Below are 141,235 nucleotides of genomic sequence, written 5' to 3' on the forward strand. Positions count from 1 at the left end.
CTAAAAGTTAAGGACTTTTATTACCATTATTGTACCTAAAAATGAATAAATCCTAAATATAATAAAATATAGTTGGTGCTCAATTTTCCTGAATTTTCTGATAAACTAAAAAGAAAAGTTTTAGTGTCAGGGTTATGCTGGCCTCCTAAAAGGAGTTAGGAAGTGTTTCCTCCTCCCCTGTTTTCTAAAAGTATTTGTGTAAGATTGGCAGTGTTATTCAGTATTTGATAGAACTCATCAGTGAAATAATCTGGACCTGGAGTTTTCTTTATGGGGAAGTTTATTGTTTTGTTTTTTTCTGAAGTGAGAAGCGGGGAGGCAGAGAGACAGACTCCTGCATGCGCCTGACCAGGATCCACCTGGCATGCCCACCAGGGGCAATGCTTTGCCCATCTGGAGCGTTGCTTTGTTGGGGGGCGGGGAGCCATTCTAGAGCCTGAGGCAGAGACCATGGAGCCCTCCTCAGTGCCCGGGGCCAACTTTGCTCCAATGGAGCCTTGGTTGTGGGAGGAAAAGAGAGATAGAGAGAGAAGAGAGGGGGAAGGGTGGAGAAGCAGATGGGAGCTTCTCCTGTGTACCCTGGCTGGGAATCAAACCCGGGACTTCCACAGGCTGGACCAACGCTCTACCACTGAGCCAACTGGCCAGGGCTATGGGGAGGTTTTTATAGCAAATTCAATTTCTCTGATTCATAGAGGGCTATTCAGACTTTTAGTTTCATTTTGAATTAGTTTTGATAAGTAGTGTTTCTCAAAGAATTTGTCTATTTCATCTAAATTATTGCATTTATTAGCATAAAGTTGTTCATAACACTCCCTTGCTATTCTTTTAAAAACTCGACTCATTGTAAAACAGAGCAGCAATGCCTGACCAGGTGGTGGCACAGTGGATAGAGTGTTGGACTGGGATGCCGAGGACCCAGGTTCAAGACCCCAAGGTTGCCAGCTTGAGAGTGGGCTCATCTGGTTTGAGCAAAGCTCACCATCTTGAACCCAAGGTCGCTGGCTCAAGCAAGGGGTTACTCAGTCTGATGAAGGCCTGCGGTCAAGGCACATATGAGAAAGCAATCAATGAACAACTAAGGTGTCGCAATGCATAACGAAGAACTAATGATTGATGCTTCTCAGCTCTCCGTTCCTGTCTGTCTGTTCCTGTCTATCCCTCTCTTTGACTCTCTGTCTCTGTAAAAAAAAAAAGCAAAACAAACAAAAGAAAACCAGAGCAGCAATGTAGAAAACAATTGTAATACTTAATAATGACTTGAAGACAAACCCTTCTGTTACCACAGCCATGTCAACTAGAACCCACGCAGAAGTCCTGTCCCTGGCCCCACAGCAAGTATAATCCCTTTCCTTTGCCATCAGTACCTATTTCCTGACTACACTATTCACTTCTTGACCTGCTCTGTTTCTGACCTGGGCCAGTTCACCCCTCCTTAGGCAACCTGGTGGTCCCCTGCTCCCAGGAAGTCACCAAATTGATGTTGAACTTAGGGCGGACACCCAATCGGCATAGTGCACTACAGCCCAGAACTCCTGGGCTCAAGTGATCCTCCCGCCTCAGCCTCCCAAGTATCTGGGACTACAGGTGCGTGTCACCACACGGGGCAGTATTCACTTCTTTACATCCTCTCCACCAAGTCAGAAGTGAAGGGGCAGTCAGACAGACTCCCGCATGCACCGGAATCCACCCAGTATGTCCACTAGGGGGTGATGCTCTTACCATCTAGGGTGTTGCTCCATTGCAATGGAGCCATTCTAGCACCTGAGGCGGAGGCCATGGAGCCATCCTCAGCTCCCAGGCCAATTTTGCTCCAATGGAGCCTTGGCTGTGGGAGGGGAAGAGAGAGATAGAGAGAGGAAGGAGAGGGGCAGGGGTGGAGAAGCAGATGGGCACTTCTCCTGTGTGCCCATTGAGATTCGAATCTGGGACTGCCACACACTGGGCCGATGCTCTACCACTGAGCCAACCGGCCAAGGCCTTTTTATTAGTTTTATATCCAAATATATATTCATAGGTACTAACTTAGTCTAGTAATCTCTTATTTTATAAAGTTTCCCTCTTCATCCCTTTCCTTTTTTTTAAAAAAAGGAGAGTAATCCTTTTTAAAAATGTTTATTGTATTGCCTGACCTATGGTGGCACAGTGGTTAAAGCATCAACCAGGAATGCTGAGGTTGCCAGTTCAAAACCCCCTGCTTGCCTGGTCAGGGCACGTATGGGAGTTGATGCTTCCTGCTCCTCCCCTCTTCTCTCTCTCTCTATCTCACTCTCTCTCCCACTCTGCCTTCTCTAAAAATAATGAAAAAAATTTTAAATGTTTATTGTATTGATTTTAGAGAGAGAAAGAGGAAGGGAGAGAGGGAGAGACAGGAACATCTGTATGCCCTGACCAGGGGTTGAACCAGCAACCTCTGTGCTTCGAGACAATGCTCTAATCAACTGAGCTATCGGGACAGGACCCCTTTATCCCTTTCTTAATTCCTGTGTGTGTGTGTGTGTGTGTGTGTGTGTGTGTGTGTGTGTGTGTCACAGAGACACAGAGAGAGGGACAGAGAGAGGGAAAGGTAGGGACAGACAGACAGGAAGGGAGAGAGATGAGAAGCATCAATTCTTTGTTGCTGCACATTAGTTGTTCATTGATTGCTTTCTCATATGTGCCTTGACTGGGGGCTACAGCGCAGCAAGTGACCCCTTGCTCAATCCAGCGACCTTGGGCCTCAAGGCAGCCACCTTTGGCCTCAAGCCAGTTACCATGGGGTCTTGTCTATGATCCTACACTCAAGCCGGCGACCCTGTGCTTAAGCTGGTGAGCCTGCACTCAAGCTGGTGAACTCAGGGTTTCGAACCTGGCTGTATCCCAGGCTGACACTCTATTCACTGAGCCACCTCCTGGTCAGGATAAAGAGATACTTCATATCTGCTATTTGGTTTTTGAATGTACGGTTCACATAGGAAACGCAGAATAAATGTTTGATTCTTTTTTCCACCAGTTTTCAAGGTAATGAATTGGATTCCTATCATCCACAAAAGGTGACTATTTTAAAAATGTCATTATATTGCCTGACCAGGTGGTAGTGGAGTGGATAGAACATCGACCTGGGACTCTGAAGACCTAGGTTTGAAACCCCAAGGTCGCTGGCTTGCAAGTGGGCTCACCAGCTTGAGTGCAGGGTTGCCAGTTTGAGTGTGGGATCATAGACATGACCCCATGATCACTGGCTTAAAGCCCAAGGTTGCTGTCTTGAGCCCAGGGTCGCTAGCTTGAGCAAGGGGTCACTGGCTCAGCTGGAGACCCCCTTGCCCCCGGTGAAGGCACTTATGAGAAAGCAATCAGTGAACAACTAAGGTATTACAACCATGAGTTGATGCTTCTCATCTCTCTCCTTTCCTGTCTGTCTATCCCTGTCTATCTCTCTCTCTTGCTTAAAAAAATATCATTACATCATTATGGACTATGAAATTATATATATTTGATGGGCTTTAATTAATTGGATTCTATTCATTATTAAAGTGCCATGTGCCCTAACTTTAGCCTGTGGAGTCTCATCAAGGCTCCTGAGTGTTTTTGATATAACTCTAGTAATTTTCAATGCTATTTGGTAGGACAATTTTCCTGGGTCGTCTAATGTATTCCTTGTCCCAAGCTGAAATCAGACATTCTCCAAGAAGCCTTGGGTTTTTTAAGTGAGAAATTCTATTTCAAGACTGCAACTAGGCCTTATCAGTGGACAGAGCTAGGAGATATATATACAGTATATGTAAAATGTGTATATATTGTACATATATACACATATACATACATATGATAAAATACCTAATGAGTACATTTTGATAGTTTCTTCTTCTATTTTTTTTTTATTAAGTGAGAGGCAGGGAGGCAGACAGACAAACTTCCAAATGCGCCCTGACCAGGATCCACCTGACAAGCCCCCTATGGGGTGATGCTCTGCCCATCTTGGGCCACTGCTCCATTGCTTGGGCAACCGAGTTATTTTAGCTTTGTTGCTTGGGCAACTGAGTTATTTTAGCTCCTGAGGTGAGGCCACAGAGCCATCCTCAGTGCCCAGGGTCAACCGAGCCACTGTGGGAGGGGAAAAGAGAAATAGAGAGAGAGAAAGGAGAAGGGGAGGGGTGGAGAAGCAGACGATCACTTCTCCTGCATGCCCTGACCAGGAATTGAAGCTGGAACATACACATGCCAGGCCAATGTTCTACTGTTGAGCCAACTGGCTAGGGCAGCATTTTTTAGCTATAAAGTATTTTTTTTTGTATTTTTCTGAAGTTGGAAACAGGGAGGCAGTCAGACAGACTCCCACATGCGCCCGACCGGGATCCACCAGGCATGCCCACCAGGGGGCGATGCTCTGCCCATCTGGGGCGTCGCTCTGTTGCAACCAGAGCCATCCTAGCGCCTGAAGCAGAGGCCATGGAGCCATCCTCAGTGCCTGGGCCAACTTTGCTCCAGTGGAGCCTTGGCTGCAGGAGGGGAAGGGAGAGACAGAGTGGAAGGAGAGGGGGAGGGGTGGAGAAGCAGATGGGCGCTTCTCCTGTGTGCCCTGGCCGGGAATTGAACCCGGGACTCCTGCACGCCAGGCTGATGCTCTACCACTGAGCCGACCAGCCAGGGCCTAGCTATAAAGTATTTTTATAAAATTTTATTTATTGCTTTTACAGAGGGGGTGTAGCTAAAAAAGTATCAAGTCATAGGTGCTTCACTTTAGTTGTTCATTGATGCTTGTCATATGTGCCTTGACTGGTCAAGCCCAGGGTTTTGAACCTGTGACCTCAGCACTCCAGGTCAACGCTCCATCCACTATGCCACCACAGGCCAGGTGTTATTAAGTATTTTTAAATTAAGGTATGAAGAGGATATACAGATATCAAATAACTCCACACAAAGATATAACAATGTCAATGTTAGCAATTAGGGAAATGCAAATTAAGATCACAATGATTTTCACTTCACACCTATCAGAATAGCTAAAGTAAAAAATAGTGAGTAGGTAGGGTGGGCAAAATGGGTAAAGGGTGTAAAAAATACAAACTTCTAGGTTTAAAAGAATTAAGTTATGGGGAAGTAAGGTACAGCATGGTGACTATAATTAATATTTTATTGCATATTTGAGAGTTGCTAACAGTAAATTTTAAACATTCACATCACATGAAAAAGAGTTTTTTGTGACTATGTATGTTGAGAGATGTTAACTGACTTGCCATGGTGATCTTTCCAAAATGTATACAAATATAGAATCATTATGTTGTATACCTAAAACTATATATATCAATTATACATCAATTTAACAAAATAGTCCTGGCTGGATAGCTCAGTTGGTTAGAGCATCCCAATGTGCCAAGGTTGCAGGTTCAATCCTTGGTCAGGGCACATACAAGAATCAACCAATGAATGCATAAATAAGTGGGACAACAAATTGATGTTTCTTTCTCTCTCTCTCTCTCTCAAAATATAAATCAGTAAAATATTAAATTAAAAAATAGTGACAACACCAAATTTGTGAAGATGCACAAAAACTGGATCACTCACACATTTTTGGTGGGAAAATAAAATGAGGCACTCTGTAAAACAATTTGTCAGTTGTTTTTTTAATGAAACAGCCAACTACTCTACAACCTAGCAATTGGATTCCTGAGCATTTATCCCAGAGAATGAAGACATGCTCACCCAAATATCTGTACACTCTATACTTTAAGTAGTTCATAATAGCAAACTCTGTAAACAACCCAGATGTCCTTCAATAGAGGGAATAAAGTGAAGTACAGCGATACCATAGAATATTACTCAGCAATAAAAAGAAAAGAAACATATTGAGCCTGACCAGGTGGTGGTGCAGTGGATAGGTTGTCGAACTGGGATGCAGAAGACCCAGGTTCAAAACCCTGGGGTCATCGGCTAGAGCACTGGCTCATCCAGCTTGAGCACAGGGTCGCCAGCTTGAGCACGGGGTCGCCGGCTTGAGCGGGGTGGCTGGCTTGAGCATGGGATTATAGACATGACCCTATGGTTGCTGACTTGAGTCCAAAGGTGGCTGGCTTGAAGCCCAAGGTTGCTGCTTGAGCAAGGGGTCACTCGCTCTGCTGTAGCCCCCCGGTCAAGGTAATATGAGAAAGCAATTAATGAACAACTAAAGTGCTGCAATAAAGAACTAATGCTTCTCATCTCTCTCCCTTCCTGTCTGTCTGTCCCTCTCTATGTCTCTGTCAAAAAAAAAAAAGAAAAAGAAAAAAAAAAAGAAAAAAAAAGAAAAAAAGAAACATATACATACAACAATCTAGATGAATCTCTGGACAATTATGCTGAGTTGAAAAAAGCCACTTTTAAAGTTACATACTATATGATTACATGTGTATGACAATTTTGAAATGACAAAACTAAAAATAGAGAACAGACTGGTTACAGGGATTACAGAAGGGGTAGAAGTGGGAGACAAGTGGGTGTTGCTGTAAAAGGACATGACAGAGCCTCACGTGGTGATGAAAATGTTCTGTATCTTGACTGCATTACTGTCAGTATCCTGGTGTGATGTTGTGTTATAGCTTTTTTTTTAGATTTTATTTATTAATTTTAGAGAGAGGAGACAGAAAGGAGGAGCAGGAAACATCAACTCCCATATGTGCCTTGACTAGACAAGCCCAGGGTTTTGAACCAGTGAACTCAGTGTTCCAAAGCAATGCTTTACCCACTGCGCCACCACAGGTCAGACTGTTGTGCTATAGTTTTGCAAGGTGTTACCATTAGAGGCAATCAGGTAAAGGGTACATTGGGACCTATTTGTATTACTTCTTACAACTGCCAATGAATCTGCAATTATCTCAAGATAAAATTTTTTTAAATCAGTAATTAAAAACTTATTTGTCATTCACCTTCCAAATACTTCAGAGGCAGATTTACCATAAAGCTAATGGTAAGCTTCAGGGCCCTGGGGATTTGCAATCAGTGTCCTGTTTGGGGAGAAGCCAGAATGGGAGGCATTTCCTTTTTTTTTTTTTAAGACTTTATTTATTCATTTTAGAGAGAAGAGAGAGAGAGAAGGGTGGAGGAGCTGGAAGCACCAACTCCTATATATGCCTTGACCAGGCAAGCTAAGGGTTTTATTTTTTTAAATTATTTTATTTATTTATTTAAGAGAAGAGAGACAGAGAGAGAGAGAGAGAGAGAGAGAGAGAGAGATGGGGGGAGGAGTAGGAAGCATCAACTCCCATATGTGCCTTGACAGGCAAGCCCAGGGTTTTGAACCAGCGACCTCGGCATTCCAGGTCTACACTTTATCCACTGCCCCACCACAAGTCAGACGAAGAATTTCTGATAAGTTACCTAAAGGGGATTTGGAAGAAAGGGATCTAAATATCCAAGATTCCATACTGGGTGTTTTCCTCCACTCATTTTAAGTATTATATATGTGTACCTAATTTTAGAGAGTCTCAACAACTATTTGCAAAAACTTCAAGTCCCATAAAACTTCATTCTTCTTCTCACCATATAAATATAGCATGGTGGCTAAGAACAATGACTGGAGTAAAATTGCCTACATTCAAATCCTGCTAGTCTCTCTAGGTATGTGACATTGGACAAGCTACTAGCCTCTCTGAGTCTGTTTCTTCACCTATAAAATGGGGACAATAATAAAACTCCTTATAGTTGTGAGCATTAAGTGAATGTCTAAGAAGCTTGTAAGTGCCTGGTAGTATTATGTTATGCCTTATTATTTCCCATTGATTTGAAAGAGAGAAGCATCAACTTGTTCCACTTAATTGTGGACTCATGAGTCGCTTCTCGTCTGTGTCCCGACTGAGGATGGAAAGCGCAACCTCTGCACACCAGAAGATGGTCTACCCACTTAGCCCCCTTATTGTTATTCTTGAGCATCTAATTATTACTTAATTCTCAGGATAAATATGTGGGAAGGTACTTAATATAATGCATATTTTAGATAAGAAACTGAAGGTTTTAGAGATTGAATCATTAAATCACCAAAAACTTAAAAACCCGGTTTTGCCTAGCAAAGGAACGCATCTTCCTCCAAGATACCCCAGACCAAAAAGTCTTCTGGGGGCTCTCACTGTCGGAGCTGATCGATTGACATTCCCCACTCTTGGGGAGGCGAGGTCTGACTCCAATCCCGAACCTCCGATCCAGACCTGGCTCAGAGGAGAAGCAGACCTGTGCTGCCTTTTATAATCCTCAGCCTTATGCAGCTCGGTGGCAATTCCTTCGCGGTCCAGCGTGTTGCAAACCGCCACTTGAGTTAGTGGCGGGCCAGCTCAATCGCCTATGACAAAACCGCCGGGGTACCAGAGCAGGAGATCTGACCGCAGACTCAAAAGATTCTGCCGGCACTGCTCGCCCCGCCCACCTCGTTCAACGGCTCCTTCTGCTGTTGGCCCGGCTCTTCCATCTAAGTTCCACCCCCCGGCAGACCCGCTCCGCCTCTAAGCTTCGGAGCACAGAGCACCTCGGAGCCCGCATCACGAGGCCCGCCCCTTCCTTGGGTCGCGAGCGCCGAACGCATCGAACGTAGCCAATGGGTGGTGCGGCGGCAGCACCGCGGGATGTTCGATTGACCCGGCCTGGCGGGACCGGAGAGCTTCGGTGGCTGTTAACGCGCGCTTTGGGGAGACGGAGCTTATGCTGGAGCGGTGGGACTGAACTAATCTCTGCCGTTTTTTCCAGCCCCGCCTGGGGTTCTTCTCCCAAGCCCGGACCTTTTACTTGTCCTGTCTGAATCCCTGCTCTACTTTCCTCAGCCCGGGCTTCGTATCTGCTCTCCAGACTTGGGGAACCCCCTTCTCAAGGCTCGGGCGCATCGCCCTCCCCAGGCCTCTGATTTTCACCCCAGCCTCTCCTGGCCTACGATTACCCTCCTCCCCACCCCAAGCCCCCGCAACTATCCGCTTCCTCCAAGCCCACCTGAGACCATTATACCGACTCCACTCTGCCCAACCTGGCACTCCACCCATCGTCCCCCCCGCCCCCCATCCAAGATCTCTACTCATCTCTGCTTGGGAACTTCCTCTGGCATGCTCTCCGGTCTCGGCTAACTGGCTAGTCTCACATTTTGGCTCAAACCCCAGCCACTGGCTGGATTCCCTCCGTCCACGCTCCCTCTTTAATTAGTCATGCTCTCGTTAATATAGCAGCCCGTTCTTTACCAGTTCTGCATTTTCAGCTGCTGGGTGCCTTTTTCTTTTGGCTGATGGGTACTTGATATTTTATGGTCCTGGGTCTAGGATGGTAAGTGTGGCCTAGGGTAGTCTGTACCTGGGTTTGGTGGGCTCAGGCTGCAGGATTCCTGCGGGTGCTCAGATTTTATTCTCTTTCAGAGGAGGAGTTTAGCTCCTAGCCAGCTGGCCAAGAGAAAACCGGAAAGCAGACCCTCTAATGATGAAGACTGGCAGCCTGAAACAGAGGTGAGTACTCAGCCCTCAAGGAGATAGGAAAGGTGGGGATGCAGGAGTGTTTCGGCAGAAAGGAATCCTGGACTTTGTTTCTGTGGTTACAGGGAATGAACCGGTCACCTCCAGAAACCTCTTTAAATGAGTGCTAACTATGTGTCAGGCATTGAACAAAATAAATAAAATATTTGTCCTGAAGATACTCACTAGAAACTAGTACAGACTCATTTTTTTTTTTTTTTCTGGTAGGAAGGAGTATTCCAAAGCAAAAGAGCACATTGGATTGGGCTCTTGGGCTGCCTTGAAAAAGAAAGGGCTCCCCAATAGCACTCTGCTCTTTTCTTTTTGCCTTCTGACCCAGTGTCACAGAGTAGTACAATGTAGTGGGCCTACTTTAGGGTCCTGAGCTCACTTGGGCCCAGATCAGAGGGGTGGTGCCCCTCCAGTCTCTCCTAATACCCAAGGACCCTATCCTCTGCTTCTTCCTTCAGGACTTTCTGGAGCTGAGTGTAGGCAGGATCTGTGTATACCAAAATCAATAGGATAGTGCATTTACTTCAGAGACAGCAGTTCAAGAAGGAATGGCTTGACCGCTGGAACTTTGGCAGAAGAGATTAAAGAAGGTCTAGAAGGCAATTTTGGGTTGGGGTAGTGAGTAAAAGCATGTAGAGAGAGGTAAGGGGCCTGGTGCTTCTATTTCAGGTGTGCCTTAGAGCAGGAGTCCCCAAACTATGGTCCGCAGGCCACATGCAGCCCCCTGAGGCCATTTATCTGACCCTCGCCGCACTTCCGAAAGGGGTGCCTCTTTCATTGGTGGTCAGTGAGAGTAGCATAGTTCCCATTGAAATACTGGTCAGTTTGTTGATTTAAATTTACTTGTTCTTTATTTTAAATATGGTATTTGTTCACGTTTTTTTACTTTAAAATAAGATGTATGCAGTGTGCATAGGGATTTGTTCATAGTTTTTTTTATAGTCCAGCCCTCCAACAGTCTGAGGGACAGTGAACTGGCCCCCTGTGTAAAAAGTTTGGGGACCCCTGCCTTATAGGATCATTGAAGCTTCAGATACCTTGGCAAGCTGGTACAAGTGGGTTCTTGCTTGATAGTTCAGGGGGGCTTGCTCTGTAGTTGTACATGGGGCTCCTTGACCTGTGAGGGAGGCTCGTTGGCTGCGCTTTGCCACTTAGTGGGTCTCAGACTTAAACTTGGGTAGCACTTATTGCAGCTGGGTCATAAATGTTGCTGTCTGCTGCTGGTAGTTCCTGAAAATGTTTTTGGTGCTGGGGTCCTTGCTGCCATGGTGTGAGCTGACTGAAGAGTGGCCTCAGTGGCCTGGGAGTTGGGGGAAGCTGTACTCTTGTCCCTCTTTTGGGAAACTCAGGGAGGGAAGCAAACAATTGCTCAGTTGTTCCTTGGGGCTTTGGAATGAAGGTTTGGGGCAGCATGACTCTATGCTATTTATGGACTTGCCCTTCACAGGCCCACTTCATTCACCTTCTAGTGCCTTACCTCAGATTAGGTAAGTTCTTTAAACTCATTAAGCTCTAATTTCACCTGTTAAATAAGGATATTAAACACTTAACATGGGATCATTGTGAAAATGATACATGGTAATATGGGTGAAAAGTTTTTATACACAGTGCCTGGTACTTAATAAGAGTTTTAAATGTTAGTTGCCATGTGGTCTTCTAGCTTGACCATTCCCATTACTCTCTCCTAGACACCCAAGAAACGGAAATCTGGCAGGGGGACCCAGAGCCAGGAGTGTTTCCTGTCTCCTTTTCGGAAAGCTTTGACCCAACTAACAAATCTACCACCCTGTCTGGACGGTAGTCAACATGTAAGTCAGAACTGCAACCTGCCAATGTATGTGCATGTCCTGTTGTTTTGCCTAGGGAGGCTCTCACCCCTGAAGACTCTACAGAGTAGCCTGACCAGGCGGTGGCGCAATGGATAGAGTGTCGGATTGGGATGCGGAAGACCCAAGTTTGAGACCCCGAGGTCGCAGGCTCATTTGGTTTGAGCAAGGCTCACCAGCTTGGACCCAAGGTCGTTAGGGGTTGCTCAGTCTGCTGAAGGCCCGCGGTCAAGGCACATATGAGAAATCAATCAATGAACAACTAAGGTGTCGCAACAAAAAACTGATTGATGCTTCTCATCTTTCTCCCTTCCCGTCTGTCTCTGTAAAAAGAAAATAATAATAAAAATAAATAAATTCAAGACTCTACAGAGTAGCCAGCAGACAGACTTTGGTGGGAACTTTGGGCTTGCTCACAGTGAGACAGGAATATCGAGCTGCTCCTGTGTGTGCCCTGAACCATGAATTGAACCGGCAACCTTTCCGGAACGATGTTCCAACCAACCGAGCTGTCTGGCCAAGGCTTAATTTTTATTGATTTTTAGAGAAACAGGAGAGGAGAGAGAGAAGAGGGGAAGGAAAATCTTCATTTGTTGTTCCACTCAGTTGTGCATTCTTTGATTGCTTCTGTGTGTGCCCTGACCAGGGATCAAACCTGCAACCTTGTCGTTTTGGGACTACTTTCTCAACCGACTGAGCTAACTGATCGGGTCTTGGAGACCCCTTCTTTTTTAAGTACCTGGGCACTAGATTTCAGGTGGCTCAGATTCCTGAGGACATAAAGGTATAGGAGAGGGAAGGCCATGGTAGGGGTGTTGAAACCAAGATACAGAGTCTCTGACTCTGCATATGGCTTTAAGAAGAAGTACCAGAGTCGCCCTGGCCTGGTGGGTTAGTTGGTTAGAGTATTGTCCAGATATGTCAGGGTTGTGGGTTTGATCTAAGGTCAGGCATATGCCAAAGTCAACCAATGGCTGCATAAATTAGTGGAATAGTGAGTAGATCGTTCCCCCTTTTCTCCTCTTTTCCTCTCCTCCTCTCTCCCTTCCTCCCTTCCTCTCTCTTTAAAATCAATTTTTAAAAAAAGTACTAGAGTCCTACAGTTTTCACATGTTTCTCCATCACCACGTAGCAGGTTCTGTGCATTATCTCCTGTAACTCATTTTTTTAAGATGAAGCTAAGTAAGTCTTGGAGGGGTTAACTTGTCCAAAGCTACAGAGTGGTCAGATCTGCCTAGCTTCATCCAAAGCCTTTTCCACCAAGCTTTTGTTCCTTTCTTTTCTTATTTCTTGAAATTTTTATTTATTGATTTTAGAGAAAAGGGAAACATCAATTTGTTTTTCCACTTTTTTATGCATTCGTTGGTTGATTCTTATATGTGCCCTGACCAGTCCATCAAGCTTTCTGAAGGATTGTGATATCCAGCTGTTGGAATTTAAATGACAAAGTGATAAAGGTATCTTTTGTTATTTATAGCAACCACACCTGAGCTTATGTGAATGCAATGACTTTAAAGCACCTAACCTTGAAGCTCCTTGCCTGAGGGACCTCGCAGTGAATGGCCAGTGTTTAATCAATCATGCCTATGTAGTGAAACCTCTATAAAAACCCAAAAGGGTGGGGGGTTTGGAGAGCTTCCAGATCGCAGAGCTTCTGGGTTGGTGGACAGGACCTCATCCATGTTCCGGAAAGTGGCACACCCCAAACCCCATAGGCACAGAACCTCCTGTGCTCGGGACCCTCCCAGACCTCAATGTATTTTTTAATCTGGCTGTTCATTCATATCCTTTAATATCCTTTGAGATAAATTGGTAATCTAGTAAGTAAACATTTTCTGAGTTCTGTGAGTCACCCTAACAAATTAATCGAATCCAGGAAGGGGGTTATGGGAACTGCCGATGTACAGCCTGTCAGAGAGAACCATAGTATTTGAGATTGCCATCTGAATTAGTGGGAGGGAGACAGTTTTGTGAAGCCTCAATCTGTAGGCTCTGCTACTTTCTCCATGTAGATAAGGTCAGAATTGAGTTACATTGTAGGACACCCAGGTGGTGCCAAGGAATTGCTTGATGTCCCCGGCCAGGTGGCACAGTTGGTTAGAGCATTGTTCAAATATGCCAGGGTTGCGGGTTCGATCCCGTCAGGACACATACAAGAATCAACTGGGGGCCTGATTGGTTGTGGCGCAGTGGATAGAACATTGACCTGAAACACTGAGGTCCTAGGTTCAAATCCCCAAGGTCATTGGCTTGAGAGCTGGTTCATTTGGCTTGAGCTCAGGCTCACCAGCTTGATTGTAGGGTCCCTGGCTTGAGCATGGGATCAATATGATCCCATGGTTGAGCAAGGGGTCACTGGATGGGCTGGAACCCACTCCCCTCATCAAGGCACATATGAGAAGCAATCAGTGAACAACAGAAGTGCCACAACCATGAGTTGATGCATCTCATTTTTCTCCCGTTCTCTCTCTCTCTCTCTCTCTCTCTCTCTTTCTCTCTCCTTTCTTCCCCCTTGCTCCCTCTGTCTAAAATCAATAAATAAAATTAAAGCGAAAAAAAAGTTCTTGATATGTGGAAAACTCACCCATGTCAGAAGTGAAGTAGTGTAGTATTCAGAATGGAGGATACATACAGGAGTGTTTTTTCTTTATAGGGAGGTTTTTTTTTTTTTTATTTAGTTTTTATTTTTTATTATTTTTATTTTTATTATTTTTTTTTTTTGTATTTTTCTGAAGCTGGAAACGGGGAGGCAGTCAGACAGACTCCCACATGTGCCCGACTGGGATCCACCTGGCACGCCCACCAGGGGGCGATGCTCTGCCCATCCAGGGCTTCACTTTGTTGCAACCAGAGCCATTCTAGCGCCTGGGGCAGAGGCCATGGAGCCATCCCCATCGCCTGGGCCATCTTTGCTCCAATGGAACCTTGGCTGCGGTAGGGGAAGATAGAGACAGAGAGGAAGGAGATGGGGAGGGGTGGAGAAGCAGATGGGCGCTTCTCCTGTGTGCCCTGGCCGGGAATCAAACCCGGGACTTCCGCACGCTAGGCCGACGCTCTACCACTGAGCCAACCGACCAGGGCCTGTTTTGTTTTGTTTTTAAAGGAACACAGAGAGATAGGGACAGACAGACAGGAACGGAGAGATGAGAAGCATCAATCATTAGTTTTTCGTTGCGCGTTGCAACACCTTAGTTGTTCATTGATTGCTTTCTCATATGTGCCCTGACGGGGGGAGGGGGGCTACAGTAGACCGAGTAACCCCTTGCTCGAGCCAGTGACCTTGGGTCTAAGCTGGTGAGCCTTGCTCAAACCAGATGAGCCCGCGCTCAAGCTGGCGACCTCGGGGTCTCAAATCTGGGTCCTCTGCATCACAGTCCGACACTCTATCCACTGCGCTACCGCCTGGTCAGGCTACAGGGAGGTTTTGAAGGAAAAATGGGAATCTGTTAATGAGCATATGTAATGGAGGTTATTTGTGCACTCAGCAAACATTTAGAAACATTTTTACAAAATACTTGATAAATACAAAAGAAAACATCTAACATGTAGCATATAAAACACAAACACCTGTGAACTCACCATCTAGGACTAGAACATCATCAAAGTTTCCCATTGTCAGAGGTAACCACTATCTTTAATTTTGATCATCTCTTTTTGTGATAGTTTTACCATATGTATATAATTTACTAAGTTTAATTGTTACTGAGCTCTAAAAAAGTGATATGTATGTTACCAGACTGCAGAGGTCGTTTGCCTTCCTGCATGGGAGCTCAATAAGACACAAATAGGAACTTGCAGCAAAGAAAATAAGGGTTTATTTTATTAGTTCAGGAAGTGGCCCACACCTGGAGTCACAGATGAGCTAATGCTCAAAGACCTGGTTCTCTGATGCCTTCCATAGGTTGGGTAGTATAGGGGAAAAATCATTAATCATGGTGACTAGGGGAGTTAGGGTCATGGTCTCCACTGATTGGTCATTGCTAAGGTAGGAGTAGTTGATCAGTGCCTCTGGTCTTAATGTCAGCCATGGCATCTATTTGTTTGGTTTCCCTGCTTTTTGGGACCTGAAGCTGAAACACAGAGGCCTAGATATTATCTCTAGTTTGACCAAAACTCTTGTCTCAGTGGTCAACAGACTGGAGGCTTTGTTCCAAGATTATTATTATTTTGTGTGTGTGTGTGTGTGTGAGAGAGAGAGAGAGACAGAGAGAGAGGGACAGATGGGGACAGACAGGAAGGGAGAGAGATGAGAAGCATCAATTCTTTGTTTCAGCACCTTAGTTGTTCATTGATTGCTTTCTCATATGTGCCTTGATGGGGGGCAGGGGGCTACAGCAGACAGTGACCCCTTGCTCAAGCTAGCGATCTTGGGCTAAGCTGGTGAGCCTTTCTCAAACCAGATGAGCCTGCGTTCAATCCAGAGGCTTCAGGGTTTCAAACCTGGGTCCTCCGCGTCCCAATCTGATGCTCTATCCACTGTACCACCACCTGGTCAAGCTCCTAAGATTATTTGATGCTGATCAGAACCTCATTGTCCTGAGGATTAATGATTAAGGGAGTGGACATACAAGGGATAATGAGACAGGGTGCTGGATGAGCCGGTTTAACCTTTTGAGTAGTACAAACGTTCATGTACGTCCTCGTGCCTCCTGACCATCCAGGGTACGATTGTAACAAAATTTGTATTTTAAAAATGTGTAAGGCAACATTAAAAAAAGGCAAATGTATGTTCTTCTTGTTTCCATAAATTGGTTATCAAACAAACATGATTTTTAGTTAATAAAACTGGAACTGGAACTAATTTCATTTATTGGAAGAATAAAAACTCCTGGGGGTTAGTAAGCATGAAAAAAAAACTACCCAATGGGTTAAATCAGAAGGAAAAACAGGAGAAAAGGTTATATTAAAGAAATGAAGTTTCTACGCAGTTACATGTAGTCCTCTGGGACTTTTCATTCAGGATTCATTCAAGTTGTTCTATGTAACTATATGGCATAAGTGCAGGTGTGCTGGGAGTTTGAAATGGGCCTAACAGTTTGGAGGTTGGTGAAGACCTAAATCTGAGGGACGTATGACTAGGTTCTGTCCTGAAGGGTATGAGAAGTCAGCCAGGTGAAGAGAGTGGTAAATGGTCTAGATGAGGGAACAGCCTGTGTGAAAGCTGTGGAGGAAGGGGCGTATCAGAGAGAAAATTTTCCTCTAGCCTAGGTTTTTCTGGCTGGACTAATAAACAAATTGTCATGAGAGAGATTAGCAGGAGAAAAATTAATGCCTACTGTAAAGTCAGTAGCCATGGCCACCATCACAGCTGCCTGGCCCATGCAGGTTCACATTAGATTCAGGCAGACGGTAATGAAACAATGGAGCCAAAAACTGGTGGGCCATCAGCTTTAATCCTAGCTTGCACCCGGCGGACAAGCAATACACACAGTGGGAAGACACTTCCCTTTACATTCAGGGCTCCCAAAGCCACTGACTTATCTGAGTTTCCTAGAATCAAAAGTTTTTACCTCACCAGCCTTATTCACCTCTGTTTCCCATCTCCTTCTCTGCACAAACTGCACAAACTGGCTTCTCCTTCAGCACTCCGCCATCTTGGTTGCCTCTCCTGGCCTCCTCCACTGGCCTTTCTCTGCTCTCCTCTCTAATGCTAATCTCAGGAGCCAAGAGAGCAAGCTCCTGGTCTGCCTCATTTTATTTATTTATTTTTTTTTGAAGCTGGAAACAGGGAGAGACAGTCAGACAGACTCCCGCATGCGCCCGACCGGGATCCACCCGGCACGCCCACCAGGGGCGATGCTCTGCCCACCAGGGGGCGATGCTCTGCCCATCCTGGGCGTCGCCATGTTGCGACCAGAGCCACTCTAGCGCCTGAGGCAGAGGCCACAGAGCCATGCCCAGCGCCCGGGCCATCTTTGCTCCAATGGAGCCTTGGCTGCGGGAGGGGAAGAGAGAGACAGAGAGGAAAGCGCGGCGGAGGGGTGGAGAAGCAAATGGGTGCTTCTCCTGTGTGCCCTGGCCGGGAATCGAACCCGGGTCCTCCGCACGCTAGGCCGACGCTCTACCGCTGAGCCAACCGGCCAGGGCCGGTCTGCCTCATTTTATAGTGTAGAAATCAAAACCTTTAATTCAGTATACAAATAGGGAAGTCTCGAATACAAAGTCACTTACCTATGGCATGATGGGATTCCTTATGAGAGCGCTCCACCCCTACATCATGTAACAGTCAAGGATGTGGGCAAAAGCTTAGTTTTAAAACTAAGCCTTAGGCTATAATAACTTTGCCAGCTTACAGCCTGTCTCCCACACACAATGCAAACTATAAGCGAGCAAACATCTATATCATATTTACAAATTTACTTGACCAACACTTATTAACAAGTAATAGGCCCTGGCTGGGTAGCTTAGTTGGTTAGAGCATTGTCCTGATTCACCAAGGTTGCTGGTTTGGTCTCTGGTCAGGGCACATACAGGAATCAACCAATGAATGAATAAATATGTAAGTGGAACAATAAGACGATGTTTCTTTCTCTCTCCCTTTTCTCTCTCAAATCAACAAATAAGAATTTTTAAAAATAATGTGTAATAATATGTATACCTCCTGTATACATGGGAGAGACTCAGGAACACTGAGTAATTCATCAAAATGGCAGAAGCTGTCACCTTAAATACCACCTTCAGCTAAAGACAAGAAATGTTGGGGTGGGGCTAGTTAAGGGAGGTGACCAGGAAAAGCACAGTAAACATGTATGCAGATTTGCCTGACCGGGCGGTGGCACAGTAGATAGAGCGTCGGACTGGGATGTGAAAGACCCAGGTTCGAGACCCCAAGGTTGCCAGCTTGAGCCCAAGGTCGCTGGCTTGAGCAAGGGGTTACTCAGTCTGCTGAAGGCCCGCGGTTAAGGCACATATGAGAAAGCAATCAATGAACAATTAAGGTGTTGCAACACGCAACGAAAAACTAATGATTGATGCTTCTCATCTCTCTGTTTCCTGTCTGTCTGTCCCTGTCTATCCCTCTCTCTGACTCTGTCTCTGTAAAAAGAAAACACACAAAAAAAAACGTGTACGCAGATTTAAATCCAAATCTTTTCCATTCATAGTGGAGGCAGGCCTAGTTCAGTGAAGGAGACACTCTTAAAAAATAGAGATTTTCCTTACAAATGTAAATGTCCTTTTACAAAGGGTAACTTCTACTAAGTTTTTGGAGCTTCTCTCAAGTCTGCAGTTTGTTAAAAATAACCAGTGTAGCCTGACCAGGCAGTGGTGCAGTAGATAGAGCATTGACCTGGGGCTCTGTGGACCCAGGTTCAAAACCCCAAGGTGGTCTGCTTGAGCGAGGGCTCACCAGCTTGAGCATGGGATCATAGACATAACCCCGTGGTTGTTGACTTAAGCAAGGGGTCACTGGCTCACTAGGAGCCCCCAGTCAAGACATGTATGAGAAAGCAATCAATGAACAATTAAAAGTGTGGCAACTATGAGTTGATACTTCTCATTTCTCTCTTCCTGTCTGTCCCTGCCTGTCCCTCTCTTGCTCTTTCACTAAAAAGATAAATAACCAGCGTAAAATAATATCCTAAAAGGCGCATTTTGGGGTGGCAAAAACTGTTTTCCTTTAGGCCCCAAAGGCAGAAGTGTCTCAGACTCACAAAAGTCATAGTGCAGCCCTGGAGATGAGGAAAGCCTTTGACCAGGGGTCCCCAGACTATGGCCCCCGCCGCACTTCCGGAAGGGGCACCTCTTTCATTGGTGGTTAGTGAGAGGAGCATAGTTCCCATTGAAATACTGGTCAGTTTGTTGATTTAAATTTACTTGTTTTTTTTTTGTTTGTTTGTTTTTAATTCATTTTAGAGAGGAGAGAGAGAGAGAGGAGAGAGAGACAGAGAGAGAGAAGGGGGGGGAGGAGCTGGAAGCATCAACTCCCATATGTGCCTTGACCAGGCAAGCCCAGGGTTTCGAACCGGCGACCTCAGCATTTCTAGGTCGACGCTTTATTCACTGCACCACCACAGGTCAGGCCTAAATTTACTTGTTCTTTATTTTAAATATTGTATTTGTCCCTGTTTTATTTTTTTTACTTTAAAATAAGATATGTGCAGTATACATAGGGATTTGTTCATAGTTATTTTTTAATAGTCCGGCCCTCCAATGGTCTGAGGGACAGTGAACTGGCCTGTGTAAAAAATTTGGGGACCCCTGCCTTAGACACTGGTAGGACGTGTAGGTTTGGAGGTGATTGCAAATGTGGGTGTGAAGCCCAAGGAGGGAGATACTGACTGGAAATAGACTTGGGGTCATTAGCATATCGATGATATTTAATACTTTCAAAGTGTATTGGAATGTCCGGGTGAGTGTGCAGTCAGAAGATCCTAGGGCTGAGCCCTGAGGAACACTTAACTTTTAAAGGAGTTAGGCAGAGAGGAAAAAGCAAGCCTGCTAGGGGACTGAGCACAGGCCCCAGAGAGGGGGAATGCTGGGAGAGTGGTATCATGGAAGTCAAAGGCGAAGAGTATTGAGGATTGGCCAGCTCTGTCTAGTAAGATGAGGATAGTAACATAATCGTTAGAATTAGGGTCATAAAGCCTGGTGATCTTGGCCAGAGTCATTTCAGAGAATGGAAGATAAGGAAGGGGAGGTAGATGACTCTTTCAAGAAGTTCTAAGAGGAGGTGATAAGAGATGAAAGAATTTTTGTTTTATAAGAGAGGAGAGAGTTAAGCATTTTTTAAATGCTAGTGAGAAGGAGCTAGCTAGTAGAGAGGGAGAGGTTGAGATAAAGGAAAGATTAGGCAAAACCGGTAAGAGTGAATATTTTTGGAAGAGGAAAACTTTGACCTTAGTGGGGAAGAGGGTGTTTCCCCTCTTCTAGCAAGAGGAAAGGATGATATGAATTTTCAGTAACTAAATGAACAAAGTGAGAGCATGCTCTCTCCCCTGACTCTGCTGGAGTCTAGTGAGTATTACCAGACCAGATTACTAAAGGCTGTTCATTGCAAATCTTGCAGGCTGTGTCCTCAGATGTTTTTGGCCAGGCATCCTCACACTCTCCTGTGCTAGTTGCACAAATCTGCAGTTCTTCTCGCAGAATCTGTGACTTCTGGGTCTTATTGATAGTCTTGCTTTTAAAAATTGGAGGTACATTCTTGGCTATTCAGAGCCTCAAATCTAGTCTCCTGTATCAATAATCTTGAAAATAATATTTCAGTTTTAGAATTGAAGGCAGAATCTATATACCAAATTAGAAAGAAAATTCGAGTTTATCTTCTTCCTTTTACTCTTCTTTGACTTGACAGGTAGTTTTTTTTTATTTTGAGAATGTGTTTATTAAAACTGGGGACAGTGAAATAGGGGTTTAGGATGGAAGAAGCACCAGGAGAAAGCTGGGGTGGGGGGAGTCGGCTTTAGCTCACTGAGAAGTAAGTCAGTGTCAGAAGTGAGCCAAGGTGGAGTTGCTGTTGGCTCACTGAAAAGTGGGAGAAAAGGGGGCCTTTGAGACAGATTCAGGGGTCAGCCTGTGATGAGGTGCCACTGTCCATTGCTCCCTGGTTGCAAGTCTTAAGGGAACCCTTAGAATTTAGGAGATGCACACCAGAGGGGGGAGGGGAGAAAGGTGTGGGCGCATTCCTTGAGGGAGAGATTTTTGTTAGCATCTTCTATATATTAATTTTTCATTATCATTGCTATTTATAATTACAATAATCATGGTAATTAAAAATGGTCGATAAAAGATTCTATTCAGTTTCAAAGAAATATGCAAATAAAGAATTTAGCCCTTTCTATAACCTTTCCCTAGTCGTGTTATTTAGTATGATAATAAAGTTCAGGTCTCCCACATTTCTGTCTTTCAATACTAGATTGCTCAGTATATTCATTACATTTCTCCTATTAAAAGTACATTGAGTTTGTAGAAATTATAATGATATTTATAGAAATAGTTCAGAATAAAAATATAAAAATATCAGGGCAAGACTGGCTGGCTTTTTTTCCTATTAAACTACCTTTTTGCTAGAAGGGAGTCTTTTTTGTTACTTCTTTTTCCACTAATGTACTGCATTTTCATTAAAATTACCTTAGGGGTTTCTGCTCTTGTTTTCTCATTGCTTTCTTGGGTTCCAACTCTGTTTTGTTGAGGTTCACAGGCCCTTTTAATTCCCCAGAGGGCTCAGGGAAAAGTGACAACTACTCAGCCTAAATTTGCTTGTCTGTAGACTGGGGATGCCAGTAATACATAGACCTCCTAGAGCTGTTAGTGAGGATTAAATCATAACATGAATACAAGGGGCTTAGCACTGTATCTGGCATACATTGTTAGTCGTTATTGTTGTCATCTTTTGCTATTGTTGTTGATATTATTACTGTTACTCCTGCTACCACTACTCTTTGAAGGGCTGTTCTCAGGGAGGCTGCTGTGGAAATTAAATGCAGTAGGCAGAATTGATTTGACAAACAAAGAAATGTGAAGTATGCTTGGGAAGATGTAGCCCTATAGGACAGTGCTTCACTCCAATGATGGATTTGAACCTTGTGGTTGCCTGAGGCTAGTCATTGGCCAGTGGCCTTCTGCTGTTGTGGTTATTTGTAGAACCGTATGTAAAGCCTCAAAGATGAGAGCTTTTGTGCTTCCCAGCATGCTGCTGGGCCTCCGCCGTTGCTAAGCAGCCTTGTATGCCTGGCCTTGGGATGCTGGGCCCGTGTCAGAGGAAGATGGTGGTCACTGGGCCTCAAGTAACCATGGAGAAAGAGCTTTGGAGCACCATTTCTTTTCAGTGCGTACAAAAAAGAAGTAATTAACACCAACAATGGCTGTAAGTCCATACAGAAGAGACTTGGGAACAATTGGAAGATTCAGAGCTTAAAAGAGGAAATCATGTCTGAGAAGTTAATTGAGGTGAAACTGTGGATTACAGCTGGGCCAAGGGAAAAATTTACTGCTGCTGAGTTTGAGGTCCTGAAGTGGAGATATCCCTGTGGTGCTAGGAGAGGGTGGGGAGTCCAGATTTGACACCAATATAAACTTAATCCGAGAAGAATATGGAATCATGGTTAATAATGATGCTGTGGTTAGAAATGTTTATTATAAGTATTTTTATTCTAAAGAAGCTCTAGTTTCCAATGGAGTCTTTTTTTTTTTTTTTTTTTACAGAGACAGAGAGTCAGAGAGAGGGATAGACAGGGACAGACAGACAAGAATAGAGAGAGATGAGAAGCATCAATCATTAGTTTTTCGTTGCGACACCTTAGTTGTTCATTGATTGCTTTCTAATATGTGCCTTGACCGTGGGCCTTCAGCAGACCAAGTAACCCCTTGCTCGAACCAGCGACCTTGGGTCCAAGCTAGTGAGCTTTTGCTCAAACCAGATGAGCCCGTGCTCAAGCTGGCGACCTCGGGGTCTCGAACCTGGGTCTTCTGCATCCCAGTCTGATGCTCTATTTACTGCGCCACCGCCTGGTCAGGCTCCAATGGAGTCTTGAATAGGGAAATGAGCCAAGTTGCAGGGAAGGCTGTGCCAGGACTCATTGAGGAGGAGAGTAGTGGAAAAAACACCCAGGCTCTCATCTTTGTGTGCCCTTTCGGTGTCACAGTCAGTGTCATGAAACCAGCAGTGGCTGTTCTGTCCACAGACTCAGTTTCCTGCTTAACAGACCCATTCTGGCTGCCTGTCACTCTTAATAATCAATGTGGGAAGCTAGCAGTGCTTTACTCATGTTACATGTTTAGTGACCAATATTTGGATAAAGAAGAAAACAGCAAAATCGTGGATGTTGTTTTCCAGTTGACGCTGAGGACGCAGAGATTTCTGACTGTGTGATGCTACCCGACACAGTCACCCTGTGAGAACGGCACTGAGTGTGTCTCTAGGAGGGTGATAAGAACACATGGGGCCTGACCAGGCGGTGGCACGGTGGATAAAGCGTTGGACTGGGATGCCGAGGACCCAGGTTCGAGACCCCAAGGTTGCCAATTTGAGCGCGGGCTCATCTGGCTTGAGCAAAATAAAAAATGCTCACCAACTTAAACCCAAGGTCACTGGCTCCAGCAAGGGGTTACTCGGTCTGCTGAAGGCCGATGGTCAAGACACATATGAGAAAGCAATCAATGAACAACTAAGGTGTTGCAACGAAAAACTAATGATTGATGCTTCTCATCTCTCTTCGTTCCTGTCTGTCTGTCCCTGCCTATCCCTCTCTCTGACTCTCTCTCTCTCTGTCCCTGTAAAGGAAAAAAAAAAAAAAGAACACATGGGACTTTACCACTCTCTTTGACCTGTTTACCAGCTGGATATCAGCTCCCGCGCCAAGGTCATCAAAGCTTATGAACAGCTAAACATGAAGCATGAACCTCTCCAGCTTATCCAGTCTCACAGTTTGAGATGCTGCTGCCAGCCCTTCAGCCGGCTGTTTTCCCTCCCAGTTTCAGAGAATTGCGACCTGCTCCTCTGGAGCTGTTTTGACCTGGATGAAACGTTCTCCTCTAAGAAGGCACAACTTGCTCAGATTACCAATAAGAGTACTAAAGCAGACCTGGAATTCTAAGTCAGGAAGTGTGGTGACATTCTTAGAGTAATTAATAAATTACCAAAGGATCAGCAAGATGCTAAACATATCCTTGAGCACATCTTCTTCCAGGTGGTGGAGTTCAAGAAATTGGACCAGGAACATGGCATTGATACAAGTGAAACCATTCCAGGACAGTGTCTGAGGACCGGGCCTCCTGATTTATAAATTGTTTTTCAGTTGTTCCTCAACTCCTTTATCAAAATTGTCTATTTTTTTTTCCTATCAGCTGTGGAAGGTTTGTGTATTTCAGTAATGCTCAGATAGGTATAACATTTCTAACTTAGATCCTCATGTAAGAATTGTTTCATTTAGTTAATTAAAAGTATCTGAAAAAAAAATTATCTGTACCTTTATAATTAAAAGATGAGAGCTATTGTACAAACCTAATATGGAGCACATCTTTCTATGTTTTAGATGCATCTGAATGAGATGTAATCACAATATGATGCTCTTACTGTATTACAATGCTTAAATAAGAATTTTAGGCTGCATTTGAGAAATACTATCCCATAACATTTCCTGAATCCCTGTTTCTTCTCTTTTTAGGAAGCATTTATTCGAAGCATTTTGTCAAAGCCTTTCAAAATCCCCATTCCAAATTATCAAGGTAAAAATGAAGACTTTTCTCTTTGTGACTCAATCATGTGTAAATGTGCCTGAGTAGATTAAAACCTCAGCTTTTGTAGCCTGACCTGTGGTGGCACAGTGGAATGCTGAAATGCTGAAGTCACTGGTTTGAAACCTTGGGCTTGGCCGGTCGGTCAAGGCACATATGGGAGTTGATGCTTCCTGCTCCTCCCAACTTAAAAACAAAAAAACCCGCCTGACCAGGCGGTGGCACAGTGGATAGAGCGTTGAACTGGGATACAGAGGACCCAGATTCGAGACCCAGAGGTCACCAGCTTAAACCCAAGGTCTCTGGTTCCAGCCAGGGGTTACTCGGTCTGCTGAAGGCCCTCGGTCAAGGCACATATGAGAAAGCAATCAATGAACAACTAAGGTGTTGCAACATGCAATGAAAAACTAATGATTGGCCCTGGCCGGTTGGCTCAGTGGTAGAGCATCAGCCTGGCGTGCGGAAGTCCCGGGTTCGATTCCCGGCCAGGGCACACAGGAGAAGCGCCCATCTGCTTCTCCACCCCTCCCCTTCTCCTTTCTCTCTGCTTCTCTCTTCCCCTCCCACAGCCGAGGCTCCATTGGAGCAAAAAATGGCTAGGGCGCTGGGGATAGCTCCTTGGCCTCTGCCCCAGGCGCTAGAGTGGCTCTAGTCACGACAGAGTGACGCCCGGATGGGCAGAGCATCGCCCCCTGGTGGGCATGCCAGGTGGATCCCGGTCGGGCGCATGCTGGAGTCTGTCTGACTGCCTCCCCCGTTTCCAGCTTCAGAAAAATACAAAAAAGAAAAAAGAAAAACTAATGATTGATGCTTCTCATCTCTCTCCGTTCCTGTCTGTCCCTGTTTATCCCTCTCTCTGACTCTCTCTCTGTGTCTCTGTAAAAACAAACAAACAAATAAAACCCTCCTTTTTTTTGGCATGTTTTGTACATGCAAGCTGACCTTGGAATTGAAGATGCCAGTCCAGTGGTGACTGTGTATGTATTCCCTGAGGCCTGCATGAAAGCTGCGTTTGATAGCGTCAGCAAGTGCTGCCAAGAGTTGACTATCCCTTATCCTCTTGGTGGGGATGTGCCAGTGCTCGGGAAGCTCCTAGTGGACCAGGGGTCACTGATGGGCCCAGGTTTCATTGAGTCCAAGGGAGTTCAGTTGCATCTCCTTTATGAGGTTGACTCTGTTGGAGGCCTTGTTTCTACGAAGTTTTCCCCTGTTCTATAGAGTGTAGCATTGTGCAAAACTAGGGCTGGGAGAGGGAAGGCCACTCTCATGAATTCTAAGTCTTAAAAGGTCCTTTAGGGTTTTAAACCTTTCCAGGATTGACTGGAGTTGAGATGAACAAGACCCAGACCGTCAGAAGTTTGTAGATGAATGGGGATGTAAAATAGTAGAAACTTTGATCTGAGGCAAACTGAAATACTGGTCAGGCAGGGGTGCCCAAATTGGGTTCGGAGAGATTCTGGGAGAGAGAGGGTCATATGGAAGCTTAGGAAAGGTTATGTGAAAGATAGACATTTTTGAGTTGAGCCTGCTGGAACTCCTCAATATAGAGGCTTAGGTAACAAACTCTTGGTTTCTAGGTCCTCTGGGCTCTCGGGCATTGGGCCTCAAAAGGGCGGGGGTCCGTCGGGCCCTCCATGACCCCCTGGAAGAAGGTGCCTTGGTTCTGTATGAGCCTCCCCCACTGAGTGCCCATGACCAACTGAAGCTTGACAAGTATGTGCATTGGTATTTCTTGAGCAATTCTGGTCCTCCGTAAGTGTGCATGCATACCTGGGAGGATGAAGGGCATTTTGGTGTGATTTATCCTTGGGACTGGCATATGTTTTCAGAGTGCTGTTCTGACTGCTGCAGTATCCAGAGATGGATAGGTGGGGAAGGGGAGTGCCTGGGGAAGAGCATGTGGACATGTCCAGTTGGTTGGGGTTCCTTATCCCTTCCTGCCAACCTCACTCAGGATTAGGAAGGGAACCCATCCCCCTCTCCTAAATTTCCCTGGGGCAGGAATTTACTATGGTTTAATTACTAGGCCATGAAAGTCCTTTCTTAGGCAGCTGCCTCTGTGGCTTCTTGATCAGGACACAACTTCTATGAGGGCATGCCCTTGCCTATGTCTGAGCTCTATGTTTTCTTTGCTGTATTTTCTCAGGGAAAAACTCCCTGTCCATGTGGTTGTTGATCCTGTTCTCAGTAAGGTCTTGCGGCCTCATCAGAGAGAGGTAAGTAGTGGTAGGAGGTGGGGGGTAAGGTATGGACTAGGGTCTGAGCTCGGGAGGCTGCCACCCGGGGTAGCAGTGGTGTGGATGCCCAAGTGGGCTGAGTGCTGTTCTTCCCTAGGGAGTGAAGTTCCTGTGGGAGTGTGTCACCAGTCGGCGGATCCCAGGCAGCCACGGCTGCATCATGGCTGATGAGATGGGCCTGGGCAAGACGCTGCAGTGTATCACGTTGATGTGGACACTTTTGCGCCAGAGTCCAGAGTGCAAGCCAGAAATTGACAAGGCAGTGGTGGTGTCACCTTCCAGCCTAGTGAAGAACTGGTACAATGAAGTTGGGAAGTGGCTTGGAGGGAGGATTCAACCTCTGGCCATTGACGGAGGCTCTAAGGATGAGATAGATCACAAGCTCGGTATGGAGCCTTAACAAAGATGACTGCACTCTTCACAACCTCCTTTCTTCTGTGTATGCTCACTGATGGTTGGGGTTGTGGGCAGTGGCAGGTGGCATAGAAGAGAATTCCCATGGAAAATAATTGAAATAGTTATTTCCAGGCTAAATTGAAGAACTGTCAAAATAGATTTCTTTAAGATATTCTCAGATTTGTTCCCTTGACACCGTTTCTGTTGTAGAAGTGTTCATGAACCAGCGTGGAGCCAGAGTGCCTACTCCCATCCTCATCATTTCCTATGAGACATTCCGCCTTCATGTTGGAGTCCTCCAGAAAGGGAGTGTTGGACTGGTCATATGTGACGAGGTATGTGGCTCTTAGCAGTCTGTGTGGTAGGAGAAAGTCTGTCAGTCTCACTGAGAACTGCTATCCAAGGGCTGTGTCATTCACTGGGGAAGGATGTGAGAGGAGAGTCAATGATATCAATTGCTAAAAGAGGAAGTAACCAGTGTTTGAAACTCCAGGAGGGTGAGGTGCTGTGGGCTGATGCCTAGAGGTTGGATCCTCTAGATGAGACATTGCTACCTTTGGGGATGCCATATTATGCCCAGTCCTAAATGAGAATTAATTTCCTTTCAGGGACACAGGCTCAAAAACTCTGAGAATCAGACTTACCAGGCCTTGGACAGCCTGAACACCAGCCGGCGGGTGCTCATCTCCGGGACTCCCATCCAGAATGATCTCCTTGAATATTTCAGCTTGGTACATTTCGTTAATTCCGGCATTCTGGGTAAGAATCCAGCCTTGCCTCTAACTCTAGCTGAGGGTACAAAGGAGAGAATGCTAGTTCTACTTGTAGGAAGACTTCTCTTGTCAGAGAGAGCCATTGGGAGCCCTTGGCTCTGCCAAGCAACTCAGTAAGGCTTGCTGTGGCCATTACTTTTAAAAATTTTTATTTTTCAATTGACATTCAATATTATTTTATATTAGTTTCAGATATACAGCATAGTAGTTAGACAATTATATAATTTACGAAGGGATTTCCCCCAATAATTGAAGTACCCACCTGCCACCATAATAGTTATTAAAATATTATTGACCATATACCCTATGCTGAACTTTATATTCCCATGACTGTTCTGTAACTGTCAGTTTGTACTTAACCCCTTTACTTTTTCGCCCAGTCCTTTAACCCTACTACCCCTCTGGCAACCACCAGTATATTTTCTACATCTATGAGTTTGTTTCTGTTTTGTTTGTTCATTTATTTTGTTCTGTAGATTTCACATACAAGTGAAATCATATGGATTTATCTTTTCTCTGACTTATTTCATTATTTCATTTAGCATAATAGCCTCTAGGTTTATTCATGTTGTCGCAAATGTAAGATTTTACTCTTCTTATGACTAATATTCCATTGTGTATATATGTATGTACCACTTCTTAGTTATCTACTTATTTTATTTTTTATTTATTTTTTTTACAGAGACAGAATCAGAGAGGGATAGACAGGGGCAGACAGACAGGAACGAAGAGAGATGAGAAGCATCAATCATCAGTTTTTCGTTGCGACACCTTAGTTGTTCATTGATTGCTTTCTCATATGTGCCTTGACCGTGGGCCTTCAGCAGACCAAGTAACCCTTTGCTCAAGCCAGTGACCTTGGGTCCAAGCTGGTCAGCTTTGCTCAAACCAGATGAGCCCGCGCTCAAGCTGGTGACCTCGGGGTCTCGAATCTGGGTCCTCCACATCCCAGTCCGACGCTCTATCCACTGCGCCACCGCCTGGTCAGGCTCTGTTTATTGATTGGGCAGTTAGGTTGCTTCCTAACTTGTCTTTTGTAAATAATGCTGCAGTGAACATAGGGCTGCATATATTTTTTCAAATTAGTTTCTTTGGATATATACCCAGAAGTGGAATTGCTGGGTCGTAAGACAGTTCCATTTTTATTTTTTTGAGGAACCTCTCTCTATACTGTTACCCATAGTGGCTATACCAGTTGCATTCTCACGAACAGTACACAAAGCTTTCCTTTTCTTCACATCCTTGCCAACACTTTTTTTGTTGATTTATTGATGATAGCCATTCTGACAGGTATGGGGTGATATCTCATTGTGAGTTTTGTTTTGTTTATTAAGATTTTATTTATTGCCTGATCAGGCGGTAGCTCAGTGACTAGAGTATTGGCCTGGGATGCTGGGGGGTTGAAGCTCCAAGGTTGCCTGCTTGAGTGTAGGCTTACCCAGCTTGAGCACAGGCTCATCTGGCTTGAGTGCAGAGTTGCCGTCTTGAGCATAGGATCATAGACATGAGCCATGATCACTGGCTTGAGCAAGGTGTCACTAGCTGGCTGGAGCTCCCCTCCTCCCCCCAGTCAAGGCACATACAATTAAAGCAATCAATGAACAATAAGGTGTTGCAACAAAGAATTGATTTTTCTCATCTCTCCCCCTTTCTGTTTCTATCCCTCTCTGCCTCTCTAGTTTAAAATAAATAAAGATTTTATTTATTGATTTCAGAGAGAGGAGGGAGTGAGAGTGAGAGAGAAAGAATGTGAGAGAGAGAAAGGCAGGGAGGAAGCGGAAGCATCAACTCTCAGTTGCTTCTTGTCCGTGCCTTGACCAGGCAAGCCTGGGGTCTCCAACTGGGGACCTCAGCATTCCAAGTCGATGCGTTACCTACTGTGCCACCACAGGTCAGGCCTCATTCTGGTTTTAATTTGCATTTCTCTGATACTGAATATATTTTCATATGTCTGTTGACAGGTATGTCCTTTTTGGAAAAGTGTCTATTCAGGTCTTATTACCCACTTTTAATTGGCTTATTTTTTGGTTCTTTATTGATTTTGGCTATTAACCCCTTATCTTCTATTCATTAGGCGTCGTTTTTTCATTTTGTTGATGGTTTCCTTTGCTTTATAAAACTTTTTAGTTTGATATATTAATGTTTTTTTTCCTTTGTTTTTTCTATTTTTCCCTTGCCTGAAGATTTAGTTCTGAAAAAATACTGCTAAGGGAAATGTCAGTTTATTTGCCTATGTTTTATGGTTTTGAGTCTTACATTCCATTTTGAGTTTATTCTGGTATACGGTATAAGAAAGTGGACTTGTTTCAGTTTTTGCATGTATCTGTACAACACCATTAATTGAATAAACTGTCTTTACCTCATTGTATATTCTTGCCTTCTTTGCCGTATATTAATTGATGCTGTATGTATGGGTTTATTTCTGGGCTCTCTTCTGTTGCATTGATCTTTGTGTCTGTTTTATGCCAGTACCATGCTGTTTTAATTACTTTTGCCTTGTAGTTTAGATTCTTCCAACTAAACTACATGATTCTTCCAACTTTGTTTTTCTTTTTTGATTGCTGTGGCTATTTGGGGTCTTTTGTGGTTCCATTTACATTTTTGGATTATTCTAGTTCTGTGAAAAATGTTACTGGTATTCTGATAGGGATTGTATTGAATCTATAGGTTGCTTTGGGTAACATTTTAACTATGTTAATTTTTCCAATCCATGTGTGGTACAGTATATGCTTCCATTTATTTGTATTTAATTTCTTTCTTCAGTGTCTTTTAATTTTCCAAGTATACATCTTTTACTTCCTTGGTTAAATTTATTTCTAGGTATTTTATTTATTTTTTGGTGCAATTGTAACTGGGATTGTTTTCTTTTTTCAAAGTGAGCGAGGGTTGGGGAGAAAGATGAGAGAAGCATCAACTCATAGTTGCGACTCCTTAGTTGTTCATTGATTGCTTTCTCATATGTGCCTTGACCGGGGGGCACCAGCTGAGCCAGTGACCCCTTTCTCAAGCCAGCGACCTTGGGCTTCAATCCAGAGAGCATAGGGTCATGTCTGTGATCCTGCGCTCAAGTCAGGTTGCCCTCAGAGTTTCGAACCTGGGTCCTCAGCTTCTCAGGTTGATGCGCTATCCACTGCGGCACCACCTGGTCAGGCTTCTTTTTCTTTCTAATATTTCATTATTATGTATCAATTCTAGTAGTTTTTTGGAGGAATTTTTAGTGTTCTCTCTATATAGTAACTGCAAATAATGACAGTTTTACTTATTCCTTACCAATGTGAATGCCTTTTGTTTCTTTTTTTTTTTTTTTTTTTGTATTTTTCTGAAGCTGGAAATGGGGAGAGACAGTCAGACTCCCGCATGCGCCCGATCGGGATCCACCCGGCACGCCCACCAGGGGCAACGCTCTGCCCACCAGGGGGCGATGCTCTGCCCCTCCGGGGCGTCACTCTTCCGCTACCAGAGCCACTCTAGCGCCTGGAGCAGAGGCCAAGGAGCCATCCCCAGCACCCGGGCCATCTTTGCTCCAATGGAGCCTTGGCTGCGGGAGGGGAAGAGAGAGACAGAGAGGAAGGAGGGGGGGGGGGTGGAGAAGCAAATGGGTGCTTCTCCTATGTGCCCTGGCCGGGAATCGAACCCGGGTCCCCCGCACGCCAGGCTGACGCTCTACCGCTGAGCCAACCGGCCAGGGCCTGCCTTTTGTTTCTTGTCTGATTACTGTGGCTAGGATTTCTCTACATTGGCCATTTTTCCACTGCAGAGGTGGCAGGCTCTCATGGGGTTACTATGAGCTGTAAATGGGAATAATACCTCCAGATATTTTTGCTTATTATATCCTCACTGCCTCATAAGAGCTTTGACCTCATAGCAGACTGTCGATCAGTTTCTTTTTTAAATCATTTTTAGTATACAGTTAACATTTATATTGTTGTGTGACCATCACCACCACCTATTTCCAGAACTGTTTTTTATCTGGCAGAACTGAATTCTACCCATTAATTAATAACCCCCTATTTTCCACTCTCCTCAGCCCATGGTAACCACAGTTTGGGCAGTTCTTACACATAGAATTTTGTGGAACAGATTGGTTAATGCCACCCCAAGTTGACAGTGCTCAGGAAAATCACTTTAGGTGAGAACCAGCTGAGCAGCAAGATTTTCAGAAAGAATACATTTGAGTAACCACCACCAGATTAGTTACTACCACCATCTCAGCAGCCCCTCATCTCAGCAACACTCTCCTACCTCCTTCTGAGCACTACTTTTTTCTTTTCTTCCAGAAATAAACAGTCCCTGACATTCAAGATTTTTTTCTTGTTGTTGGTGTCTTGGTGTTTTTTTTGCCTATTTTTGACTTTGTATAAATGGAATCATACAGTATATATTCCTTTGCTCTGGTTTCTTATGTTTATTATATTTATGAGAAGTCATCTATGTTGTTTCCTGTAGCTGTAGTTTCTCATTTTTGTATACTATTCTGTTTAGTGAGTATACTGCAGTTTATGTGTTCTGCTATTGATAGACAATTGGTTTTCCAGTTTTTTATTCTTTTGAATGATGCTCTGAACATTCTTTTGCATGTCTTTATGTGAGCACAGTATGCATTTTTCTGTCCTAAGTGTAGAATGCATATGTTCAGCTCTATAATCTCTTTCTTTTTCATTCTTTTTTCTTTTTTTTATTAAGTGAGAGGCCGGGAGGCAGAGACAGACTCCCATATGCGTCCTGACCGGGATCCACCTGGCAAGCCCCCTACCAGGTGATGCTTTGCCGGTTTGGGCTGCTGCTCCATTGCTTGGCAGTGGAGCTATTTTAGCACCTGAGGTGAAGCCATGGAGCCATCCTCAGTGCCTGGGTCCAACTTTGCTCGAACCACTGCGCCACCACCTGGTCAGGCTTATATTTTTGGATTTTAATCTACTATCACTATTTGGCCTTTGAAGTCTTAGATACTCTGGTAGCTCTCTTATTAATTCAAACAAATTGCCTGTAATTTGTTCAGCTTTGTTGGTTTTGGCAGGAATGTTTGTCTATAATAGAGTAGTCTGCCATTACTGGCAGTGGGAAAATCATTCTTCTTGCACATTCTTTAATTTTTTCCTTCTCCCTTGTGTTTAGGAACTGCCCATGAGTTCAAGAAGCATTTTGAGTTGCCAATTCTAAAGGGTAGAGATGCAGCTGCCAGTGAGGCAGATAGGCAGCGAGGAGAGGAGCGACTACGGGAGCTCACCAGCATTGTGAATAGGTAACAGCAGGGTGGGCCTAGAAAGCAGCACCTTTGTTTGGGTTTCCCCAACTGAGGTCATCAGAATTGCCTTCTAAGCCATCCAAGGCTCATCTTTTGGGGCCTTGGCCTGTGAAGGTTTGGATTCTAGAAGGGAATGGGACTTGTGTTCTGACTATAGCCACTGAATAAATGAAGGGTTTTTGCATGCCAAGTCCCTACTTTCTTCCTGGCCTGGGCCCTGTGGTCTGGTTTTGGGTTTCTTAGCAATCTGTTGAGGAAGCTCTTTTCCGATACTTTTGGACTTCCTGAGCAAAATATCTCTTGGAGCATTGTTAGTATTTCAGAAACTTCCTGTCATTTGGTTTCTGACCTTAAGAACCAGGCTTTTCTTCCCAGGCCTCACAGCTTTCTCTGACAGGTAAGCGTAGATCTGACAGATGGGTGTGGCTCCCAGGCTGAGAGGGCTTTTTCTTTTTTTTTTTTTTTTTTTGCATTTTTCTGAAGCTGGAAACAGGGAGAGACAGTCAGACAGACTCCCGCATGCGCCCGACCGGGATCCACCCGGCACGCCCACCATGGGGCGATGCTCTGCCTACCAGGGGGCGATGCTCTGCCCATCCTGGGTGCCGCCATGTTGCGACCAGAGCCACTCTAGCGCCTGGGGCAGAGGCCACAGAGCCATCCCCAGCGCCCGGGCCATTTTTGCTCCAGTGGAGCCTCGGCTGCGGGAAGGGAAGAGAGAGACAGAGAGGAAGGCGCGGCGGAGGGGTGGAGAAGCAAATGGGCGCTTCTCCTGTGTGCCCTGGCCGGGAATCGAACCCGGGTCCTCCGCACGCTAGGCCGACGCTCTACCGCTGAGCCAACCGGCCAGGGCCGAGAGGGCTTTTTCCATGGGGGCCACATAGCCCAGAATGGCAGGTACATTTTGGATTCCTCTGTTATAGATATATACACTTATGATTTATATCCTGAAGAATCCTGCCTTTCCCTTACTGTTTTATTTTTTTCCTCCCAATTTTAGATGGCAGGAAGGATAGTCAGTGTTTTAGAAGCTGCTGCTAGGTGCCTGACCCCTGTTCTTCCTGGTCTGCCAGGAGGTATGGGCTTAATTTCATTGAGCTTTGGGCCATGTGAAAATAGGCATTTGGACAATGCAGAAACTCCAAAGGATTTAGTGGTTTGCAGCTTGCTTTTCCTGTGAGAGCACCTAGCTCAAAGCGAGACCTTGTCCTCTTCTTGAAGACCAGCTAATCTTTTGAAGGGGAAGAGAGTTGTTAGTCAAAGCTAGACTATTTGAAAGGGTCTCTATTCCCATGACTGAGACCCCGATATAGATATCTTTGCCATAGGGCTGATGAATCTCTAACATTTGATACTACAAAAGAGAATTAGTTTTGGTCCTTTGGGTGGTAACGTTTATTCTAGTAGTTTGCATGATGATTTTACCAACCCTTTACCTTTTTATCCTTTTCTCTCCAGGTGTTTGATACGGAGGACATCTGATATCCTTTCTAAATACCTGCCTGTGAAGGTTGAGCAGGTGGTTTGTTGTAGGTACTGAACTCGACTTAGGGTGTGGAGATAGTAAAAGCCCAGCTCTCAAGTTGTCCTCAGAGGGCCAAGGTGTGGTTCAGCCTTTCCTACTGACCCAGCTCTTTATTTTCCAGGTTGACACCCCTTCAGACTGAATTATACCAGAGGTTTCTGAGACAGGCCAAGCCAGCAGAAGAGTTGCGTGAGGGCAAGATGACTGTGTCTTCCCTTTCTTCCATCACCTCACTCAAGAAGCTTTGTAACCGTGAGTTGGGTCTGTGCTTCGAGGTTCTCTGTGAGAGTGAGCAAAAAGGGCAGGCTCTGCAGGTGATCCATCCACCTTCACTATTACTTGTCCAGAGTCCTCATAGCGGATCCATGTGATTCCAGCCTTCCCCAAGTCATGAGCCCTGCATTGTTTATTCTGTAAGCCAGACCCTTTGCTTTGAAAAATTTAGCTTATCTTCTGCCCAGCCTATACTTGATGCTTGGGGTGTATAGGACTGTGTGGATCAGTGTGTTCATACACATATGTATATAAAATGTCAGAGAAGAGAAAAAAATAAACTTTACCATGTCTGGTATAGTTCCCTTCTGTTGGGAGACCACACTAGTAAGCAGCATTGTCCGTTCATTATCCAAGATGGCACTGACTACACACTGAAATGTGGGATCAAGCAAATCTGGTGCTGAGGAAGGTCTTTTGGGTAGGCTTCTAGAGGGGATTCTAATGAGCATTGAAATAGAAACTTCTGAAAACAATGCAGCTGGCATTTTTTCCCCCAGATCCAGCTCTAATCTATGACAAGTGTGTAGAAGAGGTGGATGGCTTTGAAGGTGCCTTGGACATTTTCCCTCCTGGTTATAGTTCTAAGAGTTTAGAGCCTCAACTGTCAGGTGAGCCCTTTCCTACCATTTTTTAGGTTTCTCTGGGAGGAGTGGTAGAAGATTATCTTTTTGTTTTAGACCTATCTTGTCTCAAGGCAGGATATCAAAAGTAAGCAGTCTGAAGAAAAAAAAGTAAGAATTCTGGGCCACTGGGGGCTAATAGTTGATCTCCCCAGGTAAGATGTTGGTCCTTGATTACATTCTGGCGGTGACCCGAAGCCGCACCAGTGACAAAGTAGTGCTGGTGTCCAATTACACCCAGACATTGGACCTCTTTGAGAAGCTCTGCCGGGCCCGAAGGTAGGAAAGAGCCTAACTAGGCTGCCAAAGGGGTGCCTCCCCTATTGTCCCTCTAGGAAGAATAGGTGTTCTGATTGGTGGATATGGGCCAAGGTGTGGGTACAGGAGGGACTTCCCAGATGTCTGTTTCCTTATTGCTGCAGTAGTCCTAGGTTCATCACCAAGCAGAGTAGCCCCAGGTCTTTCATGTGCTCCCATAGGACATAATCCTGGCTCCTAGCTCCTGCCTCTCCCTTTGGGAGTGTGGGGACTCACTCAGGCTGCACATGAACAACCTCAAGCATGGTTAGTTCAGTCCCTTCAATAGGTCTGGCCCCAGGGAACTTTTCTTCCTTCTTCGGTTTTGATCTTTGGCTTTCCCTTAGGTACTTGTATGTTCGTTTGGATGGCACAATGTCCATTAAGAAGCGAGCCAAGGTTGTAGAGCGCTTCAACAATCCATTGGTAGGTAAATGCACAGCCCCTGTCCCCATACCACCAATGTAGTAACATCAGAATTAAGGGTAGATAGAGAAACTATAAGGGACTCTGCCCTAGGGTCTTCTGGATTGTTTTCCTGGTGGGTGTGGTAGGGTTAGGCTTGGTGGTGGTGGTGGTGGTGGTGGTGGTGGTGGCTGGGCTGGAAACTGACTTTGTGGGCTGGGAAATTAAATGGTGGGCAAACAAACTGGTGGTCCTCACAATTGGTCTGAGCATGAGTACAGATGCGAGAGAACAGTTGGCTGTACTGAGTAGAATTCTAGTTCAAGCTTCAAGAGGTTCTTTGTCTCCTGCTTCCTCTTTTCAGAGCCCTGACTTTGTCTTCATGCTCAGCAGCAAAGCTGGGGGCTGTGGCCTCAATCTCATTGGGGCTAACCGACTGGTCATGTTTGACCCTGACTGGAATCCGGCTAATGATGAACAAGCCATGGCTCGGGTTTGGCGTGACGGTCAAAAGAAGACCTGCTATATCTATCGCCTGCTGTCTGTAAGGATGGCAATAGTGCTCAGAGTAGGGGTGGGTCATGGAATAGACCTTCAGAACAATTTTGGGCTGTTTTTCAGAGCCTCTCTTTGGCCCCTCTGCTATGGGATCAGCCTGGAGTCTTTTATTCTGTTCTATCCACCCCATTCTTTCAAACCCTTCTTACAATGCCCTGGGTACCTGTTTAGTTAACAGATTCCCCTGGGACCCCACCCTTTTCACAGGACACCTGCTTTCCCTCATACCTGATTTCTGTTCCCACACTTGGCTTTGAAGTCGTCTGGCATAGGATACCCAAATGATAGTTATTGAGTAAAAGTTGGACTTGGTGTGAAAGTCTGGTGAAACTGCTACAGGCAAATTTCAGTTCTTAAAACCCTCCATTGGTACAGAAAATATTCTGGGTGGGCAGACATGTACAAGTCATTTTCCCAAGAGATAAACTAGGCAATGGGCTCACCTGAGCAGAGGTAGGACTCTCATCATTTATCTCTTCTCTTGGGTGGCTAAAGTTGCAATCCCTGGGTTTTCCTGCCCCCCTATGTATGGGGATGTCTTAACTCTGCTTCCCTGGCTCCCTCAACTTCCCCCAGGCAGGAACCATCGAGGAGAAGATCTTTCAGCGTCAGAGCCACAAGAAGGCACTGAGTAGCTGTGTGGTGGATGAGGAGCAGGATGTGGAGCGGCACTTCTCTCTGGGCGAGTTGAGGGAGCTGTTTACCCTGGATGAGGCTAGCCTCAGTGACACGCATGCTAGGTGGGTGGAATGTCCCTGCTAGCCATTATCTGAAATCCCTGCAGAGCATGGAGATAGGATGTTTAGTGACACCTTGGTCCTCTACCCCCAGGTTGCACTGTAGCCGCTGTGTCAACAACCACCAGGTCAGGCCACCCCCTGATGGTTCAGACTGCACCTCAGACCTGGCTCAATGGAACCATAGCACTGATAAGCGGGGGCTCAGGGATGAGGTACTCCAGGCTGCCTGGGATGCTGCCTCCACTGCCATCACTTTCGTCTTCCATCAGCGTTCCCATGAGGAGCAGCAGGGCCTCCGCTGATAACCAACTACTCTGGGTGTAGCGATTAAGAGGGAGGAGACAGGGAAAGGGCTTCCTATCCCATAGGGCCCTGCTGAATTTTGTTCTCTGAGAGAAAAATCATCAAGAAGGGCTGCATGATGTTTGCCCAAAATTTATTTTATAAGAAAAACTTTTGGTTAAAAAAAAGAAAGGAATAAAGGTATGAAAGGGACTGAGGCCTGGGAGCAGCATGGTGAGCCCAGCAGAGAAGAGGCCTGGTAGTGGGCACTCCTACACTTCTCTAAAGCTTGGGTACCTGCTTGAGGTGGCAAAGCAGGAACCTTGGGGCAGGGAGTGGGGGGCTGTCCTCAGTGACTGATAACCACATTAACCTGGCCCAGGGTTTTTAGGTCACTGAATAAGGGGCCCAAAAAGCTCTAAACCCAATTCTGGAATGCCTCTGCTGGGCCCCATCAAGGCTCCAGAACCTCAGTACAAGGGAAGAAGGAAAATAGAGGAAAAAAAGGTGGCAGAAAGAGAAAGATAGAATTGGTGGGAGTTCTGGGCAGCCCATGCTTCAGCCCCTGCAAGCTGATGGTACTGAACATGGGCCAGTGAGGCATGGGCCCCATCACATGGTGCTGACATAATCTGCGAAGGCCTGGGATGAGTCCCACGAGTCGCTGACCACGTGGCAGGTAGCCCGGAGCCGCCGGATAGCTTCTCTGGCTGTGACTGCATCCTGGTCCAGCCAATTCTGGAAGAGGCGCAGATGACCAAAGGCTCCACGGCCCCAGCGCTCCAGCCGCTTGGCAAATTCCAAGAGCCCATCTGGCTTGATGCAGTTGGAACTGGTAGGGGTGAGATGGATTAGACCCCCAAGAAACCATTATCCCTGGTCTGTGCTCCTGCAGCTCTATCCCTTGGCTCCCAGCCCCCAATATGTACCTGATATCCAGCTGACAGAGAGAAGAGGATGAATCCTCTGAGAAAACATCTGCCAGGGCCAGCAGGCCAGCATTCCCTGGAGAGAAGGGGACAAATGCTGGTAATGACCAAGAATAGGGAATAAGGGCATCCTAGCTTATTTCTGGCTAGGGAGAAGCCCAGCCTTCTGAAGTCCCAGCACACAACTATATTCAAACCCCCATGTTTCCGGTTGCGAGGACTATGCCTTTACCCACTGAGCTCTAGGTCAAAGGACTGGATCCTTCCCCCTTTCCCTCTCCATTCCCAGGGCCCTGCCCCTACCCAGGCGGTTCCCTGGCAGCCGGAGGCCCTTCAATGTGGAGTTGCCCTTCATAGCAGCAACCATCTCAGGCAGAAATTGGGCCGGGCGCTTCTCAAACAGACGGCAGAAGGAGAAGGTAATCTCTATCAGAAGAAATTAGAATAAATTCTGATGGCTGTATTAGGACTGGTGTTGCCCCTCCTGTCCCAGCTGGCCTTAGCAAGGGGTGTGGTCATTTTATAGAGGCCCCAAAAAGAGGGAGGAATTTGTCTAAGACCCCCAGCCAAGGCTAAAACTAAATTGGGACTCAAACCAGAGATTAAGCCTACATGTTCACTGTAGGGAGGTTTTCTGCACGGACAATTCTCTATTACTTTATTCTTTTCCCTCATGTATTGACTGCCGTCCTAGCAGAGCTGGGGACTAGAGACAAGTCTGTAAGGGGAGCCTTACAGTTCATTTATCCCTTCCCACTACCATCATTTCTCTCACCCACTGAAAGGTAAAAGCTTTTGGGTGAGGTGCTCTAATGGAAGAATTTCTGATGTGTAGTACAGGAATAGTTAAATTTGGGGTCTTTTTTTTTTTATTTAATTTACTCATTTTAGAGAGGAGAGAGAGAGAACGGGGGTGGGGGGGGTGGCCAGGAAGCATCAACTCCCATATGTGCCTTGACCAGACAAGTGCAGGGTTTTGAACCGGTGACCTCAGCATTCCAGGTTGGCGCTTTATCCACTGCGCCACCACAGGTCAGGCTAAATTTGGGATCTTTTAAAAGGAAGGTCATTTAGGTTCTATAATCATTTTATAGTCTAAGGCCAAAAGACATAAGGCCAAAGGAAAAAAAAAACAGTGGCTCACTCTGTGAGACTGGCAGAGACTCAATAAGAACTCAGGAATACCCCAGGTTCTGGATGAAAAATTTACCTTGAAGAGTCAGGTTCTGCAGCAAAAAGAGCACTTCGCTCTGACAGTCAGCCAGATTCATGTCGTGAAAGCTCAGTCTCTTCAAGGCTAGGTTGTAATCTAGATGGTGGCAGAAGCCATGGGCCTTATTAGTTTTTCCAAAGAACAAGGCAAGGGCCCCTCCTACCCTCCTCTCTTCTCAGTTCTAGCTGGGTCTTACTTACCTTTGAGTGTCTGCAACACAAGCCCAAAATCCTGGGGAGAGGCAAAGGTGGCGCTATCCAGTGACAGCTGCTGCAGAGAACCTGAGGCCTTCAGTACAGAGCAGAGCAGTGGGGCTGGCTGGGCTCCCCGTGGAAATCCCATCTCCAGCTGTTCCAGGCAGTTTTCTGGGTATGGTATGGAGAGTAGATTCCAGTTGGCCATCTCTACTTCACTCTCATAGCAGGTCCTATTCTGTCCTTAGGGGATTCACTAAGAAAGTCATGTCTACTTGTCTGAATGCTTATACTATATGCTAGGTGTTAATGCTAGGTTCTGAGAATAGAGCACCAAATATGAAATTTGGTCCTTACCTTTATGGATGTTTTAGTCCAGGAAGATTAGACCGCTTGGACAAGCAAATAAAGTATGCAGAGTGGTGGGACAGGAGAAATTCAGGGAGCATATAGTAGGGGGACCTAATCTAGTCTACCAGTTCTGTTCTTGGTTCAGAACCCTTTGGATGTTGATATGCCATGGTCACTTCTTGCTAGGCTTGTGGTCTCAGCCCTGTTCAGCCTTGGTTATCTTTAAGAGTCACAGGATAAAGGGAACAGATTCCAGATAAGCCAGGAATGCGTGGTGGCACATCTAAATTAGAAATTCTCTTGGCCCTGGCCGGTTGGCTCAGTGGTAGAGCGTCGGCCTGGCGTGTGGGAGTCCCGGGTTCGATTCCCGGCCAGGGCACACAGGAGAAGTGCCCATCTGCTTCTCCACCCCTCCCCCTCTCCTTCCTCTCTGTCTCTCTTTTCCCCTCCTGCAGCCAAGGCTCCATTGGTGTGAGGTTGGCCCGGGCGCTGAGGATGGTTCTGTGGCCTCTGCCTCAGGTGCTAGAATGGCTCTGGTCACAACAGAGCAACGCCCCAGGTGCTAGAATGGCTCTGGTTGCAACAGAGCAACGCCCCATCTGTCTGACTGCCTCCCCGTTTCCAACTTCAGAAAAATACAAAAAAAAAAAGAAATTTTCCCGCCTTTCCCACACAAATGAACCTGCACATTTGTGTGGAGACACACACACACACACACACACACACACACACAACTTCACCTGGTATCTCTTCATCCCCAATTATGTGGCTAGGGGGCCCTGCATTCCCTGGCACAGCAGGGTTGTCCCTTTGGCTGGGGTGGTCAACACGAATAGAGAGGACCCGCAGCAGGGGCAGGGCTCGCACAATGGCACGTGTCAGCTCCAGGATGGGCAGTGGTGAGAACAGGTCACTGAGATGCAGGGCTCGGAGGCGGCATCCAGCCTGGCCTGACAGGGCCCGCAGGCTGTCCAGCAGACGGAAGATGTTAGAGCCCAGGCCTATGGTAGGGAAGAGGCACAGGGAGTGTCAGCAAGGATAACTTCAGAGACAACTCCAAATATTTCTATTAATAACTATCAAATCTCAAGCTTTAGATCAAGTTCCTTAAAATAATTGTCTCAAGTTTTCATCCATTGTCTTGCTTTTTTTCCTCAGGTTACCAGCAAACTGAAGTCTACTGCCTGGGCTATGCCTTCAGGCATCAGTCAGGGCTGAGTCACAAAACAAGATAGGATGCGGTGGGGCAGCATGTAGCTGCCAGCTGTAATGACAGACCCAGAAAGCAGCAGAGATCTCTGGAATTTTTGTATAGGTCATGGGGAACCTCTGAAAACTGAGGGGAGTGACAGTGATCCAATAGGGAATACTTTAAAAGATTCATTGGGTGGGAATGGGGCAGAAAAGGATAATCACATTCCAGAGAAGGGAGCAGGAACCAGGTTAGGAAAGTTACTTACAGCCACAAAGCAAATATCTACTCCCTTATCTCCAATTGGTTTCATTCGTTCAACTAAATCTTACCCAGCACTTAGTAAATAAGGGTGTTTTTCTGTTGTTGTTTTTTTTGTTTTGGATATACAGAAATGAGCAAAAAATGTTGTTCCTCCCTAATATAGTCTGCTAACAAAAAAACGATAAAAACTGGGTAAGTAGAGTATTGTGGAAGTACAAAGGATGGCACTTATATCAATAAAGGCCTTACAGCTGAGTCCTAAAGAACATAAAGGAGCCTGACCAGGCAGTGGCGCAGTGGATAGACCATCAGACTCGGACGGGGAGGACCCAGGTTTGAAACCCTGAGGTCGCCAGCTTGAGCAAAGGGTTACTCACTCTGCTGGAGCCCCGCGATCAAGGTACATATAAGAAAGCAATCAATGAACAACTAAAGTGCCAAAACGAAGAACTGATGCTTCTCATCTCCCTTCCCATCTGTCTGTCCCTATCTATTCCTCTCTGACTCTCAAAACAAACAAAAAAAAAACCCCCAAAACATAAAGAAGATAGGCTAAAGGGAGGAAAAAGAGTGAGTGTGGCAGAGAACCTAGCACATATAAGACCTAAATTAAAAAGAGTGGCAGGTTCTAAGAACTGAAAAAAGTGGATGGTGTTAAAGTATGAGAGGGTAAAATGTTCAGAATATTACTTTAGAGGTAAGCAGGGATGAAAACATGAATGACCCTGTAAGCAAAATTAAGATGTATGGGCCCTGACTGAGTAGTTCAGTTAAAGTGTCCTGATACACCAAGGTTACACAGGAGAATCAACCAATGAATGCATAAATGCGTGGAACAACAAATCAATATTTCCCTCCAAAAATGCATGGTGACAGTAAACCACTGGAGTTTTTTTAAATGAACAAATGACATTTGCATTTTTAAGAAAGATGCTTGGGCTTCAGTGTACCCAAAGGATTGTGTGGTGAGTATGCACTCAGGAGGAACTACTGAAGTAATAGCTGGAATTAAGGATGTGAAGAGAAATGAACTTGAGAGAGATTGTAAAGGTAGGACCTGGTAACCAAATATATTTGAAGCAGGAAGCAATCTAGGTTTCTCTTTGGGCAACTAAGTCACTTGTGATGTCATTGAGAAGAAACTGTCATTGAGAGGAAGATATATTCAGGTTTGGGAGCTTGTGTTTTACCAAGTGATATCGAGTAATCAGCAGGATAAATAGGTCTGGAATTTAGGAGAAAGACCTGGGCTTCTGTCATACAAGGTGGTGAGTGGGGGGTGGTCTTTGAAACCAAGGGAATGGAGAAAACTGTCCAGGAAGTATATAAAGCAGGAGAGCTCTGAGGATTGAACATTGAGATAAATGTCTAGAGAGAAAAAAGATTTTGAAAAAGTAGAAATGAGTATTTCATGAGGAAGATTACTTAATAGCAAATGCTGCTGAGAACTAATGTGAGGACTGAAAAGCATATTGAACTTAGCAACAAGGAGGATGTTGATGACCAATATAGTAGTGGATATGCAAGACTGGAATGGGCTGTGAGAGAACACAGGTGACTTAAGGTTATCTGTGAAGGGCAGGAAACAATAGTTGATATGGGCTAGACTAGAGAGAGGTGGTGGTAGATTTTGGATGTCTAATTCAAATTAAGGTTTATATTTTGGTTGGGGAGAGAGGAGAGAAGGGAGGCAACATTAGATAGTGGTTTAAAAGCATGTACTCTGGAGCCAGGTTTTGTGGGTTTAATTACTGGCCCTACAATTTACTAATTAAGTATCCTGGGCAAGTCAACACCTCAAGAGTTGTAAGGATTAAATCAGTTAACAGAATGAGACTACCTAAAATAGGCCTGACATACTAAGTAGTTCATAAGAGCTCTTAATACTGAGGCATTTAAGTCCAAAGCACAGAAAAGTTAGCCTTAGGATAGTGATTTCTTCCATTGTGTTGAAGAAGGAAAGGATGAAAGCAGATTTAGGAGTTTATAGGCTGGTTAATAAGTTGGAGTTTGTGTGTGATGGCTTCTATTTTCTCTCGAAGTAAATTCATCTGCTTAGGAAGAACGGTTTGGAAATGGAAGAGTAGGAATGGGAACTGATGTTGCAAACACGGGATTTGCCTAAGGCTGGTGAATGAATGTATAGTAGCATCAATCTGCACAGTTGTGTGAATTTCTCTAGCAGTGCTCCACAACCTAGGCAGATTGCTGGATTTAGAGTTGAAAGTTTGGCTTGCTGAGCACAACCAGGTAGGAAAGAACTGCTTTGCATGTTACTGGTCTGATGAAACGCTCCAGACTCAGCCCTGGCTGGGCTTGCACTCACTGTACTCGCGCCAGCCCTTGGGCTGCCTACTGTCTCTAATAATGTACTCCTACTTCAGGTTCTCAGTATGCCTCAGGAGCCCTTCCCCAACTAGAAAGCAAGCCCGTAGACTTCATGTTCTTCCCTGGTACTGACAGCCTGCCACACTTGTGTGCCATCTGCCTCACGGAGGCAGGCAGGGCCACAACTCAGCTTCCTGATCATACCTCTTGTACCCCTCCACAGGTTGGGCTTACAGGTGGTGCTGCTGGGAGACCCAACCCCTGCTCTTAAGGGCACTCACCATTATAGGATAGTGTGAGGCTCTCCAGAGACACCCAGGAGCTCAGCAGGTGGCACAGTGTCAGAGCAGCCTCTGTGGAGAGTGGAACTGTGAACAGCTCCAGGGTGGAAATGCTGCGGAATCGTTGGGAGGCCTCCAGTGCTGGGAGCCCTAGGCAGTTGGGATCTGACCCATCCAAAGCTCCGCAAGCCACTTCCCCAATCTCCATCTCTTCCCCATCCTCCTTCTCACCAGCCACAATGAAAACAAAGTCATACAGGTCTTCCGACTCTGCACCAGACCCCTGACGAGTGCGAGCACCCTTCTTCCCTGTGGCTCGCTTAAAACGCTTTAGGGGTTTAGGCTGTGGGGCTGAGCTAGCGGGAGCCCTTTTGGGTGCGGATGTGGAAGAAGAGGGAGAAGCAGAGGAGGTGGTTGGAGCAGAGGGTGGCCGCTTGGTGCCAGCAGCCTCATGGGAAGTGGCTGGAGGTTGCAGCTCCCTCTTAGGGTCTATCCCGCCTGCTCTCAAGCTCTCTTGTGTGCTCCGGCGTGTTACGCGAGCGGTAGGTGCAGCTCTGGTTATCTGCTTGGCTTCGCTCTTCCGACGGGAAGCCATCAGGGCTGCAGCACATCGCTCAGCAGCATCCCTGCGAGGCCGGCGTGAGCCCAGCAGGAGGGACCCTTCATCTCGGGATGGGGCCCGGCCTCGGGAGGCCTCTCCACAGAGGCGGCAGGGCGGGCCACCAGGGCCTGGCTGCCAGAAGCCAGCACTCATGGTGAGGATAAGGATGAAAAGGGCTGACTCAGGCACAGGCCAGGAGTACAGCGACACCTGGCTGACTGCCCCATGGTGAATAAGCTGATGTAACAGCTGCCGAAGTGACTGCTGAGCAGCCACATCAGAGAACAGCAGGTGGCGGAATTTGAGGGTGTGCAGGGAACTGGCCAGGGTTTCCAGAACCCTTCGATTGGGCTCAGCCACCAGCTCAGTTGCACCCTGCAGCATGTTGCAGATGGTGAGCTGCCGAACATGGCGGGAGCTATGCAGAAGAGGTGAGAAGCGCTGGTCACAAAGACGCCTGTCAGAAGACACATCAATGGTTCCACGCAGAACATGGGAAAAAAAGGCCTCCATAAACTTGGCTCGCCAACACGTCACACTCTGAAAGCAGAGAACATGCCAGACAGCTGTGATACTAAGAGTGCCACCCACGGAACTATCATAATAGTTTCCTCCCAATAGTTAACTATTGTGCCAGGCAACACTCTAAATTATACAAGTTCATTTTGTCCTCATATCTTTGGGGCATGTATTACTATAAGGCAGATATCATTTTACAGATAAAACGAAGGCATAAAAGTTATTACCTGTGACTACACAGGTAAGGGGCAGAATGAAGATTTGAGCCCAGAAAATTAAGTTTTAGAGGTCATTACCAAAGTGTCTCAAGTCATTCAATCCTGTAAATTCTTCCATGTTCCCAACTTTCCATTTTTATACTACCACCTTTGTTCAGAAACCACCTCACACCTGATTTCATTAGCTTCCTGACTGCTGTCTGTCCCTTTTCCCTCCCATTCCAAATTTGAACAAGTGCACTGGATTTATCTTGTAAAAGACCTGATTACATTAGTCTGCTTTGTGGGGGGTTTTTGGGGAGGTACATTCTGCATTAAAACCCCCAATGTCGCCTGACCAGGCAGTGGTGCAGTGGATAGAGCGTCAGACTGGGATGCGGAAGGACCCAGGTTTGAGACCACGAGGTCACCAGCTTGAGCGTGGGCTCATCTGGTTTGAGCAAAAGCTCACCAGGTCGCTGGCTCGAGCAAGGGGTTACTCAGTCTGCTGAAGGCCCACAGTCAAGGCACATAAGAGAAAGCAATCAATGAACAATAAAGGTGTCGCAATGCCCAACGAGAAATTAATGATTGATGCTTCTCATCTCTCCGTTCCTGTCTGTCTGTCCCTGTCTAGCCTTCTCTCTGACTCTGTCTCTGGGAAAAAGAACAAAACACAAAACCCCAATGTCTTCCCACTAATCTAGGGTTAATATGAAGCTCCTCACCTTGGCAGGGAAAGCCCTCCACAATATAACCTCTGCCTATCTCAGAAATGCTATTTCTCACACCTTTGCTCCATGAATGCTTTACTCTGGCCAACTGATCACCTAACTGACCCAAACTTGCCTTCTGTGTCCTTTCCTATATTTGCTCTCCATGCCAAACCAAAGGTAATGTTTCATCCTCTGAGACTGTTTGTCTCTCTGTACCCCCCTTTTCACCCTCCCCCTGCTCCTCTTCTGTTGGGACTACTCAGGTCTTAGACTTTGTTCTCATGGTGTTGAGTCTATCTGCCTGTGTACGTCTTCTCCCAAACAGAAATTACTGCAAGGCAGGGACCAAATCTTAGATTTCTTTGGTTTTATTTTCAAGGCTAAAGTTATTTGATGGATATGAGACTTTGCCAGACTTCTGATACATTTAGAACTTGAGTGCAAGTGGTTTTGAAACTTTGGTGCATATCAGAATTTGCTCTGGGACTTCCCAAAATTCACACACCAGAGGAAGAAAATCATACACCAGGTACCCAGACTTGGAGGTTCTATTATGTTACATCTGAGGTAAAGTCCATGTATTGTTTTTTGTAAACCTCCCCCAAATTATTCTGATGTATATCAGTAATTAAGAATTATTGCTACCTACCCCAAAAGGACACCCTGAGCAAAGGCCTCCCTAAGTCACCATTCTCTCCTAAGGTGCAGTAGAAAGATTGCTGACCTTGATACAGGTGTCAGCTTTGCTACTATAATCTGGACCTTTCTGAACCTCTCCACCTGTAAAACCTGCTTCATGGGTTTGTTGTGAAGATCAATCAAGGCAGTAAAAGTTTTGTAAACTGTAAAATACAAAATGTTACTTCTGTTGCTGCTGCCAATTAGCTAAGATGGGGCAATGTGAAATGGACTTGATGGAGGCAGAGCCTGTTAAGCAGGGTACTTATTCACCTTGAAGCAAAAATATGGGGAGGGGGGGTCCTGAGGGTTTCCCAAGGCTAAAGTAAAACATTTTGGTACTTATCCTGCCTCCATGCATTCCCTCATGCCAGAGTGACCCTCAATCTATATCTGAGGTTACTGGCAGGGGCTGGGTTCCTATTATTTTCAGGTGTCATTGCCTTTGCCCTCACTATTCTCCAAGACTTCCTGCTGTAGTAATAATTAGAAATGACTTCATCACACTTGAGATAACTGCATGGCAACAAGAGAAGGAGCTCTCTCAGCAGCAGCAGTGTGGGAGCATGAAAAAATACCTGGCAACCAAATCTTAACTCGGCCTTGAACAGAAGTACAGGGAGTATTCCTGAATCCAAATCCTAGCTCACTCTAGCACTTGACACATTTGCTGGCCTACACTCACACTCTTGGAAAACACTGGTAGGTAACCCTAGCAAAGCTTCAACTTCACAAATGAGATAGACAGCTAGTGTAGATCTGGACCTAAAATACGGACAAAGATGTGAACCAAAATATTGTGGCAGTTTCTGATCATGAGACGTGGGATATGTACTTTAGGTAACTAAATACTGGGCTTTTTCAGACATTGCATTGGTTGATGAAGACAATAGAAGAGATCTCTGAAATTGGAACACCCAACCATGATAAATGCAGTGATAGCAGTATGACATAGCGGTTAGGAGCATGCACTCCAGAGCCAGACTGCCTCGCCTTGAATCCTAGGTCTGCCCATCATAAACTAACCTTAGGCAAGTCATTTCACCTTTCTGTCTCAGTTGTACCATCTGTAAAGTCAGGAAGATATACCTACATCACAGAGTTGTGAGGATTAAATGAGTAATAAAGTTAGTTATGACAACTCAGCGGCTTATTCATGCATGAGCAGACAGCAGTTCACAGCATGTTATTCCATCACTACTTTTTAGAAAAATCTAGGCTAAAACTTCAAAGCTGAAAAGCACCTGAGTTCTAGTCCAAGCCACTCATTTTGTGGAATTGTATACTAGAGCTCAGACAACGCAAAGTGATTTAAATACTTCCTTTTTAGTGATGGGGAAATGCACCACCAAAGAGGTGAAATGACATTTGCCTCCAACATAAATAATCCTTGGCCTATTCACAAAGGGCTGGCAACTCGGGCTTTGGTAGGGGAGGACGAAGTATGTGTGTACAAGCTAAGGAGTGCAAAATATGTTCTTGTACTGAACTGTTAACAGCCAGCAAATGTTCATAAACTGTTGCCCATTGTTGCTTTTCTGATAATAGAAATATTGTTTGTGGAATTAAAAAGCAAATAAAATATGTGCAAACTAACCCTCTGGAGTATACATATATGTATACGTGAATAGCTTTGCATGTTTTTATAACATTGAGACAATTCAGAAGTTTCAAAGGCTAGTTTTTCTTAACATAGCACCATATCTGCCTGGCCTGGGGGTGATGCAATGGATGGAGTGTTAGCCTGGGACACTAAGGACTCAGGTTCAAAATCTCGAGGTCGCCAGCCTGAGCATGGGCTCATCTGGCTTGAATGCAGGCTCACCAGTTTGAGTATAGGACCACAGACATGACCCCATAGTCACCAGCTTGAGCCCAAAGGTCATTAGCTTGAAGCCCAGGGTCACTACCTTGAGCCCTATACCACTGTCTTGAGCAGGGGGGTCACTGGCTCAGCTGTAGCCCCCCAGTCAGGGCACGTATGAGAAAGCAATAATGAACAACTAAAGTGCCACACTACAAGTCTTTTTTTTTTTAAGTCAGAGAGAGGGATAGACAGGGACAGACAGACAGAAATGGAGAGAGATGAGAAGCGTCAATCATCAGTTTTTCGTTGCACGTTGCGCCATCTTAGTTGTTCATTGATTGCTTTCTCATATGTGCCTTGACCACGGGCCTTCAGACCGAGTAATCCCTTGCTCAAGCCAGCGACCTTGGATCCAAGCTGGTGAGCTTTTTGCTCAAACCAGATTAGCCCGAGCTCAAGCTGGTGACCTCGGGGGTCTTGAACCTGGGTCCTTCCGCATCCCAGTCCAATGCTCTATCCACTGCGCCACCGCCTGGTCAGGCCACACTACAAGTTGATTCTTCTCATCTGTCTCCCTTCCTGTCTGCCTGCCCCCCACCTCTCTAAAAAACAAAAACAAAACATTATAGTACCATATCGTTAAACATTTTTACCATCATATATTTAAGTATTTTTAGAATATGACTTTAATATTTTGAAAATAGGATGTACTGTATTTAATAATTTCTGTATTACTGAGTATTTAAATTGTTTCTAGCTTTCTGATATTAAACTTTGCTGTAATGAACATCTGGAAATAAATTGTCATAAGTATCTCAATTTCTATATACTATAAATTCTAAGAAGTAGAATTTCTAGTCAAAGTATTTGACTGTTTTAAAGACTCTTGACAATTATTACCAGATTGCCCACTAAGAAAGTTGTAACATTTCTGCTCCCACCAATAGCATATTAAAATGCAAGTTTTAGCCACCCCGGAATTACCTTTTAAAACAAAACTAAAAACAAGACTTTATAAGAAATACAATTTAACTTTTCCATTTTTTATTACTGAGATTGAACATTTTTCACTTTATTGGAGATTTTTATTTTGTGACTTGTCCAAATCTTCACTCATTTTATTTCACTGGGACCTTTGTCTTATTTTCCATATCCCTTTGTTTCACAATTGTTACAATCATTCTTTCCCAGTTTATATACCTTTTTAAATTGTATTTATAGTATTGGCATTTTATAAGATGCCCATATTTTCTTATTTGGTCCTTCCCATTTAATAATTAGCATGCTCCATCCTGAGATTAGATAATCAGTAACATTTTTTTCTTTTTTTAGTTATTTTGTGCTTTTACTTTTTACAATTTAATCTTTAATCCATATAGAAATTATTTGAGTATATTATAAAGTGAAGCTCTAACTTTATTTTTTTTCCAAATGATTAACCAACTACTAGAGAAGCATTTATTGAATAATTCTTCAATTCCATATTGCTTCATCTCCAGAATATCTATAGTATATTACAGATCTCTTAATACACACTAGTAGTACTACACAGAAATACTATTGCTTTATAAGCAGTCAGGAACTATGTCTAACTTGTTCATCACTGTATCCCTAGAACCTAGCATAGTGCCTGGAACTAAGCAGTTATTCAATAAGTGTTTTTGAATCATGAACGAAGTGAAGATTACTGTAATGCAAAAGTGGGAAGCAGAGGAAGAGACCCTCTAGAATGAATATACTCCAAGTCAGAACCTCTGTCTGAGTGACTGTTAGGTCGCCAAGCCTGAGATTTCCTAAATTTCTGAAATGCTCTCAGACAAGAAAACAAGATAACAAATAGACATTCTTTTTCAGCAAGCTTGAGCTAATGTTGGAAAAAAAGCTTTCTCCAAAAGAGAATACAATATCACTGGCTAGTCAACCATACTGCTTGGAAAACACTGGGACAAAGTGAATCTCATATTTCTTGAAAGGTTGCAGGAAGCAGTTACTGTTTTCTAATAATTCTTGCATTCAATTCTCTTCCTAATAAGGCGTAACTCCTGTATATAATGCCTAAGGATTTTGTTGGGCCTGAGTGTTATCACACTGAAATCCAGGGGACGTGTCTAGATTTGGAAGTGAAAGGCTGAAGGATACCAAGCTGAATGTTATTGAACTCAGTGCATCCCAGAAATGCAATCTCCAGTTCCTGATAAGAGCTTGTTTTCTTGTCATTTGGCCTCATTCACCATACAAATCCCAGGTCAAATACTCCTTCCTAGAAATGGCTTTCTTACTCCCCTTTCCCTTAGCTTCCTTGCTACTCTCTATCATGCTACTTAGCCTACCATACATGACGTATTTGTTCACAGATTTCCCCATTAACCTGATAGATACTCAAGATTAGGAAGTGTGTCTGTACTTCCAATATCTAGCAAAAGACCTGGTATGTGGTAAGCTTTAGTAAATGTTTATTGAACTCAGTCTGTCCTGTCACCTAATTATGGAGCAGCAAAAGAAATTCTGTTTAAATGAGAGCTACAGTGAATTATATCTTAACCAATAAAGAATCTCAGGGTTAAAAGGAGCTTTGCCCTGGTCGGGTAGCTAAGTTGGTTAGATCATCATCCTGATATGCCAAGGTTGTGGGTTCAATTCCTGGTCAGGGCACATACAAGAACCAACCAATGAATGCATAAATGAGTGGAACAACAAATCAATGTTTCTCTCTCTCATATCAATAAATTAAAAAAAATTAAAATAAAAAGGAGCCCTAAAACTCATCTGGTTCAATCTTTCTTACCATGCTGAATTTTCTCTGCAATACCCTTGTGTCAAGTCATTATCCAGGTTCTATTTGAACACTTAAAGATGGGAAGCTTAATTACCTCTGGAATGAGTTTGTTTCATCAACAATAAGCTCAGAGTTTAAAAGTTCTACATTCAGTTTAGCAAAATTTATCTTCCTTTAGCTTTCACCCAGAACAAGTCTATTAATCCCTCTTTCATGGATAATCATTCAAATATTTTAGAACAGTTCATGTTCCTCATGTCTTCTCTTTTTTTCAGGAAATACACCTCCAGTCTTCCAAATGTGACTCACATGATGTGGCTTTGACTTCTTTCTCCATACTCCAGGAGTAGCCTGACCACTGCAGAGCCAGGAAGGTCTATCATCCCCCTTGTCCTTCGGCCTATATTATAGTTACATTAGTTCACACAGCTCAGGGTACAGTCTTTATATGAGTGGTTTTAGCACATTATTGACTAAAACCCCTTAATTTTTTAATACAAGCTGCTGCTAAGCCAGACCTCCTCCACCCCCTACTACAAGGTCATACAATTGGAATGTTTTAGACTCATGTGAAGAGTTGAATAATCCTGCCAAATTACATCTTAAGTTGACCATTGTTCCAGCCCTGTTAAGACCTTTATGAATCTGGGTTTTGCCATCCATTGTGTTTTACTACCTCTCCCTGTTTTGTGTCCCCTGCAAATAGGGTGAGCAACCAAGTCAGTGACAAATGCCAAATGCTAAAGCACCTTATGATAAGCCATCAGAGCCCTCCTTCCAAAGTCACTCCATCCCTACCCCTGCACTTTACCCAGACCCAACTTATGTTAGTGTGCTATTCCTGCTTTCACTGTGCAAAGTCAGGCCAGAGTTTCTATCCGGTGCCTTAACTTACTTCCAGACTGGAAGGCCTTGTCTTCATCAGCTCATCCCATAGTCGGCGCCAGATGGCCTGAGTGGAGAGGCCTGTCGGAAGAAATATCACATTTACTTGGCTGCTCCTTGGTCATCATGTATGAATTATATCAGCCTTTTAATGTTGTCCTCTCGGTTCAGAAGAGCAACATGGCAAGTGGTAAAGAGAACTGGCTCTAACAACAGACTGCCTGGGTTTAAATATCAGCAAACCACACTCAAGCTGTGTGACCCTGGGCAAGTCACTTAACTTTTCTGTACCTCAGTTTCCTTATCTGCAAAATGTAGTTAATAATAGGTATTTCATATAATTGTTTTAAAGATTAAATAAGTTTCTTCAGGTAAAGTGCCTAGACAGTGCTTGGCACATCAGGATTAATTAGATAAATGTTAGTTCTTAATAGATGTGTCCAATGAGGGGTTTGGGAGACAACTTGGTAAAAGAGAAAAACTAAGATTCAGAAGATATGGGCTGTAGTCTGATTTTGCTATTAATTGTGGTGTTACTGTGGTTTTACTTTTATTAGTATAATCGGAGTCATATACTTGTTTTGTGTTTTATAGGACACTGTGAGGGATCAGATAAGAAAATAGGTGTGAAGGTACTTTCTGAAAAACATGAAGTTCTATGCAGGTATAAGGTATAATATTTACCTGAAGACAATTATGATACCTTGTTTATAATCACTGACTGAGAAAGAGAGAGAAAGGCACTCACCTTTCTTGAGGGCAGTTTCCTCAATCCTCTCCAAGTAATATATATTGAGCAGAGGTAAGATGCTTTGAAGTATTGGGCCTGGGAGGGCTACAAAAACCAAAACACAAAATTTACTTTTTTCTTCCAGGAGTCCAAGCATTATTTATCCTATTTGGAAAAAATAGAAAACTGGACCTCTCATTTGACAAATGGAACCTGTAGAAGCTAACCTAAGTCTAATTCAAACTCTGGTCCACTTACCTTCAGTCATTTAGTTGACAGCTGGAATTTCAGGACCATACACATCTACAAGAGTGAATCTCACAAAGCAAGCTGATATACTTATTTAGGAGTTGGTCAGTTCACTTCTGCCCAAGCATAATGAACCATTCTGCATTTAAAAAGTCCTACTGAGCCTGACCAGGTGGTGGCGCAGTGAATAGAGTGTTGGACTGGGATGCGGAGGACCCAGGTTCGAGACCCCCAGGTTACCAGCTTGAGCTCGGGCTCATCTGGCTTGAGCAAAGCTCACCAGCTTGGACCCAAGGTCAATGGCTTCAGCAAGGGATTACTTGGTCTGCTGTAGCCCTACAGTCAAGGCACATATGAGAAAGCAATCAATGAACTCGCAAAGAAAAACTGATAATTGATGCTTCTCATCTCTCTCGGTTCCTGTCTGTCTGTCCCTATCTATCCCTTTCTCTGGCTCTGTCTCTGTTAAAAAAAAAAAAAGTCCTACTGAATAGTGATTTTAAAAAGTCCCTCATAATCTGGGCCCTGCTAACTTCTCCAGCTCCCTGCTTTGCTTCCTACACTTAAGCCACTCTAAACTACTTTTTCTCATTTATCTAATGCGTGAGGCTGCTTTCTGCCTCTGTGCATGAGATTCACTTTGTTTTTAATTATTTTTATTTATTCATTTTAGAGGAGAGAGAGAGAGAGAGAGAAGGAGGGGAGAAGCAGGAAGCGTCAACTCCCATATGTGCCTTGACCGGGCAAGCCCAGGGTTTTGAACCCATGACCTCAGCATTCCAGGTCGACGCTTGATCCACTGCGCCACCATAGGTCAGGCCATGAGATTCACTTTGTTATGCTATACTCTCCACCAGGAATTTCTTTGCAACTTTCAGCATAACAACTACTCATCTTTCAGGTATCACATGCCCTTTATTAGGCCTTTCCTGAATTCCCTTCCCATTCTTCTAACTCGGCTACTTAAATTCTTTGGGCACCCATTATACTCAGAACTAGTACTTTCTTACAAAGAATAGAAATAATTAGGCTCTATACTCAAAATTCAATATATCTGAAAAACAAAACCTGCTTGCTGACTTCCCTAGATCTGAGACACATTACTGTACTGTGGCTAAATGGTTTGGTCTCTAGAGTTGCATAAAACTGGTGAAATCCTCATTGTACCACTTAATTGTGAATCTTTGGGCAAATTAACATCTTTAAACCTAAATCTCCTCTATTTTAAAATGGAGATAGTAATTACTACCTCATAACATTGTTGTGAAATTGAAGATCATGCTTGCAATCTTTTAAGACTATGCTTGACCATAATAATCTCAATAAATATTGGCGATTACTGTTTTCTTTTTAATTTTATTTATTGATTTTAGAGAGAGAGACACACACACATTGATTTGTTGTTTCACTTATTTATGCATTCATTGGTTGATTCTTGTGTGTTCCCTGACTGGGGATCGAACCCGCAACCTTGACATATGGGGGTGATGGCTCTAACCAAATGAGGTACTTGGCCAGGGATCAATTATTATTCTTATCCTGTCAATAGCATTTCTGTCCAGTCATAAATAAGTTTAAAATCTTGGAGTATACTATATCTAAGAAAGATCTTTTAAAAGTTCCATTCCAGTATTTCCTTTTATATTTATTTGTGGAATGACTTCTGCTATCCAAGAGTCTAGTATCAATATACTTGCTGAATGAAAGCACTACTTCCCTATGTTATTACACTAATGTAGGCTCTCTATTGCATTTAAGATAAAGGCCAACTTGCCTGACCTGTGGTGGTGCAGTGGACAAAGCATAGACCTGGAATGCTGAGGTCACCAGTTCAAAACCCTGGGCTTGCCCAGTCAAAGCACCAAGAGAAACAACTATTATGAGTTGGTGCTTCCCATTCCTTTCCCCAACCCCGCCTTCCTCCCTCTCTCCCTCTTCCTCTCTCTCTCCTCTCTCTAAACTCAATAAATAAGGCCTGACCTGTGGTGGCGCAGTGGATAAAGTGTCGACCTGGAACACTGAGGTCGCTGGTTCAAAACCCTGGGCTTGCCTGGTCAAGACACATATGGGAGTTGATTCTTCCTGCTCCTCCCTCCCTTCTCTCTCTCCCCTCTCTAAAATAAATAAATAAATTAAAAAAATAAATATAAAAAAGTCGAACTCCATATACTGGTATTTAAGGCTAACACATCTATTCTACTTATGTTTCCTCACTGTATCCTTTCCTGATGTCTCTACTTTCTCTTCCTCTCCCTACACAAAACAAAATCATTCCACTACCTCCAGGAAGCCTTTCCTGGCTGTTAGCCCACATTGAGACCTTCCTCCAAAATAGCACTGCTTAGCAGGCCTCTTACTTGGCTTTTCTAAGAAGCCTAACTTGATTCAGCTTTTCCTGTGTGACTGTTTACCTGGGTTAGGCCCATAGGCCCTCTTCCTCTTCTGTCCCTTCAGTCTGCTCTCCTCTGTTTAGCCATCCCCTCAGACACAGGGATTCTCATCCCCTATTATCCACAAACTCTTCTTTTCTCTATTCTTCTTAAGCTAGACTCTTCCTTGCTTCTTTCCAGCCTACACCTTTAATGCTTCCACTTCCAACCTGGGGCCACCACACCCAGTCCTCTTTCCTCCTAGCCAGATGTAGCATCCTACAAGCTGGGGGCTGACACAGCCAGAGCCTGTCTGCCTTATTCCCCAGTCCCCAGGACTCTCCTGAGCCCAGCTCCACTGAGACTTTTCTCCTATTCCCCATAGGTCAGCCTGACCCTTAGCTGTTGGCACAGAGGCTCCACAATCCCCTCCCCCACCCAGGCCTGAGGTATTCTACCAGTTTTTCCCACGACATAAAGACATAGGCCTCTCAGGATGGGTGCCCCATCCCCACCCCACCAAGGGCCTTCCCACATCCCTAGGCCTCCCGAACTACTCTCCACAGTCTTGGGGCTTATTCCCGGAGGCCCAACCCCCCAAACTCCTGGGCTTTTTCTCCACATCCCTCCTCCTGGTGCAACCCAAAACCCTATCCCAAGACCTTAAGCCCTCATTCCTGACCTTACCAGGCCCTTCTTCCTGGCAAAGACACCAGCACTCCGGAGGCCTTCTCTAGAACCCCACCCTATTATCTCCAAGGCCTAGGGCCTCCTCTCTCACCACCCCTCCCCCTTCCCTAGGCCCTGGGCCTGGCCTGTGATGTCCTCACCCAACTTCAGACCTGGCCTCGGGACCCCACCCCCTCACACCACCAGTCTGTCAGGCCCAAGGCTTCCCTTGTCCCTTGTGTGGGCAGGCCTGTCCCCCAGAGGCCCTCACTTTCCTCTCCTTCATTCTCACTATTAGTCCTCAAGACACCGACCCCAATTTTCCTCCTCAGCGGCCAGGCTGCGCCCGGGGGTACTCACCCCACTGCCCGGCCTCCTCGCGCCCATCGGGCTTGCAGGCCTCCTCTCCTCCGTTAACCGGCTCACCACGGGCCTCCCCGGCCCACCGGCTAGGCTGTTCGTTTCACTCTCCGCAGCTCCTCATCCCAGTGCCCCAGGCCGCCAGCCTCTGCTGCTCAGCCTGGGCGCCCTCCATCCAAGCCGGGCCCGTGGGTCCCCGCGGCTCTCGGGCCTGGGGCCTCCTTTCACTCCCACTCGGACCAGGGCCTCCTAGCGGCGATGCGCCCCCTCCCACTCCGGGATCCCCGGGCCTTGGCCCCGCCTGGGGCCTCCTTGGCCCTTCCCGCCTGTCCGTCATTCGAGCCTCCCTGGATTGCTGACCCGCTCCGGGCCTGCCTTCACCCGCTCTCGGGCCCTTCCTCGCCACTCAGGCCAATCCGAGCGGCTGCGGGCACTCTCTGCCTTGCCCGTCAGTTCGTCGCTCAGTCAGCTTGGCACCCAAGGCCCGGGTCGTCAGTTCGCCTCCCTTCAGCCCCGGGCCGTCAGACAGGCCTCGGAACCCCAAGCCTTTCGGCCTCTCCCCCTGCCCCATCCCTCGCTCTCCAATCCAGTGGGGTACCCTCTCCCATCTGTTTGGTCTCCGGGGTCTCGGCATCCGTGAGTGTCAGGTAGATACCAGAGGCCCCGCGCCGTCAGTCCGGCTGCGTGGCCCCGGGCCTGGCTGGCCTCCTTGCCTTAGGCCGGGCCTCCCAACTCGGCCCCCGCCCCCAAACAGCAAGGCCATCACTGCCCATCGGCTCGACATCCGAGCCACCCCAGCCCGGTCCAGCCCGAGTGTCAGTTCGGTGCCCACGGCGCCGTCCGTCAGTCCAGCCTCTGTCTTCCACGCCCTGCCGGCTTCGCCTCAGTCCGGGCCTCCTGGCCCCGACCCCCGCGCCCCCCAGCCGGGCCGCGATGCGGGTCCACCTGCCGGTTTGGTCCCCGTCTTTACTCTGCCTAGCCTGGTCAGCCACGGAATTCATGCTCCGACCAGACGGTCTAGCTTCCAGTGCTCCGGGCTGGGCCTTGCCCCGGGCCTCCCGGCCTCGCCCCCCGCGCCCCCCGGCCGCTGGGCCGCCCCCGCTCGTTGCCCGAGGTAGCCCCTCACCCCGCGACTTACCCCACACTCCGCTCTCCAGAACCCCCATATGGGCGCTCACCGCCCGCCCGCACAGCTCGAACAGGGCGGGGGGAGCGCTGGGGCCCGAGGCCGAGCTCTTCGCTGGCGCCGCCTCCCGGGACGTGGCCTCCATGGTCGTTGCCGCCGCTACCTCACAGAACCAGCAACTCCGGGCGCGCCAGGCCTCGGGCGCCGCCATCTTGGGGAGGTGCGCGAGCCCGGGGAGTGGCAGGCGCGGACCGCCATCTTGAAAAGGTCAGCAGTTAGGACGGTTTCATCAAGGATTTGGGTAAGAATGGAAATTTCACTAAAGGAATAACGAATAAATATGCATACTTCCAAAGTTTCTTAGAACGTTGTATTTTAAATAAATGTTTATATCAACATATTTGGGTATTGTGTGACTAAGAGGGCATTTCTTGGTAAATCCTTTTCATGGGCAAATACCAGTTACCCCTATACTCTGCCTCTGGACGGTAGTACATGCCAATTTGAGCTTATGTTCGCTACTACGACTAGTCTGCCGCACTTCCGGCCAGATCGCCGGATATCCGTTGAGTGACCCTTACAAGTCCTTCTTGATTCTGAAGTGGAATAGGTGCCGGTGTTGGTACTGGTGTTGAATTCAGAACCGTAGCTGGACATGGGGCTGGAGGATGAGCGAAAAATGCTAACCGGGTCCGGAGATCCCAAGGAGGTAAGGCAAGGCGATCGACTCGACCCTCTCTTGAGGGTCAGGACCTAGCCCGCCAAAACACGCCCGGGTCCCTCTTGGCCCTGCTTACCCCACCCCACCCCCGGGTTTGCAGGGTCGAGAGCTGGTTCCCTTGACTCTTCCCCAGAATTCGTCGAATGACCTTGGGCAAGTAGATGATGAGTCTTTCTCTGAGCCTCATTCTGTGAATATGGTGAAGGTTTAACGAGAGTGAAAATGCTGTGTTTACTATTGTAAAAGTAGTATCTATATTTTTAGTCAATCAGTTATCCCTGACGTGACAGGTTTAGTATCTATACTTTTAGTCATTCAGTTATTCCTGATGTGACAGGTTTGGAGAGCGAGCGACCAACCTTAGCCCTGACCTCAGCTCAGGTCAGAAATCCTTGCCACATTTTCTGTTCCAGAGATCTAGCCTTACACTAGTTTGTGGAAAAAGGGGTTTCTTTTTCTTTGTGGGGGTTGAGGGGAGGTATTTTGGGAGACAGTATAGAAATGTGCGTGTATAATTCTGTGGTAAAAGAGGGAGCTCTTTCCCAGAGTAAGAATGCCGACAAAATAACAATTATTGACTACTTAGTATTTCAAGAATATGTGCTAACTAGTTTAAGCCACACAACAGTTCACGGATGAGGAAACAAACGCAGAGAGGTTAAGTATCTTGTGGAAGGACACACAGTTAATAAATTATGGGGCCAGAAACTGAACCAAGCATCATAATTCCAGAGCTAAGACATAGCCGTCATGCTTTGTAGGAGCTTTACAGAAGCCAGCTAGCTTTTGTTTCCAGTTGCATTTCCTATTTATTCTCTGTCACTTTGGGGCAGCTATTTTGCACTTACAAGTTCAGAATAGTTGGAAATTAGTTTATCCTATTATTCTTTCTAGTCTTATTATTTTCGGAAGGAGAACCAGAAAGACGTAGAGCCAGCCTTAGGAAGTTACCAGAAACTTTATCTTAGTAGGCCTCATCACAGCAATAGATGAGAAAAGGAAAGTAAATAAGTAATTTTAAAGTTAAGAAAACTGAGTTCTTTTATGAAGATCCCTTCTTGGAGATTAAATCTTTCTATTTAGTGTGATGTTGGTTTTTCTCCTGGGAAATATTACAAGTAGTCCATATTCAGGCTTGTATTTGGATTTGTTTTTCCAAAACAAGCCATGATACTTTTGACATAAAATTATCAAAGACACAAAATGATTAATATAGTATTGCTAATAGGGAAATGATATAAAGGTCTTGCTTTTGTGATAACTAATTTCTGGTTTCTAACTCAGAATGTGATTTTTTCTTTTTTTGGAAAACTTGTATAGTATGAATTTTTTATAAAAAGGGCAAGATTAAGACCTTTAGGTAATGAAAAGCTAGAACTTTACATCCTAAATAACATCTTTATGTTTAGAAGAGACCTTTGCCAGTTGTGGGAATAAATAGCCTGGGCTACAGTTACCCTGCCCTACACCTCCCAGCTTTTATGTGCTTTGGTCCTTTCTCTGAGGGTTAGAGATGAGAATGAGCCATATTTGTGTTGGAATTTTGAAAACGTAATGAGGGATTGCTGAGCTAGGTTTTATTTTTTACTTTTTAGAGAGAGGAAGGGGGAGATAGAGAGAAACATCGACTCATTGTTCCACTTAGTTACGCATCCATTGGTTGCTTCTCTTATGTGTGCCCTGACCGGAGCTTGAACCGGCGACACTGGGGTCAAGCAGGCATTGCTGAGAAGACACTACACTGTGCCAACGGCTGAGCTAGTTTTTTTTTTAATTTATTTCACTCTATACTTTTTTCTTTCCTTTCTCCCAAATGTGGACATGTGCATCACAGGTTGAAATACTGATCAGATAGACTCTGCTGTGCCCCAGATTTAGGCTTATGCTAATAATGCTTCCATGGGGAAATTTTTTTTTTTTTTTTTTTTACACTAAAGAAAGGAAACTAAGTTTGAGATTGTGCACCAGAATCAGAAAAACGATAGGAAGGGCCTGCTGTTTCCAAGCTTGTGAATGGAGACATGTAGATGTCTTAGACTGATAGTCTACTTCGAGTCTTGGGAATTTGGCAAACAAAAGGTAGTGGCTGAAACTGTCTTTTTATATATATATATATTTTTTTAATTGATTTTTAGAGAGAGAGGAGTGAGAGAGGGAAGGGGGAGGAGCAGGAAGCATCAACTCCCATATGTGCCTTGACCAGGCAAGTGCAGGGTTTTGAACTGGCAACCTCAGTGTTCCAGGTCGACACTTAAACCCACTGCACCACCACAGGTCAGGCCATGGAACTGTCTTTAGTTAGGCTCTGGCTAAAGAAGAGTTTAGGTTTGGCCATTTTTATATTCCCAGTTCAAGTTCAGAATCCAGAAAAAATATATTAGTTTTTTTTTTCTAAATTGTTTTAGTATGTTAGGACTAAATTTAGCTATTTCTGGTAATAATGGGACCCACCAGAATTTAGAACAAAATGCTTTTTAAAATTATGTAGGTTCAATATGAACATCTGGCAGCTTGAATCTACATCAGAAAATGTCTGTTTAGTGTTATCTCTCAACTAGGAGTTCCTTAGGGCTGTTGTGATTAATCAAATCATTATAGATATGAAAGTGCTTTATAAACTTTATAGTCTTGTGTGTGCTTTAGGTTGTTGCTAATGAAAGTGAGATAGTATGTCCTTATTGAAATGTATCTAGGATTAGTTTTAACCAGGTATGGTAAGGTTACAGACATGGAGACAACTGTTTTTGAATGAAGAGTTTATTACTTATAGTTCCCCAAAGAACTATAAGTTTTTTGGTTTTTTAGTATTTTTCTGAAGTTGGAAACGGGGAGGCAGTCAGACAGACTCCCGCATGCGCCCTACCGGGATCCACCCGGCACACCCACCAGGGGGCGATGCTCTGCCGCAACCAGAGCCATTCTAGCGCCTGAGGCAGAGGCCACAGAGCCATCCTCAGCGCTGGGGCAAACTTTGCTCCAATGGAGCCTTGGCTGCGGGAGGGGAAGAGAGAGACAGAGAGGAAGGAGAGGGGGAGGGGTGGAGAAGCAGATGGGCACTTCACCTGTGTGCCCTGGCCGGGAATCGAACCCGGGGGTCCTGCACACCAGACCGACGCTCTACCACTGAGCCAACCGGCCAGGGCAAGAACCATAAGTTTTTAAAAAAACCCAAAACTATAGTAATAAGGCCACACTACTTAGGGCCACATAGAGAGAAGTGCCTAGACCAGTCAGGAACAGAAGGAGTAAGGGAAACCAGACCCTTGGTTTCTGAGGGTAAGAGTGGGTGAGATAGGATAGGAAAGTTGATTGGATAGTTTGAGCTCTGGGCTATAACAGTGGTCCCTAGTTATTTGGTTCTTGGCCTTGGGGTGATTAGGACAGGGGCAATAATTGGTTTAGTGTAGGAGAGTTAGACAAAGGAAGTGGTTGGCGGTAAGGGATTTAGTTGGTTGTTTTGCATATGAGAGGCATGTCCCCAGGCAAGTTGTTTGCTATCTCTAGAAATTAGCCTGCCCTGGGAAGAGGCTGTCTCTCCAGTATTGGCAGGGCCCCTAAAATGTCAAAGCTTTATAAAATACAGAAATTTAAAACATGATTAATATAATATCCTCAGTAATTACAAGTTCACTATTATTGGGAATATATATGTCATAAAATTGCTGCTAACATTAATTTTGTTTTCTTTTTGTAGGAGGAAGAGGAGGAGGAATTAGTGGTAAGAACTTTCTCAGGTTTGGAACCATCACAGTAAAAGGAAGTTTGAGCTTCGTGAAACTCTGGAGCCATTTTAAGCAGTCTTTATATTTGACACCTTGGAGAGATTGGGAGTGGAAAAAGCCTTTAGTACTTCCTTCCTGTTCAGTGGAGTGTTTGGGGGTGTGGGCCTGGGAAGCTGAGTCTTTTCTGGGTTTGGGGCTTCTGCAGTTGTGTCAGGGAGCAGAGCAGCATCTTGAGGGCCTCACACTCAGTCATCTGCTATTTGTGGTTTAATAAAGAATTCTGGAAGAAAATTTTCTGCATGATCCCTCTCTATGTTAACATTGCCTTTCTAGCAGGGCAGCTGGTGCATAGGCCTTTCTGTAAGATGAGAGGAATTGAAATTGATAGACATTACATGTCCCAAAATGCTCTGTTAACAAGTAAGGCCTCCTATAGCTCTACTTCAAGTTTGGCCAGGTTTTTTTTTTGTTGTTGTTGTTTTTTGTTTTTTAAAGAAATTCTTTTTTTTGCCTGACCTGTGGTGGCGCAGTGGGATAAAGCGTCGACCTGGAACACTGAGGTCGCCGGTTCGAAACCTTGGGCTTGCCTGGTCAAGGCACATATGGGAGTTGATGCTTCCTGCTCCTCCCCCTTCTCTCTCTCTCTCTCACTTCTCTCTCTCTAAAAAATCAATAAATAAAATATTTAAAAAAAAAAAAAAAATTCTTTTTTTATTTATTCATTTTTTTAATTATTTTTATTTATTCATTTTAGAGAAGAGAGAGAGAGAGAGAAGGGGGGAGGAGCAGGAAGCATCAACTCCCATATGTGCCTTGACCAGGCAAGCCCAGGGTTTTGAACTGGCGACCTCAGTGTTCCAGGTCGATGCTTTATCCACTGCGCCACCACAGGTCAGGCCTATTTATTCATTTTTTAGAGAGGAGAGGGAGAGACAGACAGAGAGAGAGAGAGAAGGGGGGGAGGAGCTGGAAGCATCAACTCCCATATGTGCCTTGACCGGGCAAGCCCAGGATTTCGAACCGGCGACCTTAGCATTTCCAGGTCGACGCTTTATCCACTGCACCACCACAGGTCAGGCTGGCCAGGTTTTCTTTAGTGCCTTGTTTTTCTGTTAGGACTGAGGCTTTCAGTGCATACTGGCAAGCTTGGAAGGCAGGAATGTGAAACTTTTCCCTACTACTTAGCATCAGAATTGAATGGGAGATCCCATTCTGTTATTTTGGGGTGGGGGCAGTGTGGCTCTGCCAGCTGGCCTTCTGCTTGGTAATTCAGAGGCAGCACCTTGGTTTGGTGGTTGTATTAATCAAAGCATATGGTTTCTGGATCGCCTCCTAAAATCCTCATTTTGGTTTTTTGTTTGTCTCTTTCTATCTTTCTCCATCAGGATCCCCTGACAACAGTGAGAGAGCAATGTGAGCAGTTGGAGAAATGTGTAAAGGCCCGGGAGCGGCTAGAGCTCTGTGATGAGCGTGTATCCTCCAGGTCAAACACAGAGGAGGATTGCACAGAGGAGCTCTTTGACTTCTTGCATGCAAGGGACCACTGTGTAAGTCAGTCTAAAGTCATGACGGGAGAAAGCTTACAGTGGCTAGGGAAGACTTGGTTCTGACAACCTTTCCATCCTACCATTTATTGTAACCCAGTATATGTCAGGTACTGTAATGAGCATTTTACATAAGTAATCTTACCTAATCCTACTTCTTTCACTGGAGGCAGGTTCATCATTATCCCCATTTTACAGATAAGAAACTGAGGCTCAGAGAAGAGAAATGATATCCCAACTTGTACTGACAAACAGGGAGGAAGCTGGATTTTGTACTTTTAAGTAATAGGCTATTATTTAATTTATATCCAATGTGTCTTTTACATAGCAGTGTGTCCAAAAAGTTGTTTTGTTAGTTTGTTTTTAAGCAAACTTGTGTTTGACTCTCTTGCATATAATAGTAAGATATTTTAAAGTATAGGGTAGGCAAAGTTTGATATGATTGCTTATGTTAAAACTGATTTGGGTGGCTAATGAGCATACAAAAAATGTCCAACATCAATAGTGATCAGGGAAATGCAGATCAAAACCCCAATGAGATACCAGTTCATATCTGCTAGATTTGTCCAGTCAAAAAGATAGGTAACAGGTGGTGGCCTATGTGGAGAAATTAGAAACTTCATCCACTTCTAATGGGAACATAAATTGGTTCAGCAAGTGGAAAACAGTCTGGCAGTTCTTCAAAGGGTTAAACATAGAGTTACTATATGGCTCAGCAAGTCTACTCCTGGATATATTCCTAAGAGAAATGAAAACACATCTATATGAAAACTTGTACACAAATATTCATAGAAGCATTATTCATAGTAGCCAAAAAGTAGGAACAACATAAATGTCTATGAACTGATATATCCATATTCTAAAATATTATTTGGCAATAAAAAGAAATCAAACACTTTACCCAAAACTATAAACATAGAATTGCCATATTGATCCAGTAATTCCTCTTTTGGGTATATACCCAAAAGAAATGAAACTCTGTTCAAGGACTTGAAAAAGATACTTGTGCATGCATGTTTATAACATTCACAATAGCCAAGAGGTGGATGCAACTCAAGTGTCCAGTAATAGATGAATGGATAAACAAAATGTGATATATACGTACAATGAGATATTATTTCACCTTAAAAGGGAAGGAAACTGAGTCATGCTACAACATGGATGAAACTTGAAGACAAAGACATACTAAGTGAAATAAACCAATCACAAAAGCACAAATATCATTCCACTTAGATACCTTAAGTAGTCAAATACATAGAGACGGTAGAATAGTGGCTGCCAAGGGCAGAGGGGAGGGGGAGATGAGGAATTATTTAATGGGTACAGAGTTTCAGTTTAGAAAGGTGAGAATATTCTTGAGATTAATGATTGCAGGACAATGTGAATATATATACTTAATGCCACAAAAATGTATTATTAAAAATGGTTAAAATGGTAAGTTTTATGTTATTTAAATATTTTTATGAGCAAAGCACTAGGTTAAGATCTGGGAGTAAGGCAGGCATGGTCCCTTCCTTCATTATGAGCCAGAGGCCTGACCTGTGGTGGCGCAGTGGATCAAGCGTCGACCTGGAATGCTGAGGTCGCTGGTTCAAAACCCTGGGTTTGCCCGGTCAAGGCACATGTGGAAGTTGATGCTTCCTGCTCCTCCCCCCTTCTCTCTCTCTCTGTCTCTCTTCTCTAAAATGAATAAATAAAAATAAATAAATAAATAAATAAATAAAACCACAAAGCATTATGAGCCAGAGAACAGTTAGTAAACTGGTAAGTCTCTTGGGTGTAACTGTCTTAGGATGACCTTCACTGGTCCTCATAATTAAGGATGCTATGTCCCCCATTTAATTAGTGTTTATCACTGTTAGAAGTGACCTTATATGTATATTTCTCTGTTATTCTTTAAGTTCCATAATAGAGATATTGTGTTTACTGTTTTTACTCAGCACCTAAAACAGTACCTGGCATATAGATGTTGCATAAATATTTGTGGAATTAATGAGCACCTTGATATGGGAGGTAATCATTTCTATGGGGAAGACAAAAGAGGGACAGATTTGTGTGGGGCTTGTTTAGAGAAGGATTTCATATTAACTTTTAAGATTTTATTTATTGGTTTTTAGAGGGAGGGAGAGAGAGAGAAAGGGGAAACAGAGGAGCCAGAAGCATCAATTCATAGTAATAGTTGCTTCTTTTTTTTTTTTTTTTTTCTGAAGCTGGAAACAGGGAGAGACAGTCAGACAGACTCCCGCATGCGCCCTACCGGGATCCACCCGGCACGCCCACCAGGGGCGATGCTCTGCCCACCAGGGGGCGATGCTCTGCCCATCCTGGGCGTCGCCATGTTGCGACCAGAGCCACTCTAGCGCCTGAGGCAGAGGCCACAGAGCCATCCCCAGCGCCCGGGCCATCTTTGCTCCAATGGAGCCTTGGCTGCGGGAGGGGAAGAGAGAGACAGAGAGGAAGGCGCGGCGGAGGGGTGGAGAAGCAAAATGGGCGCTTCTCCTGTGTGCCCTGGCCGGGAATCGAACCCGGGTCCTCCGCACGCTAGGCCGACGCTTTACCGCTGAGCCAACCGGCCAGGGCCAATAGTTGCTTCTTGTATGTGCCTAGACTGGTTAAGCCCGAGGATTTGAACCAGCAACCTCAGCATTCCAGGTCGATGGTTTATCCACTGTGCCATCACAGGTCAGGCATCATGTTAACTTAAGTTCTAAAGGAAAAGATGAAAAAATTGGAAAGAGCATTCCAGGTAGAAGGGAGAGATGGGTAACTAAGAAGAATTTGCTATGGTTCAGGAGAGGTGTGAGTGTGTGAGAAAGGGAGTGGTGAGAGAAGGGACATTATCATTCTATGTCATGAAGAACCTTGTAAGCCATGACATTAAAGTGGCCCTGACCAGATAGCTGGGTTGATTAGAGCAGGCATGGCCAACAGTTTTTGTCCTGGGCCAGATTAGAAAGAAAACTTTTTTCACAGGCTGGACAAAATATTAAAATTTAAAAATGTTAAATACAAAAATGATTCATTTAAGTAAACAAAATTTTATTATGTAATTTGTTTATAAATAAATGAGTGAAAAAATTTAATATACAATATTATTTTAATAAAAATATAATTACATACCATATAAATATCCACTGTATCGCAATCAATCGAAACAATATTTAATTAATAGAATGAGCTTGAAGGGGCTATATTGCAAATAAAACAATTATTTCATTTTACAAACAGCCTGGACACGTTTTCAGTTACCAACTGCAGCTATTGTCTATGCTACAATGCCACTTGATTCAGCACACTTGACCACAAAAATAACAAATTGTTTGACCTAGGGTGCGCACTGGCAAACTCCGCCTAAAAGAATGTGGATTTCACATCGCCACTAAATGTCAAACAGTTCATATCGACTACAGACGAGTACAAAAGTTGTAAATCTTTATAATGGAATTTTTTTAAAAAATAAAGAAGTATCGCGAATCCATTCGACCAATTATTGGAAGTTAACCCTAGATTAGTCACACGCGGAATTCTTTTCCACGTATCACTATCTTCTTAAATATCTCTATTTCCAATAATCAAAGACGCTTCCGTTTCTGAGTAGCTGAGATTTTACAGTAGTGGAGAATATTAAAAATTTAATCACAGGTCACATAAACTCATTACTGTCTGCAGGCTGTATGTTGGCCATGCCTGGGTTAGAGCGTCCTGAAACACAGAGGTTGTGGGTTTGATCCTCGGTCAAGGCACATACAAGAACAGATCTGTGTTTCTGTCTCTGTCTCTCCCTTCCTCTCTCTGAAATCAGTTAAAAGAAAGGTTCAAAAATGCTGCCAATTAATGACTTCTTTTCTTTCCTTCATCTAGGTGGCCCATAAACTCTTTAACAGCTTGAAATAAATGTGCAGACTCATTCACCCGTGGGCATCATCTGGGCTCAGGATATTTCCTCATGATTTTGAACATGCCATTTGTTTCTTATTTGTATAACTATAAGTTCATGTGAACCTCATGGATTTTGGTTAGGCAAGTAGCTTCTATGTAATTAGTAATGATTCTATCTTAATAAAGTCCAGTGATCTGCAGACCTTTATTTTATTATTGGGTTTTTTTAGTTTGGGGGGGTTCTTTTGTATTTTTCTGAAGTAAGAAGTGGGGAGGCAGAGAGATAGACTCTGGCCAGGATCCACCCGGCAAGTCCACCAGGGGGCGATGCTCCGCCCATCTGGGGCGTCGCTCTGTTGCAACCAGAACCATTTTAGCGCCTGAGGCGGAGGCCATGGAGCCATCCTCAGTGCCCCGGCCAACTTTGCTCCTTTGGAGCCTTGGCTGTGGGAGGGGAAGAGAGAGAGAGGAAGGAGAGGGAGAAGGGTGGAGAAGCAGATGGGTGCTTCTCTTGTGTGCCCTGGCCAGGAATTGAACCCGGGACTTCCACACACTGGGCTGACACTCGACCACTGAGCCAACTGGCCAGGGCCAGTGCAGACCTTTATTTTAGTTTGAATTTTTTTAATTTGAAAATTTCAAACATAAGGATAGAATAATAATCAAACCCTCTGTACCCGTCACCTAGCATGTATCTCTTTAATGATAAGGACTTTAAAATTTTTTTAGTTTACCTGGATGCCACTATCACATTTAAAATGAACAGTAATTGGCTAATATTATTAAATACATAATTTTTACAGAAACTTAATCTCAAAAGTGTCTTTTGACAGTTTTTGGTCTTAATGGCCAACAAGGTTGCTTTTCTTTAAAAAAAGTTTTTTAAAAAAAGGTGAGTGAAGAGGGTATAGGTTTGTGGAGGGAGTCTAAATAGGGTGAGAAAAGGGCACCTGGGTAAGCAATGTTGGCAGTAAAGTTCGTTACATATGTACAGGTAGGATTGATCCACTAAAAAATATTGAAGATAATGGCAGCTTGCAGGAAATGAAGTTATAAATGTGGAAAAAAAGAAAAAAAAAACCCAGGATGAATCCTGCAGTGTTAAGGTATTTGTATAAACTAAATAAATAACGATTTCAATTTAAGTAAATATAGATGCCAATATGAATATTTGTAAGGAATACATATATTTCTTAGCTCAGCCCACAAAGAGGGCTTCATTCTCCAATAAAATGAACCAAGACCTCCTGGAGAAATGGATAATTTCAGGGTTAGGCAGGGAAAATACAAGATAGGTCTGGAACATTTTGTTCCAGAAAGGGAATTAGTCAAACGATAGAAATATGTGAAAAGTGCACAAAGCCACTAGTCAAATCTAGGATAATTTGAGCTTCAAAATACATGAAAACAGTATTGGATTATAGCACAATGAATAAAATAGGAGTCCATGAGTTCATACTAATACAAATAAATGGCCAGACCAGGCAGTGATGCAGTGGTTAGAGCATCAGCCTGGGGCGCTGCTGAGGTCACTAGTTCCAAACTCCAAGGTCACTGGCTTGAGCACGGGGTTGCTGACTTGAGTGTGGGATCATAGACATGATCCCATGGTCACTGGCTTGAGCCCAAGGTCGCTGGCTTGAGCAAGGGGTCATTGGCTCAGCTGAAGCCCCCCCCCTCCCCCCATCAAGGCACATGAGAAAGCAATGAACAACTAAGGTGGTGCAGTGAAGAATTGAGGCTTCTCATCTCTGTTCCTGTATCTTTCTCTCGCTAAAAAAAAATAATATAAATGAGTCAATTGGAAATTTAGTGAGGAAAGCAATACATTAATCACAAAAGGAGAAAGTACACTGGAGAAGCTTGGCAGGCAGTAACTTGGATTAATAAAGCTGATGTCACCAGTAACGGAACAGATAACTACCACCTATAGGCAGCAATGAAAAAGCATCACTAATTCCTGCAAAAAATAGATAAGCTGAATCTAAGCAGATAAATTGGAGGGCATTCTTTGAAATTAGACATTGTACAGAATTCACTGTCAAGGGAAGACTGAGGAACTTACAGAATGGAGACTAAAGAGACAAGACAATGCAACGTGATTCTAAGCTGGATCCTTTTAAAGGAATTTTGGGGACAATTTGTAAACTTAAATGGAACCTACTCTTTGATGGCAGTGATATACCAATGTTAAAGTTTGTAATTATTTTTTTACAGAGACAGAGAGGGACAGACAGGAAGGGAGAGAGATGAGAAGTGTCAATTCTACATTGTGGCACTTTAGTTGTTCATTGATTGTCTTCTCACATGTGCCTTAACCGGGGGGCTACAACAGAGTGACCCCTTGCTCAAGCCAGCGACCTTGGGCTCAAGCCAGTGACCTTGGGCTTCAAGCCAGTGACCTTTGGGCTCAAGTCAGCGACCATGAGGTCATGTCTATGATCCCATGTTCAAGCCAGTGACCGTGCGCTCAAGCTAGTGAGCCCATGTTCAAGCTGGCAACCTTGGGGTTTTGAACCTGGGTCCTCTGCGTCCCAGTCCCACTCTATCCACAGCACCACTGCCTGATCAGGCTAAAGTTTGTAATTATTAACCAAAAACACCAGTAAGTCCTAAATATGTAAGACAGAGGCTGACTTCAGACACAGTTAACAGCTCTTGCTGTGTGTCATCACAATCCTGTGTCTAGTGTTAAAATGACGTATTTTCCCATAAAAACAGTGAATAGTGATGAGGCTCTGTAGTAGTGTTAGTAATGTATGTTGCTCAAGGGATAGGGAAAATGTTTTCTGTTCCAATTTGAAAGGCTAGGTAAGCACTGTCCAATAGAATATTCTGCAATAATAGCAAAGTTCTATTGTACATTGTCCTACATGCTAGCCACTAGCCATATGTGGCTTTTGAGCACTTAAAATGTAGCTAATGTACTAAGGTACTGAGTTCTATTTATTTATTTATTTATTTATTTATTTATTTATTTATTTACAGAGACAGAGAGTGAGTCAGAGAGAGGGATAGACAGGGACAGACAGACAGGAACAGAGAGATGAGAGCATGAATCATTAGTTTTTTATTGCGCTTTGCAACACCTTAGTTGTTCATTGATTGCTTTCTCATATATGCCTTGACCATGGGCCTTCAGCAGACCGAGTAGCCCCTTGCTGGAGCCAGCGACCTTGGGTTCAAGCTGGTGGGCTTTTGCTCAAACCAGATGAGCCCGCACTCAAGCTGGTGACCTCGGGGTCTCGAACCCGGGTCCTCCGCATCCCAGTCTGATGCTCTATCCACTGCGCCACCGCCTGGTCAGGCCTGAGTTTTAATTTTTATTTCATTATAATTAAATAAAATTTGAATTAATTTATGTTTAAATAGCCATGTGTGGCTAGTGGTTACTATATTAGACAGCAGAGTCTAGCAGTTGCAAACTCAACCATTTGAATGATAATTGAGGGAAGCAGGCTCAGTAGGCATTAGAAAACTGCTTCTGCACTGTAGTCAGCTATTGCTATGTGGGAATGTGCATCCAGTGTTGCTTGATCACTTGCTAAAGAGCCAAAAATCCAAGTGTTATGTGAAATCTAGAGAGGAGGGTGGGGGGACAAGAAGTAGTTGCTTTACTAATCTAGGTGTTCATTGTTTGCTTGTGAGTGTGTTGCCTGGGCAAGCCCAGGGTTTTGAACCATCAACCTCAGCATTCCATGTGTGCCACCACCAGCCAGGCTGAAATCTAATTTTTAAATGCGGACAACTTTTTGAAAGCTTTAGGCCAAGTAAAACATCTATGGACTGGCTTTGGCTCAGTGGCTTGCAGCTGCTGGCTGCACATGAGAAAGATCTATATGTAAATAGTTGTATATAGTAGATAGAAAGTGGTCCATGCCAAAAATGAGTGCCTTGTGCTTCAGAAGTAATTCAGTATAGACAGCAAGACAGGAAAGCTTCATAGACAAACATGGCAATGAGCATCTGAGAATCCGAAGGATTTATGTTTGCAAAAATGAGCAAAGAACCACTTGAATCCTATAGTATATGCTCTTTCACCTTACTGCCCTAACTTGAGGGATGGCCAGCATTTCCCAGCCATTTTTTCCTTGGAAGTCATTTCATGATGATGTGTAATCTCACAAATATCTTAACAGATGATGGCATTGTATTTTTTGTATGTAAATTGATTATTTTGAAACATATAGCAAAGCTGAAAATTTACAGTGAACATCCCTAAATTCACTACTCAGATTTTAGCGAATGGTTAGTAAAACAGTACTATTTTTTTTTTTTTGTCAGATAGTAGGGAATCACCAAGAGAAAGAGCTCCCAGAATTCTGCTTAGAGGATGCTTGCGTGATTCTGTTGCTGAGTACTAAGCTTCAAATGAATAGAGTGAAACTCCATGTAGCCAGGCAAAGAACTACTGGGTAAATTGAATAATATCCAAAGTTAACAGAGGGCTGGGAGATGTTTGAGTTTTGACCAGTTAATGTGGGGAGTTCCAGCTGAATTTTTTGAACTGGAGTACTGAACTTGAACTCCAGAAGGACACTCAGCATAAGGCTAAAACTAGCCCTAGAAAGAGGCTACTTACAAATCTTAAACAGGAGTCTTGAAAGGATCAAGCCTGACAGAACAAAGTTCAAGACATTTTTTTTTTTTTTTTGTATTTTTCTGAAGTTGGAAATGGGGAGGCAGTCAGACAGACTCCCGCATGCGCCTGACCGGGATCCACCCAGCATGCCCACCAGGGGGTGATGCTCTGCCCATCTGGGGCGTTGCTCTGTTGCAACCAGAGCCATTCTAGCACCTGAGGCAGAGGCCACAGAGCCATCCTCAGCGCCTGGGCCAACTTTGCTCCAATGGAGCCTTGGCTGCGGGAGGGGAAGAGAGAGACAGAGAGGAAGGAGAGGGGGAGGGGTGGAGAAGCAGATGGGCGCTTCTGCTGTGTGTCCTGGCCGGGAATCAAACCTGGGACTCCTGCATGCCAGGCCGACATTCTACCACTGAGCCAACCGGCCAGGGCCAAGACATTTTAAAGATAACAAAATTCAGCATTCAACAATATAAATATCACAATACTAAGCATTCAATAAAAAATTGCTAGACCTGCAAAGAAGCAGGTAAATGTGACCAGGAGAAAAACAGTCAATAAAAATATTCAGAATAACAGAGATGATGGGGGGTAGATGGAGGAGGGTTTGGGAGCATAAATGGTGATGGACTTGACTTGGGGGGTGAACACACATTATCTTTTTTTTTTCATGGACAGAGAGAGAGTCAGAGAGAGGGATAGACAGAGACAGACAGACAAGAATGGAGAGAGATGGGAAGCATCAATCATTAGTTTCTCGTTGTGATACCTTAGTTGTTCATTGATTGCTTTCTCATATGGGCCTTGACCGTGGGCCTTCAGCAGACCGAGTAACCCCTTGCTCGAGCCAGCGACCTTGGGTCCAAGCTGGTGAGCTTTTTTTGCTCAAGCCAGATGAACTCGCGCTCAAGCTGGCGACCTTGGGGTCTCGACCCTGGGTCTTCCGCATCCCAGTCCGACGCTCTATCCACTGTGCCACTGCCTGGTCAGGTGAACACAGATTATCTTGTACCGAGATGTGTTGTAGAATTGGGCACCTGATACCTGTGTAATTATGTTAACCTGTATCACTAACAAATTCAATTTTTAAATTCTTTTAAAATTATTTATTTATTTATTTATTTGTATTTTTCCGAAGTTGGAAGTGGGGAGGCAGTCAGACAGACTCCCGCATGCGCCCTACCGGGATCCACCTGGCACGCCCACCAGGGGGCGATGCTCTGTCCCTTCAGGGCGTTGCTCTGTTGTGACCAGAGCCATTCTAGCGCCTGAGGCAGAGGCCATGGAGCCATCCTCAGTGCCTGGGCCAACTTTGCTCCAATGGAGGCTCAGCTGCGGGAGGAGAAGAGAGAGACAGAGAGGAAGGAGAGGGAGAGGGTTGGAGAAGCAGATGGGTGCTTCTCCTGTGTGCCCTAGCCAGGAATCGAACCCGGGACTCTTGCATGCCAGGCCGACGCTCTACCACTGAGTAAAAAAATTTTATTTATTGATATTAGTGTGAGAGGAAGTTGAGAGAGAGACACAGAAACATTAACCTCTTCCTTTATGTGTCCTGACCAGGAATTGAACTGGCAACCTCTGTAGTTTGGGAAGATGCTTTAGCCAACTAAGCTATCCAGCCAGGGCTAATAAATTCAATTTAAAAACATGAAAAAATAGTAGAAGAACTTTGAAATTGCTATTATAAATATGCTGAGGGATTTTATGGAAATCAACATAATGAGAGAAATGGAAAATATAATAAAATTTCTGGAGCTTAAAAATACAGTATCTGAGCCTGACCAGGTGGTGGCGCAGTGGATAGAGCATTGGACTGGGATGCAGAGAACCCAGGTTCAAAATCTGAGGTCGCCGGGTTGAGCGCAGGCTCACAAGCTTGAGCATGGGGTCGCTGGCTTGAGTGTGGGATCATAGATGTGACCCCATGGTCATTGGCTTGAACCCAAAAGTCTCTGGCTTGAGCCCAAGGTTGCTGGCTTGAGCAAGGGGTCACTTGCTCTGCTGTAGCCCCCTGGCACATATGAGAAAGTAATCAATGAACAACTAAGGTTCTGCAATGAAGAACTGATGCTTCTCATCTCTCTCCCTTCCTGTCTGTCTGTTCCTATCTGTCCCTTTCTCTGTCTCTGTCACACACACAAAAATACAAGATCTGAAATAAACTCATTGGACAAGATTAACAAAGGATTAGATAGATACTAAGAAAGAAAAAAATCATTGTCCTAAAATGTTCTTGAAGATATAAGCAGAAACTGTTAAAACTGAAGCACAAGAGATAAAATAAAAACACTAAAAATAAATGAACAAGGAAAAAGTCAGCTGTGGGACAATATCAAATAGCCCAGAAGAGAAGGAAAGTGGGGAAGCAGAAGGGGGAGAAAAAATATTTGAAGCAGTAAGGGTTGGAAATTTTCAAATTTGCTGAAAATTTTAAACTCACAGTTCCCAGAAGCTCAATATACCCCAAACAGAATAAACAAAGGAAATCACACCAAGTCACTTAAGCTAACCCGACATGGTTGAAAACCAGTGATGAAAAGAAAATCTTACCTGACCTGTGGTGGTGCAGTGGAAAAAGTGTCTACCTGGAACACTGAGGTCCCCGGTTCAAAACCCCAGAATTGTCCAGTCAAGGCACATTGGCACATTTGGGAAGCAATTACTACAAGTTGATGCTTCCTGCTTCTCCTTTTTTCCCCTCTCTGTCTCTCTCCTTTCTCAAAATCAATAAAAAATCTAAAAACAAAATCTTAAAAGTGAAAAGATGCAAAAAAAAAAAAAGTGCATTGCATATAGGGGCACAAGGAATTACTATACACTTTTCATAAGAAACAACTCATTTTTATTTATATTTTTTTTAGTGAGAGGAGGGGAGGCAGAGACACATTCCTGCATGAATCCCAACCAGGATCCACCAGTAAACCCACTAGGGGGCGATGCTCTGCCCATCTGGGATGTTGCTCCTTTGCAACTAGCACTATTTTTTAGCACTTCAGGTGGAGGCCATGGAGCCATTCTCAGCTCCATGGGCCAACTCGCTCTAATTGAGCCATAGCTGCAGTTGAGGAGGAGAAGAGAGAGATAGAGAAAGAGAGAGAAGCGAGAGGGGTAGAGTGGAGAAGCAGATGGGTGCTTCTCCTGTGTGCCCTGATGGGGAATCGAACTGGGACTTCCACATGCCCCACCCACCCTCTACCACTGAGCCAAGGGGCCAGGGCCAGAAACAACTCATTTTTAAAGAGTTGATAGAAGAAATTTTGACCCAAGAATTCTGTATCTAGTGAAAGTATCCTTATTTTTTATTTTTATTTTTTTTACAGGGACAGAGAGAGAGAGTCAGATAGGGACAGACAGACAGGAACGGAGAGAGATGAGAAGCATCACTCATCAGTTTTTTGTTGCGACACCTTAGTTGTTCATTGATTGCTTTCTCATATGTGCCTTGACCGCGGGCCTTCAGCAGACTGAGTAACCCCTTGCTTGAGCCAGTGACCTTGGGTCCAAGCTGGTGAGCTTTTTGCTCAAGCCAGATGAGCCTGTGCTCAAGCTGGCAACCTCGGGGTCTCGAACCTGGGTCCTTTCGCATCCCAGTCCGATGCTCCATCCACTGCGCCACCGCCTGGTCAGGCGTGAAAGTATCCTTAAAGCAAAATAAAGATGTTTGTTTCTTTGAGGAAGATGGGGGTTACTGCAGTACCGGACTGTGTCCCGCCCGCTCCTGCGCCTGACTCACCGCTCCTGACATGTGGGGGAACAAGTCGGTCGGGAAGCGGGCCGCAGCCATGGCTTTTCAAGATACCGGAAAGACACAGGTGGAACCGGAGGTGGCGATTCACCGAATTGGACTTACTCTAACCAGCCGCAATGTAAAATCTTTGGAGAAGATGTGTGCTGACTTGATCAGAAGTGCAAAGGAAAAGAACTTCTAAGTGAAAGGACCCCTTAGGATGCCTACCAAGACTCTGATAATCACTACAAGAAAAACTCCCTGAGGTTTATTTTTGTATGTGCCCTGACAGGGAATTGAACCCCCATCTTGAGCATGCCAGGATGACACGAACCAGCTGAGCTCCCTGAGGGGACGGTTCTAAGACTTGGAAGGGGTTTCAGATGAGGATAAACAAAGAACTCATTGACTTGCACAGCCCTTCTGAGATTGTTAAGCAGATTACTTCCAGCAGTTTTGAGCCAGGAGTTGAGGTTGAAGTCATCATTGCAGATACTTAAATCAGCCTTTTTAATAAATTGATTGTCAGTTGTTAAATAAATAAATAAATAAGATGTTTTAAACTCAAAATGAAATGTAAGAGAATTCATTGTCAGCAGAACTGGACTGCAAGAAATATTAAAGAAAGTTCTTGGCCCTGGCCGGTTGGCTCAGTGGTAGAGCTTCGGCCTGGCGTGCGGGGGACCCGGGTTCGATTACCGGCCAGGGCACATAGGAGAAGCGCCCATTTGCTTCTCCACCCCCCACCCCCTCCTTCCTCTCTGTCTCTCTCTTCCCCTCCCGCAGCCAAGGCTCCATTGGAGCAAAGATGGCCCAGGCGCTGGGGATGGCTCCTTGGCCTCTGCCCCAGGAGCTAGAGTGGCTCTGGTCGCAACAGAGCGACGCCCCGGAGGGGCAGAGCATCGCCCCCTGGTTGGCAGAGCGTCGCCCCTGGTGGGCGTGCCGGGTGGATCCCGGTAGGGCGCATGCGGGAGTCTGTCTGACTGTCTCTCCCCGTTTCCAGCTTCAGAAAAAAAAAAAAAAGAAAGTTCTTCAGTGGAAAAAATGATACTTCGATTTACACAAAGTAATGAACAGTCCCAGAAATGGTAAATACATGAGTAAATATAATAGATATTTTATCTTATTCTTGTTTGTTTCTTTTCTTCTTTTCCAAGTGAGAGGAGGGGAGATAGAGAGACAGACTCCCACATGCGCTCCCACTGGGATCCACCGAGCAACCCTGTCTGGGGCCAATGCTCTGGCCATCTTGGGCCCTGCTCTCAACCTAGCTATTTTTAGCACCTGAGGTGGAGGCTCCATAGAGCCATCCTCAGTGCCCAGGGCTGATGTGCTCAAACCAGTGGGAGGGAAAGAGAGAGGGAAACAAAGGGGAGGGGGGGGGAAGAAGGGAGAGTGGAGAAGCACATGGTCATTTCTGTGTGCCCTGACTGGGAATCAAACTTGGAACATTCACATGCCAGGCCAACTCTCTACCACTGAGCCAACTGGCCAGGGCTATCTTATTTTAAAAACTGATTTTAAAAGATAGGTAACAATAAAAAGAAGAAATTATATAAAAAGAAGTTATTAAGAGCAGAAATCTACAAAATAGAGAAGAAAGGAGAAACCGAAAAACCAAAAGGTGGTTCTTGAAAAGTTCATAAAATAGATAAAACTCCAGTTAGGCTGATCAATATGAAAGACAGAAGACACAAATTACTAATATTAGGGGACATTACTTATAGATCCTACAAATCAGGGGCAGTAACATTTTTCTGTTGCCGTAAAGATTTAGAGAGTAAATATTTATTATTATTGTTATTATTCATTTTAGAGAGGAGAGAGAGAGAGAGAAGGGGAGGAGCAGGAAGCATCAACTCCCATATGTGCCTTGACCAGGCAAGTCCAGCGGTTTGAACCAGCGATCTCAGCATTCTAGGTCAACACTTTAATACACTGTGCCACCACAGATCAGGTCAGATGGTAAATATTTTTGAAGTTGTGGGCCATATGATTTCTAAAGCAACCATTCAACTCTGTTTTTATAGCAATGAAGAAGCCACAATAAATAGAAAGATGAAAAGTGTGGCTGTGTAAAATAGAAGTATTTCAAAAACAGAATGCAGGCTGAATTTGCCTTGTGGCTGTAGTTTGATGCCCCCTGCTACAGACACTAATTACTAGAATACTCTGAACAACTTTATGCAAAAAAAAAAAAATTTAGAGAAGGACAAATTATTTAAAAGATTCAAGTTGTCAAAACTGGTACAAGAAGACGTAGAAAATTCAAATAACTAACGTTTGAATAATTCTTTGTGTGTGTGAGGACTGTCCTGTGTAGGGTTTTCAGCAGTATCTATCCATTGCAAGAAACACCACTCAGTTGTTACAATCCAAAATATCTCCAGCCTGACCAGGCGGTGACGCAGTGGGTAGAGCATCGGACTGGGATGCAGAAGGACCCAGGTTCGAGACCCCGAGGTCGCCAGCTTGAGCGTGGCTCGTCTGGTTTGAGCAAAGCTCACCAGCTTGGACCCAAGGTTGCTGGCTCAAGCAATGGGTTGTTCGGTCTGCTGAAGGCCCACGGTCAAGGCACATATGAGAAAGCAATCAATGAACAACTAAGGAGTCACAACGAAAAAAACTAATGATTGATGCTTCTCATCTCTCCATTCCTGTCTGTCCCTATCTATCCCTCTCTCTGACTCTCTCTCTGTCTCTGTCAAATAAATAAATAAATAAATAAATAAATAAAATCTCCAGATGTCACCAAATGTCCCCTAGAAGAGGGACAAAATCACCTCTGGTTGAAAATGAGAATATCAAAGAAAAAAAATTTAATTCATAAATAAAAAAATGTTCCTTTCCTCCTTACCTGGCATTCTCAAGAAAAAAAGAGAAACACTCAACTCCAGGCTCAGATGGCTTCACTGTTGAATTCTATCAGTAATTTAAGGATGAAATAATACCAATTGAATAAAGATTCTTTCAGAAAATTGATGTGAAGGGACACTTCCCAAACTAATTTTATGAGGTCAACATTACACTGACATCAAAATCAAATCATTACAGGAAGGTCAATATCCATCATGAACACAAATGCAAGAATACAACAATGTATAAAAAGACTAGTACATCGCCCTGGCCGGTTGGCTCAGCGGTAGAGCGTCGGCCTAGCGTGCGGAGGACCTGGGTTCGAATCCCAGCCAGGGCACACAGGAGAAGCGCCCATTTGCTTCTCCACCCCGCGCTTTCCTCTCTGTCTCTCTCTTCCCCTCCCCTCTCTGTCTCTCTCTTCCCCTCCCGCAGCCAAGGCTCCGGTTGGGTGCATGCGGGAGTCTGTCTGACTGTCTCTCCCTGTTTCCAGCTTCAGAAAAAATGAAAAGAAAAAAAAAAGACTAGTACATCATGAACTAGTGTTTTGGGGGCTTTTTTATGAGAGAGAGAGAGAGAGGAGAGAGAGAAAGAAAGGGAAGGAGAGAGAGATGAGAAGCATCAACTTGTAGTTGTGGCACTTTTTTAGTTGTTCATTGATTGCTTCTCATATGTGCCTGGACAAGGCGGGGTGTGTGTACTCCAGCCTAGCCAGTGATTTCTTGCTCAAGCCAGCAACCTTGGGCTTAAGCCAGTGACCATATGATCATGTTGATGATCCCACGCTTAAGCTGGCAACCCTGTGCCCAAGCTGGTGAGGCTGTGCTCAAGCCAGATAAACCCGCACTCAAGCCAGTGACCTTGGGGTTTTGAACCTGGGACTCCAATGTCCTAGGTTGATGTTCTATCCACTGCACCACCACAGGTCAAGTGATTTATATTGATTTTCTAATGATGAACTAACTTTGCATTCCTGTAAAAAAACTTCAAATAAACCGCTAGTTCAGCCCGACCAGGCAGTGGCGCAGTGGATAGAGCGTCAGATTGGGAGGTGGAGGATCCAGGTTCAAGACCCTGAGGTCGCCAGCTTGAATGCAGGCTCATCTGATTTGAGCAAGGCTCACCAGCTTGAGCCCAAGGTCGCTGGCTTGAGCAAGGGGTCACTTGTTCTGCTGTAGTCCCCTGGTCAAGGCACATATGAGAAATCAATCAATGAACAACTAAGGAGCCACAACGAAGAATTGATGTTGCTCATCTCTCTCCATTCCTGTCTGTCTGTCTCTTTCTCTGACTCTCTCTGTCTCTGCCACAAAAACAATAATAACAACAACAACACAACAGAAAAACAAACCACTAGAGTGAGAATCCAGCTTTCCATTAAACCAGACATTAAGTTACAGGAGATCTGTAAACAATTCTATTCTTCTGACTAAATTTATTTTAAGAAAATATAATTATTTTTAATAAATATATATTAACAGGTAATAGGTTTATTATTGTTGAAAAAATTTAAATTTCTGCGTCAATTTTTGTGTGTGTGTGTGTGTGTGTGTGTGTGACAGAGACAGAGAGACACATAGAAGGGGACAGCTAGGGACAGACATACAGGAAGGGAAAGAGATGAGAAGCATCAATTCTTTGTTGTGGCACCTTAGTTATTCACTGATTGCTTTCTCATATGTGCCTTGACGGGGGGGGGGGGGCTTCAGCAGACCAAGTGACCCCTTGCTCAAGCCAGTGACCTTGGGCTCAAGCTGGTGAGCCTTGCTCAAACCAGATGAGCCCGCGCTCAAACTGGCGACCTTGGGGTTTTGAACCTGGGTCCTCCACATCCCAGTTCAACACTCTTCATTGCGCCACCGCCTGGTCAGGCTCTGCGTTAACTTTTTAACTTAGCCAATATTGATAGACAAACAAAAGCCTAATAATTCTCAATAATTTTTCAGAATGTAAAGGATCCTGTCCTGGCCGAGTGGCTCAGTTGGTTGGAGCGTTGTTCCAACATGCCAAGATTGTGGGTTCGATCTTCAGTCAGGGCACAAAGAAAAATCAACCAATGACTACATATATGAGTGGAACAACCTATCGATGTTTCTCTCTCTCTAAAATTGATAAGAAAAAAAAAATTCATAAAAAAATGTTAAGCCTGACCAGGCGGTGGCGCAGTGGATAGAGCATCAGACTGGGACGCGGAGGACCCAGGTTCAAAATTCCGAGGTCGCCAGTTTGAGCGCGGGCTCATCTGGTTTGAGCAAGGCTCACCAGCTTGAACCCAAGGTCTCTGGCTTGAGCAAAGGGTCACTCGATCTGCTGTAGCTCCCCCCCCCCATCAAGGCACATATGAGAAAGCAATTACTGAGAAACTAAGGTGCTGCAACAAAGAATTGATGCTTCTCATCTCTCTCCCAGTCTGCCTGCTCCTCTCTCTGTCTCCATCATAAAAAATAAAAATAAAAAAGTTAAGGAATCCTGAGACCAAAAAGTTTGAGAATCATTGATTTGAGAATCATTGATCCAGTCCAATCTTTGCTCCCCCATATTATAAATGGGTAGGCTGAGGGCTGGAATGGCAAAGGGTCCTGCACAAGAAGATTTTGGCTCTGGTCCTGACACTCTGTATTTGCTGTAAGCCTTTGAGAACTAATGAGGCTCAGATGCTTCCTCTCAGTGTATTTGATCTCTCTTCATTGGATCCTTGTCTGGATTTAAATGTCTGATTTTTTTTTTTTTTTCATTTTTCTGAAGCTGGAAACAGGGAGAGACAGTCAGAGACAGACTCCCACATGCGCCCGACCGGGATCCACCCGGCACGCCCACCATGGGGCGACGCTCTGCCCACCAGGGGGTGATGCTCTGCCCATCCTGGCGTCACCATGTTGCGACCAGAGCCACTCTAGCGCCTGGGGCAGAGGCCACAGAGCCATCCCCAGCGCCTGGGCCATCTTTGCTCCAATGGAGCCTTGGCTGTGGGAGGGGAAGAGAGAGACAGAGAGGAAAGCGCGGCGGAGGGGTGGAGAAGCAAATGGACGCTTCTCCTGTGTGCCCTGGCCGGGAATCGAACCCGGGTCCTCTGCACGCTAGGCCCTGAATTTTTTTTTGCCTGACCTGTGGAGGCGCAGTGGATAAAGCATCAACCTGGAAATGCTGAGGTCGCCGGTTCGAAACCCTGGGCTTGCCTGGTCAAGGCACATATGGGAGTTGATGCTTCTAGCTCCTCCCCACCTTCTCTCTCTGTCTCTCTCTCCTCTCTCTCTCCCTCTTTGTCTCTCTTTCTCCCTTTCTCTCTCCTCTCTAAAATGAATAAATAAAATTAAAAATAAAGTAAAATAAATAAATGTCTGAATTTTTTTTGTTTGGTTGGTTTAAAGGCCTTTCTCTATAGCAGTGGTAGTCAACCTGGTCCCTACCGCCCACTAGTGGGCGTTCCAGCTTTCATGGTGGGCAGTAGCGGAGCAACCAAAGTATAAATAAAAAGATAGATTTAACTATAGTAAGTTGTTTTATAATGATTTATTCTGCCAAACTTAGCGAAAATCTGACATAAAGTACTTGATAAATAATTATTATTATATGCTTTAACTTGCTGTAACTCTGCTTTATAAATTTTTTTTTAAAGAGAAGAAGCTAGTTTTTTTTAAGGTTTTAATTTAATTATTTTTATTTTTATTTCATTTATTCATTTTAGAAAGGAGAGAGAGAAGAAGAGAGAGAGAGAAGGGGGAGGAGCAGGAAGCATCAACTCTCATATGTGCCTTGACCAGGCAAGCCCAGGGTTTCGAACCGGCGACCTCAGCATTTCCAGGTCAATGCTTTATCCACTGCGCCACCACTGGTCAGGCCTGCTTTATAAATTTTATAAAGTAAAGTTACTTCCCTACTTTATAAATCACCATTACTGTGGAACTAAGGTGCTACAACAAAGAATTGATGCTTCTCATCTCTCTCCCAGTCTGCCTGCTCCTCTCTCTGTCTCCGTCATAAAAAAAAATAAAGTTAAGGAATCCTGAGACCAAAAAGTTTGAGAATCATTGATCCTTGGTGGGCAGTTAGAAAATTTTACTTCTAACAGAGATACAAAAGTGGGCGGTAGGTATAAAAAGGTTGACTATCCCTGCTCTATACATATCTCCCTCCACCTTACAACTGCCACATCCCTATATCAAACTTTTTATTTATTTATTTTTAGCAAGAGACAGACACAGGAAGGGAGAGAGATGAGAAACATCTACTTGTTGCAGTACTTCGGTTGTTCATTGATTGCTTTTTCACAGGTGCCTTGACTGGGGTACTAAGACTGAGTGAGTGTCCCCTCACTCAAGCCAGCGATCTTTGGGCTCAAGCCAGCAACCATGGGTTTATATCTCCGATTTCACACTCAAGCTGGTGAGGCCATGCTCAAGCCAGTGACATGGGGGTTTCAAACTTGGGTCCTCAGAGTCCTGAGTAGATGCTGTATCCATTACACCATTGCCTGCTCAGGCTAACAGACTTCTTTTCTTTCTTTTTTTTTTGTATTTTTCTGAAGTTGGAAACGGGGAGGCAGTCAGACAGACTCCCGCATGCGCCCGACCGGGATCCACCCGGCATGCCCACCAGGGGGCGATGCTCTGCCCATCTGGGGCATTGCTCTGTTGGGACCAGAGCCATTCTAGTGCCTGAGGCAGAGGCAATGGAGCCATCCTCAGCGCCCAGGCCAACTTTGCTCTTGTGGAGCCTCGGCTGCGGGAGGGGAAGAGAGAGACAGAGAGGAAGGAGAGGGGGAGGGGTGGAGAAGCAGATGGGTGCTTCTCCTGTGTGCCCTAGCTGGGAATCGAACCCAGGACTCCTACACGCCAGGCTGACGCTCTACCACTGAGCCAACTGGCCAGGGCCCTAACAACAGACTTCTTGAAAGATCTGTTTACACTCACATTTCTACTTTCTCATCTTTCATTTACTCATATATATATATATATATATATATATATATATATATATATATATATATGTTATATGTATCTTTTGTGTGTGACAGAGACAGAGAGAGACAGAGAGAGAGGGACAGATAGGGCCAGACAGAGAGGAAGGGTGAGATGAGAAACATCAATTCTTTGTTGCAGCTCCTTAGTTGTTCAGTGATTGCTTTCTCATATGTGCCTTGACCGGGGCGGGGGTTTGCTACAGCAGAGCGAGTGACCCCTTGCTCAAGCTAGTGACCTTGGGCTTCAAGCCAGTGACATTTGGGCTCAAGCCAGCAATCATCGGGTCATGTCTATGATCCTACGTTCAAGCCAGCTTAAAGCTGGTGAGCATGCCCTCAAGCGGGTGATCTCGGGTTTTGAATCTGGGTCCTCTGTGTCCCAGTCTAACACACTCCACTGCGCCACCACCTCGTCTGGCTATATACATGTATTTTTTGAGAGAGGGAGGGAGAGAGAGAGAGACAGAGAGAGACAGAGACAGAAACAGGAACACTGAGCTGCTCCTGTATGTGCCCTGGCTGGTGAATTGAACTGGCAACCTCCGCACTCCAGGAGGATGCTCCAAAGAATCCTGCCAGGGCTGAATTTTTTTTCCTTTTTCTTTTTTAACTTTTAGAAAGAGAGAGGGAGAGAGAAAAAAGGAGGAAGAGAAGCATTTGTTGTTCCACTCAGTTTGCATTTTTTGGTTGCTTCCCATGTGTACCCAAACTGGGGATCGAACCCACAAACTTGTTGTTTCAGGACAATGCTCCTAACCAACTGAGCTAACTGGCCAGGGTCCATTCATTCAATATTTATTAAGAGCTAACTATAGTGCTCACAAAAATTAGGGGATATTTTGAAATGAATATGAAGTGATAAAAAAAGAAGCATTTGATATTTTATTAAACAAGAACATCAGAAAAGCGAATGACAAGTCAAAGAAAGTTGTTCAATTATACAAATGAGATGCAAAACCAACTTTTATTTCATTGGTGAAAATGCACTATACAAAAGGCTAAAAAGTACTGGAGTATCTACACGTTCCCTGATCCCGATTTTTGTGAGCAGTGTATTTACCACGTACTGTTCTAGGTGCTGATAATTCAGCAATGAATCAAATAAAATCCTTGCTTTTATTATTTTTTGTTTATTTTATTGATTTTGACATTATTTTTTGACGTGTTCATTTTGTATTTGTATAAGTTTTTTGCCTTTTTAATTGAATTTATTGGGGTGAGATTAATAAAATGGGTATGTTTCACGAGTACAATTCTATAATACATTATTTGTATATTTCTTTTTTTTTTTTACAGACACAGAGAGTCAGAGAGAGGGATAGACAGGGACAGACAGGAACGATGAGAAGTATCAATCATTAGTTTTTCGTTGTGCATTGCGACACCTTAGTTGTTCATTGATTGCTTTCTCATATGTGCCTTGACCGCGGGCCTTCAGCAGACTGAGTAACCCCTTGCTCAAGCCAGTGAGCTTGGGTCCAAGCTGGTGAGCTTTTGCTCAAACCAGATGAGCCCGCGCTCAAGCTGGCAACCTTGGGGTCTCGAACCTGGGTCCTCAGCATCCCAGTTTGATGCTTTATCCTCTGCGCCACTGCCTGGTCAGGCTGTATATTTCTTTTTTCTTTAGAGAGAGAAAGAAAGCGGGGAGAAGCAACTCATAGTAGCTGCTTCTTGTATGTGCCTTGACCCGGCAATCCCAGAGTTTTGAACCAGCGACCTTAGCATTCCAGGTTGACGCTTTATCCACTGCATCACCACAGGTCTGAATGGCTTATTTCGCCTAGCATAATGCTCTCCAGGTTCATCCATGCTATTGCAAAGGGTAAGATTTCCTTTTTTTTTTTTTTTTAATTATGACTGAGTAGTATTCCATTGTGTAAATATACCAAAGCTTTTTTTAATGTTTATTTTATTGACTTTAGAGCAGGGGTCCCCAAACTTTTTACACAGGGGGCCAGTTCACTGTCCCTCAGACCGTTGGAGGGCTGGACTATAAAAGAAACTATGAACAAATCCCTATGCACACTGCACATATCTTATTTTAAAGTAAAAAAACAAAACGGGAACAAATACAATATTTAAAATAAAGAACAAGTAAATTTAAATCAACAAACTGACCAGTATTTCAATGGGAACTATGGGTTTGCTTTTGGCTAATGAGATGGTCAATATGCTCTTCTCACTGACCACCAATGAAAGAGGTGCTTCTTCCAGAAGTGCGGCGGGGGCCGGATAAATGGCCTCAGGGGGCCGCATGCGGCCCGCGGGCCGTAGTTTGGGGACCCCTGCTTTAGAGAAAGAGAGAGAGAGAGAGACAGGAACATCAATCTAGTCCTATATGTGCCTTGACCTGGAATTGAACTGGCAACCTCTGCACTTTGAGAGGCTCTAACGATCTGAGCCATCCTATCAGGGCCACAGCTTTTTAATCCACTCATCTACTGATGAACACTTGGGCAAATCTTGGTTATTGTAAATAATGCTGCAATGAACATAGAGGTGCATGCTTTCCACCTTTTGAATATTATTACTTTGCAGGCTATAGGAAATAAATACACATTAGCTGGTAATAATTTATAAGAATAAAAGCAGAGTAAGAGAACAGCTATTGACTGGTGGTGTAATGTGTACTATTTTACACTGGGCCAGTCAGCAAGTCCTGTAATTTCTCTCTTTTAATTATAAGTGGGATCTATCCCCTTCTCTCCCTCTTCACTGCCACCACACTAATCCAGACAATCATCTCTCATCTGATCTCTCCATCTACTCCCATCATTGACTGTCAGATGGTCACTTTCAAAACATATGTAATCATGCCGCTCCTCTCCATTGGCTCCCTATGGTGAAGTCATTTTCCCTATGGCGGAGTCAAGTTTTGTGCAGCCCAAAGTTTACACTATTTGGGAGGTCCTCTTTAAGAAAAATAATACAACTTTAGGTACAGGGCCTTGAAAAAGGCAGTGCAAATGACAGGTCTAGAAACTTATGCTTTCATTAACTATAAATCCATCTTTGCCTACAAGTCTTCTAGGCTCGTTTTTCTCTACCTTAGGATCTTTCTTCATGCAACTTTTTTTTGCCTGGGAGGCCTTGCCCGGCCCTTTTTTTTTGCCTACCTAACTCGTTAGGCACTCAATCGCCAGCGCAGTCCTTCCTGAGTCCCCCAACTGGGGTAGGGAGCTTTACAATGTCTCTCTCAATTCTCCAAACATTCAGGGGGATCACCATTTTCTGCAAATGGTTGCTTTTTTCCAGTATCCTCAAAAGAACCCTGGAGTGGCAGGGTTTGCACCTGAGATATAAAGGCAAGCGGCGCTCCAAAAAAGGCAGCTGTAAATCCCTCCCCTTTTGGTCCAGAGTGGGCGCACCACCTCTCCGGAACCCACGAGTCTCGCGTTGTTGTTCCGGTCGGAATTATCCGGCGGAACACGCTGATATGGCGGCGCTGGTGTGGAGAGGTGTTCGGCACTTGCTGAAGCGAGCGGACTTCTCAAGGGTCCCGCGGAGACACCGACATAAGAAGAAATGGGTAAGGTCCAGCCGGGGGGCCGGGAGGAACAGTGACAGTGGCCTCTAGCGGCCGCCTCTCGGAAAACTCCGGCCCTTCCACTTCGCGCTCCATTCAGTTTCGCTAGCCCCGCCCTTCTGGAAAGTTTTTGGTCTCTTTTCCCCGCCCCTCAGGGGGCGTCAGCAGGCTCCTCCCTCTCACATTCGAATCGTCATCGCCTCGGTCCACTCTTTTATTTCGCCACAAGTCTTCAACTCTGCTTCTTGTTACGTATGCAGCCTCCTGACTCCGCCTCTCTAAGTTACATCATCATCTCCGCCCTCATTCTTCCAGTTACGTCATCGCCTCCTGTTCCCAGGCGGTGGTGAACTTCCCCTTGACTCCCACTACCCCTTCCACTTCCCTCCCTCCCTTTTCCCTTCTTTCCCCCTCTTTCCTACCCTGTCCCCTTCCCTTCCCCCAAGACCTTTTCTCATTTCCTTATACATTTCCTTGTAGAACTTACAAGGCGGCCAACCGCACCCCTTGGAAAATGAGCGACTTCCCTTTCCTTCCTGGGTCTCCGGCATCCTGCGGGAAAAGATTCAACCCCTTCCTCACCCTCAAGTTACTTTTGGCGCCCAGGAAAGGTTACAGCAACCACCCTGCCCATACCTCAGGTCCTTTCCCAAACCCGGGCGAAAGGTGCACCAACTCCCCTCATCCTCTGGGTTCTCCTCAGTTCTCCAGAGGTCCTTTCTCTGGCCTCACCTATAGCCCTGGAATTTCTTCCAAAACCCGCACGCAGGGTTCTCTACCCCAACCGATTTCCTCCTCGCCCCCACCGCCCCGCTCTCCGTCCCCAAAACGTCCCCTGCGCCGGGTGAAATGTTCTTTTGAACCCTGTTCTCCACTTCTCGGGAGGCAGTCCTGCCGTGAGCGTGTCCGTTTGGATTCACCCCCTTTGAGCCCTTGTTTTGACCCGTTAAGACGTCTGGGGTCACCCCCTCTCCATGCACAGAGCCCTAACTGCAGCTTGATGAGTCCCCCGAGAACACCACGTCCCTGTCCCCAAAGCCCTTACACTCACCAGAACTCTTACTTTTGTAACTCTGTTGAATACCCTTCAGCCCTGGTAACAAGCCCTGTGGCCTCTCCTCCCCTCACTCATGTCCCTTTGGAAACTTGCTCCATGATTTCACCTCCCCTTGCTCACAGGTCTATGGAATCTAGACCTATAATTTCCCCACCCCCTGCGCAAAAGGTTTTGGAGATCTCACAGATCCCCTCTCTGTACCCTTCCCGGTCCTTAGGGAGAGGTTGTAATGATCCTTCTCTTTCCTCAGCATCTTCCCCACCTACTAGTCGGTTTTACCAAGGCTGTCTTAAGCCTCCAGACTCCTGTGGACCTAAACCACAACTTGACCCACCCTGTGGGAAAAATTATTGTGGCTCTCCATTTTCTTCTTGGGCAAACGTGCCTGGCTATCCTAGCTTACCTCAGGAGGGCTTGCACCACTGTTCCCATCTTCCCCCAGAGGCCCACGTGTCTGCCCCTGGGAGCCCTTATTGTCTTATCTGTTTACCTCCTGGGATTATTGGTTCTTCTTGTTCACCCCAGTCCCAGGCTCCCAAGAATTCTGGCTTTGAGTCCATTTTCTCCTGCGAGACTGATGGGGGTTCTTACCTCTTTTCTGGTACCACGACTCCTGGTCCCCTCTGTTCCCAGAAACCACCTTTCTGGCTGCCAGAAACCTCTTACTGCCCTTACCCTGCCTTCTCTATCCCTTCACCCCTGGGCAATCAGTTTATAGCTCCACCTCAGTCACCTCCCCATAGAAGCTATAATGAACCCCCTCTCCTTATCCCAGTTTGCCCCCAAGTGAAGTCCCCCAAGTCCCCAGAGTTAAAACAGCCATGTGCTCCCCACAGATGTTGCTCCCTGGTCATCCCTACCCAGAACACTCCTGACCAACCCAAACCCCCTAACGTTAGCACCTCTCCTCTACCTCCCCCTTGCCCTTCTGGTCGCCCTGGTCCTTCTTGTGTGGTGAGATCCATCACACCTTGTTCAAATTCCTGCCCCAAAAAACTTCCCCAAGGGACTATCTTACCTACTCTGGTCCCTAGAACCTTCAAAACTCTTATCCGCACTTCCCTTCCCCGCCACCTTCCTTGCGTTCAGAAGCATCCCCATGGACCCCCCATCCCTGGTCCTTGCCCACTCTCTGGTTCCACAGGTCCTCCTCAGTGTCATAACCAGGCCACAGTGCCCCCTTGTGGCACCTATGGTGTTCCCAGAGGCCGACCCCAACCCCATCGTCAGCCTGTAGGACCTCCATGTTCTACCCACATCTATTCTTTTATTCCTTCGAGAACACCTTTTAACCCTCAAAGTTTACCCATTGCTCCCCGACCCCGGGGGCACTTTGATACTAGGCCCTGTGGTCTCCATGCCTACTCTATGGCTTCTCAAGGCTCTCACAAAGAGCCGCCTCAGATACCCTACAGCTGTCCGTTGCCTTCATCCATGAGTTCCAACTATAGCACTAATCCCGGCTGTAGTTCAGCTATTGTTATCAGTGAATGCGAGAGTAGTGACAGCCAGAACGAGAATACCCACCAAAGCAGAAGTCAGAGCCAGTGTGAGAGTCCCCGCCATTCTAGCAGAGGTCGGAGTAAAAGCCAGAATCTTCATCTTAGCAGAAGTCAGAGCCGGAGCAGTAGCCCCCAACACAGCATAAATGAGGGACAGAGTGAGAACCCCCAAAATAGCAAGAGCCAGGGCCCAAGCGAGAGTGCCCTCCATAGTGAAAGTCAGAGCTCAAACAAGAGTCCCCATCATGACAAACGGCAGGGCAAGAGCAAGAGCCCCCACCATAACAGGAGCCGGAGCAAGAGACCCCACCATGGCGAGAGTCGTGATCAGAGCAAGAGTCCCCCGCCGGAAGCAGAAATGAGGGCCGGAGCAAGAGTTTGACCAAAGCAGAAATACAGGCCATAGCAAAATTCGTAGACAGGAACAGGACTGCCAGCCATAGTAAGTGTCCCAGCCGTGGCAATCAGGACCAACTTATGGACCCCTCATCTGAGGTCTTTATTTTCCTTTTAATCTATTTTTATGCTCTTCAAGCCTGACGTCCCTTTCTGCTAGCCCCATAGCAGTCATTCTAGAAGTCCTCATTTTGGTTTGTACTTCAAGGTTTCTGTGAGCTCTCCTTTTCCTACTTTTCTGGGGTCTGGAAATACTCCCATCATGACCCTCCACCCTGTGATTGCATTATGGTGTCTCCATCAAATGTAGATTGATTCTTTTTCTATCCCATTGAATTATCTGTTCTGGTGCTCATATGAGCTAGGAGACATGAAAGTACTTTAGAAAATGGAAGGACTGTTCAGAGAGAATAGATCTTTTTTATTTATTTTGTTTTTACGGAGACAGAGAGTCAGAGAGAGGGATAGATAGGGACAGACAGACAGGAATGGAGAGAGATGAGAAGCATCAATCATTAGTTTTTCGTTGTGACACCTTAGTTGTTCATTGATTGCTTTCTCATATGTGCCTTGACCGTGAGGCTACAGCAGACTGATAGATAGGGACAGACAGACAGGAATGGAGAGAGATGAGAAGCATCAATCATCAGTTTTTCGTTGTGACACCTTAGTTGTTCATTGATTGCTTTCTCATATGTGCCTTGACTGTGGGGCTACAGCAGACTGAGTAACCCCTTGCTCAAGCCAGTGAGCTTGGGTCCAAGCTGGTGAGCTTTGCTCAAACCAGATGAGCCCGCAGTCAAGCTGGTGACCTCGGGGTCTCGAACCTGGGTCCTCCGCATCCCAGGCCAGTGCTCTATTCACTGCGCCACCACCTGGTCAGGTGCTAGGTCTTTTGTTTTTAAGCCTGAAGCTTCCCCTAAGGACTCTATAGTTCCTTCCAACCTTGTGTAGATTTTCCTGAAGAGTCCTCTTCTCAGTTTCCATTCTTTTAACTTCCTTTTACTACAAGGCCTCAAGGAGTGCCCCCCACATGCTGTTGTGAGAGTTACAGCTTCTTTTCTCTTACAAACCTGAGAAAGAAAGACCAGCTCCTCACTCCTTTTCTTTCCCACACTTCTCTGGCAGGCAGAAGCAGGGTCCAGAGGCAGGAGTGGGTACTAACTGAATGAATCCATGTTAGCTCTAGAGATCTGAGGTATTGGTGGGGTCAGGCAGTAGGGAATAGACATAAGACTGGAAGACCAATAGCCTGTTCTTTCCCCTTTAGGCTTCTACAGAGCCCAAATTTCCTGCCACTCGACTGGCTCTGCAGAATTTTGACATGACCTACAGTGTGCAGTTTGGGGATCTTTGGCCATCAATCCGGGTCAGTCTTCTGTCAGAGCAGAAGTATGGTGCACTGGTCAATAACTTTGCTGCCTGCGATCATGTGAGTGATGAGCTGGAGCAGCTGCATGCCAGGGACTTTGTGAATAAAGCCCACTCCCATGGGGAACTGAGTGGCCAAGTAGCAGCCCCATCCCCAGCTTCCTGGGTCTGCAGTCCAAATCTTCGATGCTTCACTTTCACCAGAGGGGATGTCAGCCGTTTCCCTCCTGCCAGGTAGGATCTGGAGCCATGGCTGGGGCTGTCCTGAGTGTCTGCTGGAAGTAGACAGGAAGAGACCCAGCACTTGCCTTCTTTAATAAAGATCATGATATTACTAATATTTACTGAATGTTTATACATATTAGCCATTTTTCTCAGTGCTGTATGTATGTTATCTCCTTTTTTCTTTTTAGTATTTTTCTGAAGTTGTAAACGGGGAGGCAGTCAGACAGACTCCCGCATGCGCCCGACCGGGATCCACCCAGCACGCCTACCAGGGGGCGATGCTCTGCCCTTCTGGGGCGTTGCTCTGCTGCTATCAGAGCCATTCTAGCACCTGAGGCAGAGGCCACAGAGCCATCCTCAGCGCCCGGGCAAACTTTGCTCCAATGGAGCCTCGGCTGCGGGAGGGGAAGAGAGAGACAGAGAGGAAGGAGAGGGGGAGGGGTGGAGAAGCAGATGGGCGCCTCTCCTGTGTGCCCTGGCCGGGAATCGAACCCGGGACTTCTGCACGCCAGGCCGACGCTCTACCACTGAGCCAACCGGCCAGGGACTGTTATATCCTTTGTTAACATCCCTCAGAGATAATATTATTGTTCCTCTTTACATTTGAGGAAACTGAAGTGCAGAGAAGTTAAGGTTCTTATTTGCTTTAGGTCCCTTAGTAAGTGGTACAGCTAGTATTTAGACTAGAACCTGTACTTTAGTGGGAAGCATCTACTTGCAGTAGTTGCTTCCTGTATTTTTTAAAAAGATTTTATTTATTTATTTTTAGAAAGAGGAGAGCGAGAAAGAGAGGGAGGAGAGAAAGAGAGAAGGGAGGAGGAGCAGGAAGCATCAACTCCCATATGTGCCTTGACCAGGCAAGCTCGGGGTTTCGAACCTGCGATCTCAGTGTTCAGGTTGATGCTTTATCCACTGCACCACCACAGGTCAGGTTAGAACCTGGACTTTGAACCTACATGAATCTACTGCATTCTTTAGAAAACAGCCAAGCCTGACCTGTGGTGGCGCAGTGGATAAAGCGTCAACCCAGAAGTGCTGAGGTCGCCGGTTCGAAACCCTGGGCTTGCCTGGTCAAGGCACATATGGGAGTTGATGCTTCCAGCTCCTCCCCCCATTCTGTCTCTCCTCTGTCTCTCCCTCTCCTCTCTAAAATGAATAAGAAAACAGCCATGTCCTAATTGAGCTTTTACTACACCCTCTCGTTAAAATGTGTTATTTACAACTGCTTTTTTGTTTTATTTTATTTTATTTTTATTTATTTTTTACAGAGACAGAGAGAGAGTCAGAGAGAGGGATAGACAGGAACAGACAGACAGGAACAAAGAGATGAGAAGCATCAATCATCAGTTTCTCATTGTGCATTGCGACACCTTAGTTGTTCATTGATTGCTTTCTCATATGTGTCTTGACCGCGGGCCTTCAGCAGACAGAGTAACCCCTTGCTGGAGCTAGCGACCTTGAGTCCAAGCTGGTGAGCTTTGCTCAAACCAGATGAGCCTGCGCTTAAGCTGGCGACCTCGAGGTCTTGAACCTGGGTCCTTCCGCATCCCAGTCCGACGTTCTAGCCACTGCACCACCACCTGGTCGGGCTACAACTGCTTTTTCATTTTCCCCTCATAACCACCCATCAAAGTGACTAGGACAAGTAACCTCATGGTACCAAAAAAGAAGTGGGACTTGTCTAGGAAATGGGGCTTGTCTAGGTGCACAGTTAGTTCAAGACTAGGAAAAAGAGCCTGACCTGTGGTGGCACAGTGGAAAAGCGTCGACCTGGAAATGCTGAAGTTGCCGGTTCGAAACCCTGGGCTTGCCTGGTCAAGGCACATATGGGAGTTGATGCTTCCAGCTCCTCCCCCTTCTCTCTCTCTGTCTCTCTCTCTCTTCTCTCTCTCCTCTCTAAAATGAATAAATAAAAATTTAAAAAAAATTTAAAAAAAAAGACTAGGAAAAAGAAAGGAAACTTCTGGTCTGATCCAATGCTCACATGTATATGAAGTTGAATGAAAAAAGAGTATGGAATTGATCTTTGAAGGATTGATATTCATGCAACATATTTTTATTGTATACCAAATGCTAGGCATTTTTTTTTTTTTTTTTTTTTTTTTTACAGAGACAGAGACAGAGAGAAAGGGATGAGAAGCATCAATCATCAGTTTTTTGTTGTGACAACTTAGTTGTTCATTGATTGCTTTCTCATATGTGCCTTGACCATGGGCCTTCAGCAGACTGAGTAACCCCTTGCTGGAGCCAGCCACCTTGTGTTCAAGCTGGTGGGCTTTTGCTCAAACCAGATGAGCCCGCGCTCAAGCTGGCGACCTCGGGGTCTTGAACCTGGGTCCTCTGCATCCCAGTCCGATGCTCTATCCACTGCGCCACCGCCTGGTCAAGCTTGCCAGGCGTTCTTACGTGCCTGGTTTATAGGTGCACAAGCCCTCATGGAGCTTATAAGTCTGGTGAGGAAGACAGCTATTAAAAATCTATTTATGGCCTGACCAGGCGGCGCAGTGGATAGAGTGTCAGACTGGATGCAGAGGACCCAGGTTTGAGACCCCAAGGTTGCCAGTTTGAGCACGGGCTCATCTGGTTTGAGCAAAGCTCACCAGCTTGAACCCAAGGTCACTGGCTTGAGCAAGGTGTTACTCGGTCTGCTGTAGCCCCCTGGTCAAGGAACGTATGAAAAATCAATCAATGAACAACTAAGGAACTGCAACAAAGAATTGATGTTTCTCATCTCTCTCCCTTCCTGTCTGTCTGTTCCTATTTGTCCCTCTCTCTGACTCTCTCTGTCTCTCTCACAAGAAAAATTATTTATGACCTAACCAGGCTGTGGCACAGTGGATAGAGTGTCGGACTGGGACACAGAAGACCCAGGTGAGGTCGTTGGCGTGAGCAAGGGGTCACTCGCTCTGCTGGAGCCTCCCGGTCAAGGCACATATGAGAAAGCAATCAATGAACAACTAAGGAGATGCAATGAAGAATTGATGCTTCTCATCTTTCTCCCTTTCATTCTGTCTGTTCCTGTCTGTCCCTCTCTCTGTCTCTTTCTCTGTTTCTGTCAAAACAAAAAACAAAAACAAAAAAAAACCCTATTTATGATTTTGATAAGTACTATGAAAAAAAGTGCAAGATGCGGAGACATTTTCTAATCAGGAGATACTACCCAGCCTTTTCTGGGGACGTGAAATTTAAGCTAAGATCTGAAAACTGGAATTAAAGCTTGTGGCATGGGGGTGGCATGGGGATGGCATGGGAGTAAGAGGCTAAATAAAAAGCTACAGAAGCAGGCAGGATCCAGATTATAAAGGTATTATAAGCTATTTGGCCTTTTGACCTTTTTCTTTAAGGGTAAGAGGGAACCATGAAATGTTTTAAGCTGGGGAATGATATGACCAGATTTGAATTTTTAAAATAGTCTGGGCCCTGGATGGGTAGCTCAGTTGGTTAGAGCATCATCCCGATACAGTAAGGTATGGGTTCAATCCCTGGTTGGGGCACATAGAAGAATTAACCAATACATGGATGAGTGGAACAACAAATCAACAACAAATCGATGTTTCTCTCCCTTTCAAAATCAACAAATAAAAAATAAAATATTGTTGTTGCTGTGTGGAAAACAGATTAGTGAGGGATAAGGCTAGAAATAGTGATATAAATTAGGAGGCTTTTACAATAGTCCTAGTACCCAGCTTGAAGGAATGCTGTATACTTAAGAGGCTGGAAAGGTATATGGGGACCATACGTGGGAATCTTGAATTTCAAGGACTTGTAATTTTGGGAAAGGGGATTTTTCTGGTGGCCCTGGGTTCCTTAAAAATAGCTGGAGCCCTGGCCGGGTAGCTTAGTTGCTTAGGGCATTGTCCCAATATGCCAAGGTTGCGGGTTTCCTGGTCAGGGCACATACCAGAATTAACCCTTCCTCCCTCTTTTGCTCCCTCCTTCCCTCTCTCCTTCTCTCCCTTCCTTCCTCCCTCTCCCTCTCTTTCCCTCCTTTTTTCTCTTTGTAAAATCAGTAAATGAAAAAAAAAAAAAAAAAGCTAGAATTGCTAGGGCTGGATGGCTTCATACCTGTGCCCTTTAGTACATACTGCTGTAAATCACTATGATCTGTTTTGGAAAACGATTAGAATGGGTTTCTGAGCAAGGGAAAGGCAATAATGCACAGTGGTGATAGCATGGGCTTTGGAGTCAAGAAAACCTAGATTTAGATCCTGCCTTCATCACTTATTAGACATATGACAATGAATCAATGAATAAGTGGGCCTTGCTTTCCTTACCTGGATAATGGGTAGTAATAGCTGACACTTTAACTCCCAATGTGCCAGCTACCATTCTAAGCATTTGACTTAATTTCTTTAACCCTTACAGTAATCCTATCTGGTGGGTACTGTTTTTACAGATGAGGATACTGAGGCACAGAGAAGATGAGTAGGTTGCTGGAGGTCACACAACTAATGAGCAACTAGGCTGGATTTATCCAGACAGACTGGTTCTGAAATTCAGGTTCTCCTGCCTCATAGGGTTGTGGTGAGGATTAAATGAAATGATGCGTGTTAAATACCTAGTATGATACCTCCACTGTAGCATGATCATTTTAGTCACTGTGGAGATGGGAGAATAGATTGAAGTAGGTTTGGAGACCAATTTGGAGGCATTGGCTTTAGGCAGAACCATGGAGTAAGTAAGAACCATGTAGTTTCCTAAATGGCCTGAGGGTACTTGGCTGCTACTTGGAGAGGACCTCTTGGGAGTAGTTGGGGAAGCAAACCCTATAGGTTTGGGACTTTATTTCTTGTCTTGTAAATCAAGGGGATCTAAACCTCTCAGGAGTTCTAGGATGTATTCAGGGAGCCCAGGAACCTGCTGAAATTGTCTGAAAAGTTGTGTTGTGGTTTTTTTTTTGAAAGCCACTGTAGCTTTTAGCAGATTTTCAAAATTGTGAACTAAAAGGTAAGGGAGTACATTTCCTAAAGGAAGGAACTTGAGACGAATGGGTTTTGTGGGCCTGTGCTGGTGTGATAGCAATTCTATGCTTTTCTCAATTATTTTAGTTTTCTTCTCATTCTCCTTTGTGAATTATGGGGCAAACAGTTTCACAGATGTCCAAGCATGATTTGACTTTGATTATATCCCATCATAGCCTGAGCCCATTTCTGAATGCTGGAAGTATCACAGCTTCATGACTTGGAATTGTAGCTCTTGTAACTAACCCTCAGGGGTGCTATGTCTTATGTCTTGTCATATATTTCTCCCACGGCCTTCCGGTCAGGGCAGCAAGGATAAGGTTTCTGTCTCCTTGAGTCTGTCCCCAATAGTTGTCCATGCTGAGCTGTGTCTCAGGGGAATGGGGAATGGCTGTACTACAAGTTGCTCTTATGACAACTGGCCTGGGAATAAGGAGATCTGTGACCATTAGGTTGTTGTCTGTAGTCCCTCTCTCTCTACTTCCACCATTGCTACCTCTTCACGCCTTGTCACCTCTCACTTGGACTCTTGTAACAGTCTTCTCACTAATATCTCTAATTTGTTCTTTCTAGCCCATTTAGCTGATGATCAGAGCACATCCTTTTTCTTAAACTTTTGGTGTCTGCCTACAGGCCCAAACTCCTTACCAAGACCTTTTTCAACCTGGCCTCTATCTGCTTTCCAACCTCAGTCTCATGCGCTTTGTATTTCTGCCATACCAGGTTATCACTTCTGAAAAAAGCTATGAATTTGCATGCTTCTGTTCTTTTGCTTTTTCTTTTTTCTTCTGCTTCTCTTCCTTTTTTCTTTATGTTTTTGTATTATGTTTGTTTGTTTTTTACTTTTTTAGTGAATTTATTGGGGTGACATTTATTAATAAAATTATGTAGGTTTCAGGTGTACAATTCTATAATACATCTGTATATTGTATTGTGTGTTTGCTACCCCAAGTCAAGTCTCCTTGCATCCATTTTTCTTTGTTTTTTACCTGATGCAGGCCTGTTACTTTATCAGGCCTAACTCAGGTCTCTGACAGGCACAATTGATGGCCCTCTTCTCTGAACCCACAAAACACTTTGTATCTCAGTGTGGCACCCAATAAAACTGGGTACCTACTATATACCAGGCACTGTTTCAGGTGTTGGGGATATTACGATGAACAAAATAAGCAAATTCCGTAGCCTCATTCTAATAGGGAGAGATAGAGGGGAAACACACACATCTACACATATAAAGTGAATAGTAAGCTTCAAAGAAAAATGAAAAATAATGCAAAATAGAGATGTAGAAGGTGATGGGAATAGGTGGCTTCTATTTTTAGATAGAGTAGTTAGGGAATTGCCAGCGCCTCTCTGACGAGGAGACTTGTGAGGAGAGAGACCTGAAGAAATGAGGGAACAAAGGGATATTTGAGGGAAGAGTGTTGCAGGCAGAAGGTACAGCAACAAAAAAGCCTAAAACAGGGGCAGACATGGCTTTATTAAGGAATGGCAAGTGGACCTGGTGATTAGACCAATTAGAGTGAATTGGTCTGTTTTAAAAGGATTACTCTGGTCTGTTGTGATTGGTGAGTGAGTAAATAAGTGAGGATGGGTCTGACAAATGAGTTTTGCTGAGTCTGACAAATGAGTTTTGCTGAGTAGGGCTCAGTAGCCCCTGAGGGCATGGACTTGGTAACTTTGACTCCCAATGTGTCTTCTGACTTGGAATTTGATGGTAGGGTGCTCTTTTCTCTTCTAGGGTTGGTGGCCTGGGTGTCATGGACTACTACCTGATGGATGCTGCCTCCTTGCTACCTGTCCTGGCCCTTGGCCTGCAGCCTGGGGACACAGTGCTTGACCTATGTGCAGCCCCTGGGGGAAAGACACTGGCATTGCTTCAGACTGGCTGTTGCCGTAAGTCAGAGGGCTGGTGTCTTGGGCAGGGAGGGCTCCCTACCTCACCCAGTCACGTACACTGAACATAATGGGCTCTCTGGTCCTAAGGTCAGAATAGGGATAGTGCTTGCTTGCTAAGTTGGTGTATTTTTTCTGTTGGTGATTATTTCCTCTATTTCTATGTCCAGCTGGTCAAGGGAGATTGCTGAGCAGAGCAAGGTCTCTGAAGGCAGATTAAAGTAGCAACCTGGTCAATCTACCATGTGATACTTTCACCCCTTTGCACCTGTTTACTTACTTTGTCTCTAAGACTAAGTTCTATTTCCTTAGCCTGCCAGCTAAAGCAAAAAGATGTGGCTGCGGCGACCCTTTATAGCTTTATGTGTTATTCTTCCCTGGCTTGCTTACTTTATTTATTCCAACTGAACAGCTTTTTTCTTTTTTTTTTTTAATTTAGAAATTTAATTTAATGGGGTGCTTCTCCTGGCTTTATGTGCTTCAGCTATATCCTGCTACTCTCTCTGTTGCCCAAATTAGTCTCCCCTTTTGTTCTTGTTATGTTTTCTCTCTAGAATACTTCTAGCCGATCCCAGTTGGCCTGTCTACACCCTTTTAACTTTCAAGTCTCAGCTCAAGTGCGCCACCTCTTGGAAGTCTTCCCTCATGACCTTTACTGGCCAGTTGAGAGGTGAAGCATCTGTCTCCTATGTGTACAATCATGGGCATCACCCTTACAACTGCCAGCACATTATTTATTTATTTATTATTTATTTATTTATTAAGCATCCCTGTTTAAAATTATCTTTTTTTTTTAAAAAAAGAGAGGGCCCTGGCCGGTTGGCTCAGCGGTAGAACATCGGCCTAGCGTGCGGAGGACCCGGGTTCGATTCCCGGCCAGGGCACACAGGAGAAGCGCCCATTTGCTTCTCCACCCCTCCGCCGCGCTTTCCTCTCTGTCTCTCTCTTCCCCTCCCGCAGCCAAGGCTCCATTGGAGCAAAGATGGCCCGGGCGCTGGGGATGGCTCTGTGGCCTCTGCCTCAGGCGCTAGACTGGCTCTGGTCGCAACATGGCGACGCCCAGGATGGGCAGAGCATCGCCCCCTGGTGGGCAGAGCGTCGCCCCATGGTGGGCGTGCCAGGTGGATCCCGGTCGGGCGCATGCGGGAGTCTGTCTGACTGTCTCTCCCTGTTTCCAGCTTCAGAAAAATGAAAAAAAAAAAAAAGAAAAAAAAAAAAAAAAAAAAGAGAGGAAGGGAGAGAAATGAGAAGCATCAGCTTGTAGTTGCATCATTTTAGTTGTTCATTGATAGCTTCGCATGCGTGCCTTGACTGGGGGGGGGCTCAGGCTGAGCCAGTGACCCCTTTCTCAAGCTAGTGACCTTGGGCTCAAGCCAGCAAACTTGAGCTTCAAGCCAGTGAACTTTGGGCTCAAGCCAGCGACCCCACGCTCAAGCTGGTGAACCTGCACTCAAGCCAGCAACTTCGGGGTTTCAAACTTGGGACTTCAGTGTCTCAGGTTGATGCTCTATCCACTGTGCCACCACTGATCAGGCTGTTAGCACATTATTAGCTTTGCATCAGGCCTTTACTGGGTATGCGTCTTCTTCTTCAAGAATATATATTGGGGCCCTGGCCGGTTGGCTCAGCGGTAGAGCGTCGGCCTGGCGTGCGGGGGACCCGGGTTTGATTCCTGGCCAGGGCACATAGGAGAAGCGCCCATTTGCTTCTCCACCCCCCTCCCCTCCTTCCTCTCTGTCTCTCTCTTCCCCTCCCGCAGCCAAGGCTCCATTGGAGCAAAGATGGCCTGGGCGCTGGGGATGGCTCCTTGGCCTCTGCCCCAGGCGCTGGAGTAGCTCTGGTTGCGGCAGAGCGACCCCTGGAGGGGCAGAGCATCGCCCCCTGGTGGGCAGAGCATCGCCCCTGGTGGGCGTGCCGGGTGGATCTCGGTCGGGCGCATGCGGGAGTCTGTCTGACTGTCTCTCCCCGTTTCTAGCTTCAGAAAAGAAAAAAAAAAAAAAAAAGAATATATATTGGGTATAGGCTCAAGTCTTATCACTTTAGTATCATAGCCTAGCCTGGGCGTTGTACACTGTAACTGTTCACTTCAGCCATCTACTGGCCTACAGTCTGCCTTAAAATAGGCAGTATTTTTTCCTAAGGACCTGACAAATACCCACAAGGGGGCTGTGATTTTCCTTTTATTTTTTTCTTTCTTTTTTTTTTTGATTTTTCTGAAGTTGGAAACGGGAAGGCAGTCAGACAGACTCCCGCATGCACCCGACCGGGATCCACCCGGCACGCCCACCAGGGGCAACGCTCTGCCCTCCAGGGGGCGATGCTCTGCCCATCCTGGGCGTCGCCATGTTGCGACCAGAGCCATTCTAGTGCCTAGGGCAGAGGCCACAGAGCCATCCCCAGCGCCCGGGCCATCTTTGCTCCAATGGAGCCTTGGCTGCGGGAGGGGAAGAGAGAGACAGAGAGGGAAAGCGCGGCGGAGGGGTGGAGAAGCAAATGGGCGCTTCTCCTGTGTGCCCTGGCCGGGAATCGAACCCGGGTCCTCCGCACGCTAGGCCGACGCTCTACCGCTGAGCCAACCGACCAGGGCTAAGCTTTTTTTTTTTTTTTTTTTTTTTTTTTTAAATCAGGTTTTATTTAAAAAAAATTTTTTTTTTTAAATTGTATTTATTCATTTTTTTTTTAGAGAGGAGAAAGGGAGAGAGAGACAGAGAGGGAGAGAGAGAGGAGAGAGAGAGACAGAGAGAGAAGGTGGGGAGGAGCTGGAAGCATCAACTCCCATATGTGCCTTGACTTGGCAAGCCCAGGGTTTCGAACCCGCGACCTCAGCATTTCCAAGTCCACGCTTTATCCACTGAGCCACCACAGGTCAGGCTGCGACCAGAGCCATTCTAGCACCTGAGGCAGAGGCCATGGAGCCATCCTCAGTGTCCGGGTCAACTTTGCTCCAATGGAGCCTCGGCTGCGGGAGGGGAAGAGACAGACAGGGAGGAAGGAGAGGGGGAGGGGTGGAGAAGCAGATGGGCGCTTCTCCTGTGTCCCCTGGCTGGGAATTGAACCCGGGACTCCTGCATGCCAGGCCGACGCTCTACCACTGAGCCAACCGGCCAGGGCTTCCTTATTTTTTTTTTCGAGAGACAGACACACATGGACAGGGACAGACAGAGAGGAAGAAAGCGAGATGAGACACATGAACTCATAGTTATAGCACTTTAGTTGTTCCAGCCGAGCCAGTGGCCCCTTGCTCAAGGAGCAACCTTGCGTTCAAGCCAGCGACCATAGTGTGATGTCTATGATCCCACACTCAAGCCAGCAACCTCAGGGATTCAAATCTGGGTCCTTAGCATCCCAGGCTGATGCTCTCTCCACTGTGCCACTGCCTGGTTAGGCGGGGCTGATGTTCACTCACCCTGGCACTGCTCAGAAAGGCTTCTCTTATAATATATCCTAGCCTTTTTGTTGGGCCTGGACACTTCTTTATTTTTATTTTTTTACTTAAGAAAAAAAATATTGGCCTGACCAGGCGGTGGTGCAGTAGATAGAGCCTTGGACTAGGATACCGAGGACCCAGGTTTGAGACCCCGAGGTCGCCAGCTTGAGCACAGGCTCATCTGGTTTGAGCAAAGCTCACCAGCTTGGACCCAAGGTCGCTGGCTCAAACAAGGGGTTATTTTCTGCTGAAGGCCCACTGTCAAGGCCCATATGAAAAAGCAATCACTGAACAACTAAGGTGTTGCAATGTGCAACGAAAAACTAATAATTGATGCTTCTCATCTCTCCGTTCTTGTCTGTCTGTCCCTGTCTATCTCTCTCTCTGATTCTCTCTCTGTTAAAAAAATATTGCCTGATCAGGCTAAAGTGAGAGAGAGAGAGAGAGAAAGAGAATGAGAAACATCCATTTGTGCTCCACTGTTTTATGCATTCACTGGTTGTCTCTTATATGTGCCCTGACTGAGGGTAGAACCTGCAACCTTGGCATGTTGGGATGATGCACTAACTGAGCTACCAGCCAAGGCAGGCCTGCACCCTTCTTTTCTAGTTCTCATCAGACAACTTGTACAGTTTGAGTTAGCTTTCAGCCTCATGGCAGGGCCCATGGATGATTCTGAAGAGGTACCACATTTGATCTCAGTCTTTTGGAAGTCCAGAGGGAGAGGAGAAAAGATGTTGATATGGCATAATGTGTCCAGTGCAAGAGAGCCCAGCCTGTGTGTTGGGCTGTGCTGATCTTACTGAGTGAAGTGGGAATCCATCAGAAGAGGGATGAAAGAAGTAGGGTTACTTGGAAGAGGAGTAGCTTGAACTAAGAGGAGCAAGAAGGGCCACAGAGAAGTACTTGAGAGTTGCTCTTTTTTTAAAATTGATTTTTAGAGAGAGAGAAAGAGAGAGAAGGAGAAAGAGAAACAGAAGCCTCAATCTGTTCTTGTATGTGCCCTGACCAGTGATCGAAGTTGCCACCTTTGCATATCAGTACACTGCTCTAACCAACTTAACTGTTGGTCCAGGACGAGAGTTGCTCTTTTAAAATGTGCTGAATTAGCCTGACCGGGCGGTGGCGCAGTGGATAGAGTGTCGGACTGGGATGCGGAAGACCCGGGTTCAAGACCCCGAGGTCGCCAGCTTGAGCGAAAGCTCACCAGCTTGAACCCAAGGTTGCTGGCTCGAGCAAGGGGTTCCTCGGTCTGCTGAAGGCCCGCGGTCAAGGCACATATGAGAAAGCAATCAATGAACAACTAAGGTGTTGCAACGACAACGAAAAACTGATGATTGATGCTTTTCACCTCTCTCCGTCCCTGTCTATCCCTCTCTCTGACTCTCTGTCTCTGTGGAAAAGAAAAAAAAAATGTGCTGAATTACCACCATCTTACCCTCATCTCAATGACCTCTTGATTCCAGGGAGATAGGAATTTCAGTGCAAAAAGGGAACTTAGAATTTACCTAGTCCACCTCTCATAATTTATGGACAGGGAAATTGAACCCTGGAGAGATTAAATAACTTATATCTTTTACATAAACTGAAGGGAGAGCCAGAACTGGACCTAGCTTTTCTGTTCTCCGTTCATATCTCTATATATTTTTTATTTTTTACAGGGACAGAGAGAGAGTCAGAGAGAGGGATAGATAGGGACAGACAGACAGGAATGGAGAGCGATGAGAAGCATCAATCATCAGTTTTTTGTTGTGACACTTTAGTTGTTCATTGATTGCTTTCTCATATGTGCCTCGACCATGGGCCTTCAGCAGACCAAGTAACCCCTTGCTGGAGCCAGCGACCTTGGGTCCAAGCTGGTGAGCTTTTGCTCAAACCAGATGAGCCCGCACTCAAGCTGGCGACCTCGGGGTCTTGAACCTGGGTCCTCCGCATCCCAGTCTGACGCTCTATCCTCTGCGCCACCACCTGGTCAGGCTCTCCGTTCATATCTAACTTCAAATTTCTTTTGAACAGAGAATCCAATTTTTACTTCCTTGAGTGTCCTCAAATACTGGGACCATATTTCTTTGTGGGAACACTAAACTGGTTTATGGTAGTTCCCATTAGATAAGGTGTGCATTCTTTAGTTCTTGATTGCACTTCCCACCTCCATTTCACAGCTTGCCTCTGAGGCCAGGTATCAACATTTATTATCAGGCTTGCAGTAATATTTTTTTCTTGTTGTACAATCAAGAGCAAAGTGAGATATTTCTTGAACTTGTGTCTGTTATAAAAGGGAAAAAGATAGATGGTGAATCAATTAGAATTAGGTTTGATCATATACAATAGAAAACTCAATTAACTGGCTTAAAGAAGAAAAGTTTATTTCTCTCACACAGGAGAAGCTGGAATATAAACAGTCCAGGGCTGGTATGGAGACTATAGTCGCAGGGACTTGGGTGCCTTCTTTCTTTTGCAACCTATTTTTTGTTGGCTGTAGCACCATTGCTTGTGGGATCTTTTGTTAAGTCATGGCCTCTTCAGTTTCTTTGTTCCCACAGGCATAAAATGTCTGTACTGCCCAAAGCCATCTATAGATTCTGTACAATCCCTATCAAGATTTCAATGGCATTTTTTACAGAAGTAAAAAAACAATTCTCAAATTTATGTTCCCACAGGCAATCTTGCTGCCAATGATCTCTCCACTTCCCGAACAGGCAGACTTCAGAAGGTCCTTCACAGCTATCTACCTCAAGAGATCAGGGATAAGAGTCGAGTTCGAGTCACATCACTGGATGGCAGGAAGTGGGGAGAACTGGAGGGAGACACCTATGACCGGGTAAGTGATTCCTGACTTGGAACATCCAGCCAGCCAAATCTGACCTCCTCATCTCGACTCCAGGCTGTGGGGCAGTAGGATTGAGCCCTACATGTTTGAGCATGCAGGGCTGTTTCTGGACCTGGCCAGCTCTCCATAGGGATTTGTAGAAAACAATCATCTGCAGAATTGTCAGTTCAACCTAGATGACTAGCTACTACTATTTTCTAGAGAGACAGCAGCAGAAAAGAGTTTGAATCTGACTGAGTATAAAAAATGTTAATTAGGTTTATTTTATTTCTCAGCTCACTTGGTTGCTCAGAAACCCTCATTAAAATAAGTGTGAATAGCCTGACCTGTGGTGGTGCAGTGGATAAAGCGTCGACCTGGAAATGCTGAGGTTGCCGGTTCAAAACCCTGGGCTTGCCTGGTCAAGGCACATATGGGAGTTGATGCTTCCAGCTCCTCCCCCCACCTTCTCTCTCTCTGTCTCTCCCTCTCCTCTCTAAAAAAAAAAAATAAGTAAAACTTAAAAAAAAAAAAAATAAAAATAAATAAATAAATAAAATAAGTGTGAATAAGCTCATTTTATTTATTTTTGAATATTAATATAGCACATGGGGCCCTGGCCGGTTGGCTCAGTGGTAGAGCGTCGGCCTGGTGTGCAGGAGTCCCGGGTTCGATTCCCAGCCAGGGCACACAGGAGAAGCACCCATCTGCTTCTCCACCCATCCCCCTCTCCTTCCTCTCTGTCTCTCTCTTCCCCTCCCGCAGCCCAGGCTCCATTGGAGCAAAAGATGGCCCGGGCGCTGAGGATGGCTCTGTGGCCTCTGCCTCAGGCGCTAGAATGGCTCTGGATGCAACAGAGCGACGCCCCAGATAGGCAGAGCATCGCCCCCTGGTGGGCATGCTGGGTGGATCCCGGTCAGGCACATGCGGGATTCTGTCTGACTGCCTCCCCGTTTCCAGCTTCAGAAAAATACAAAAATACAAAATAAATAAAAAATACAGCACATGGTGCAAAAATCAGAAGGTGGAAAAGGGTATCCAGTGAAAAGTACATTTCCCTTTTACTCCTGTCTCATGGCCACCTGCCTCCTCTCTCTATAGATGATCATTGTTTATATTTTCTTCTGTATTCTTGAAACATATTCTTTGTATGTATACAAAAATAAATGTGTGTGTATTTTTTTAAAAATAGGAATGGTAGTATATTACACTCACTATTCTGAACTTAGTATTTATTTTACTTAATAAAGTATTCTGAGATTCAGTCCTTTTCAGTTTTATTTTTGAAGTATAATTGCTAGATAACAGTTATATGCATTTAAGATGTTTACTAAATCACTCTGTGGAGGTTAAATCAGTTTTAGTCTTGCTAATGAAAAGTATCATTTCCTCATATCTTGCCACCATTGATGTCAGACTTTTTGTTTTTTGCCAAACCGATAGCATCTAATTTGCTTTTTTTTTTTTTTTTTGCAAAAGAGAGAGAAAGAGACAGGAAGGGGGAGAGATGAGAAGCATCAGTTCTTCACTGCGACACCTTAGTTGTTCATTGATTGCTTTCTCATATGTGCCTTGACTGGGGGGCTCCCACCAAGCCAGTGACCCCTTGCTCAAGCCAGCGACCTTGTGCTCAAGCCAGTGACCATGGGGTCATGTCTATGATGCCACGCTCAAGCCAGTGACCCTGCACTCCACTCAAGCTGGTGAACCCGTGCTCAAGCTAGATGAGCCTGTGCTCAAGCCCGCAACCTCAGAGTTTCAAACCTGGGGGGATGTTCCATCTACTGCGCCACTGCCTGGTCAGGCTAATTACATTCTGTTATAATGAATGATTTAGAAAATAATTTTATATTTTAAAATCATTTATATTTTCTTTTAATTGGCACATTCTAAAAATATTTATTGAAATCATATACTTCTAAGATATAAAAAATATATAGATATGTTTCTGTGTTGTCATCTGACTCATTAATCTGTGCTCATTGTCCTGCCTCAGTCACTCTAAGAAACTAAAAGAAAGACTAAGGCTTATAGAATCTTGGATTGTTGTGAGAGACCTGCTTCCTACCTGTGTAGGAACCTGTTATTCAGCTTTTCTGATGTGGAGGCAGCAGAACACAGTGGAGAGCGCATGACCTCTGCCATCAGCCTAACCTGTTTATGTATCACAGGGCTCTGAACTGCTAAAGACTTCTTCCTAGGTTGATATCAATTATTTACTTATTGTTATTTTGTGTTGATTTTGGTTTTTTGACAAGCCATGAGTATAACTAAACATACTACTTTCCTACTCATTTCACAGTTGTCTACTAGGTCAAAATGAGAAGCTTTGTCAGGTACTCTGCAATGGAAGGATGGGCAGAGGGAGCTCTCTGCAAAACCCCCAGGTCTGGGGCCTAAAATAGCCCTGGCCTAAGGAAGAGGAACCTATGAAGAGCTTTAATAATTTACCCTTAACACTTCTGGGCAGGTGCTGGTGGATGTGCCCTGTACCACAGACCGCCACTCCCTTCATGAGGAGGAGAACAACATTTTTCAGCGGTCAAGGAAGAAGGAACGGCAGATGTTACCTATGCTGCAAGTGCAGCTTCTTGCGTGAGTGATAGATTTACAAAAACTCAGGACTTTGTGCCAGAGTGCTCTGGGGGTCTGGTCATCCGGAGGACTGGGGACTGGAAGCTCTTGCCAGGACCATCACCTGTAGAAGGGCTGTCTGGCTGGATCTTCCTGGAGGAGACAGACATCATGGGATGGGTCTCTGGAACATACAAACCCTATGTGGTAGGACATGCATAGCAGGGTGGGCTGCACAGATTCACTTTTGTTCACTTACTTCCATGCTAGTCCCAGTACTGGTAAGTAAGCAGCACAAGTTTGAAAAATAGTTGCTGAGGTCAAGGTTCTTTAGGGCAGGGGTAAGGACTCAATCCTTAGCCAGCATCAGGGTTTGGTACATAACTAGAGCTGGTGCTCAGGGGATCATTTGCTTCTAGAGGAGAGCCTGTGCAGTAAAGTTGAGTTGTTCTCTGTCTGCCTTGAGAAGGACTTTTCATTGTGGAAGGGACTTCCGAGGCTGTCTAACACAGCTACCCATCCCACAGTAGACACCTCTATCCCTGCTTCCAGCTCCTTTTGTTGCCCTTCTGCTTCTGAGAAGCTCACTAGTTACTGTTTCCATCTCTTTCTGGTTTCAGGGCTGGACTCCTTGCCACCAAACCAGGAGGCCACGTTGTCTATTCCACCTGCTCACTCTCACACCTACAGAACGAGTATGTGGTACAAGGCGCCATCGAGCTCCTGGCCAATCAATATAGCATCAAAGTTCAGGTGGAAGACCTGACCCATTTCCGAAAGCTTTTCATGGACACATTCTCTTTTTTCTCATCCTGCCAGGTTGGGGAGCTTGTAGTCCCAAACCTCACAGCCAATTTTGGGCCTATGTACTTCTGCAAAATGTGTAGGCTGACATAGCATCACCACGTTCCTAAAGCCTGGTATAGGAAGACAAAGGGTATCCTCCTATGGAGGCACCAGAAACTGAGACCAGTGGCAGAGTGCACTCTGGGTCCTGTCACCATCCTGTTCAAGTCCTTCTATTGATAGTTTTTAGTAATCGGAAGAAGGAGGTTTTCTGTCCTGCCGTCCAATTGTAGAACGTCAGCAGGTTTCTAACTCACTTATTACACCCCACCACCCACTTCCCATCGCTAAGCCTGTACTAAAGGTTCCTGCTCCATTGGAAGCTTAGAAGGAGGAGCCAGTGAGCAGACCTACACTTTAAGCAGTAAACTTTGGAAGAAGCATTTAGCCAATAAAATTGTTCAAACTCCATAATGTTAAGGCTGTTGCTGGGGGCCTCATATTAGTTCTGTTTGTATCAGCTACTACTGAGCAGTAGCTCCCAGGTGCCCTATGGTCAGAACCTCAGCCTGGGTACAGGCCTTTGGTTATAGGGCTCCTCTTACACTTGAGGTGAGTTCTGCATGATCAGTCTTGAGCAGCTGGTGGGCCCAAACAATGCTACCTATTTCCTCATATGGCCTATGATCTAATTTAAAGAATAAGTAACTAGAAATGTTAAGCCAACACATAATAATCTGCTTACTTTCATTCAGAAAGCTCTCCTGAGCTGAGTAATTCCAGCTATTCCTCCTGCTGTCAACAGCAGTGCTGATCAGTTGTGGCTGGTGAAGCTGCTCTGCCTCAGGGCTGTGATACTCTTGTTTCTTTTCCTTTTTTAAAAATTATTATTTTTTATTTATTTATTTTTTTGTATTTTTCTGAAGTTGGAAATGGGAAGGCAGTCAGACAGACTCCCGCATGCGCCGGACTGGGATCCACCCAGCATGCCCACCAGGGGGCGATGCTCTGCCCATCTGGGGCATCATTCTGTTGCAACCAGAGCCACTCTAGCGCCTGAGGCAGAGGCCATGGAGCCATCCTCAGCACCTGGGCCAACTTTGCTCCAATGGAGCCTTGGCTGCGGGAGGGGAAGAGAAAGAGAGGAAGGAGAGGGGGAGGGGTGGAGAAGCAGATGGCGCTTCTGTGTGCCCTAGCCGGGAATCGAACCCGGGACTCCTGCATGCCAGGCCAATACTCTACCACTGAGCCAACCGGCCAGGGCCTATTATTATTTTTTATTTATTATTTTACAGAGACAGAGAGAGAGAGTCAGAGAGAGGGATAGATAGGGACAGACAGACAGGAACGGAGAGAGATGAGAAGCATCAATTATCAGTTTTTCGTTGCAACACCTTAGTTGTTCATTGATTGCTCTCTCATATGTGCCTTGACCGGAGGGCTACAGCAGACCAAATAACACCTTGCTTGAGCCAGTGACCTTGGGTCCAAGCTGGTGAGCTTTGCTCAAACCAGATAAGCCTACAGTCAAACTGGCGACCTCGGGGTCTCGAACCTGGGTCCTCTGCATCCCAGTCCGACGCTCTATCCACTGCGCCACCACCATGTCAGGCTCTTTTCTTTTTTTTTTTTTGAGATCCTTTTATTTTTGAAAGGATTGTTTTAAAATTTTAAACTACAAAACAGATTCCATACATTCTGCCATAAATAAAAACAAATAAGGCAGGACTCTACATAAGCAAACTGAGAACATCTGTTTTCAGAAAAATGTGATAAAATGCTTTACAATCATAAGCCATCCAGTTTTTAAAATAAAACTATCGAAAACTCACAAGTCTTCAAGCGGCACATACAAGACACCCTTGAAGAGGGAACAAAATATGGTTCTGCCATTTTGTACTGTTCTCACATTTTTGAAAACCTAATTTTGCTCAGAGCATAAGTCTGTTCCATATTCTAAAATTCACAGGTTGTTTTCTTTCTCAAAAACCGTATGATAAGAGGCACCAATGACAATACAACTTTGTTTCCAAGGACCTTGTAACAAAGCATTGTCTCTTTTAAACATATGACTTAAGAGGCAAAAAGGGAATCCTGGAAAAAAGTTTTCTTTCTGAGGCAGATTTTGAGCCTGTTTCACCGAATTCGCTTCTGCTGCCGCGCTCTATAAATGTCGTGAACAGAAGGGACAACAGCTCCCTTTTCCTCATCCTCGTCTGAGTCTTCGTTGGGCCTTTTGACGGCCTTGGTGAGGACGGCATTGCTTTCCACTGGGCCGTTGCCTTCCACAGCGAGGTCCGGGGCTCCACCAGTGATGATCCTCACAGCTTCCTCAACAGTGTTTGGTATCTTGCATCTTCGGAAAATTTCCATCAGTTCATCCACTTGTACAAAAGGACCCTGGAAACAGATGGGAGGAGGGAGAAGTTTCATTAAAATGACAGCTGCAGGTGGTACTGGGAATACTCCACCGAGGACAGGGTGTAAACCTGGAGGTGCTAAATGTCGTGGCTGAAATGGAATCATCTGCTGAGTATCTGGTTTAGGGTATTCTGGTTTTCTATCCACTTCATCTTTCAGAACAGGCACTATAGAAGGAGCTACAACTGGGTCTGGAATAATAGCTGCTAGCTTAGCACGGGAGACATCCTTATAACCAAGTGCTTTTAGTTCACTTGCTGAGCAAGGATATAAATCCATGAACTTGTATCTATCTACCAGTAAAGCGGTTTCTTTGCCTTCATACTCTTCTTTGAATGCTGTAAACCGTCTTTTCTCTACTTTGAGTATACTAGCTAGATCACCAATATTGCTTTCAAAAACTAGAAATCGGGCCCAGATTTCTCCTGACTTTTCCGGAGGAAGGCTTCCAGATGTTAAAACTCGTTCAAACAAAACTTGGGTATTATTGTCCTCATTGAGGTGAGAAAGATAGTCAATATAGGCCAGAACATATTCTGGAATGTCTCCATATTTCTTTAGCCCCAGTTCAAAAATCTTAAAGGCAACAGATTTGTCCTTACTACAGTAATACTCCATGAGTGCTGCAGTAACATAGACATGATGGCGTGTTCTGGTGTCTTCTCTTGCTTTTTAAAATATCATTCTCCCGGATTTGATACCTTCTGCTCTTCTTGCAAATTTCATATACTGGATATATACCAAGGTGGGGTCAATATCCTCAATTGCCAGAAGTCTGTTATATATACTGTGAATTTTCTCATACCTCATGCGACTCTCTTCATAATCTGCATATGCAAAATAAAGAAGCATATTCTTCTTTAATAAAGTGTTTATGGCTCTTTCATATATATTAGCAGCTTCATCACTAAATAATTTGGCATTATTCATATCCCCCTTCTCTGCTAGCAGTTTACTCGACTGCTCAAGGTACTGGGCGGCTTCGTACCAAATATCAGGGTGATGGCCCAGCACAAGCAGGCACTGTTCATAAGCAAACATAACTCTTTTTGTTATAAGGGTCTGATCTTCTGTACGAAGAGGGTTGCTCTTTTCCCACTGGATATATTTCTTCCACATATCTACTTGCTGAGCTTCTTGAGGAGTATTCTGAGGAGGCACTGAAGGAGCATTGCGGTCCAAACCTTTCATTACTGTCTCATATTCCTTTGCTACACGCCTAGCATTCATATAATCTCTGCTATGATCTTCAATCATTTTTTTAGCTAAATGAATATTGATACCCTCTTCATACTTGTTATAGTCTCTCCAGAGTTGTTCAATGTTGATCATTGGATTAACACAACCTCGTTGATAAACCCTTCGAACAGCTATTATTCTCTGATTTTCTGCATAAGATCCAACAGCCTCCACGCCTTTTAAGAAATTGATGTAATCCACCCAAATCTGATAAGACATTATTTCCATCCCAATTTTATCCAGGGCAAAGTCATATGCTTGAGCCATTTTTTCTTTGTAACTTGGTAGTTTGCCCTTGGTTTCTCGGACATATGAAAGATAACACTTCCATAAATCAATGTGCAAAACCTTCATAAGGCATCTTTGAAATAGCTTTTCAACCTTGTCATAATTTTTAGCTTTAATCTCTGCTTCAATGTACAGTTTCCAGAATCTGCCAGAACTGGGGAACTGGGCAACAAGGCGTTCGTAAGTCTTCCGAGCTTTGTCTATAGGTTGATTCTGTGCCTCTCGAATGAGAATGCTCCAAGCGTCAAGGTCATATGGATTCTCTTCTAATTTCTTTTCGGCTTTCTTCACTTTCTCTGGGACATACTCAGCTGCCTGCTCCGCAGATGCGTCGCCTGACATGGTCTCAGATATTTAGAACGTGTAAACTGGCCCGCGAAGTGAAGCTAAGAAAAGAAAAATTAAACTAAAAACCTCCCCAGACCAGTAAAGTTATCCCCCAGCCCAGTAGAGCCAGACAGCCAACATCAGGCTCTTTTCTTTTTTAAAAAAACATTTTTCAGTAGCCTGACCAGTGGTGGTGCAGTGGATAGAGCACTGACCTGTAACGCTGAGGTCCCAGATTCGAAACCCCAAGGTCGTCAGGTTGAGTATGGGCTCATCCAGCTTGAGTGTGGGGTCTCTGGCTTGAGTCCCAAGGTTGCTGGCTTGAGCAAGGGGTCACTAGCTTGGCTGGAGTCCCCCCAGGTCAAGGCACATATGAAAAGTAAGCAATTACAAGTTGATGCTTCTCATCCTTCTCCCTTTCTCTCTCCCTCTCTCTTTCCCTTCTTCCCTCCATCCCTCCCTTTCTCCCTTCCTCTTAATAAAAAATTTCCCCCCACTGATTTGAGAGCTAGGGGAAAGGAAGAAAGAGAGAGAGAGAGATAGACAGAAGCATCAACTTGTTGTTTCACTTAGTTGTTCTGTTTAGTTTTACACTCAGTGGTTGCTTCTTGTATATGCCCTGACTGGGGATCAAACCTGTGACCTCAGTGCACTCTATTCACGGAGACACCTGGCCAGGGTCTTTTGTGTATTTCTGCTACTGTTCATTACTCTAGCAAGTAAGTATTCCTCCAGCCCATGTAAGACAGGTAATCACAGAGCTGCTGGAGATGTAGCAATTGGGATTGTGGGAGATAATGAGGCCTCATCCTTGCGAGTGGCAGCTCTCCTCCTTTGCTTTCTGAGCACCTAGGTCTCTCCTAATGTCTTGTTATATACTGTTTTTGTTTTGTTTTCATTGTTCCTGGCCTGTGGCTGAGCGCTGGTGCCAGTTGTTTGGCCTACCCCAAACCACTCAGAGCTCTTCCTTCAGCATCAGAGGGCCTCACCTCACAGTGTGTGTTTGGGAGCAACATTACAACATTTGCTATTTGCATGCTACTTGTTTTCGTAACTTTAGCACAAATAAGACAGTTACTTAATGGCAGGGATTTTAAAAATTGTTTGTGGTCACTTGCAGATTTTTTTTAAAAAGATTTTTTTTTTTGTATTTTTCTGAAGCTGGAAACCGGGAGAGACAGTCAGACAGACTCCTGCATGCGCCCGACCGGGATCCACCCGGCACGCCCACCAGGGGCGATGCTCTGCTTCTCCGGGGCGTCGCTCTGTTGTGACCAGAGCCACTCTAGCGCCTGGGGCAGAGGCCAAGGAGCCATCCCCAGCGCCCGGGCAATCTTTGCTCCAATGGAGCCTTGGCTGCGGGTAGGGAAGAGAGAGACAGAGAGGAAGGAGGGGGGGGGGTGGAGAAGCAAATGGGCGCTTCTCTTATGTGCCCTGGCCGGGAATCGAACCCGGGTCCCCCGCACGCCAGGCCGACACTCTACCGCTGAGCCAACCGGCCAGGGCAAGATTTTATTTCTTGATTTTTAGGAGAAAGAGAGGTGAGGGGAATGAGAAGTATCAACTTACAGTTGCTTCGCTTTAGTTGTTCACTGTTTGTCGTATGTGCTTGACCAGGCCAGCCCAGGGTTTTGAACTGGTGATCTCAGTGTTGCAGGTCAACTCTCCATCCATTTTGTTACCACAAGCTAGGTTATATATATTTATATTTAAATTTATTTTTCTGAAAAACTGGTCCTTGTGCAGAAAAAGATACATAATTTTAGAATATTAGTATTCTTGGTTCTTCCCATTTTCCTTATCCCTTCTCTTCCTTTTCTGTCACTCCCTTTGTTCTTTATGCCTTTCATGCTAATCCTTATTTGGGTATTGGAGGTGTCAGTTGAGAAAGATTTTCCTTTCTTGGGATTTGCATTGTAGTTTAGGTCCCTGGAAGACCTTCCAAGACTCAAAATCCTAGTGAAGCTAGGAAGATCTCCAGGGAGTAGGAACATAATTAACTTCTTGTGTGGTATATGCTCCTGCCTGCTTTTTCTCAGGTGCCTGGGCTTCTGTCCTTGGGCTCTTTGGTATGCATGCTGCTACTGTTTGAATGCTAAATTGTGATAATCCAAAAGGAGAGGGTCTCCTGCCTCTCTCTCTTTCTCTCTTCCCCTTCCTCTGTTTCTAAAATGAATAATTTTTTTTAAAAAAAGAAAGTCTGACCAGGCAGTGGCGCAGTGGTTAGAACATCAGCTTGGAATGCAGAGGACCCAGTTTCAAAACCCCGAGTTTGCAAGCTTAAGTGCGAACTCACCAGTTTGAGCACAATGTGGCTGGCTTGAGTGTGAGATCATAGACATGACTCCTGGTTTCTGGCTTGAGCCCAAGGTCGCTGGCTTAAGCAAGGGGTCACTGGCTTGGCTGAAGCCCCTTTGTCAAGGCACATATGAAGAAGCAATCAATGAACAACTAAAGTGCCACAACAAAGAATTGATGCTTCTCATCTCTCTCCCTTCCTGTCTGTCTGTCCTTATCTGTCCCTCTCACAAAAATAAATAAATAAATCTATATAAATAAAAATGTAAATGTTCATTTGTTCAAAATCTTAAATCTACGAAAGTTCTTCACCGATTGCTTTGAAATTTTGACACAACATTGCATTCGAATATGTGTGTTTTTATATACCTATCAATACACGCGTGTTTTTATACACCTACTATTTTTTTTAAGAAATCATTTTTTTTTATTTTTATTTATATTTTACAGAGACAGAGAGTGAGTCAGAGAGAGGGACAGACAGGGACAGACAGACAGGAACAGAGAGAGATGAGAAGCATCAATCATTAGTTTTTCATTGCGCGTTGCAACACCTTAGTTGTTCATTGATTGCTTTCCCATATGTGCCTTGATCGTGGGCCTTCAGCAGACCGAGTAACCCCTTGCTGGAGCCAGCAACCTTGGGTTCAAGCTGGTGGACTTTTCCTCAAACCAGATGAGCCCGCACTCAAGCTGGCGACCTCGGGGTCTCAAACCTGGGTCCTCTGCATCCCAGTCCGACGCTCTATCTACTGCGCCACTGCCTGGTCAGGCTATACACCTACTATTGTATAGATGTCACACCTGTGACAGGTAAAAACATACTTTTTTTGAAAAACAGCGCCATCTGTTGGACGTAAAAACAACACACACTATACTAAATATTTTATGATTATATGTTGCATGTTCTAGCGTCGGCAAATCAGACAATCTCTACATCTGCACAGACAATGGAACAACAAAAATATTGTATACCCACAAGCATTGTGAAATTAAACATATTAGAAACGTGTGCTTTCTTTTTTCTTTCTTTTCCAATTAACCAGACTGAGCCATAGCAATGCGTAGCTAGGTACAGCTAGTAAATAAATAAATAAATAAATAAACTTAGTACTTAAGTAACTTTTTAAAAATACAATCTGAAATTTCTTGAAATATATCTTGTATCTTAGGTCAGGTCTTATTTTGCACTGAACAATGACAATAGCCTCAAAACTGATCTCTGAATCTAACCAATCTTAAATCCTTCCATTCTCTCCCTCCTTCTCAAACCACCCCTTATGTTGTATGGTATTTTAGCAAAATTCTTTGCATCCTGTCCCAATGTAATGTGACTCACTTCCCTCATCAAGAAACAGAGTTGATTTCCCCACATCTTATATCTAGGCTGACCTTATGATTTGCTTTAACCAGTTAAAAGTTCCTAGTTGTAAAAATAAATAAATAAATAAATAAATAAAGTTCCTAGTTGTTAGCTTGGAAACACACCAATCATACCTCACCTTAAATAGGCTTTCCTTAACATGTTTTAACCTATGCCCTCTTTGGATATACACAAAATGTTAGGCATTCTAGTGAAATTTATTTGAAACTAGAGGGTAAGTTTCTTCACTATTCTGCATCTAAGTTTCCTCATCTGTAAAATGGGGATATTGTACTACCTCATTGGTTATGAGAATTAAGTGCATTAATGTTAGTAAAGTGTTTAGAACAGTATCTCACATATAGAGCAGGCTGTATAAAATAAAATAATAAAATAATGTGACTAAAAATAAGCCATACCCACAGCAGTTTTTATTAGGGAAACATTTTTATTTTGATCCTGAGATGTACTTATTTTTCACTTGGATCTGCTGACATCAGTATAAGTGGAGTCAGCTTATAGGCCATAAGCTCTTCTATCCAAAAGGGTGTGGGAGAGAACACCTTGTAGGTGGCAGACCAGGTTTTGAAAACCGACATGTGGGAAAACACATGCTTCCCTTCTTGAGAAGCCCTGGTAGGATATTTTTACAAACTTACCTCATATTTCACAGAGAATATATTCTTGGTAGGTTGTGTATAAATCAAATCCTAACATATATCTGTTGTTTAAAGACTCATTCTGCAAAGTGAAGATGGCTTTTGTAAAGCAAATCAGTATCCCTTTGAGGGACATTCAAATTTTGACTAGAGATGGACTGGATTTCTTTGTGTCTATGCCTGTCCTGGGTAGATTTCCCTTGGGGAAATCTTTCCAGTTAAATTTGTGGAACCTGACCAGGCAGTGGTGCAGTGAATAGAGCGTTGGACAGGGACATGGAGGACCCAGGTTCAAAACCCTTAGGTCGCCAACTTGAGTGTGGGCTCATCTCGTTTGAGCAAGGCTCACCAGCTTGAGTGCAGGGTTGCTGGCTTGAGCAAAGGATCACTCGCTCTGCTGTAGCCCCCACCTCTCCACCCCCCCCCCCCCAGTCAAGGCACATATGAGAAAGCAATCCTGAGAAAGAATGAACAACTAAGGAGACTAGGGAGCCACAATGAAGAATTGATGCTTCTCATCTCTCTCCCTGCCTACCTGTCTCTCCCTATTTGCCCCTCTTTCTGTCTCTGTTACAAAAAAAAAAAAAATTTGTGGAACCAATGTTGTGCAGGTTATTTTTTTAATTTAGAGAGAGAGAGGTGAGAAGCATTAACTTGTAGTTGCTTTCACTTTATTTGTACATTGAGCTTTTTTTTTTTCTTTTTGAGAGAGACAGACAGGAAAGGAGAGAGATGAGATGCATCAACTCCTAGTTGAGTCACTTTATTTGTTCTCATGGGTGCTTCTTGTGGCCGGGGGAGGGGGGGGCTCGACCTGAGCCAGTGACCTTGGGCTCAAGCTAGCAACCTTTGGGCTCAAGCCAGCTACCATGAATCATGTTCATGAACTGGCGATCCCATGCTCAAGCTGATGAACCTGTGCTTAAGCCATCAACCTCGGGGTTTTGAACTGGGACCTCAGTGTCCCAGGTTGATGCTCTTATCACCTGTGCCACCACTGATCAGACTATGTTGAGCTTCTACATGACCAGGGCATGCCAGTGTTCCCTTGCTCAAGCCAGCAACCTTTGGGCTCAAGCAGGGGAGTTTTGGGATTGTGTGGACAATTCTACCACTCAAACCAGTGATCCCACACTGAAGAGCCCATGCTCAGAGCCAGTGACCTTGGGGTTTCGAACTGGCAACCTCAGAATTCTGTGTCAATGCTTTATCCACTCTACCACCATCAGTCAGGCTCAAGTCCTAAGCTTAGGCCTCAAGAGGCCTTGCAGCTTCTCTCACCTTAGAACTCTTCATTTATTATTCTGAGTCTACCAGTTTGGCTGGTGTTTCTGCTGAGATAAGCTGGGCTTGGCTCACTCATGTACTTGCAATCAGGTGGCTCTGCTCATCTTGGCTGAGCTCTTTCACCCATGTAAGGAAGGGTCTGAGCAGGGACAACTGGGCTGAGTAGGTTCCAATTCACTAGCTTAGACGTGCGTGTTCTCGTGGCTGAGGCAGTTTTCTAGGAGAGTGAGAGAAAACAATTCTCTTGCAGCCTAGGCTCAGAACTAGCACAACATTCCTTGCACTACTTTCTACTAGTTAAAGCAAGTCATAAAAGTCAGCCCAGATTCACAGGGGTGGGAAAATAGACTACACCTTCTAAAAGGAGAAGCTACAAAGTTATTTTGGAAAGAGCACAGATACAGAAAGAGGTGGAGTATTGGGGTCATCTCTGTAATCAGTTTACCACAGGAGACAAACTCTCCCCTAACTCAGAAGTAGTAGGGGGCCTCAGAGGTGGTAGTGGGGCCCAGACAGCTGAGGTCAAAGACCTGACATGCTTTGAAAATTATCAAGTGCCCTGCAGATAGTGGTTCTGAGTGTGGTGTGCCACCTCACCTGTGGGACTATGAGTTCCTTTGAGCAGGGCTGTGACCCTCTGCTGACGTCCCTTTCGGTATTGAGGACAGGCTCATACAAGTGAAAGTAAACAGAGAAGCAGAGCAGTTACTGAGAACAGAGGTGCATACACTGTTCTCTCATCCCTAGAACAAAGACAGGTTTCCAACCCTCAGGAATCTGAGATGCTCCCTTCTACAAGCTTTTCTTCTACTCCTGTTGTATCAGAACAGCAAGAAACACGTTTTACCACACAATTAAGTAGCCAAATTAAGGAGTCTTTATTTTAAAGTCCGCTACTGCACAGAGACCTGAGTCATTCCAATCATGTGGCCTTGAACACAGTTTGGAGCTAGTTTTTAAAGACAAAATCACACACTGATTGGGGTATAGGAAGAAGGGGGAGCTCAGCAAGGCACGGTACAAAAGCAGTAAACATATTCATTAATCTTGCTAATAAGCTCATTAAATCTTACTGTCTTGTTACAATGTTTATAGGATCAATTTAAAGAAAAAAATATTTTTACACACTAAGACCATAAGCTCTGAAGATGATAGCACAGTAGTGATAAATGTTTCCCATGCTTAACAAAAACATTTCTAAACATTCTAGGATTTACGACCCAACCTTGACATATTTGCAATTTGGCGAAACTAAAACTAACTTCAAGGCGGGGGGTAGGGAGTTTTAGACATAAGTAAGTTCTGGGGTTAGAGTTTAAAATGGAAGAGAAACTAAATGAAGTTATTTATGCTAAGATCCTTTTTTATTTTTTATTTTTTTAAATTTTTTATTTATTCATTTTAGAGAGGAAAGGGAGAGACAGAGAGAGAGAGGAGAGACAGAGAAGGGGGGGAGGAGCTGGAAGCATCAACTCCCATATGTGCCTTGACCAGGCAAGCCCAGGGTTTTGAACCGGCGACCTCAGCATTTCCAGGTCGACGCTTTATCCACTGCGCCACCACAGGTCAGGCTCCAAGATCCTTTTTAAAGTTACCTATTGCTAAAAGCCTTTTTTTCTATATTTTACTCCTTGAAGTCCCACTCCTACCTTTTTTTTTTTTTTTTTTTTTTAAGATTTTACTTATTGGGCCCTGGCCGGTTAGCTCAGTGGTAGAGCGTCAGCCTGGCGTGCGGGAGTCTTGGGTTTGATTCTCGGCCAGGGCACACAGGAGAAGCGCCCATCTGCTTCTCCACCCCTCCCCCTCTCCTTCCTCTCTGTCTCTCTCTTCCCCTCCCTCAGCCAAGGCTCCACTGGAGCAAAGTTTGCCCAGGTGCTGAGGATGGCTCTGTGGCCTCTGCCTCAGGCGCTAGAATGGCTCTGATTGCGGCAGAGCAAGCCCCAGATGGGCAAAGCATCGCCCCCTGGTAGGCATGCTGGGTGGATCCCGGTCGGGCACATGTGGGAGTCTGACTGCCTTCCCGTTTCCAGCTTCAGAAAAATACAAAAACAAAACAACCCCCCCCCCCGAAGTAAGAGGCTTCAAGGGCATTTAAAAAGAAATAAAGATTAAAAAAAAAAAAGATTTTACTTATTGGACCTGGCCAGTAGGCTCAGCGGTAGAGTGTCGGCCTGGTGTGTGGAAGTCCTGGGTTCGATTCCTAGCCAGGGCACACAGGAGAAGTGCCTGTCTGCTTCTCCACCCTTCCCCCTCTCCTTTCTCTCTGTCTCTCTCTTCCCCTCCTGCAGCCAAGGCTCCATTGGAGCAAAGTTGACCCGGGCGCTGAGAATGGCTCTATGGTCTCTGCCTCAGGTGCTAGAATGGCTCTGGTTGCAACAGAGCAATGCCCCAGATGGGCAGAGCATCGCCTCCTGGTGGGCATGCCGGGTGGATCCTGGTCGGGCACATGTGGGAGTCTGTCTGTCTCCCGCCCCCCTCTGCTTCTCACTTTGGAAAAAAAAAAAGATTTTATTGATTTTACAGAGAGAGGAGAGGGGTGAACAAGAAGTATTAACCCATAGTTGCTTCACTTTAGTTTTTCATTGATTGCTTGTTGTATGTGCCTTGACTGGGCAAGCCCAGGGTTTTGAACTGGCAACTTCAGCATTCCAGGTTGACACTATAAGCGGCACCACCACAGGCCAGGCAACCCACCCTCACTTCTAAGGGAACTTGGCAAAGTAGTACCTGTCTTTCCATTTGACAGCTGAGGATGACTTTCTCAGAGTAACCAGCTAATGGGGAAGAACACTAAACACTATCCTTAAGGAACACTCCAGGCCTGCTTGAGGGTCTGCAGGTAAGAGTAACTCCCTTACATTCACCGCCTGAGTGTTAGGTACATGCTGTTTGAGTTCATGGTACAGTGTGGTATTGATTTACAGATGCCTTTCTGATAACACAGGTAGAGGCCTGTAAAGCCATCTCTACTGGATACTTGCCATTCCAGAGCCTCTGCCTCCAGCTTGCCTCTCCCAATCTTCCTCCTCAGTGCCTTCTCAAAACACTGGTAGGATTGCCTTACACCTCTGCTTAAAATAATGGCTAATGTTTATTGAGCTTTCAACATGGGCCAGGTGCTATCTAAGCTCTTTTTTTTTTTTTAATTTTTATTTATTTATTTTTTGCAGAGACAGAGAGTGAGTCAGAGAGAGGGATAGACAGGGACAGACAGACAGGAACGGAGAGAGATGAGAAGCATCAATCATTAGTTTTTCATTGCACGTTGCAACACCTTAGTTGTTCATTGATTGCTTTCTCATATGTGCCTTGACCGTGGGCCTTCAGCAGACCAAGTAACCCCTTGCTGGAGCCAGCGACCTTGGGTTCAAGCTGGTGGGCCTTTCCTCAAAGCAGATGAGCCCGCGCTCAAGCTGGTGACCTCGGGGTCTTGGACCCAGATCCTCTACATCCCAGTCCGATACTCTATTCACTGTGCCACCGCCTGGTCAGGCCTAAGCTCTTTTTGATATTTACAATTTTTTAAGGTTGTCACTATTATTATCCCCCATTTCTTAATGAGGAAACTGAGGCACAAGAGGTTAAAGTGACTTACTTGTTTACACAGTAATTAAGTGGCAAAAGTAGTATTTGAACTCAGGCAGACCGGCTCCTAAGCTAGGTTTCTCAGTCCAGAAAACTCCTTTCTGTAGATTTCTATTTTTCTAATAACACTGGGGAACAATTTTTTTTCATTTTCTGTTGTATGAGGTTTTAGAACTTTTTCTATATATTTCTGCATTGCTGATTCCAAATCTGAAATCCGTTTTTTGGTGCACGCTCTAGTTTTTGTTGTTGTTGTTTCATTGCGACACCTTAGTTCAGGGGTCTCAAACTCAACTCAGCATGTGGGCCGCAGAGCAAGATCACAGCCGTTCAGTGGGCTGCACTAGGTCTACAAAAGGCAACTGTTACGCAACACTTTTCTCACTGCAGTTGAAAACAAAAAAAAAATCAGTACAACAAGCACAATCGTACATGCAGTTTACTCAGTGTCACAAAACGACCAGAAACTGTAGTTCTCATCACAACTGCTGTTAACTAAGCTAATATCTAGCTAGGATGCTAGAGAAATGAAAAATACAAGTAGGCCCCTAGGCTTACTTAATTTTATCCAAAATATTTTGAACTTCGTGGATTAGTCTGCGGGCCGCACAAAATTGTTCGGCGGGCCTCATGTGGCCCGCGGGCCACGAGTTTGAGACCCCTGCCTTAGTTGTTTATTGATTACTTTCTCATATGTGCCTTGACCGTGGGGCTACAGCAGACCTAGTAACCCCTTGCTCAAGCTAGCGACCTTGGGTCCAAACCAGATGAGCCTGCGCTTAAGCTGGCAACCTCGGGGTCTTGAACCTGGGTCCTCCATATCCCAGTTCGATGCTCTATCCACTGCGCCACCTCCTGGTCAGGCTGCATGCTCTAGTTTTTTTTTTTGTTTTTTTTTTCATTTTTCTGAAGTTGGAAACAGGGAGAGACAGTCAGACAGACTCCCGCATGCGCCCGACCAGGATCCACCCGGCACGCCCACCATGGGGCGATGCTCTGCCCACCAGGGGGCGATCATGCTCTAGTTTTTATGCAATTTTAATTTCTTTTTGTTACAGTGAATGGCATGCATTGGTTTTTAAATTGGAGTTAAAGGGCAATGACTCTTGGATTGAATATAACCATAAGGCAATTAATGTTTTACAAACATCACTTTTACATAATTGTAGTTGTTTTTAAATGTAAAAAGTTATTATCTGATAAAAAACACTCTCTTATTTATTTATTTATTATTATTATTTTTTTGTATTTTTCTGAAGCTGGAAACGGAGAGGCAGTCAGACAGACTCCTGCATGCGCCCAACCGGGGTCCACCCGGCATGCCCGCCAGGGGGCGATGCTCTGCCCATCTGGGGCGTTGCTCTGTTGTGACCAGAGCCATTCTAGCACCTGAGGCAGAAGCCATGGAGCCATCCTCAGCGCCCGGGCCAACTTTGCTCCAATGGAGCCTTGGCTGCAGGAGGGGAAGAGAGAGACAGAGAGGAAGGAGAGGGAGAAGGGTGGAGGAGCAGATGGGCACTTCTCCTGTGTGCCCTGGCCAGGAATCAAACCCGGGACTCCTGCACGCCAGGCCAATGCTCTACCACTGAGCCAACTGGCCAGGGCCTTTATTTTTAATTTTTTAATTTTTTTTTTACAAAGACAGACAGACTCAGAGAGAGGGATAGATAGGGACAGACAGACAGGAACACAGAGAGATGAGAAGTATCAATCATCAGTTTTTCATTGCGACATCTTAGTTCATTGATCGCTTTCTCTATTGAGATTTTTTTTTAATAGTTTATTTTTATTATAATTTTTATTTATTCATTTGGGGGGGGAGAGAGAGAAAGAAGGGGAGGAGCAGGAAGCATCAACTCCCATATGTGCCTTGACCAGGCAAGCCAGGGTTTTGAACCAGCAACCTCAGTGTTTCCAGGTTGACGCTTTATCCACTGCACCACCACAGGTCAGGCTCTTGATCGCTTTCTCATATGTGCCTTGACCGTGGGCCTTCAGCTGACCGAGTGACCCCTTGCTCAAGCCAGCGACCTTGGGTCCAAGCTAGTGAGCTTTTGCTCAAACCAGATGAGCCCATGCTCAAGCTGGTGACCTCGAGGTCTCGAACCTGGGTCCTCCGCATCCCAGTCTGGCGCTCTATCTACTGCACCACTGCCTGGTCAGGCTCTCTCTTATTTTGTTTTAAGATTGAATCATGGCTTCTTTGAGTAGGTGTAAATGTAAGAATAGTCCTGACACCTTCTGTTATATATGTGGTTGTTACACACTTCAACATTAAAGGCACAATATTTCATCATTTGTGACACATGCATATATTGCCTATTTTCAAGTTCCCCTTGGCGATCAAGACAAGAATTGGGCTCTTCATATTGTGTGTCATAATTGTGAGGAAATGCTTTATGGCTGGACAAAAGGAAAACGCAAAGGAATGCCTTTTGGCATTCCCATAGTTTGGCGTGAACCTAAGGACCACAGCAGTGACTGTTATTTCTGTCTGATTCGTACAAAGGGCATTGGCAAGAAAAAACAGCATATGATCGCATATCCTAATATTCCTTCAGCAATACAACCTATCCCACACTCTGAGACACTCCCGTTCTAGTTTTCAATGGTTTTATTTCTTCTAAGGATGAAGAAAGTGAACATGGTGATCAAGTGTATTTTGATAAGATGCATGAGGAAATGGTTGTAGAATCTGAAGGGTCTTCTTCTGATGCCAAGCAGTCATTACCCCTCAGCAGTTTAGCCAACCCAAATTGAATGACTTAGTAAGAGATTTGGGCCTATCAAAGAAAGCAGCTGAATTATTAGCCTCCAGGCTTCAAGAAAAGAATGTACTTCACCAGTCAGCTAAAGTATCCCATTTCAGGAAGCGTGAACAAATTTTTGTGGACTTTGTTTCCAAAGACAAACACTTTGTTTACTGTCATGATATCAGTAGTCTTCTCAGCCAGCTAGTTGTTACCACTTACAGTCCAACAGAGTGGTGGCTATTTCTTTCTTTTTTTAAATTTTTTAAATTTTTTTTTAAATTTTAAAACATTTAAAAAAAATTTATTCACTTTAGAGAGGAGAGAGAGAGAGGGAGAGAGAGGCGGGGAGGAGCAGGAAGCATCAACTCCCATATGGGCCTTGACCAGGCAAGCCCAGGGTTTCAATCCAGCAACCTCAGTGTTCCAGGTCAATGCTTTATCCACTGCGCCACCACAGGTCAGGCTGGCAGCTATTTCTTGACGCTCTAAACGGAGTCTGAAATGTGTTCTCCTACACAATGGTAATGTTTATGTAGCAGTTCCAATTGGTTATTCAACTCATCTGCGAGAAGATTATAATGACATAAAAATTGTCCTCGACTTACTGAAGTATGAGGAGCATAAGTGGATCATTTGTGTGGATCTTAAAATGGTAAATTTCCTGCTGGGACAACAGAGAGGTTTCACGAAGTATCTTTGCTTTCTGTGTTTGTGGGATAGCTGAGCTCGGGAGAAACACTGGACACAGAAGGAGTGGCCGATATGTGAAGCTCTGGAAGTAGGGATGCAAAATATTGTGAATGAACCTGTAGTTAATCGAGACAGGATCATTTTCCCTCCACTTCACATCAAACTTGGCTTAATGAAGCAGTTTGTTCAGGCTTTGAATAGAAAAAGTGAATGCTTTCAACATATTATTTCTGCTTTTCCTGCCTTTTCTTTCAAGAAGATAAAAGCAGGTGTATTCGATGGACCTCAAATTATTATATTTTCACAAAGATGATGCCCAAGAAGACATTCTACATCATTATGCATTAAGATTCACTTCCTGACCTGACCAGGTGGTGGCGCAGTGGATAGAGCATCGGACTAGGATGCCGAGGACCCAGGTTCGAGACCCCGAGGTCGCCAGCTTGAGCGCGGGCTCATCTGGTTTGAGCAAAGCTCACCAGCTTGGACCCAAGGTCACTGGCTCGAGCAAGGAGTTACTCAGTCTGCTGAAAGCCTGCGGTCAAGGCACATATGAAAAAGCAATCAATGAACAACCAAGGTGTTGCAATGCACAACAAAAAATTAATGATTGATGCTTCTCATCTCTCCATTCCTGTCTGTCTGTCCCTGTCTATTCCTCTCTCTGACTCTCTCTCTGTCTCTGTAAAAAAAAAAAAAAAGATTCACTTCCTGAACAGTCACCTAGATAAGTTTCCTGAAAATCTTGGAGCTGTTAGTGATGAGCAGGGAGAAAACGCTTTCATCAAGATCTAAAGACGACGGAAGAGCATTATCAGGGGCGATGGGACAGAAATATGATGGCAGACTACTGCTGGAGCATCAAACAAGATTGTCCTCAACAAGTACACAAACACAAGAGCTACAAATGCAAATTTTTGCCTGAATAGAATTTAAATATGTTTTGCGCAAATTATATGATTAAAATAAGTGTTTTAAGGCCCTGGCCGGTTGGCTCAGTGGTAGAGTGTCGGCCTGGTGTGCAAGAGTCCCGGGTTCAATTCCCGGCCAGGGCACACAGGAAAAGCGCCCATCTGCTTCTCCACCCCTCCCCCTCTCCTTCCTCTCTGTCTCTCTCTTCCCCTCCCGCAGCCAAGGCTCCATTGGAGCAAAGTTGGCTCGGGCACTGAGGATGGCTCCATGGCCTCTGCCTCAGGTGCTAGAATGGCTCTGGTTGCAACAGAGCAATGCCCAGATGGACAGAGCATCGCCCCCTGGTGGGTATGCCGGTGGATCCCAGTTGGGTGCATGCGGGAGTTTGTCTGACTGCCTCCCCATTTCCAACTTAAGAAAAAAAAATAATAATAAGTGTTTTAATATGTTCTATTTCAAAATTGTAGACAAATTCTGATGCAATCATATCTTTTAGTGTATTAGTGTATTTACTGCATTATATAAATTATTATATTTTCACAAAGATGACGCCCAAGAAGACATTCTACTTCATTATGTTAAACTAAATGTTGAAAATTTTACAATAAGATGAAAACATAAAATCTTGAATTGCAAAAAAACTGTAGCTTACAGAGAAAAACTAATGTTAGATCTGAGATCAGCACATTTGAATTAGGTAAGAACAAGTGTTTTTGTGGATGCAACAAAAATTTTGTTCCCCAGTGTAATCAATGATGAACATGCATGATTGCTTACTATATGCTAGGCCATATTTGAAATCTGGTACATGCTTAGTTTCTTCAGCTCACATCAGGAGTCAGTAGATGTCTGTTGAATTGAAGTGAATTGTGTTGGGACCCAGTGTCAGAGGAATGGAGTGACTACCCACTGTGACCTGAATATTAGCCTTAGTCTGTTACTGATTCAAGGTTTGTGTGCCTGACGCTTCAAAAGGCCAATATTCAGAGTTTGGAGTAAGGAAAGGTTTATTGATGGGAGAAGGTGCCAGCTCAAGAAGATGGTGGGCCTTAAAGCTTCTGCAAATCCATATTAAGATAGCTCAGAATTTAGGGTTCTTTCCATGTCACAGGAAGGGAGAATGGGCAGAGCAAGAGGTGTGTGACACCTAGGTACCAACAGAACTCTTTGTTCCCTGGTCCTGACCTCTACTGATCCGAGTGCTGTCATTTTTTAATTTTAATTTTTATTGATTTCAGCGTGAGAGGAAGTGGGAGAGAAAGAGAGATGGGAAATCAATCTGTTCTGGTATGTGCCCTGACCAAGGATTAAACCAGCAACCTCTGTGCTTGGGGATGATACTCTAACCCAGTGGTCCCCAACCTTTTTGGGGCCATGGACCGGTTTAATGTCAGAAAATATTTTCACAGACCAGCCGTTAGGGTGGGACGGATAAATGTATCACGTGACCGAGACAAGCGTCAAGAGTGAATCTTAGACGGATGTGACAGAGGGAATCTGGTCATTTTTAAAAAATAAAACATCGTTCAGACTTAAATATAAATAAAACGGAAATAATGTAAGTTATTTATTCTTTCTCTGCGGACCGGTACCAAATGGCCCACAAGAAAGAAACAGACGTGCATATTTTGTTAACCGAGTTTCTAAATTAACAAATTTTGGCCCAACTCATGACAGGTTACCAACTTGGTGATTAAGCCTCAGGAATGGCCAGTTTCCTTATAACTATAATCTTATTTTTTCCTCCTTAAGAGGGAGAGGGAATCAGAAAGAATGCTGATTCACAAAAGGGAAAATTGAGTTACTCAAGGTCACCCTCAAGTGATGGGTGAATCAAGGGCCAGAATCCCATTATTACATCAGGAAATGGAGTGAGGTGACCTTGCAAATCCTTCAGGTTAGAGTTTCCATTACCTTGCATCTGTCAGCTCTCTTTAAAGAAACTGAGGTCCAGGTGTTACAGGTAAGCGAGAAGACCTTGATTCTTCTTGAGAGAAAGAATTCTATCAAGAGATAAAATGCAGCAAGTAAAGGAAGAACTTACTGGCCGAACAGGAAGGAAGTTAGACGAAAGGGAACCAGGGAGACAGGTTCAAGGAGTTAGCCGTGGTGGGATTCAGCTGGTTTGCACCGGTTTGGCAGAACCGATACCTAATTTTTTGTTGAATTCAGCGAACCGGTTGTTAAAATGGCAGTTGAAATCAGGGTTCTCTCTAAGGTGGGCGCCCGGGCAGCTGCCCAATGTGGAAATGACAAATTTACATTTTAAAGGAATGGGATCCTACCTCCTACAGTGAACAGATGGTTAAGAATAAATCACACAGGCTTGAATAAAAGCGAAGAAAATTGCAAGACACCAATCAAGAAGCAATTTGGAAATATCTTTTTTTTTTTTTTTTTTTTTTTACAGAGACAGAGAGTGGGATAGATAGGGACAGACAGGAATGGAGAGAGATGAGAAGCATCAATCATTAGTTTTTTGTTGCAACACCTTAGTTGTTCATTGATTGCTTTCTCATATGTGCCTTGACCGTGGGGCTACAGCAGACTGAGTAACCCTTTGCTAGAGCCAGCGACCTTGGGTCCAAGCTCTAGCAGAGACCTTGGTTTCATTTTTTGCTCAAACCAGATGAGCTCACGCTCAAGCTGGTGACTTCGGGGTCTCGAACCTGGGTCCTCCGCATCCCAGTCCAACGCTCTATCCACTGCGCTACCGCCTGGTCAGGCTGGAAATACCTTAAATAATAGTTTTATTGGTTTTTGTCAGGTATTATTTAATGTTTTTTTTTTCATTTTTTTATTTATTCATTTTTAGAGAGGAAAGAGAGAGGGTGAGAGACAGAGAGAGGAGAGAGAGACAGAGAGAGAGAAGGGGGGGAGGAGCTTGGAAGCATCAACTCCCATATGTGCCTTGACTAGGCAAGCCCAGGGTTTCGAACCGGCGACTTCAGCATTTTCAGGTCAACGCTTTATCCACTGTACCACCACAGGCCAGGCTAATGTTTTTTTTTTCATTAATATTTTAAAACTCTTATTGTTTTATATCTCTTTAATTGTTTTTATTTAAGTATTAAACACATGAAATAATAAACTACCTTTTGGTATCTTGTTTTTTTATACTTAAAATGGTCATTAGGGCAGAGAACCAGTTGTTAAATTATTTGAATCCCACCACTGGGGTTAGCCCGGGATGAGCTGCTGCTTCCCCACTGTTCCCCTGGTTGTACGTCTTGTGTGTTCCTCTTAGAGTTTAGGAGAAAAAGAGGGGCAAGGAGGTGCCTGAGGGGGAAGAAAAGAAAGGGGATAAGAAAGGCTTGGGCATACTCCCACCACGGGAGAGCACACTGGGACCTCTGTTCTAAGGCAGTGGTCCCCAACCTTTTTTGGGCCACGGACCAGTTTAATGTCAGAAAATATTTTCACGGACTGGCCTTTAGGGTGGGACGGATAAATGTGTCACGTGACCGAGACAAGCGTCAAGAGTGAGTCTTAGACGGATGTAACAGAGGGAATCTGGTCATTTTTTTAAAAATAAAAGATTGTTCAGACTTAAATATAAATAAAACAGAAATAATGTAAGTTATTTATTCTTTCTCTGCGGACCGGTACCAAATGGCCCACAGACCGCTATCGGTCCGCAGCCCAGGGGTTGGGGACCACTGCTCTAACCAACTGAGCTATCCAACCAAGAGCCTTATGTTTCTAAGTCTTCAATCCCTATTGAGTGCTGCTGAGTTCTAACTCAGCTCTGATGACCCTTCATAAGTTTCATATCCCTCTGTGGTGGGCAGTTAGACAGCCAAGCAGAGCAAGGACTCTAGGCCAGGCACAGAAGCCACCAGGATGGAAAGCCCTGAGTGCCTAATAATGGGCACAACTTGGAAAACAAGAACCTCACCCCCCAGGGTGACCTTTTGTCCTTTAGCTCAGTGGTCCCCAACCCCCCGGGCCGCGAACCGGTACCGGTCCGTGGGCTATTTGGTGCCGGTTCGCAGAGAAAGAATAAATAACTTACATTATTTCCGTTTTATTTATATTTAAATCTGAACGATGTTTTATTTTTTAAAAATGACCAGATTCCCTCTGTCACATCCGTCTAAGACTCACTCTTGACGCTTGTCTCGGTCACGTGATACATTTACCTGTCCCACCCTAAAGGCCGGTCAGTGAAAATATTTTCTGACATTAAACCTGTCCGTGGCCCAAAAAAGGTTGGGGACCACTGCTCTAAGCCACCTGTATGACCTACTGAAGTCACTTAATCCCTTTTGTCCTCAGGTACCTCATCTGTAAATTGATAATAAAAATGCCTTTCTCATATGTCTGTTGGGAGGACAAATGAGATAAAGCACATAAAGTCCTGTGAGAGAGATCTAATGAGAGAAGTATTGTGTGTGCAATCAACCCCCCAGGGCAAGTGACAGGGGATCCCAGGGTTGGAGAAAGGGGAGAGGGCAGTGGGTGGGCGCCCCAGAGGAACATTATGCGCCGGTCCCAGGGCTGCCTCTCCGCAACCCCCCCACCCCCGAAGCCTCCGCTGGGGAGAGGTGGACGCCCTATGGTGCTAGCCCAGACCCAAGGTTCTCTTGGAAAGATGCAGCTAAAATGTTTGCGGCGATTACTCAGGTCCGCGAGCCCAATCTGCCTCTGTGCCCAGTCCCCTTGGTTGGTCTTTTCAGCGGGGGCTCCAACTGTCTGCGTCTTCCAGGAGTTGGGGCTCTGGGGTGAGAGGGGCTGAGGCCTGGCCAAGCCGCGACGTCGAACCGCTGCTACGCTGGTGCTTCTGAGGCCGCGCACGGGAATCAGGTGCCTCTCCTGCTCCTGCAGCTCAGCCTGACCTAGTGCACGAGGACGCCGGAAGCGACCCCAGCGGGGCCGCGGGGCCTGACCTTGACCGTTGCGCGCCGCGGGCCTCGGGGCCGCTGCCCGGCAACGGCGCGCTCCCGAGCCGGCTTGGGGCGGCGCAGTTCTGCTCCCGCTCCTCCGACGCAGGCGGGCGCGGATCCGGAAGGATCCAGGCCGGGTTTTGCTGCATAATCAACGAGTGCTATATCTCTCTCGTTCTCGGCAGCTCTAGGCGGCGGGAGATCATGGTGCTGGACGAACTGTGTACTGCGCTCTCTGGCGCCTCTGGGGCTGCCCTGGCCTGCTGCTTGGTGGCGGCGGCCATGGCTCTGCGCTGGTCTGGTCGCCGGACCGTGCGGGGTGCGGTGGCCCGGGCGCGACAGCGACAGCAAGCGGCCCTAGAAAGCATGGACAAGGCGGCGCAACGCTTCCGGCTCCAGGTGATGGTCGGGGTCGGGGTCCGAGGGCATCGGGCGGGAACACCCCCAGCAACACCTTTAGCTGCCCGGACACGCGCGGAGGGGCAGGTGGCTGGCAGCGCCGCTGTGTGGTAGCGCAGGTTTGTAACTTTCGGAACACCTTCTTGCTCAAATGCATTCCATTCTCTTTCTGAGCCAGGTGGGGTCAAGGGGAGGAAGGGAAACGAAAGAGACAGGATAAGTCTTGGAAGACCATCGCCGCACTGGGTCAAAAGAGGAGCTTTGCTCCGTGTCAGAGAATCTCAACACACTGATTTGGAACGCAGGCGTGAGAGCCAATAGGATGCTAGTGTTAGGACTTTGGAATAAGCCAAGTGATAGCCAAGGGAATCCGGCAAGTTTACGGTTCAGACTCCTTTGCGTGTGAGGAGCCTAAAAGGGGCCTGAGAGGGACTTTCCCAAATGCACAGGGAGTTATTGGCAGAGCCAGGCTGAAATGGAGGATTCCCCATGGAGTTGTGGCCAGCTCCTGACAAGCCCCTTCCATGAGCAGGTTTAGTTCTAGCCCTTTCCTGGATGATCTGTCAACAAGCTATTCTCTCTCTGGATCAACTCAGTGTGTGTATGGGGGGTGGAGGAGGGCCCTAGAGAGGGGATTGTCTTCCAGGTATGTGAGACACTGGCCCAGTTAGAAATCAAAATGCTGACCTGTGGTAGTTGATGTATGTGGTGAGGGAGAAAAGACTTGCCATGAGTGTTTTGATAGGATTTCGGTGTGACAAGTAGGAAGGAAAGTGGTACAGTTGATGGGGACAACAGAGGCAGGAGGGTTTGCCTATGTGGGAGATTGATAGGGAGTCACAGAAAATTGTACATAACAGATGCTCAGAAGGAGCAAGTGATTTCTGAGCTGAGGTTGAGCTGGAACTATAATCTAGATGCCCAGTGGGACTATCCAGGCCCATTCCAGTGGAGAGAAACAGTGGAGAGATATTAGGAAAGGAGATTGGACCTTGGGTGGCAGCCAGCCCCAGGGTATAGCCTTGATTGTGAGGTTTGGCTAGATGTAATGGTATTAATTTACTACATAATATTCTTGGGCCAGCATATGTCTTATTTGTTTACTTATTGAAATTGAAATGTATCTGGTTCCAGCCTCCACTCCTCAAGCTGGCTGGAAAGTCTACCATCAGTCAATTTTTAGGGTTCCTTCCGCCCAGATTGGGAGACCCTGGTGTTCAATCCAAACTGGTCACTTCTCCTACTTGAGCACAGGTTCTTTACTCTCTAGTCCTCTTCCTCTGTCTGAGCTCCTTGGTGTCCCACTCGGGGATCCACTCAGTTCCTTCTTAGGCCCCCAAGTCCTTTTGTGCAGCCAGCTGAGTTCTGTCAGCTCCAAATGCTGTGTGGGACAGCGGCAGTGATTTGTCCACGGTTTCTGCCTACAGAACTCCCCTCCCAGTCACAAGGAACCCACCACCACTGGCAACAGTGTAGGGTGGTGGAAAGGTCGGTCTTCCCTCACTTCAAGTCCAAGCGTCAAAATCTAGTTTTCCTCTAGAGTTACACCTTTCATTAATTTTAAGAACTGAGTCTTCCAGGGCAGAAATTTTGGCCCTGAAATACAAGAGCTGTTTACACACAGTCCCTGGGGCAAGAGAGCTTGGCCTCAGAACCCCAAAGCTTTGTTCTGCCAGGAGGGTTAGCCAAGAAATTACCTTTTGGCTTTTGCAAAGACAAGAAGAAAGGGAAAGATACCTCAAGAGCCTCACTGTTTTGAGTTCTGAGCAAAGGGGTTGGAATATATATATATATTTTTAGAGAGAGGCAGGGAGAGAGAGAGAGGCACATCCTGCTGCTCCTGTATGTACCCTGTTTGGGGAATAGAACCAGCAACCTTTGCTCTCTGCATTCCAAATTATGCTTCAACCAACCAAGCTATCCGGCCAGGGTAGGGGTGGGATCTCGATGATAATTTGTAGGCATTGGGGGCAGGTAGGAGGTCGTCTGAACTCAGCCCCAGCCTGAGTGTCCCTGATCCTAAGACACCCTCTACTTGACTCTGGATTCACTGGATGACAGGTGTAAGAATGAGACGGCACTCCATCACCAGATGTGCAGGCTTTATTAGAGGAGAAAGACCTGCTGGGGCACCCCTCCAGGAGAAGTGCACCGGGTTACAGACTAGGGGCGAGTTATATAGTGTTTGGGAGAGCCTGAGGGGATACTGAGGCAAAAGTCCTGGTATGTCCGGAATGCTCCTCCTTGGGGGGCTTCAAGCATGTGGGGGTTGAATCAAAAGTCCTGGTGTGTCCAGAGCCCCTCCTTGGGGCGGGTTGTCAGCTTTTTGGAATTCCTCTGTATCAGGGGCGATAGTCCAGTAAGGGTGAGGTCTGACAGATAAGCGGAACATCAAGAGGGCAGTTTGGAATACACATATCTATCATTTCTCAACTCTGTGGTTACATATAAAAGAAAGGCAGTTATTAATTTTATAATATATGGTAAGGGGTGATGAGGAGAAAGAGGAGAAAAAACTGGAAAATTATTACTTCTTCTGGAGAGAACTTGAGAAGGGAACCTTGCCAAGCCAAGTCCCCCATCCAGTTAAGAAGGTTGTCAGTTTCCATGCTGTAAGGTCTGAACCAGGCGATGTCCTCGAAAACCTGAGTTAAGAAGTAAAATAATTTTGCTAAGGTAATAGTTGTTAGTTGCTTGCTGCTAGTGCCAAGTGAACAGAGTGACATGGTGATACATGGTCTCCTGGATGAGCCTCATGAGACATGCTGGTCTGGTTCCTCTCGAATGGGAGGACATGTGGAGATTTGTAGAGACAGGGAACCTGTTGGTGTAAGTTTTTTAGAAGGATTGAATATGTGTGGTTTAAAAGGAAGGGGGTTTGGAGAACATTCAGGAGGGAACTTCTCGGGCTGAGGGACGTCTTCTTCCTGCTGTCATCCCTACCTATTTGATATTTTCCTCGTGAAGTTCTCCTTGGGGTATTGGGGAATAGGAGTGTAAGAGTATTAGATTGTAGGTAATCCTAGAGATTTCTCTCATCCAGGCCTGTAGGAACTTGATAAAGAAAGAGGCAAGTTTTTGGAGATCAGGACTGCAGAGATAAGGAGGGTTGTATAGCGGGTGTGTGTGTGTGTGTGTGTGTGTGTGTGTGAAAGTTATTCCATGGTAAAGGTAGAGATATTTTTTCCTGGCAGCCCTGGAGAGAGCAGTTAGCTTGAGCTAAAAGAAATGTTTCATGCCTGTTTGTAGGCTCTTCTTCAGCCAAGAAGACCCAGCGATCTTGTCCTTTTACTATGTGAAGGGTAAAAAGACTGAGAAGCGTTAAGAGGTGATTGCTATTTATTCTCCTAGTTCTTCAGGGATACGGGAGAGCTTTAGGGTTAGGGGACCTGTAGGGGTTGAAAGATAGGATTTAGGAGGTTTGCTGATATATGGTTTCAGATTTTTTCTGTTTCGCGAGGGCAGGTTTTAGGGTTGATGTGTAGGGTTAGGTAGATTTTTCCAATTTTCTGATTCGCGAAGGTCTGCATGCAGTTCTATAAGAAACTAGTAAACAAACATAAGAGGCAGGGTTCAAAAGTTAGAAAAGTAAATAGGAGAGTGAGTGGACCAATGAAAGGCAATTGTCAAGATACCTAGGTTGTGCAAAACCACTGACTCCATGTTTACGAATTCGCTGGGCTTCAGAGAGAGAGAGAGAGAGTAGGAATAAGACAGGGCAGTGTGGCTAGTTTCCCTGTCCTAGATCTACTTTTATAGAAATTTTTTTTTTTTATAGAGACAGAGTGAGTCAGAGAGAGGGATAGACAGACAGGAATGGAGAGAGATAAGAAGCATCAATCATTAGTTTTTCATTGTGCGTTGCAACACCTTAGTTGTTCATTGATTGCTTTCTCATATGTGCCTTGACCGCGGGCCTTCAGCAGACCGAGTAACCCCTTGCTGGAGCCAGCGATCTTGGGCTCAAGCTGGTGGAATGTTTGCTCAAACCAGATGAGCCCCTGCACAAGTTGGCGACCTCGGGGTCTCGAACCTGGGTCCTCTGCATCCCAGTCCTGACGCTCTATCCACTGCGCCACCGCCTGGTCAGGCTTTTATAGAAATTTTTAAAGCAACAAGAAATTACCTGTATAGCTCATTTGGTCCTTAGATAGATGGATAGTGTATTAGGAACTAGAAGAGGCTCATGGGGTGGGATTAGGTTGATATTTGGGGTGAGACAGATTAGGGTACAGGTTTCTGTTCAATTAGTAAGGAGATACATATACTCGTGATCCCACACGAGTAGAAAGCACCTGATTGGGTGAGGCAGGCTGAGAGGTGAATAGAGAATAGAAGGACAAGGGGTCAGTTTTGTTTCTCTGTTTCTGAGCTCCAGATGGTCAGGGTGGAGGAAAGAGTCATCCCAATAAGTGGGGAGAGTAGAGGATTGTTAGCTAGGGTGACTGATTAAACATTCTTGAAAAACAGTTTTCTGACTGTACAAATCATTTTTTCTTGGTACAAACCTATAACCTGCACAAACCTTCTACAACTTACTTAAACCTTCAGCTTTCATACACTTTCTTATCCAGAAATAACTGGCCTTCATAACAACTTGCTTTTCCTTTTTCTTTCAAAAGTATTTCCATACCTTATACCTTCTATTATCAAAACCATACAATTCCTTTCTAGTCAGAACTCTTGATTTAAAAATCTTTAACTTCTAGTGACAATCAAGTTGACTTTCTTTTTATCCTAGTTTCCCTTTTCCCAAAGCCTGACTAAAAGAGTCCTTAGTTTTTTCATATATTTGCCATACGTAGACCAACCAGCTTCAGGTTTGTGGTTGGAGTAAGGCATGCCGTTTTTCTACTTTAGCAGCAGTGGGAGTTGTCAGGATCACGATGTGTGGACCTGCCCATGTGAAAGTCACTCCTTGGGTGATGTAATGCTGGAAGTGCCTCTTGGACAGTCTTTGAACAGTTTGCTGAGTAACCTATAAATCCTGCAAGTACTTAGGGAAAGGGTGGTTACATTTCTACACTTTGTAGTTAGAGTTTAAGTCCTAGTGACCACTGCTTCTAGCTGGAATTAGCAGCAGGTCCCAGCCTACAATAGGCATGGGGCATTGAGACAAGAGGAACAAAGGAGAAGCAATAAAGTCAGACTGTCAGTACCCACAGTAGAGATCTTTGAGGGATAAATAAAACTTAAATATTCAAGAAAGGCATAGTAGATGGCCCTTGTGTTTACAAGAAATATCAGCTTATCTGCTACTTGGAAGAAATACCTTAGGCTCGTGAACGATGTCCTTAGGCCTTCAGTGGCAATTCCCAGCACGATGGGCAACGTCAGGTCACAGGTAGCTGGAGCAGGGCTAGAAGAGACTGAACCCTCCTTCCATGGAGCAAGGGGGCAGCTTACCTTCTCGTGTCCCTCTTTCCACAGTACAGGTGTGTCACTGGTGGGGCCAGGAAGCCTGGCAGGCTTCAGTTCAATGACCTTTCTTTCCACTCTGGAGCAGGACCTTGATGAAATGCTATGAAGCCCCTTAGGGCACTGGAGCCAAAAGCCGGTATTTCCTGACTTCTTTTGGGCTTTATTTGCCTTTTCTGTTACTTCTTTGGTCATTATAGACCTTAAAAGCCATGCTCAGAAGATCTCACTGAGGGGCTTGACTAAGAGAGCAAAATTGGGAATTCAGTGTTTAAAGAAGCCTATTAGACTGAGGAAAGAAAATATTTGATCTGTGGTGGAAGGTGGTTGGAGACTGTGGAGGGTCTGAGTTAGATCTAGGGTGAGACTTCAGGTGGTGGGGGTTAAGGCGATGCCTAGATAGTCTAGGGACTGAGAATAAAGTTGAGCCTTAGCAGAGAAGACATGATATCACTTCATAGTGAGGAAGTTAAGAAGGGTGGTGGTGAGTCTCCTTGAGGCAGGCAGGGAGGGGCTGCAGAGGAGTAGATCATCTACATATTGTAAGAGAGTACTAGTTTTGAGATTGCATGCTGTTAAATCCTGAGCTAGTGCCTGCCGAAACAGGTGTGGGCTGTTTCTGATCCCCTGGGGTAAGACAATCTAGGTAAATTGCTGGGCTGTATTAGTGTCTGGGTAAAGGCAAACAGAAAGTAAGAGTCAGGGTAGAGGAATGGTAAAGAAGGCATTCTTGAGGTCTAGGACCATGAAGTGAGTGGTGTTTGGTGTTTGAGGGAATGTGTGACAGTAACTTGTAGAGATTAGGGACTACTGGATGGAGAGGAATTACTGCCTCATTGATTAGGTATAAGGCTTGTACAAGGCGATAAGCCCCTGAAGGTTTTTGAACAGGAAGGATGGGGGTATTGCAGGGAGAGTCCGTGGGGATGAGTAAACCTGGTTTAAGAGGTGGATAATTATTGGTTTAAGGCCTTAGAAACAGACACTGTTACACATTAAACAAAGACTTCACATATTATGAATTAAGGAGTTTAAATGAGCGCGCTTTACTTGTTTCAATTAAAATTATACTAGAGATATTTTCTGACAAACAATGAGACAAGACGGATTATTCACTCATACAGTTCAATAGACGATTTTGGTTTTTTAAGCTTTTCAAGATGGCAGGGAGTTGTCAGCATAGAGGGGAGGAAGAGAGAAAGCAGAGGGATGGACAGTGTGAGCAGCTGGATGGAAAGAAGAAGGGTCAGAATCTGCATGAGGAGGAGGAGGAGGTTAAAATATTGGTGTGGCGCCACATGGTCAGAGGAGTCAAAAGGATTTAGAGCTCTGAGGAGAGGGGAGAGGGCGAGGAGGAAAGAGGCACAGTCACAGTTTGTAAGGAAGGAGGAGGGGTCGGAGAGGAGACAGACAGAACTGCAGTTTGTAAGGAGGGAAGAGAGGTCAGAGATGAGACAGGCACCGCAGCCAGAGCCACAGCTTCTAAGGAGGGGGGAGAGGACGAAGAACACAGTGGAGAAGGGAGAGGCCCCCGGCCAGCAGGGGAGGAGAAAGAGAGACTGGTGAATGAGAAAACAGGATTTAGTGAAGGGAAGGGCTTTCTGGAGGGAAGAGACTCCAGCAAAAAACATTTGCTGAGGGAGTAGAGAGGGGTCCCAAGAGAGGGGTGCCCTCAGGGGTCAGGCAGGAGAAGGAGAGACTTGGGAGTTCACGGAGAAGGAAAGATTAGAAGCAGAGGTTTTAGGTGAGGTTTCTTTGGCCAAAAACGGCATGCGTGTAGAACAGAAGGCACAGAAATTAAGGACAGGAGAGAAGGGAGAAGAAAGCCTGCACGTAAGGAATTTCTGATGCCCTCCCCGTCCGGTGGCAGAAATTGTCAAGATGTCTTACTTAGGATATTGTAATTGAATGTCCCGTTTTCAGGCCAATGGGAGTCACTGTCTAGTCTGTACTGAGGCCATGCTGTGTTAGAGAAGAAGATTAATTTCTTCGGTTTGAGGTCTGAGAGACAGAGTTTGTGAGGATTTTTATGAGACATCCTAGAGGTGTCTGGTCAGAAGGCTTAGACTCTGAAGAGCCCATAGTGGAGACAGGTGAGCAAGAGGGGGCGTCCCCGCCTTTTGTCACTGTCCCAAGAGGAGAGAAATCTCCGTGTGGGGCAGTCGTCCCTGATAGAGGTCATCACCACCTGTCAGGGAGTTCCGAGGACGAGAAGTCCGAGAGAGTGGAGAGGTTTGGCTAGGCGCCTAGTCTTCTGTGCAGTCCACTGAGACTGAAAGTCAAACCCCGCAAAACGTGAGGCATGTCAGAGAAAACCGTCCGACCAGGAAGGGGTGTTTTTAGAGAGAAATTTAGAGGCCAACCGGGGAGGGGGAAGGGAGAAACTCCTTACCTTTCTGGTCCAGCAGGGGTTCAGGACAGGTTTAGTCTGCTGGCCAATCGACTTACAATTACACGTCCAAACAGAATCAGAGAGTAAGCCCGGGATGAGCTGCCGCTGCCCATTGCTTCCCTGGTTGTAAGTTTGGACGGCAAAGAGGGATCATCCAGGCAGTTAGTACCCTGTCTCGGGTTTTGGCACCAAATGTAAGAATGAGACGGCACTCCATCACCAGATGTGCAGGCTTTATTAGAGGAGAAAGACCTGCTGGGGCACCCCTCCAGGAGAAGTGCACCGGGTTACAGACTAGGGGCGAGTTATATAGTGTTTGGGAGAGCCTGAGGGGATACTGAGGCAAAAGTCCTGGTATGTCCGGAATGCTCCTCCTTGGGGGGCTTCAAGCATGTGGGGGTTGAATCAAAAGTCCTGGTGTGTCCAGAGCCCCTCCTTGGGGCGGGTTGTCAGCTTTTTGGAATTCCTCTGTATCAGGGGCGATAGTCCAGTAAGGGTGAGGTCTGACAGATAAGCGGAACATCAAGAGGGCAGTTTGGAATACACATATCTATCAACAGGGAGGTTGGTTTGGGCCTGTCTCAGCAGCCTTTCTTCCCGGACTTTCCCTGCCCGGCCTTGAATAGAGAGGGGCGCCGAGGTAAGCAGGGCCCTGAGTAGGCCTTTGGAGAATACAGCAATTTGTAGCACAGGTCCCGCCTGCTAGACTCCAGACAAAGCTGTTGGGAGTCCGGATACTTCCTGTATTCCAAAAGTGGTTTTGGAGGAGGGAAGAATCATAAACATTTCCTGAATCACCACAAAATAGTTATCTCTAGATTTAGAACAACTCTAGAGTAAGGTGTGTTTCCAGTAACTCTCTTTTGACCGTGTGAGGCTTATCAACCTGTAACAGCTCTTTGCCCATTTCCCCACCCTACATTCTAAATGAAGTTTTGAAATCCTTTCCAAATCAAAGAGAGTGATAAAATAATGACGAACTTTAACCTTGACATAACCAGAAGGGCCTGTGGAGGAACTAGGGGTTATGGGAGGAGTTCTGACACTGTGTCATTGGATAGTCCTACATGGAAAAACCTAGGTTTATAACAGAGTTCTATGATTGTAACAGTCCCTCCTTTTAACTTCCACTTTTTCTTTATAAAGTTTCTCCTCCATCTTTGTTTGGATCAGTGTGTGCATATGGTTTACCATTTCTGCACACACTGGATTGCAATACTTTCTTTTCCCTGAATAAATTCCTTTTTTTGGTGATGGAATACCTAGTTGATTCTATTGTTTCCAGTCTGCAAGAGGGAGCATTATTATTTTTTTTAAAAATTTATTGATTGATTTTAGTGAGAGAGGAAGGGAAAGAGAGAGAGACATGAACTTTGATCCGTGCCTTCACTGGGGATCAAATCAGCAGCCTCTGTGCTTCAGGACAATGCTCTTACCAACAGCGCTATCTGGCTAGGGCAAGAGGAAGCATTATCAATAGAATATCGCAGAACAACTGCTTATGCCTCTGGGCCTTTGCATTTGTAGTTTTACCTTGAATGCCTTTACCCACTTTTGTTACAAC

General features: G+C 45.2%; 6 protein-coding genes and 3 pseudogenes across 8 annotated transcripts in view; 7 read left to right on the forward strand and 2 right to left on the reverse strand.

Annotated features, from left to right (window-relative positions):
* The first annotated feature begins 9,106 nt into the window (after positions 1 to 9,106).
* On the forward strand, positions 9,107 to 38,202 carry RAD54L (RAD54 like). Of its 2 annotated transcripts, XM_066376125.1 has the most exons (18): positions 9,107 to 9,249; positions 9,339 to 9,425; positions 11,132 to 11,251; positions 24,376 to 24,436; positions 26,023 to 26,158; positions 26,592 to 26,661; positions 26,780 to 27,068; positions 27,289 to 27,413; positions 27,687 to 27,837; positions 32,967 to 33,093; positions 34,555 to 34,629; positions 34,743 to 34,873; positions 35,395 to 35,505; positions 35,673 to 35,796; positions 36,162 to 36,240; positions 36,584 to 36,763; positions 37,354 to 37,517; positions 37,609 to 38,202. In XM_066376125.1, exons 1-18 carry the CDS (start codon positions 9,247 to 9,249, stop codon positions 37,817 to 37,819), a joined length of 2,244 nt encoding a protein of 747 aa, XP_066232222.1. In that variant the 5' UTR covers positions 9,107 to 9,246; the 3' UTR covers positions 37,820 to 38,202. The 2 variants fall into 2 exon arrangements, with proteins under 2 accessions (XP_066232222.1, XP_066232223.1); XM_066376126.1 differs by lacking the exons at positions 9,107 to 9,249; positions 9,339 to 9,425; positions 24,376 to 24,436 and having other exon boundaries at positions 11,247 to 11,251.
* Positions 22,983 to 23,994, forward strand: LOC136397271 (intraflagellar transport protein 52 homolog pseudogene; annotated as a pseudogene).
* Positions 37,937 to 58,479, reverse strand: LRRC41 (leucine rich repeat containing 41). 2 transcript variants are annotated; one of them, XM_066376122.1, is made up of 10 exons: positions 58,246 to 58,479; positions 53,479 to 53,565; positions 52,741 to 52,811; positions 44,552 to 45,692; positions 41,227 to 41,487; positions 40,142 to 40,306; positions 39,939 to 40,037; positions 39,032 to 39,154; positions 38,729 to 38,804; positions 37,937 to 38,631 (listed from the first exon to the last, which is right to left on the reverse strand). In XM_066376122.1, the coding sequence occupies exons 1-10, from the start codon at positions 58,442 to 58,444 to the stop codon at positions 38,412 to 38,414; spliced, it is 2,442 nt and encodes an 813-aa protein (XP_066232219.1). In that variant the 5' UTR covers positions 58,445 to 58,479; the 3' UTR covers positions 37,937 to 38,411. The 2 variants fall into 2 exon arrangements, with proteins under 2 accessions (XP_066232219.1, XP_066232221.1); XM_066376124.1 differs by lacking the exon at positions 58,246 to 58,479 and adding an exon at positions 57,108 to 57,356.
* Positions 58,480 to 58,785: 306 nt separating this feature from the next.
* On the forward strand, positions 58,786 to 68,299 carry UQCRH (ubiquinol-cytochrome c reductase hinge protein). Its single transcript, XM_066376197.1, has 4 exons — positions 58,786 to 58,942; positions 62,649 to 62,672; positions 64,062 to 64,223; positions 68,082 to 68,299. Exons 1-4 carry the CDS (start codon positions 58,889 to 58,891, stop codon positions 68,112 to 68,114), a joined length of 273 nt encoding a protein of 90 aa, XP_066232294.1. The 5' UTR covers positions 58,786 to 58,888; the 3' UTR covers positions 68,115 to 68,299.
* An 8,158-nt stretch (positions 68,300 to 76,457) lies between these two features.
* On the forward strand, positions 76,458 to 76,908 carry LOC136398304 (small ribosomal subunit protein uS10-like; annotated as a pseudogene).
* A 10,729-nt stretch (positions 76,909 to 87,637) lies between these two features.
* Positions 87,638 to 109,691, forward strand: NSUN4 (NOP2/Sun RNA methyltransferase 4). Its single transcript, XM_066376172.1, has 6 exons — positions 87,638 to 87,753; positions 91,976 to 92,310; positions 99,004 to 99,158; positions 105,246 to 105,406; positions 107,865 to 107,989; positions 108,589 to 109,691. Exons 1-6 carry the CDS (start codon positions 87,661 to 87,663, stop codon positions 108,863 to 108,865), a joined length of 1,146 nt encoding a protein of 381 aa, XP_066232269.1. The 5' UTR covers positions 87,638 to 87,660; the 3' UTR covers positions 108,866 to 109,691.
* On the forward strand, positions 88,005 to 90,691 carry LOC136397272 (sperm head and tail associated protein-like). Its single transcript, XM_066371813.1, is given in 3 exon segments — positions 88,005 to 88,064; positions 88,197 to 88,263; positions 88,266 to 90,691. Coding segments are annotated over 3 exon segments (2,553 nt in total).
* A 1,197-nt stretch (positions 109,692 to 110,888) lies between the features above and the next one.
* LOC136400083 (cleavage stimulation factor subunit 3 pseudogene) lies at positions 110,889 to 113,312 on the reverse strand (annotated as a pseudogene).
* An 18,195-nt stretch (positions 113,313 to 131,507) lies between these two features.
* The window catches only part of FAAH (fatty acid amide hydrolase), a 26,873-nt gene continuing 17,145 nt past the window's right edge, over positions 131,508 to 141,235 (forward strand). The window contains exon 1 of the mRNA XM_066376150.1: positions 131,508 to 131,861. Within this exon, the coding sequence (XP_066232247.1) occupies positions 131,667 to 131,861 (195 nt within the window). The 5' untranslated portion in view covers positions 131,508 to 131,666. The remainder of the gene's footprint in view (positions 131,862 to 141,235) is intronic.

This window comes from Saccopteryx leptura, chromosome 3 (genome assembly GCF_036850995.1).
Source record: "Saccopteryx leptura isolate mSacLep1 chromosome 3, mSacLep1_pri_phased_curated, whole genome shotgun sequence".
Lineage (NCBI taxonomy): Eukaryota > Metazoa > Chordata > Mammalia > Chiroptera > Emballonuridae > Saccopteryx > Saccopteryx leptura.

What these genes read in the sequence shown, in the direction of transcription:
- RAD54L (XM_066376125.1), top strand. An exon ending in CCCCATTCCAAATTATCAAG is followed by an intron (nt 24,437 to 26,022) that starts GTAAAAATGAAG and finishes CTTGGTTTCTAG; the next exon opens with GTCCTCTGGGCTCTCGGGCA. An exon ending in TTTAGAGCCTCAACTGTCAG is followed by an intron (nt 35,506 to 35,672) that starts GTGAGCCCTTTC and finishes TGATCTCCCCAG; the next exon opens with GTAAGATGTTGGTCCTTGAT.
- LRRC41 (XM_066376122.1), bottom strand. Translation starts at nt 58,444, where the DNA reads ATGGCGGCGCCCGAGGCCTGGCGCGCCCGGAGTTGCTGGTTCTGTGAG. An exon ending in CAAGGCCTTCCAGTCTGGAA is followed by an intron (nt 45,693 to 52,740) that starts GTAAGTTAAGGC and finishes CTCTGCTTTCAG; the next exon opens with AGTGTGACGTGTTGGCGAGC. An exon ending in GCAGAACCTGACTCTTCAAG is followed by an intron (nt 39,155 to 39,938) that starts GTAAATTTTTCA and finishes TTCTTCTGATAG; the next exon opens with AGATTACCTTCTCCTTCTGC.
- UQCRH (XM_066376197.1), top strand. Translation starts at nt 58,889, where the DNA reads ATGGGGCTGGAGGATGAGCGAAAAATGCTAACCGGGTCCGGAGATCCC. An exon ending in GGTCCGGAGATCCCAAGGAG is followed by an intron (nt 58,943 to 62,648) that starts GTAAGGCAAGGC and finishes TTCTTTTTGTAG; the next exon opens with GAGGAAGAGGAGGAGGAATT. An exon ending in TGCATGCAAGGGACCACTGT is followed by an intron (nt 64,224 to 68,081) that starts GTAAGTCAGTCT and finishes TCCTTCATCTAG; the next exon opens with GTGGCCCATAAACTCTTTAA.
- NSUN4 (XM_066376172.1), top strand. Translation starts at nt 87,661, where the DNA reads ATGGCGGCGCTGGTGTGGAGAGGTGTTCGGCACTTGCTGAAGCGAGCG. An exon ending in ACCGACATAAGAAGAAATGG is followed by an intron (nt 87,754 to 91,975) that starts GTAAGGTCCAGC and finishes TTTCCCCTTTAG; the next exon opens with GCTTCTACAGAGCCCAAATT. An exon ending in AGCCGTTTCCCTCCTGCCAG is followed by an intron (nt 92,311 to 99,003) that starts GTAGGATCTGGA and finishes TTTCTCTTCTAG; the next exon opens with GGTTGGTGGCCTGGGTGTCA.